Source organism: Molothrus aeneus, chromosome 9, assembly GCF_037042795.1.
Source record: "Molothrus aeneus isolate 106 chromosome 9, BPBGC_Maene_1.0, whole genome shotgun sequence".
Classification (NCBI taxonomy): Eukaryota; Metazoa; Chordata; class Aves; order Passeriformes; family Icteridae; genus Molothrus; species Molothrus aeneus.
In genome coordinates this window covers 23,789,622-23,906,221 of record NC_089654.1, presented here as the reverse complement: position 1 = coordinate 23,906,221, position 116,600 = coordinate 23,789,622, and the positions used below count along the sequence as shown (strand labels likewise).

The following is a 116,600-nucleotide window of genomic DNA, read 5'->3' as shown; positions in this document are numbered from 1 at the left end:
GCTGTGCTTTTAGTTTACATGTGTGATCGTGAAGTGGTCGGCAATAAACAGACATCAATAACCTGACTCAAGTGTACTGCACCAAATAATTGAAGTGTAGATTTCCCAGAGTCCTGTGGTTTCTCCTGTAAAACTGCAAAGAGCATTCTGAGTGCTTTAGATTTTGCAAACCACTCTTCCACATCGTAATTTTAATGTGCAGAAAGTGGAGTGTGCCTTGAATCCCTCGTGGCCAGCCCAGCAGGTGTGTGAGTACCTGCAGAGCAAATTGCCATTGAACAGGACCAACATACCAGCATATGCAAATGCATATCCAGCCACAAGAAATGCAACACCAGAGCCAAAAAATTACTCTGAAATAAAAGCTTTTTTTGTGAGATTATGTCCTGGTGCCACAGTACATGCACTACCATCACTTTGGATGGCAGTCACAGAGCAATGGCACTTACTCTGTTTCTTTACTAAAAGAAAATGGCAGTGAGTTAATACAGTGAGAAGCTGCTGCTATATTTGATTCAATTGAGCTTCTCTTAAATCACATGTTTCATTATAGACATAGAAGGGACAAGCTCAGGACTTTCCATTCAAGGCAGAGCAAAGCCCTCTCAGAAGTGATGTTCCTGAATCCTCTTGGCCACTGACAAGTAACAGAGAGAACCTCCATCAGGAAGGAGCAGCAGATGACCTCATACAGTTTAGCAATCAGCAGAAAGCTACCGTTTTTATTCATAGGATTTGCCATTAGTTGTGAACAGAGTTAGATTTTCTTCACAGATTATTTTTAGGGAGATACAGTGCCCAGGCTTTAGAACCATTGAATTGTTTAGATTGGAAATGATCTCTAAGATCATTGAGTCCAGTCATGTCACAGTGAAAGGTTACAGAAGGGGCAGTAATCAGACATTCTATTGATAACTGTCTGCCTCGGGAAAGGATATTTCAAGGCCCCTAAAAATCTGCCTTATATGTGCAAAACCTGATTCTTTAATAGTGGAAAAGTGAAAAAGCATATGTAACAGTTACATTTAAAGTCCATTATGTAGTGTACAACCACATATTTGAGACTGAGACAGAGTCTGAATGCACAGGAGAACATGCACAGGAAGACCAACCAGGCTCTGATTAATCTAAAAAATGTTCTGTAAAGATTTTAAGGAGAGAAAGAAGCCTGAAAATGAGGAAGAAGAGTCTACAACTCAGTTCAGTAGAACTGCTTGTTTGCTCTTTTTGCAGACTTTAATCACAAAACTGATCTACACCATTGAACCATGCGGTCAACACCGTGTTAAATATTTGGTTCTTTCCAAATCATGTTCACATGCAATAACTACATTCCTGCCATAATCTAGCCCTGTGCCTGCCCTTTTTACCAAAGCAGAATTGTTCCTCTAATACATCTGAGCACTCATTCCCTCCCACTCACAACCAGAGAGAAGCACAAATCCACTTGTGAATGCAACTTTGCACTTCTCACAGTGAAATGTTATATAAGAAAATACTTTGAGGTCTGGAAAGCTCTCAGACTGCAGATCATTGACCACTTACAGCCCAGTAAGGACTGGCCAACTGTGCACAGAGAAATAAGGTAGTGGCAGAGTGATGATTTTCCCTGGGTTTCAGCTGTTGCTACAGCTGGCACACAGACGCCTGCACGGGAAGACAAAGCACATGATCTATAAAGCAGCTGGAAATAAAGAGCAGCTCTGACTGCCCCTGCTCAGGGCCTGACAGGAGGAGAGGAGGAAACAGGAGTCAGACATCCAAATATAGAAAATATTTGGGAGAGCAAAGGAAAAGGAGAAAGCAACAAGGTGGTGTAAGAATGATCCCTGATAGCTTCTCCAGGAGAGAAAGAAATCACACAGCCTAAAAGGACAAAGCTATTATCTGAGGTGTGCATGCAGCTCACCTGCACTGGGCAAGGATGTTCCCTGGGAGATGGGGAAAAACCACACCACTGTCTCTTTTTTAAGTTAAACCATAGTTTCAAGAAGGTCCTTTCAATGGCAGTGCCAGCCCAAGCCATTTCCACTCCTTGGTGCTTGAGTAGGCCAGGAGCCAGAACTGGTTGTGTGTTGGTTATGCAAGACATCTCCTAGTAACCATGCCTTTGTAGTCAACATCTTTGTAGTATTACCTTTTTCTCCAAAGCAATGCCACCTTAAGGGCATTACCTAACTGTTAATTGAAAAAGAAAATTCCATGAGACATTCTGTTCATTCCATAGGAGATACAAGAATCCATCCTATAGAAAAAGCCTGTCCAAAGTGACACTCATGCAATAGATGATGCCTTTGAAGTGAGTGCCTACAAAAGAAAATAAATACTGTTTCTATTAAGACTATCTCATTAATTGTTATTCATCTGGTTTCTTTAAACCATATTTAGTTCTTAGTTCTTGCTTCCTATTTATGGCACATGCTCTCAATTTGATAACTAACAGGTGCTGTGGCCTACAGTTCTGGAGATTGAAACTGAAAAAAAAATCATATGCAGGTGAACCACAGAAGCTAGATAATGCAGACACTGTAGAGATCCAAACACAAATCAGTTTTATATTGTGTTTCTTTGACAGCCCACTCTGACATGTAGCTTGGCAGCAGAGAGCTCTCCACCACAGACACTACAGGAGCTTCACCTGGGAGTGTTCCTTTACATTGTGCACACCCCAGTTGCAGCTTCCCACTCCATTACACAGTCAGTTTGTCATGGGCTGCCTTAGAGCTACTTAATATTCAGTGCACTGCAATCTCCTGAAGGTCCTTTATGGCACAAAGCACCCCACAGGCACATATCTCACATTTCCATCAGCACAGGCAATGCTCTGCATGTGCTGCAAGCTGATGTAGAAGAGAGCAGAGGTGAGCCAGGTCTTCCTCCTGCCTCAGCTGGGATTAATAAACTTGGTTATATATATTCTTTAAATGACAGAGATGCACTAACACTACACATCAGCCAGTCAGAAAATTTGTTAGAATCAAACATTGAATTTCAATTATAAACTACTAACTAATCAAAGTCAACAAAATGCTACATTACACACTGATTGTCTGCAACCTTTGCAAGCCTCACCCCTGTGCAAAAGGGAAAGCACTGCTCCCCCTTCACAGTGAAAGATGTGACAATGCAGTTGCAGCTCAGTAAAGAACCAGACACACAAGTCCATCATAATCTGTCTTCATGGACAGCAGAACTAAACAGAAGCCTTCAAGTAATTGCAAATATTAACCAGCTTCATTGTAAAATGCCTGAGGAAATGCATCAGAGCTCCCATACATAAAACTAAATTAATGTTTCATAAGGCTGCATAATTAACTATGCTAAGTCAAAAAATGATGCAGTTAAGGAAGCACATCCAGCCATCCCTGACCCTCTGATTTCACATGTGATTGCAATTAGATAGGCATGCACTGTTTCACAGGCTGTGCTGTCCAAAGAGACACAATCTCAGATCTGGGGGGCCTATCTCCTTCAGGAACAGCCAGTCCCTGCACTCCCATTGGGAAAGCCTTCAAAGCAGTGCTGGGTGTGAAGCCAGGGGCACATGGCTGGGCAAGTGCAGCCCTGCTGTGTGCTGGGGAGGAGCAGCAGTGCACTGTATCCCTGAGCCTCTGCCTCAGAGGGGTGCAAGCAGTGCCTGTGTGCCTCAGCCTGGCCTTAGCCCTGTCCCCACTCACACACACCTTGTCCCCACTCACTCTCTGGGCTCCTTGGAAATGACCTGCAGGAGCAGAGCTGCAGGTCCTGGAACTCAACTTGCAGTTTCACAGACCACAAAACACCCAGAAACTTTTTGTACACCCTAAGTGCTTGGAGAGGTCTCGTGTTCCTGTTCCATGCCCACGTGACCCTGCAGCTTCAGAGCAATATCTCAATCTTTCTCTAATTTTGTGCTGCACAGCTCCTCAGTTGCTCACAGTAAATCCTCTCTGCTGCACATTTCAGCAGCTTTGAAGGAAGAAACAACACCCTGGAGTGCATGCTGAGAACATTGTTTTCTGAGGCTCACAACTCAGTCAAATCAAAGCCAAAACTAAGGCACTTCATAGTTATGGCTATTTCAATGCCAGATTTTAGTCCACAGGCCTCAGCTACTCACACTGCAGAGCTGTTCAAAAGAAGGCAGCAAAAAGTCTTTATGGAGGGGGAAAATAGTTTTCCACTCTCCTCATATTCACAAATGGATGAAATGTTTTCACTCAAACTTTCCAAAAAGTTCACCTTTGAGCAGAGGCCAAGGGCCTTATTTGAACAATTTTAAAACTCTCTGCAAAGAATAAATACTTAATCATATAAAAAGGCACTGCTCAATTACAAATTTGACTGTGGGTAACTCTCCTGACATCAATTCCATTGTCATGGGACCTGAATCAATCTCAGGGCTTACGCAGAACTAATAAAAATTATCCCTGCCTTCTCCAACAAAAAGTTATGGAAGACTAAGAACAGAAGGCTAATATATCCAGCAATCATTTCATCTGTACAAGAGTACAACAGTGCCATAACAGAACATACCAAAATGCCTAACTTGTCACATATAAAATAAGTCAAATGGCTCTCACATTATTACTTGAAAGATTGTCTTCACTGTGCTTCAGGTCTCTTTTTCTGCACCTAAGTCAGGTTTAATAATTGAATTGGCCATTGCACAAACACGTATTGGGTTGATTTAGCACAATGCTGATTTTCCCTCATTGCTCCCTTAGGCTGATTCCCCATAAGAAGCTTCATACTTTCAATACATTTACAAATTTATCATTTATATTATTGGCTAGTTAGTACTCAATTCCCCTCCTCATTCCCAAATTACTTGCCATGGTTCCCATTCTTTTTGAGCAAGCTTCAGTTTTCAGAAAAATAAATTTAACTATTTGATTAAATGTGTTCTCAAAACTTCCCTTCTGCCCTGTTTAATTTTGCTTTGATTACAGATACACTGCACATATGCCTTTTATGGCCCTGTTACAGTATGTTTAAACAGGATAAATCCCTGTTGGCTATAAGGATCTTCATCTCCTAATTCTGGCACAGACTCTTTTTCATTTTTCCTCTTAAAAGAGAAATATTTCCTCCCCTAGAAGCCTGTATCACTCTGGTATCCTTTAGTCCAAGCACTCCCCAGAAGACTCTGGGTTTATTAATGATCTTGGAGTGTCTGCTGTTTGGGGTACTGGGAGTACTCCCCCTTCTGTCTGAGGCCCCTGTCCCTCTGAGCAGACCTTTGCCAGTGAGCTCTGTATTTATTTCTAGGTAGTTCAAAGCCCAAGGACTTCATCCCTCCCACCCACTGGGTTATAATCAGATGGCAGCAGGTCTTAGGTTTGACTCACTCCCTTCATGCACACAACAGGTAAATGAAGAGTTTGAATTTCAATGCTGTTCCTACAAAAAATCTTACTGCTTGCATTTTCTTGACCTCTAAGATTAAAATAACAGGGATAAATTAATAATAAATCTTTTATGATATTTGCTTTTTAAGTCTAAATAATCTATATTAAATTTAAGAACTATGTCCCCCCCTTTATTGTGGGACATGTTTCAGGACACTCAGAAGTGTCTAGACCCCAATTTAAGGAGCCGGCTGAATTCCTGTCATATCAGAGAGATCTTCTGGATGCTGAAGATGGTTGCACACCATGGACAATTTTCTCAGCCAGATCTAAAACAGTCTTGCAAGCTTTTTACTGACTCAAAATTTTCCCCAGTACTAAGGCAACAGTAAGCCAGAGTTGTCATGTTTTCTCCTCTTCACTGGGCTAAAAGGGAAATAATTGGAGGGAAGCATCAATTCATCTTATCTACAGGTCTCTTGATTTTTTTAATGCTACATTCATTCTATCTGACTTCACCAAATCCTACAAAGATTTTATAGTCCTTCTACAGAGCCCAGGAGGCCCTATTAAATCAGGCTCCTGTTAAATCAGAAAGCTTCTCCACAGCTTTCTTTTGAGCAGGGAGGAGCCACAAACAAGAGGATTGTAAACAAATATGTAACAGATAACTCTAGAAATAGATATAGTGGTCTCTTTGCAACCACATGATCTTTTTTCATCATACATACTCCTCAAACAATTAAAATTGCAGAGCTTTACTAACTACTGCAGCCTTGAACACAGGAATCTCTAAATTAGAAATTGTGTATTTTGAGTGCAGTGCAATAAATTGAGTTTAGGGGAAACTGGGGTTTGGGGGTTTCAATTAACTTTTTTCTTTGATTAGTTTTACCTCCTCCATCTCTAAAATATCCTACAGTCACATGAGACAGTCTGTACAACAGTGACTTGCCTTCTTCAGCTTCCATGAATCTTCCTCAGGGGAGTTGTTTTTTCATCATTTAAAAATTCTCCAGCAAGTTCCACCCTTGGAGAAGAAATTCTGTAACTGTTTGAAAACAAGACAAAGGCAGTTTTGAACTGCAGACAGCAACACATTTACTTCTAATTTCCATTATGTTCTCTCTCTCATGAAACACAGCAATTGAGTAAAGTCACAACATGGATGAGGAAGAGGCTCAGTCATGTCCATCAGATGCTGTGCCAGCCACACACACAATGGCACTCTGGTTTCATAAATGAGTGCTAAACATGTTTCTAGAAGTGTCTATTTTGCTTGGGGAGGCAAAAATGCCTTTATCAGCATAAGTCAACTCCCACTTTTTCCCTTTCTGCTGCTGTGACTCTTGTCTTCTACCTACTGCAGACTCTGAGCTTTCCAAAGCTCACATTCCTACCCACCAGCTCAGTAAATATGCAGCATTAAGACTTCCTTTTTCATTCACTTATTTAATACTCACTTTTAAGACCCCCTCAAAACTCAATCTCACTTTTTGACTCTCCTTATTTTCATTTTAGAAGCTTTTCATATCTACTGGTGCTTCTTCTCACAGATCAATGCCTACAGAAACTCCACAGGGATAAAAGCTTTGTCTTTTAAATGCTAACACTATACCCTTGGTATCCATTTCAAAATGATACACCCTGCTTTGAGGTGCACCTTTATCCTGATGCCAGAAATGCAACAATGGGACAGAAGCAATATTTCCTTTACTAACAGATGTTTAAAAAATGCACTGCCCTCTTTGAGGCATATCACTAGTGATTTATAAATACTTGCTTCTGTTGGTATTTACTTTCACACTTTGCCCTACATCCTTCCCCTTGTTTGTTCTACCTCTGTTCTGCCTTTTGATTTCCATGCTGTGCTCTGAGACAGACTCCTGCCCACTTGCAGATGTTCCAGGACAGGGCACAAACCCTCCCTGTGACCTTTGGGTGCTGTTACAGTGCAAAGACAGGTTTGATGATGGATCTCTCAAGTCCAACATCCAACACTCCTGCCACTGGTGTCACTGGGATGTAGAGTGAGTAATAGAGCACAACTCACCTTGAACAAATGATCAACACCTATTAAAAATGCTGTGAATTTTTGGGAGCAGCACCCTCCAGCTAAAAAGAAATCCCTCTTGCTACTTGGCTGCTGCTGCTGTCATCCATCTGTCACTTCCTTGAAGTGCTGCTGGTGACTTCAGCAGATTCACTTGCAAGGGAAAGGTGACAGGATTAGCCCCACAGGCTGTAAACACTCCACTCCCCTCTGGGATCACCTGGCTTTATTATTATTGGCACATTGTGCTCAGGCAGCAAAGACATTCATTTAAGGATATTATTTCTATTTCCAGCTCTATTACATCTATTTTTGTTTGAACTTATTTAAAGGCAACATTATCAACCCAGGAACAAAAGGCAGGAAGGAGATGGAAGCCCACAATGCTCTAGACAATGACAGGAAACAACCTGTGTTTTGACAGTTCCCCCAATTCTCTTCCAGATGATCTTTACCAAAGAATTAGATGAAGTCCAAAAAGCAAAATAAACCCAAAACCTTGTGAAGAGGAAATCCTTTTGTATAGGTGCTAACAGAGTGGAAAATTTTAGAGAAAATTCAGGTCTAGCATCTAGCCTACTGACAACTTACTTAGCAAACTCAAACCCTATCCATTGTACTGGGATTACTTACTTGTATTTCTAAGGTTTTACAGAAAGACTTCCTCAACAAAACCCAAGACCTTCAAAACTGGCCAAAGTTGAACACTGTTATGCAAAATTGTAACAAAAGCTGGTGCAGAAGCCACTGTTTTGTTCTGTGGAGATCAGCTGGAAACACAGGAATAAACAGGATGGAAGAGCCTCTTTTCAGGGACATATTATAAACAGCAAATTAATTGTGCAATATGTTACTATGCTCAGGGAGATGAGCTGGACTGGAAATCAAAACCTAGAGTAGATAATCGTAAAATGCGCATTAAAAACCATTAAACCACACATCAAAAAGTCAAAGAAATATTAAATTCTTTCACTTTGGGTTTTAAGATGAACACTGAGAGATCCATGGAGGAACATTTCTGGTAAAGTTACTCTGTACTTGTCCACAGCTGAATTGTCAGGACATATATATGCACTAGATAGGAAATTTTTTCAATCCTGGTGTACCCACACCTGCCTTCTGCATTGCAGAGATTTTGCAACATCCTCAAAAAAATAAGCTTAAACATACAATCTTTCATCCACAAATCAGTTCTGACCTGAAGCCACCTTGCTAGAGAGGCCTATTCACACTGCAAGGCAAGTCTTTGGCAATAGTGCCAGCAAGAACACAAGAAAGAGTCAAATATTACAAAGTAATTCAAAAGTACAAATAAAGTGGTCACCAGTGCACTGAGGAATGGAATAAAGCATCCAATGCATTCCCCATCCAGCATCAGGTCCCAGTATGTTTCAGTAATTACAGGTTTATCCTGGATTAAACCTGCAACAAGAAGTGAAATGGCTCCACATCTTCCTCTTCCCCCAGATACATGTCAATTATTCTTTATGGATTGCTTTCTAAACCTTTCCTTTGCAAAGCAAAGAGAAAGCAAAGAAGCCACAACCTTATCTTTTTTCTTAAGAAAAAAAAGAGAATTTAAGCTCCAGCCACGCAAGCAGCCAACCATGCATTCATCACCACAACATGGCATGATGTGTCACTTGAGAATTTGGCACCCACTTAAGAAAAGGAATTCTGCTTATTTTTGTTCCACTGGCTAGTCCAAAACCAAGTGCAAAGTTGCATAATCCCTCCAATTCTGTTGGAGAAATAACAGTCAGAACCAAGATCTACGGAAGGGGGAAGGAAAAAAAAGGGAAAAAAAACCCCAGCCCTCTTTTTTGGATAAGATGTTATAAATTAAGAAGCAAGAGTTCTGTAGAGAAAGCACTGCTCTTACTCTCCCAGGCAGGATTCTTGCTCTTCCAAGTGGACTCCAGACTTCATGCATTTCTTTCCCTCTCTCCCTTCCTCCCCCAACCCTTGATGACAGTATTTGGCAGGAACTTCTAATTAAAAAAAAACAAGCACCCAGACTGCCTTTGTGCTACCCCAGCAAACCTTTCTGGGGAAATGATGTTCTTTGCTCAGCAATTCCTGTTCAGCACAGAATGCTAGCACGAGGAAAGCAGCTGAAGTGATTTCCTATTCTCCATTCAGGCCTGGCAGCCTCAGAACAAAGCCTTACAAAAAGAGAGGCTGAAACCAGCAGAGAATCACTGACAAAGAAGTGCACAAGGAACTCTGGTAAAGTGTTATTTCCAGCACTCACAACAACACAGGACTCAGTCACATCTTGAGCCACCAGAGGCCTGGAAAAGCCAAGGGATGGTTGTGGATAATTCTGTGGCTGCAATCCCAACAGCTGCCATGCAGGTATGTAAGGATATTGTCCAGTTTAACCTGGACACCAAGAGATTTACTGCAAATCCCTTTCCACAAGCAATTCTAACAATGCAGCTATGGCCACATCTCCCAAGCCTTCAAGATTGTTTTGATGGACATCACTTTTTTCCCTGAGAAACATAATGTCTGTTTACAAGTGCATGGAAAGCCAAAGTTTAATCCCAGGATTACAGCCATTAAATCCTCCTACTCTCAAGCAGACCACTCCCCAAGCTTTAATTTGAAAATCCATATATTACTTGCTAATTTCCTTATGATTAACTACCAAAATCCAAAGCATCTGAGGTCATAGCTGAGTTCTGGAAGAGACTCAAGAGTTAAATCTCCAGGGAAGTCAGGCAAAGCTGATAATTGGGTTCAGACAGGAGTATATATTTGGGTTTTTATGACAGTGATACTGGATAACACTCCAGCCTTGCATTTTCCCCTCTTTTTCATCTTCACTAATTTCTTCCTTTTAAGAAAAGGTGACCTTTTGCCTCTCATCACTAATCAGATCTAGATAACACTAACTAACCTTTGCAACAGCCTGGCTACTGAAGGTTTAGTGAGGGGGGAGAAGGGAACAGTGTTGCCCCTCCAAGGCAATTTAAGTCCAATTTTAAGGTCTGGCCTTTTCCTGAGGCTGTGTCACCACAACACTCTCACGATTGCATCTCTATAACAGGATGGGTCCCCTTCCTCCTCTCCCACCTCCCTTTCTTTAATCACCGTGGATTTCCTTCCCTGTAACCTTGTTGCCAGCTCTCAGCCTACTCCATGGACAAATGACAGATTCCTCTGGGTCAGGCTGCAGCTGAGGGACGAGGAAAGCAGTTCCTCTAATAGTATTTAGACAAGAAGGATGGAAAAAAACAATCCAAAGGAACATTCAACTCATTAAATGTTGATTAACATAAAAATACATTAAAGGAATGCCCTGCATGTAACATAGAGGACATTAATGAACCTGTTCCTACATGTTTAATCAAAAGTCTTAAGAAAATACATGTATCACATCCATGTTATGACTAGTTCCAGGAGCAGCCCTCTCCCAGAACAATCCTATGGCAGCAAATCCTCTGCCTGTGCTAACCTGCCCTCTCTAATCTCTGTTGGTCTCTGTGCTCATACAAGAACAGAATACACCACCCAGATCAAACACAGATATTAAACAGGTACACTAAAAAAAGAGAATCCACAGCAAAACTTAATTAGTCTCCAGGGGAGGGACTATGGAATCCCTTCTCAGGACATTATTGTGCTTATTGTGCTGGTGGAAAAGTATCTTATCTGGGTCACTGTTTTGCCTTTTCCTGCTCAATTATTTGAGGAATTGTTTTACAGGCTCCTTTGAAGAAGGTATTCAGGCCAGCAACAGTGCAAAGTGGGGAAAAGGATATCTTCAAAAATGGTTAATGAAGACCAAAAGGGAATTTTTGCAGTTTGTCATGTTTTCACTGCAAATAAAGGTGCCATTACAGCTGGGAGAGGACCTCCACAATGATAGCTCAAAAAGGCCATTATGGCTCTCAAATAATGGATTATGAACATACTTTGGTTTTAATCCTTCATCTTTCAGCCATAATCCAGAGCAGTAAACCCTGAGCCTCAGTACTCCCTGCCCATGGCAGGCAGCTGGAACTACATGACCTTTAAGGTCCCTTCCAACCCAAACCATTCTGTGACTCCCTGACAGTCCATTTACCTCCTGCAATTACTTTGTTGCCCTTAAGCCAATTTCCAGCAGAAAAATGCCAGCAGTCCCCAAGCTACAGCCACAGCTCCAGCTGGATTGCAGCTTCCCAAGCTGAGGCAACTTTGGTGGAACATGTGACATATCCTAAATTCCTCCTCTGTCAAGGAGGTGGGTGGTCCTGCAGGTAGGGCTGATACAGGAATACATTTTCCCACCGGCTGTTTTCCTCATAATAAGGAGGGTGGTGGTGGGTGTAATATATGTGTGTGTATATATGTGTGTGTGTGTGTGTCTATTTTTTTTTTTTTCAGGGCTGCTGTTTTCTGTTAAGAGGAACCTCACAAAGCTGTATCATTTCCTAATTAATAATAGGATAATTATTATCTATACAGGCCAACTTAAAAAAAAAATAATTTATACTTTAGAGCAGTGTTTTCACTTTGTGATTCAATATCTTTGTTAATATACAAAAGGTCATGTAGAATGGGGCAAGAGATATATAGAATGTGTTTGCCCAGGAAACAGGGGTTCTTTAATGGAATCATGAAATGGGTTGGAAGGGACATTAAAGATCATCTCATTCCACCCCTGCAGGGACATCATCCCCTATCCCAGGTTGTTCCAAGCCCTGGCCTTGGACATTTCCAGGGATGGAAGGGATGCAGGAATGGGATATAATCACTTACGAGTCACTTGGAACCTGTGCAGCAGAGAAATACCTGCAAAGCATTGGCCTGGTTTTTGGTACATAAGCAGCAAGGCAAAATGAAAACCCCAAAACATCCAAATATAATAAACTGTCTGAAGAAAAACATTCATTAAATCAAACACACAGCAAGTACTACACATTTATAGGGAAAGAAATGCATCTTGCCTTCACTTGTGCAGTCTGACTCCATTCAGAGCAAAGCTGGCAGAAGCAGCTTAAACCCAAATTCCATATTGATGTAAATGAGGATCATACCTGCAGCAGCCATAGAACAGGGGCTGTCAGACCCTCAGCTCCTGGGCAAGACTTGCCCACCACGGGTGCTGCATAACTCAGGCAGGTCTGAGAGTCTCCAAATGCCTGAAAATGGGCACACAGAGCTGCCCTACACATAGCACAGGAGTTGGAGTGAATTCCCCTCCTCCATACTGGATATATCACTGTATTCAACCATGACATAAAAGAAAAAAGTTGGCTTTCCTTCCTCTTAAAAGGGGAAATAGCAATACCCTGAAATCATATGGCTTCCAGGCAGCTTCCCAAGCACACTTTATTTTCATTGACTAAAGTAATGCACAACAATGGCAATTGAAAGCAGATTTTCCTACACTATAAAAAGTCTTATTCTATTAGAAAATAGCAGGTCTTAAATCATGTTATTTAGCCAACACCCATCCCTGCATAGTGAAAGAAAATGGGGTATCCAGATAGAGAAATATGAGTTGTGTGGGATGCCCCAGCTCACAGCATCCCTAGCAATTCTGGGTGTTCCCAAAGTACACCAAACTCTGCCTTCTCTTTTTTTCTTGACATACAGCCAGCACTTTTCAGTTTGATAGGAATCACCAGGCAGCTGCTCTGGAAGGAGGAGATGGTGGTGTAATTACTGCCCTGGTAATCAGGATTTGCCTGGTTTACTCTGTGAACACAGTCACAGCTCCAGTGGATTTTCTGCCAGCACAGCTCTCCTCATTCCTAGAGAAGAGCCTGAAAAGAGACAGGTGGAAATGTAATCAGATTTGGACTGAACATTGGTGCAATATTCTACATGTACAAGGCTCATAGCTCACACCAAAATTAAAATTACCTTTAATCTCTGTCTCATAGCACTTAAGCCAGTAATTGCTAAAACTTTCCCTGCTCCTGTGCTTCTGGAAACCATCCAAACTCCACTGATCAGCATGGAAGCAAATCTGTGTGCACACTAATCATTTGACCCCAAATTTTAAATTATTTTCTGAACTTATATTTTCTAGGAATAAAATATGTCTCTTTGAGTCCCAAGAATCATCTTCATTTTAAAGGGAAAGAAGATGAAGCATAATATTATATATATATATATATGTTACATATGTGTGTGTGTGTGTGAAGTCTATGTTATGTGCAATATAGGAAAGGTCTTGTCTCCTTCCATCTCTAAACTTTCATTTTCTTCCTCCATATTTTCCATCTGTAAACACAGGCTCTTGGCAAGTTCCCTGGCTCTTTCTTAGGGCAAGAGGAAATCTGTCCAATTGTTTGACAAACAAAACATCCTGATAACATTTTATAATTAATATGTAAGAATTTCTCCGCCTGTAATCTCTGATCTGGCCACACTCAATAGAATGGGATTGTTTTTTCTTTTAATAATCAAAATCCAGGGTTATTTCTATAATTTTTCTTTACGATTTTTGCTGTGCTAAAATTTAACCTGGTTACTCTGTCTATGGCATGTAAATGTCCTTATTTGTCATTTCCCTTACAGACTGCTTGCTGCTCTGTGGGTTTCAATTCTCCTCTTAATGGATAGAATTCTATTATTTTAATTCTACTCTTAATAGACAGAAAATGGAAAAACACTTCTTTTCAGGCATATAGAAAGGGAAACAATCAAGATAATGAAGCCCTGGAAAAATCTCTGGAAGTGAGGTGATAATTCCAATCACTCTGAGGCTAAACAAGCCACCTGAGGCAAATTTACTGGAATGGTTTTGTGAAGGTCTGACTTTCACAGGAGCTCAAGCAGGAAACATTCCCAGCTCAGGACCTAAACCTGGCTAATCTTTATGGCCCCTTGGCAGAGTGCAGAGCGCCAGGGCCCCGATCCAGAGCCAGGAGCAGCGCTCCTGTGGCATGAGATATCCCATATCCTCCTGTGTTCAATGAGCTGGAGAGCAGGCAGTGTGGTTCAAATGGTCTGGATATGGTTATGAGCAGCTGTGGACAGATCTTGCTTCTTCCCTCAGATCCTTTGTTTCTTATTTTTTAAACTTTAGGGCTGCACAGGAACATCAAGTTTCCGGCTCATTACGGGGGCATGTGACTGCTCTGGACTTTGAACTCAGATAAACTCCCTACTGAATGAAAACGTGTAAAATGCTTCCAGCAGAGATTCTTTTGCACCAGGCTGTACTAAGAAATGCAGTAGAATTTCAACACTCACATTTCAGAGGCACAAAAAAGAGGAACCATCCTCGTCCTGAGTGCAGCGTTCAGGGGAAGCTCCAGAGTGTGTCTCCCTTTTCTCCCATACACACAGCAACACTTATACCAGCCTGTGGAAGCAGATCATGGCTTAGTTTGGGGAATAAAACATCCTGATTCCATCTAATCATGCATCAGCTTGTCTAATCAATGCACACAATTTTGCTTCCAAAAGACATCTTCAGAAATCCCAAAATCACATTTAAATCAGTAAAATCAGGTCAAAACTGGCCACATTGGGATGGATCAGAATTTCTGCATGCTTTTTAGCCTGGAGAGATACCAAAGTTTATCTAATATTTGGATAAAGAAAAAGAAAATCCCAGCCCTGATCATAAGGGTGTTTTTCCCTAGGTGCAGACCATATGGCTTGGACCCTGGCTCACTTCCAGACAGAGTCATTAGAGACTGTTTTCCCTGTGGTTTTCACTGGATAAAGCATTCCTCTCCAATTCTTCCTGTGAACATTTGTACCTTGTCATGGGCACTAATCAGTACCTCCTGCCCTCTGCCCCAGACAGGCATTTTAGCAAAAAGTTAAATAATTTCTTAAAGTTGTATTATATCCCAGTCCCTTCCAAATATAGTTGGGAGGGGCAGAGATAGAATATAATTTTAAGTATATTTGGAGAGAAAGATGAGATAGAGAGACAGATAAACAAGGATTTGTTAACAGTCATTTTGAGTTCCTAGGGATCCATTAGACACTATCTCCTATATCAGAATGGTGGCTCATGGAGAGGGACAGCATTGGCAAAGGAGCCAAAGGCTGATGCTGCACATCCAGAAATGCACTTTGGTTGTGGGAACACTCTTCCAATTAATCCATACAACAGGGTAGTTTGGGATTTGACTCCCATCCTGTAAGGATGTGATACTGTTGATTGAGGAGATTGAAATTTTGATGGGTTTTGATCAGGGCAAAGCACCAAGCAAAGAAAAAGGCAAGTTTCAGGGAGAGATGTAAAATTTCCAGTGCCTCTGGTTGAAAAGCTCTAGAGAGCTGGAGAAGCAATCGGCTCCATCCAGCAGAAAACGACACACATCCCTGAGGTGCGACATTGCCATCCTGTGGCCATCCCAGCTCTGCAGGAACACCAGCAGGGACAGGAGGAGCCGGAACGCTATCCCACATTCGCAGCTTTTCCAATTGTCTCTAGCACCGGCAGCCTGCAGGAGAGCGGGCGGGGGGTGACATCCTCTCCTGACACCCCTCTCCAAAGAGAAACACCCGTTTCTCCAGAGCTGCCCTCTCTTATGCCAGGGAGCAGAGGCAACCTCTATTTCCCGAGGCCCAGCACTGCCAGGGTGACACTGCACAGAACAGAGCACAACTGACCACCCAAAATGTACAGAAACACCAGAAATGACAGACGGAACATTCCTGATGTCAGGAAGCAAATCTTGAGGAGAATTCTGAATGAGAACAGCACAATGGTCTGGATCAGGAAGGAACTACAGCACATATAAATGCAAAACTATATGAGGACAATATACAGAAGTTAGTATAGAGTCAGGAGTGGAAAGCAAAGCAAATTAACTAAATTATAAATTCGAGGAAAAAATTAAATACTGACAGAGGGCAAACCAGGGTGGAATGCAGAAGTGAGCTGTGATAAAATATGCAGATGGCAATGTTTTACAGTGGAGCAGCAACAGAATTAAACTGGATCCAGGAATGATGAGGGACAATGAGAGCAGCAAACATAAATAATTTCCTTCTGGAGCCAAAAGCTGTTCATCCACACAAAATTCGTATTTGCCCTCCTCTGGCACCCTGGTACAAATCATGATTGAGCTTAGTCACAGAATGGCCCAGTGCTTCCTGGAATTACAGCCTCAGGGAGGGGGACACAAACTTCCTAAGGGAAAACCTTAGTGCAGAGGTACAACAGGAGTTTTCTGTCCAGCTGGCACATCAGGCAGATAAACACACAGATCATTTGGAAAGAAACTCAGCTGGACATTCCTTAGAACACCCAGATTTCAGCTATAACAATCTTGTAGCAAAACTTCGCTAATAAAAAGGGCAATAGTATCACTTGATAAATGAAAAAAAATATTGACAGGCACAGAACAGCAACTCAACTCCCACAGATGCCTGGCCCCACAAAGGGAAATTCTGTTTGTGTTCCTGTCTCCCAGAAACTGGCACCTGGAAACATCTAAAAGAACCTGCCTGCTGTCACCATCTCAGCTGGGAAAGATCCTTCTGCACTGAACTGCCCAGAGCAGGGAGGAACCTTCTTCTGCACCACAGAATTTGCAAAGAAAGATTGCAACAGCCCTACACTGGAAAGTTAAAAAGCCACTGAAGGAAATCAGATAAATATTTGCTACTACCCTTAGCTGGACTTGCTGACATGATAATTATGCCTTCTTAACTTCTTTTTTTTGATGGCGTTTGCATGGTTTTTTGCCACATTGAATCATGGAATCACCTGTAACAATCCTGAAAAGTGTGGCTGTTACTACTGAGCAGTTTATCCTCTCTAGGGTAAAAGAAAAATTTTTACTTGTTTTTTTAGCAAAAAGGCTGATTTGTGAATAATGCCCCCGGGCTCCAAGAGTTTTATTCTCTGTGTAATTAAGTTTCCATATGTTGCTACAAGATTCAGTAGCTTTTTGAAGAGACTGTCCACTATTATTTATGTATAACACACTTTGTGAGTGGCATCACAGGGGCAGCCCCTTGTCACCCAGCTCTGCCAGCAGGTACACAAAACCAACATCAAATTAACCTAACAAGAACTTAAACATCTCTTAGGACAGCCTTTCCCCAAGGAAAGCAGGGGATACCAGCTGGACAGCAGAATTTAAAGGCTTTTTCCTCTCTCAGCCAGCCTCCCAACAGCCTTTCCCAGCCTTTCCCACCCATCTGCTTCCCCTGATGTCTCCAAGCCAAGGAGGGCTTTCCCCAGGTGCATTTCTGCCCTCTCAGAGGGAACAGCTATACCCCAGACCCAGAAATATAGTAAGGCATTTTAAAATGCCAAAGGAACAATTCAGTGGAAGTGCTCATTCTGAAGTGTTTCCCTATGGCACACACCTGCTCTGAGGATGGCACAGATCCATCCACTTTTTGTTGTGGAACTGAGATCACAGATGGCAAAAAACACCAATAAAGTCCCCTCCTGCCAAATTTAACCCATGGAATAACTGTGTGTCTCAAATAATGGATTATGAACATACTTTTGATTTAATCCTCTACCTCTTAATCCAGAGCAGTAAACCCTGAGCCTCAGTACTCCCTGCCCATGGCAGGCAGCTGGAACTACATGACCTTTAAGGTCCTTTCCAACCCAAACCATTCTGTGACTCCCTGACAGTCCATTTACCTCCTGCAATTACTTTGTTGCCCTTAAGCCAATTTCCAGCAGAAAAATGCCAGCAGTCCCCAAGCTACAGCCACAGCTCCAGCTGGATTGCAGCTTCCCAAGCTGAGGCAACTTTGGTGGAACATGTGACATATCCTAAATTCCTCCTCTGTCAAGGAGGTGGGTGGTCCTGCAGGTAGGGCTGATACAGGAATACATTTTCCCACCGGCTGTTTTCCTCATAATAAGGAGGGTGGTGGTGGGTGTAATATATGTGTATATATATATATGTGTGTGTCTAATTTTTTTTCTCAGGGCTGCTGTTTTCTATTAAGAGGAACCTCACAAAGCTGTGTCATTTCCTAATTAATAATAGGATAATTATTATCTACACAGGCCAAGTGTAGCTTAAAAACAAGTAACAGTCAGGCTGTGGCTATTTTTTAACCTCCAAGGTCACTAGGTGCTGTTGGAGTAGGAGCTCCCTGAGCAGTCTGGGCAGGGCAGCTCTGACCTCACCTGGAGCCACACAGGTCCTGCCCAGCCTGGTGCTGTCCTGGGGCAACAGAGAGACCCAGGCAAGCTCGGGAAGAGCCTCGTGGGAATCTCATGGAATTTAACAAAGCCAAGTGCTGGTGCTGCACCTGGGTCAGGGCAACCCCTGGGGTCAGTCCAGGCTGGGAGGAGCAGCTGGAGCAGCCCTGGGAGAAGGATTGGGCGTGCTGGGGGTGAGAGCTGGAGCTGCCCCAGCCCTGAACCCATGGCCTGGGCTGAGCCCCAGCCTGGGCAGCAGGGGAGGGATCGGGATTGTGCCCCTGGGCTCAGGTGAGACCCCACCTGCAGAGCTGCCCCAGCACAGGCAGGAGCTGGAGCTGCTGCAGAGAGCCCAGGGGAGGCACCAGCATGGGCAGAGGGATGGAGCAGCTCTGCTGGGAGGAAAGGCTGGCACAGCTGGGATTGTGCAGCCTGGAGCAGCTTTGGGGTGAGCTCACCGGGGCCTTGCAGTGCCTGAAGGAGCTGATGGGAGTACCCGACTTCAATTCCAGTATGGGCCATTTACTTAAGAATTGGATTCAATGATGCTTGTGGGTCTTTTCCAACTCAGAATATTAAGTGAATCTGTGAAACTTCACACTGAAAGTGAGTAGGTTTAGATTGGCTGCTGGGAAGCAGTTGCTCCCCGTGAGTGAGGGCCTGGTACAGCGTGCCCAGAGAAACTGTGGCCGCCGCATCCCCGGCAGTGTCCGAGGCCAGGCCGGACGGCGGCTGGAGCGGCCTGGTTCTGTGGGAGGTGTCCCTGGCCGGGCAGGGTGGGCTGGGCTGGGCTCGGAGATCCCTTCCAGCCTCCTCAGGCTCCGCTCGCTGACAGCGCTGCCGCTGCGCCGGCGCCGCTGGGGCGGGGCGGGCCGGGCCGGCGGCGGCTGCGCGGGGCGGGCGCGGCCATGGCGAAGCACACGGTGTCCTCGGCGCGGTTCCGCCGGGTGGACGTGGACGAGTACGACGAGAACAAGTTCGTGGATGAGGAGGACGGGGGCGACGGGCAAGCGGGGCCTGATGAGGGCGAGGTGGACTCGTGCCTGCGACAATATCCTGAGGGCAGCGGCGGGGGCGGAGCGGGCGCGGCCGCCGCCGGGGCGGCCTTATAGGGGAACATCCGCGAGCGGCACCGCGGCGGGCGGGAAGCGCTGGAACGGGAGAGGGCTGAAGGGGCTGAAGGGGAAAGGGGCTGGCAGGGCAAGGGAGGACGCTGAAGGGGTAGGGGCTGACAGCAGGAAGAGGCTGAGGGGGAAGGGACTGGCAGCAGGAAGATGCTGAAGGGGAAGGAGCTGGCAGCAGGAAGAGGCTGACAGCAGGAAGAGGCTGAATGGAGAAGGGGCTGGCAGAGGGAACGGGAAGAGGCTGAAGGGGGAAGGGGCTGGCAGAGGGAAGAAGCTGAAGGGGCTGGCGGCAGGAAGGCTGCCCAGCTTCCTCCCCTGCTCGCAGCAGCCGCAGTGCCCCAGGGCTGCGCTCAGGGAGGTGTCCTGGGGGATGCAGACAGGAGGTTCCCGTGCCCAAAGAGTTCCCCGTGTCTGCTACCAGGGCTGCCTTGCCCAGCTGGCCCTTGGTCACTTTTCCCTGGGCTGCTGGGGCTGGATATGACAAGCTGGGACCTGTTCTCAAGGGCTGCAGAAGCGATGGGTAGTGTTTTCTTTTGTTTTGACGCTCATTCAGGGAAAGGCCTAGGAAGTATTCAACAGTCCTGGAACTATACAGCTGCTTGTTGATGCAGCTCCTGCCTCAAATGGCCTGAAAATTGCTGTCTTAGGCTGTAATGTCTTCTTAGCTGGTGAGGCAATTCGTGCATCAGAGTGTTTTCAGTCATGCACAAGCCAGCTACAGACACAGCTGTCCTGGTACTTGATGTCCATGTACTTGGTGTCTGGTCCTTAACCATCTGGCACAGGGAACATGATGGCTGCACTGCAGGCAGCTCTGAAGAACCCTCCCATCAACACAAAGAACCAGGCAGTGAAGGTAAAATAGCGACTGCTCGCTCATGGGTTACTCCCTAAAAATCCTCTCCTGTCTCTGTTACTTCTGTGCTACTAGTTGTACCTTGAGGAGGTCAGAGGAGCACAATTTAGGGTATCCCCTGGTGTTGAGACATCCATGACCACAAGTGTTTTAATCTTGTTCAAAATACTGTAGCTCAGGTACAGTGCTGTGCATGTACCTTTACCTTGGTGCTGGATCAGGGGTGGTTCTCCTGCCAGTGCTGGTTGTGCTTTGTGTGCCCAGGTGTCACCAGGTGCCTGTGTCTGACTCAGACCAGACATGGCAGCTCACAGATGTGATCGTTTTGTGCTCAGGGAACCAGGCTTGCAGTTCTCACCTCTGACTAATGAAACCACCAGCAGTGAGCCTACAAAAAAGGAAGAATTGTTTTTTGTCACATCCAATCAAAATGAAGCTGTTAAAACCTCAGGAGAAGCAAGCCCTCCCCCTGTGACAGTGTGGGAGTCTGCTGGGTACGTGTATTTCTGACTGTCCCCAGCATGGATCCTGAATAGCTCATGATTGCACTGGTGGGAGGAACAGGCTGATAAGATATGGCACTGCCCAGCTGGTGAGTGCCTGCAGTCACTTCTGCCTGCCCAAGGAGAGGCCCAGGGGCATGGTTCCCTGCTCCATGGTTCCTGGCAGAGCTGTTCCTGCAGCCCCAGCCCTTTCCTGAAGGGTTTTACAGAGCTCTGAGAACGCTGTTACAAATAGAGCTGTATAGCTTTGTCCTCACATTAATGACCTGTTTCCATTAGCCTCTATTGAAGGATTTAAGAATACACTTGGTGGTGGAATTGAAGAGGGTAGAATGACTGAACATTAATACCTGCCTTAATTTTTTGTTACCTTAAAACTTATATTATTTTACTTACAGTCATATGAGAAGTCTTGCTAAGCCAAGTGATTATGGCATGATACATCGGGCAGGAAAACTGACATCCATAGTTTCTGTAGGGGGAAGGTGCCTGAGGTGTTTGTGTGATGGAATCATTCAAAAGTCCAGCAATCCTGAGACATTCTTCTCTCATGCTGCCTCAGTTAGTGATGGGTGAACAGGAGGAGGTGCTCCTTGCTGGTGACGTGGCTAATTGCTGCTGTAAGCACACCTCACACAGTCCCAGGCCTGAAATGACATCCAGATCAATGGTTATTAATTCTTAATATTAATGGCCAGTCTGCATCCAGTGTGCCTGGGACTGCTTGGAAAGCACGTGGCTTCCAGCAGTCATCTCTTCCAGGCTGCCAATGGCATGTCCCTGGATCACATCAATGGCTGTGTCACGTTCAACAGAGGTATGGAAAATCTCTGGTGGGAAGGAGGGCCAGACAAGCATTTGATTGTTATGATTATTTTGGAACTTGATAGATCTTGAGCTTCCATATGAACATTTACTATTTAACCATCATTAAGGAGTGCAAAATTGCAAACACTAACAGAGGCAGAAAAACTAAAGTGGGACAAGTGTGTTCAACTCTTACCTTGTTTATCCTTGGGAGGACATGTTTGTTGTACCTTACTGTGACAAGCTCTTCACACACAGTCCTCTTCAGAGATGTTAAAGATAAAAATGCTCTAATTCATTTTGTCTGAGAGAGAAGCAGTGTTTGGCTGTGCCTCACAGCAGGATGGTTGTGTGTGTGCCTGTGTTGACAGGACCGTGCTGAGAGCATCGTGCTGAAGGTGCTCATCTCCTTCAAAGCCAACGACATTGAGAAGGCGGTGCAGTCACTGGACAAGAACGGGGTGGACCTGCTCATGAAGTACATCTACAAGGGCTTTGAGAGCCCCTCTGACAACAGCAGTGCTGTGCTGCTGCAGTGGCACGAGAAGGTGAGTGCATGGGGACAGCTCCTGCCAGAGTTTCCTGAGCCTGGCAAGAACCCCCCTCCTGGCTGGTGAGACTCAAGTGCCAGATTCAGGCTGTGAATCTGGAGCTCACAGCTGAGTTATACCTCCTGCCCACTGCTGCTTCCTTGAGTAAACGCCCAACAGTCAAAATTGGGGTTTCTCTTAGACTGAGGCAAACAAAATAGTTTTATCCAGTGATTCAAGGAGAATTTCTTTCCTGGAGGGAAGCAAAATTTGCAGCTTGGTTATGCAGGGAAATGAAAGCTTAATTAAAGTTAAAAAGCTTTCTTGAAATTGAATGTGATGATCGTACCTTGGCACCCTGGCTGCTGGTGTTTCGTGGAGGGCAGGCAGATACTCACATGCAATATAAATGTGGTCCATGTAATTTCATAGACTCCCAGAATGGTTTTGGTTGGAAGGGACCTCGAAGCTTATCTCATTCCATAGGCAGGGACACCTTCCACTAGCCCAGGTTGCTCCAAGCCCTGTCCAACCCAGCCTTGGACATTTCTAGAGATAGGGCAGCCACAGCTTCTCTGGGCATCTTGTGCCAGGGCCTCCCCACCCTCACAGGGAAGGATTTCTTCCTGATACCTACCCTTACTCCCTGTCAGTCTGAAGCCCTCCCCCCTCATTCTGTCACTCCAGGCCATGTCCAAAGTCCCTCAGCATCGCTCTTGTCAGCCTGTTGGGGTCCTGGCAGGGAGCTCCAGGCTGCAGCTGCCCTGGCCTGCTGTTCACTGCCACGTTTCCTTTCCCAGGCGCTGGCAGCCGGCGGCGTGGGGTCCATCGTGCGTGTCCTGACTGCCAGGAAGACAGTGTGACTCCAGCAGGGAGCGTTGGTGTGACTCCAGCAGGGAGCACCAGCCCTGACCCCCCGGCACGGCCGCCCCCGGGCAGCTCTGCCCCCAGCTTTGCCTTCGCCCTGCTGCTTCTGTCATACCCCACCAATGATGCATCGTGATCTCTTCTGCAGTTCAATCCTGGAAAATTATGAAGGTGCAATTTTACTTCTAACAGGAATCTTTGGTACTCGCCAGCCTTTCAGTGACATATTCAGTGATGTAAACAATTTGGTGTTTAGAGTGATTTGCATTTGTGTGTAATTGTGGCAGATTTGGACCTGACTCTGAGCAAGTGCTGAGGGACACAGGGCAATGTCTTAATTTTTTGCTAGCCAAGCAGCGTTTTGAGCTAAAATCTTGTATTTGAGAAGTGGGGCAGCTATTATTAACACAGGTAACTGGACCATGTTGCCTTTGGTCAACCTCTGACCCTACATCTGTGAACAGGAGAGAAAAAAAGCTCTTTTCCAACCCCAATTATCATTCCAGAGAGCTGAGTATTTTCCTTAACCTGCTCAGGTTCCTTGCCATCAGTCTGATGCTGGGTCCACAGTGGGAAGGTCACAGTGGGATGGAGTTGTCCATCATGCAGTTTGGAAAAAAGGTTAATGGTCCATTTACACTGGAGCCCAGCCCAGTGAACTCTTCTTATTTTGGGGAGCAAAGCTCCTGAGGAGAAGAAAAAAAAGCAGCTTTTACACAGCAAATCACCTTTCAGCAATTGGAAAGTGATTTGGTTTTGTCAAGCACAACTAAATGGCTGCTTGGGGTAGTGTGAGAAACATATCCTGGTATGGACACCATCCTTGCAGATCCTCCCCTATTTTGTTTTCTGGTTGTGTAGGGTCTGTAAGGATACCAAACAGTTCACATTCCTGTTGCATTGTGCCTCATCATGTTAGCTAGTGGGCCAGTCAGGTTCCCAAATAAAGAGAATTTTAAAGAATTAGGAAAGCCCAGGGCATCCCAGACCACAGATCACCGTAGAAGGTTTAGGGCCAGGACTGAAATATATGTGTTTTAATTTCACTATTTTACTACAGTTCAGTTGTGTAAAACTGTTGGGGACCTTGTGAAATCTTTGCTGTTTTTTGATATCTGCTTTGTTTTTGTAATAATAATAAAGACCAGACAATAAATCATCACTGAATATTTACTCACTGTGTCTGACATGCCTTCAGTGGAGACAGGAACCAGCGTGGTTGCCCCTAAATCATTCAGTGCCTCCCAAATTCTCTTCCTAGGATGCTTCTGCTTGCTCACTGCCTCCAGAAGAACACAAGCACAACCACAGGAGGCACTGAGATCACCAGGTGGGAGACCCAGCCTTGCTAGGGTCAAGATAAGGCATCCAGCTTTCACCCATAGATCTGCACAGAAATTCTCCTGGTCGTGCAGCCAGAGTTCCGTCCTTACAGCTCTGCCAGGGACTGTGATTGGCTCCTCTGGTTCTTTCTGCTTGCCCAGATCTGGGTTAAGACATCAATGAACCTCATTTTAAAAAAATAAGCTGTAATCCCAGAGAAGTGGAAAGTGTTTTCCAAAGCAATTGATGCCAAAGCAGATCAGCTGCCTCTAGATGGCATTAGATAAATGAAGTGAATAAATGGAGTGGTCTTAAGGTTCTGCAGATCCCTTTGGGTGAGGCTGTGATGGATTTAGGAACATTTACAGAACAGTACATCCATGTTTCTGTTCAGGGATGTGCTAAAACATATTGATATGGGGATAGGGCAGGATTTGCAGGGGCAGCTCTGCTGGTGATGAGTGACAGGAAGGGAAAAAGTAAATCTAGCCTTAAAAAACAGCCTCTTTCCTCCAAATCATGCCTTGCTTGCATTGGTGGATGGTATGGGCACTATGACAGGAGTTCAGATTCCTGCTAGGAGAAGGAAGCCTTCAATGGAGAACTTCATGCACGTCAGACTGGGAAGGGTGACAGGGTTTGCAGAGCTCTGCTGCCTTCAGCTTTAGCCAGAGCACGTGGCAATGGCACCTTCTCATCACCTCCTGCTTTTGTGCTAGTCGAGACCTGCTGCTGTCCTCACATCCACCTCAGTGTCTGCCTCCATTTGGGAAAAGCCAAAACCCCCAGGTCCTGTGCAGAGAGCTCCAATCTGCCTTCCTGGGAATGAGCTGGACATGCTCCCCACTTCTCCTGCCCAATAAAATTGCTCACCAAAAGATCTTCCCTTGTGCATAATGGGGGGTTCTTTGTGCCTGCATCAGTCTTTTTTTGACCCTTCAGAAATTATGAGCTTGTACATATTGTAGCTGTACAAAGTCAAAACCTGTGCACTGCACCCCAGCTGGATTTTGGACATTTCTCTATTTCTGACCCACCTATTGGTGAACTGGGTTTGCTGGATTCCAAGTCTTCCACAGGAAATGTCACCAACTCTGTTACTCACTTCCTGTCGGACGTTATCGTAGAAGAAACGAGTTTACCTACTGAGTCAGCTTTGGGCAGAGAAAGGGGAACAAGAGACTCACTCTTGCTAAAAGGGCTGTGTTTATCACAGCTCTGAAATCTCACTGTTAGCTTACAAATACCCAGGCAGAAAGACAGCTGCTGTGAGCATTACAATGGGGATGATCTCTCATCCTCCTCCAGCTCCCCTTGTACTGCTTTTGGGATAAACCTGACTGAGCAGTGCCCCAATTCAGATAATTAAATGAGCAGGAAATTAAGCCTTCAATAAGGTGAACCATTTGCTGCTTCATGGTGTTTCCCATCCCTCACAGGAATCAGAAAAGGCACCTAGAGGTGTGTTTTTACACTCACCATGTTGTTATTCCTGCCCTTTTACCTGGGCATCACTTCAGCTTGCTTTCCTGGAGATCAGAGAGTCTTCCATGCTCCTGTGGGAAGCCCATAGGAGGCAGGGGGGATGCTGAGGGCACACATACAGCTGGAGAGGCAGAGAGCCCCAGGCTGAGAGTTCTGTTTGGTCCTACTTTGGATTAAAACCCCAGTCTTTGCTGCTCAGGGGCACAGGTTTCTCCATCAGCAGTACTCAGAAGTCACCTCCCAGCCTCCCTCCCACTGCTGGAGTTATGTAATTTGCTAGGGAAGTTTTGGTAAAGGCACAAGGGCTGAGTCTTGCTGACATATTTTAAGCTCTTACAAAATATACATTGCTTGTAGATGGGGCAGAGGCAAAGTACTTCCAAAAATGCCTAAAAACCATGTGCTCCAAACCTGTGAGTCAGCATCAGGTCAGAATTCTGCTGTCACCACGTGCCCCGTGCTCATCTCGTGCTCCCAGCAGTGCTCCAGAGCCAGTTATGCTTCCTTGGCCCTAAAACACCTGGACAGAAGAGATGAGGGGCTGAGCCCTGGGAGCATGGTGTGCAGCACGGCCGCTGCCCCAGGAACCTCATCCATGGGCAGCTCCATGGGCCCTTAGCAGGGAACTCCACACAGGGACAACACGGTGGGGTCGGGAAGGACCAAGGGTTTCCTTGGGCCCCAATTCACCTCCCCACTCAGGCAGGCAGGGGAGCCCCAGCCCAGCTGTGCCGGCCAGGAATTGTCTGCAGGAACCGCTCAGCAATGATGAGGCTGCGCTTTGCAGGGCACCGAGGCGCCTGCAGCAGCAGCACCAGCACCAGCAGCCCAGCGCTCATCCTGGGATTTTGCAGCCTGAAATTTGACCTGATGAGCTACCCAGCTGACAAAATCCATGGCTCCTCCTGTAAAAGCGGGAAGATCACAACCCGAGCAGGCGAGGAGCGGCTGCCCGAGAGGAGCAGGGATGCAGCCCATGGACACCCGCTCGCTGTGTCAGAGCAGCCTCTGCCCCACTTCCCCATGCCGGGGCTGATGCGAGCGGGGCCACTTCCTGCCGGGTTTGTGACACGGCGGGGGAAGGCAGAAGTGCAGGCAGAAGGGAGCCAGAGAGGCCGAGCTGCGCCACAAGGAAGGACAGGGACAGAGGCGAGACGACACGGGGATCCTGCATCCCTCTCCCACCACGCCATGTCCCTGGTGGAGACGATCCGGCTGTGGCAAGAAGGGGTGTGTGCTGCGGGCAGGAAGGAGTGGAGCGCTGCCCTGGATGCCTTCTCGGCCGTCCAGAGCCCCCCTGCCAAAATCTGCTTTAACATCGGCTGCATCCAGCTTGTCCTGGGGAAGCTGGCGGAGGCGGAGGAGGTAAGGTACAGCCCCTAGGGCCGCTCATCCTCTCCCCTCTGGGACTTGCCCAGGACATGGTGGGGAAGGAATGAATTAAAAGGATCACGCTCTAAGGGATGGATTCGGGACCTTTTAAAGCTGTGAGGAAGGGGACAGCCCTAGGCTGCCAAACCTGTTCTGCCAGTGAATCAGAGGTGAGGCAGCAGCAGTGGTACACGGCTCACTGTTCACTCTCCATCTCTCCAGGCGGTGACCATGCTGGCAGATGGCTCCAGCTCAAAAAAGCCCAGGAGCCTGGTCCAGGCTCTCCCCCACCCAGTGCCCAGTGCTGCAGGGAGACACAGCCCACAGAGCCGAGCTTGGGCTGCTTGGCTAAGGCAGGATAGCTACAACTGCTCTATGCCCTCAGCTTTTTTAAGGTGTCCCCTTTTTACCCCCCTTTGCCCCACTCCTACCTCTGCAGGCGTTCACCCGGAGCATCGGCTGTGACAAGCACCTGGCTGTGGCTTATTTCCAGCGGGGGACCGTGTTTTACCGGAGCCAGAAGTGAGTGGAAAGGTTTCAAGTTTCATTCTTGCCACTTACAGAGATGCCAGCCTTCACCTGAGGATGGCCCCAGGCAGGTTGGTGCCCCAGAGCCCAGACTGAAACCGAGGTCAAATAGGCTCCTACTCTTCAGCACTGCAGTCCTGGGATTAACATGAGCCTCAGAACCTCTCTCCTTTCCTGGGGTGTCTGAAACACTGCAAGGATAGAGAGGAGACCCTGAACTCACCAAGTCTGAGTACAGGCTTAGAGGCAGGCAGGTTGCCACCATGAGCTGGTGACACCTTCATCCTCTGCTCCCCAGCCACGGAAAGGCCATTGAGGATTTCAAAGAGGCGCTGGCCCAGCTGCGAGGCAACCAGCTCATCGACTACAAGATCCTGGGGCTGCACTACCGGCTCTTTGCCTGCGAGGTGAGACACACCTGGCCACCAGCTGGATCCCAAAGCTCTGCTCTCCTGCATCCTCCAGCATGAGAAAACGAAAGAGGAGACAGCCAGCCTCTTTTGTACCTTGCAAAAACCAAGCACGCGGGTGCAGTGCCATTGCCCCACTGTCCTTTCCTTTCCTGGCAGCTCTGGCTGCTCCAAGAGCTCTTTCCCTTGCTCCCATCCCTCCAGCAGATTCTCTACAACATTGCACTGGTGTATGCCACAACAGAGAACTGGGAGAAGGCTGAGGAGCACCTGACCCTGGCCATGAGCATGAAGAGTGAGCCCCAGCACAACAAGATAGACAGGGCAATGGAAGCCATCCTGGTATGGAGGAGCAGGTCCCACAGCCCCACAGGGAGAGGGAGGGAAATCCCACTGACAGCACATCCAGCTTTTAGCAGGATTAAAAAGCCGTGGCAATGGATATTGTAGTGGGACACAAGTCTGTGGGAAGAGCTTTGGGTCACTGGGGAGGCAGGGATGGGAAGATGGATTCCATGGACCATACCTGGGCTGGGATTGGGCTGTCATGGTGGTGCATGCTGCATGCTGGAGCAGCACCCAAGCCCAGGGCAGAAGGGACATTCATCAGTCCCTGCTCTCACCTCCAAAGTCTCCATGACTTGTCTGTGCTACAGAAGCAGAAGCTCTATGAGCTGGTGGCCATTCCTGCAGGGAAGCTGTTCAGGCCAAATGAGAAGCAAGTGGCTCAGCTGGAGAAGAAGGACTACCTGGGAAAGGCAATGGTAAGAAAGATCTATACTACTTATTCAGGCCAAGCCTGTGGGTTGAGAAGAGCTATTGACTGCCTTCTCATCATCCCTCTGGGCTGCTGTCTGCTGCCTGGTAGGCAGCCAGAGACAGGGAGCTGGTCTCTGCCTCAGGGATCTGCCAGACATGGAGAGAGGGATGGCACACAGAGATCTCATGGGAAACAGGGAGACTGCAAGAATACAAGAGCTAAAAACATGTTCCTGCTGAGCATGGCCTATTTCTAGTTTGTCTCTTTAGTGAGACATGAGGGATAGTCAGCAATGAGCTGGAATGATCCCACTGGAGCTTCAGCTCAAGCCAAGGCATTTTCAGGGGTGGGGGAAAGGAGCTGTTTAACATTTGAGACCCACAACCAACCTCCAGCTTCAACTCAGATAAGCAAGCAAGCTTTTTTCTGTGAGTGTGCAAAATCCAGTCACTGGGATACCACCTCTGGGTTCAGGCCCTGGGAGGCAGCACTCATCCAGAAAAGGAACCAGGCACAGGGGAATCAGAGAGCTGAGAGCCAGGCAGCTCTTTGAGTGCCAGAAACATGCACAAAAACATGTATCAACTTTCTAAATTACATTTAAGGTCACCTGTAGGAGGTATGGGCTTGAGCTAGATACTTTGGCTCCCTTCAACATTTAAAACAGATTAAAACAGAATAGGAAACTTTTAGGTTTTAACACCTCAAACCACAGAAACAGCCAGGCTAAGAGCAGAAAACTTACCACAGCTGAGAGGGAAGCTTTGGTACCAGAGGCACTCAGTCCAAGATGCTTAGCCTAATATCATAGCATCTCCTGAGCTTAAAGCATCCTGAGCATCTTGGCTTGGCCAACAGCAAAGGAGCAGAGTGGACATCAGAGGTCTGAGAGGGGTCTAGGGGCACCAAGTCACTCTTTGTCTCTGGCTCTAGGTGGTGGCCTCTGTGGTGGACAAGGACGATTTTTCAGGATTTGCTCCCCTGCAGCCCCAGGTAAGGTCTGTCAGTGAGCAGCACGAACAGCCTGCTCAGGGCAGGGTGCCATGGCGGGGCTCTCATCCACACTGGGGAGCAAACAGCGCCCTTAGCACCCTGAACTCTGTGCCACCGCCGTGGGGAGGAGGCAGGCACTGCTTCCACGGATCCACTTCTCCCTCCACCATCGGGAAGCTCATGCCAAACCCACCCACAGCTGGGGCTGAGGTTAGGCTGGTTCCCTGCACGGGGAAGCAGTGGGTGGGGTGATGGCTCTCTGCAGGGAGCTGTCTCTGACCCTCCCCAAAGGATTCATTAGGGATCCTCAGCCTAACAATGGCAGTTTTGCTCTCACTTTGCACCCTCCTGCCCATTCCACAACTCCTTTGCATTTCCCATGCCATTTTCCAGATGATGTAATGGCATCTTCCCATTCCTAAATGCAGCAAGAGTTTTTCCAGGAGGTTTTTGGGTGGATATGGGGAAACACAGCACAGCACCACTGCACAAGACAAATGACAACCTTCTCAATGCAGACAGTGTTGACAATTTAAATCCTCTGTGAACTGAAACTAAAATCAGGAGTGAAAAGAGGATTGTGCCTTTAAAAACCAACTGTAGGTTGAAGAATGTGGAAACTGTTCCTTAGAAGGAACAAAGCCAGTGATATTCCTCATGACACTTAGGGCACTTGTGTGTGGAGGAAGGAACAGTGTTGGGGTGAGGGCATGGTAAAAGTCTGCAGGACATTTCTGTAAAGCAAACGAAATTCTCCGGGTTACTGGTATTTTCTTTTTTGTCTTCCTCTTGGCAGGCCTCTGGTCCTCCACCCAGGCCCAAGACCCCAGAAATCCTCAGGTAAGTTGGATAAAAGATGGATAACGCATGCAGCCAGGCACAACCCCATCCTGCACTCACACAGCAGTGCCAACATTGCTGACCTGTGCACTGCTCCCACACCCAGGGCCCTCAGAGGGCAGCCACACCGTGTCATGTACGAGTTCATTCCCGAGACCGAGGAGGAGCTGCAGGTCCTGCCAGGAAACATTGTCTTTGTCCTGAAGAAAGAGAAGGACAATTGGGCTACAGTGATGTTCAATGGAAAGGTATACCAGGAGTGTGCTGGACAGGAGGGGCAGACAGCAGATCATGGCTGAGATTCTGCAGAGGCAGAGGCCTGCCAACAGTAATTAAGTAACTTGCTGACTAAAGTGCCTTATGTCCACCCTGGCTTAGGCCACAGGGTTCAGTGAAATCCACCCAACCTGCAGAAACTGAAGTTCAAGCCTCAGGACCCTCCTGGATGCAGGGGAGGGTGAGGACACATCCAGTTGTGTCCTCCAGCAGCAGGCTGCCTTCTTGCCAAGCAATCACTACTCATCTCTCCTCCCCCTGCAGAAAGGGATTGTGCCCTGCAACTTCCTCGAGCCTGTGGAGCTCCAGAATAAGCTGCATATCCAGGTGAGGCGGCCCAGGAGGAAATGGTGTCCTGGGGAGGGCAGATCTGGAAATATTCACCTAACACCTGCCTCCCAGGGGGACCCATATATGTGACTCCCTCCCCCTCATGATGCTGGGGTTGGTTCTTCTGGCCCATGGTCACCTTATCATGAGCTCAGAGACCTGCAAAATCTGTGTTGGTGTCACCCTAGCGGTGGTTGGCAATGCTGGAGAGATAATGGATCTAGCTAAGTCAAGACCCAGACTTTGGGAGAAGCAGGTTGGAGGGGAGCTGCACAAGGCAGCAGCACCCCACCCCTCAGTAAGGGTGGGATTGACAGCACTGTCCTCTTCCCATGGCACAGGAGGAAGCCCCTGTGGAAGCTGAGATCCCCGAGTCACCCACCCGCAGTGTGCCGGAGAGGCCGCGGCGGCTGGCGCCAGGTCAGTGAGGGCAGCTGAGGGGATGGGGGCACAGGGTGACATCCTCATCCTCAGCAGGGTGAGACAGCACGTCCTCACCCTTTGGGAGCAGCGTAGGGCTAATCTCCATCTCATCCCTGGCCCCATCTGCAGCCAAGGACTGGGAGACATTACAACGGGAGACAGAGACGGCAACTGCAGTGCTGAGGATGGAGTAAAATAGGGTCTGTGGGGTCCCTGAGGAAAACAAGTCCCTCTGTGCTTCAATTAGCACAGGGAGTAATGAGAAAAAGGGCCTGGAGATAGGAATGGGGCAAGGACCAGCTTGGAGTAAAGGATTCCTTATAGGCTCCTCCTTCAAGCAGGGCATCCATGATAGTTTCAGTGCTGCTTGAGCTGAGCTAGGCTTAAAGGAGCTGTGTGAAGGGGATTCCTGGCTAGTGCTACACAGTGTCCCACATCCCAAGCTCATGTCCCCCACAGAGCAGCCTTGTAGAGAGTCCGTGGATAGAGCTGACAGAAGAAGGCTGTGGCTCATGGACTTAAGGACAAACACCTCATGGGCATAACAACCCCAATGATATGTTTATGGCACCAAAAGCCATCTCAGATCTATTAGTGGGACCATATTCAACAGTGCAGCTTGGGCTCTTCCTGGAGCGAGCACAGTTGTGCCAAAGCACTGCCAAAATGTAAATCAGATCCTCATGAAGAGGCTTCCACAAAGCTGAATGAAATTACCCTGCCTGGAGGTCTGAGTTTAGCTTTACAGCCCCACTGAAGGACAGGGACTGCCTTTGGTTTTCAGGGAGATCAGAAGAGCAAACACAATAAAACCAGCAGCTCTGTGTTGATATTTTTTGAATCCACCCATGAAAGACACCCCACCCTTCATGCTCCCCATCTCTGCAAGAGGGAAGGCACAGACCCAAAAAACCTCTGCTCAGTGGTTGTATCTAGATCTTACAGAATGCCTGTGGCAGGTGCTGTATCCATTGAAGGGACCTCTGCTGGCTCCAGGGCTGGTTGGTGTTGCTGGAGATCATGATGGGCTGCAGGAGGTCTGGCTGTGTGTTTATACACAATTTATCCCATCCCTCCTGAGCCACCTTTTTCCTCCTCCCCAGACTACATTCCTGCTACCGTGGTGCAGCCAAGAGACACAGCAAAGGTAACGTCCTGTGAGTGCAGACCCCGAGGTCCTGTCATACAAACCTGATTTTACCAGGAGACTTGGGGCTGCTTTTTGTGAGTTCTCCTCCAGGCCCCAGGTGAGGGGGCCACTGGATGACTCTTAGTCAACCTGAGGCACTTGAGAAGGAAGAAATAGGAGAGAGCTTGACTGGAATGCACATGCTCCTGGGTATGGTCAGCACATCAGAAAGTCACACTGGGAAGATACAGCAATTCCAACTAAAAAAAAAAAAAAAAAGAGGGGCTTGGAGGGTGGGCACAGCTCTAATTTGATCACCCCAAAGCCAGAATTTGCTGCAAAGTCCCTAATCTATTACTGAGCTCTCTCCTGGGACGAGCCTGGGTCCGCCAACCAATGTCCAAGCACGGCTTGGGAGGCACAATTAACTCAGGCAACCCCAGTTTCCACATCCCTGTGCTTTCCAAGCCACAGAAGGTGACATCCCATTTCCTGCCTGCAGGAGGCTGAACCAACTGTCCTCAAGGTGCATTACAAATTCACAGTGGCCCTGAGAGTCGATCGAGACCACTCCTACAGGGAGCTCCTGGAGCTGGTTTGCAAGAAGCTGGAGCTGCAGCCCGAGCACACGGAGCTGAGGTGAGGCACTGCCAGCCCCAGTGAGCCAGGGCTGGGTTCCAGCACCCCTCACCTGCATCCCCTGCACCAGGTACAAGCCTGTGGAGGGCCAGGAGCTGGTGACTCTGAGTGCAGAGAACGTGGAGGCAGCCTGGAGCCAGAGCAAGGACAACTGCCTGACAGTCTGGTGCAATGGCACAGAGGTCAGTGACAGCTACAGGGGGCAGCCACCTTCTCTTCCCTCCTGCCTTTCTTTTCCTTGCCACAAACATGGGTTTGTGGCTTTCAAGAGAAGCCAGCAACCTCATGAAAGGCAGAGGAGCAAAGAATGAGTGGAGAGGAGAAGCAGAGCTCATGTCTCTTGCCCTGCTACAGAGAAAGAAAACCAAGAGGCTGTGTCCTCACCAGCTTGTTTCCTGCCTAGGGAGAGGGGTTTGTACCAGACAGCAAACCAGAGGAGTCACTGCAGGAGGCAATGCCTGGGGAGACGGGACCAAAGCACGTTGTAGCTCAGTACAGTTATGAAGCCACCCAACCTGAAGACCTGGAGTTTCAGGCAGGAGACATGATCCTTGTTTTATCCAAAGGTAATTGTGCTCCTCCTGGGACAGGAGAGGGAAGGGACCCCCAGCTCTGGTGAGAGAGAGGGTAGTGTGGCAGCAGCAGAGCCCCTCCATCTCTGCCCTGGGATTCCCATCCACACATCCCTGTTACACACACTTCCAACAGATTTTCATCACTCCCATTTCCACCACAGCCCTCCTTAACATCTAAGACAGGAGCTACACTTGGACTGTGTTCAAGCTTATTGATCACAGTGGATTCTTTCAAGAAGATATCTCATTTTAGCTGCCATCCCCACAATGGGAGCAGGCTCTCACTCCAATTCCTTCCACCTGGAACCTTTTTTCATCTACTTTTCTTGTTAAGAGTACAATCTTTCATTAGCCGCTCAATATTAGTCCTTAGTGTTTCTATGGGAATTGAGGTTTAAATACAGACTAAATCTCAGGAAGATCAATGAAGAATTCGATACACAGGGCACATTCCCCATCTCATCTGAGCCTCTGAGTGAAATCAAGACATCAGGACTAAGTTTTAAAGGCAAAACCCCCTTATATTTAGCTATCTGTAGTTATGTCACTGATTTCTGGTTGCTGGCAGGCTTTGGCAGCAGTACACAATCAGTCCCCCATCTAACTTTTGAAAAGTTAGATTTTGCACCACGCAATACTGATGACCCTCTCCACCCAAAATCCTACCTTCCCCTTCATTGCTGAGCTGAATATTTCCCAGTAAAAAGCTGGTTCTTGCCTCATTTCGTTCCCTCCCCCTATATGATATTCCTTCTTACCTTAGCACTTCACTCTCTTCCTCATTCCTCCCTTTCCTCCACATTCCACTCCCTGCTGGGTCTGCACAGCTCCAAGTTTTATCAGCAGAAACACCATAAACCAGTGATCTCAGGCCTGTCTGCAGCACATTATGCTCCTGTACATTCATAGGGTCATAAAAACTGTGTCAATTTTCCCTTCCAGTGAATGAAGACTGGTTTGAAGGCAAGTGCAAGGGGAGGACAGGCATCTTCCCATCTGCATTTGTTCAACAGCCCAACAATGAACACCCAGAGAAGTGATCTCAGAAAAACTTGAAATTGTGGAGAGAAATTAAGAACTCAACTGTTGCCATTATGTAGTCTGCATGTTAATCCCTGCACCTGAAGATGAACTTTAAATGCTCTTCCTAGTTGTATTAAAAGCTTTATATTTTCTCTTACCTTTTGTGTTGTTCTCTTAAAAAGGAACTTGTTAAGAAGTTGCTAATTCCTGTTAGGGATACATTCATTCCTAAATCCTGTGCTTGCCAAGAGACTTGCCATGTTCCCCCATCCTTAAAAAAGCTTTTATACAGACATGCCAGAAGCTGGGAACACCCACAAGAGGGTGGTGCAACCTGCATTTGCAGCCCTGCCAGGGGATCCCAAAGGGGAGGCAAGTTCAGGATGCTACAGACCAGGAAAGCACTTGCTTCCCTGAAACATCAGTGCCAAGCCCAAGAACTTAGAAGACACCACACAGCCTCACCCTGCCCCAGCTCACAATTCAAATTCACAGGGACTTTAAAACTCCCACCAATAAAAGCAGGCACATTTTCTTCAGCGCTGGGACCCGTGCATCAAAGTTTCTCCTGATCAGTCCGAAGATACAGTAACTTTGAAAGACAGCCTGGAATCCCAGAGCTTTCCTTCAAAGCTGCTAAGGGGGCTATCACACAAGTCCAGAAAACCCCACTGCCCCATTAACCTAAGTATCACATTTCTTTTTAAAGGAACTTATTCTGGAGACAATAAACACCTGTAATTTCAAAACCAAAAGATCTCTGGAGTTTCCTGTCCCATACCTGGAAGCATGGAAACAGTGAACACTCTGGTCTGCAGGCAAGTCATTGGCAGAAGGATCTGTGCCCTCCATCTGCACACGCTGTACCAGGATGAGTCTGCAACTAGGGAGGAGCTTTGCAAGCTGCTCCCATCCTACATATTTAGTTCAGTATGTAAAACACACTATACAGGCAGCACAAAACCACAACCAAATTATCTGTACCAAGCCCAAGCCAGAATCACTGTGATTCATTTAGGTCTGTTTCAAATTTAAAAAAAAACAGACCAAACTTCAAACATTCTTCTGGCTTCTACAGAAAAGTAATGCATTTTTAAAGGCCTGAAGCCAAGTCACACAGGAAATAAATGCTACACACAGACCTGGATGGAGAGAACATGGTTTAATTAAAGGCAAAGCTGATTTCGGCAGCTGCAGTTCTTGCACAGACAGACAGAAAACACAAAAAAAGCTTACAACACAAACCAGTTTCTGTTGGGGGCCCCTTGCCTTGCTCCTCCAGGTGCTGGAGGGCAGGCGGGCTCAGATGCATCCCAAGGCCGGGTGCTCATGCACAAGTGGAAGGGTGCAGCTGGCCCTGGCCCGGCCGGGAGTGAGGTGGTGCTCCTGGTCTGGGGTGCAAGAGTCAGTGACGGTGCAACACGGGGATGCCGCAGCTGCCTGGGCACACAGCTTGGACACACAGCGGGAGGGCTGGAGGGGACACACAGGGTGGGCTGGATTACCACCGGGTGGGAACTTCACTTTTTGGACTTGTTAAAGGAAATACAGCTTTGAAATGCAACACAGAACAGTGATGTTGCTCAGGTGGAGCTCGTAGGGAGCTTCTCGCACCCCCGAGGGTATTGGGTCTCCTCCGCCTTCCCTTTTTGTATTCTCTGGGGCTGCCCAGACTCCAGCGTCACTTCGGCTCCTGCATGTGCTTTGTTCTGCAGCTGAATTCTAGCCCAGAGATCCTGAATCATCACACAAACCCCTACTGCTAAAAACAGCAAATGGACATTGAGTCTGTTTCTGTAACTTCCCTGGGAAATCTAACAAAAACGCTGTCCTTTTCTTTAACAAAACTTCCAGTCTTCCTTCCCCCTAATAAATAGCAAATAAAACGGTTTTTTTTCCTTTTCCCTTCTGCACCTTTTCGTCTATGAACAGCACTGTGCTGTTTCCGTGTGTCCATGGGTGCCTTGGATTTGTTTCTGGCACTGAAAGCCTGGGGCTGCAGCTGGGACAGGTTTCTGCAGAGCTGACCTGTGCCTCACTGGGCGTGCGGATGCCCCATGCTGTCTGGGCTGGCTGTCGGATTCACCCAGCCCTGCTGGACCCCTGATTATTTTCTGCCATGGTAATGAAACTACGAGCGTTCAGCGAAGATGGGAGGATGGAAAGAGAAAAAACAAAACCAAACCGAAACAAAACAAAACAAAAAAAAAAACCCATTGAAAGCTTTCTACCTACCTATTAAAATGAGTCAGGCTGTGAATGCACAGACTAGCCTGCCCTTTGTGGGGCTAGCCACTATGCTACAGTAAAATGTACAGGAATCACACATTAATTTAAAACCCCATAGCAGTTAACTTGCTTTTCAGCAGAGTGCTGTGAGGCCCCATGTCACCCCTTATAGCTCAAACACCTACTGAGAGAAGGACATTTCATGCTGGAGTCTCCAACCCACCCAAAGCCTCCGGGTGAAGCAGTTACAAGTGCCAGACTCTCTTTCATGAAATTCCTTTGCTAGGCCGGGATACAGAGCCCCACCTCATCACCACCCACTGTGACTGGAGCAGCAACTGGGGCTTTCATTGCTACACACTGACTATGAAGCATGTCTTTGTAGAGAATTCAGTGTGATCTTACTACTGAGATAGTAATAAAGATGTTTAGGAGTAATTTCAACTACATTCTCAGTCAGCAAAGCAATCATTAATGGATTCCTATTGTATCTCCCCAAAGAGAGGAAAAGGATTGAGAAGTTCTCATTGGCTTCTCCCATCTGCCCTTTGCTCTCAGCTTTTACTTCCCATGTGGCTGGGGACATGCACAATGGAGAAGGTGAGAGGCGGTGATATTGGGTTACTGAGTGAGCCAAACAGCAGTTCCTCTCTCCCTCCGAAGGGCCCGGGGGATGGGAGAGTTCCTGATGTTGTTTGCTTGCACTGCAGACGTTTTGTGCACACTCAGTGGGTTGGTGGAGCACTTACGCCCTCCTGACAGCAAGGAACAGAAGAGAGGGCTGCCACCTGCACAGGACTGTGTGTGCCAGTCCCACAGACCCAACATGCCATGGTTTATGGAGCCGTCGTTGTGAGGGTTGTCTCCTCTGTCTCAATGCGGCGGATTCATGGCACCTTGTCCGCGCTGCTGCTTCTGCTTCTGCTGCATCAACAGCTGCTCCAGGGCCGAGGGGCCGGGGTGCATCATGGAACTGGACCAGATGGACTAAAAACAAACAGCCAACACTAGCACCTCCTTGCATCAGACAGTCCCTCTGCCAGATGGGAAAGCAGACACCGTATTGCATGTGCTCCCTCTTTATCACTCATACCTGGCTTTTCACGCAAGTTAACCAGCCTTCAAAGAAGACCTTCTAAAAAGAGGCTCCCTGGAAGAATTTTATCCTCCTCCAGACCTCTCATTACCATAAAAATCCATCCCACATTAACTATTACTAATTTTAGACTAGTCAAAGCTAATGTTAGAATTTCTTCCAGTTCTGTCAGCCTGGGCTTGTTCCACAAAATCTCAAAATTAGCAAGAACTGCAAATCTGTGACATCTTCCTGCATTGACGACGCCTCCCACACTGCCTCGTTTAAGTGAATCTGCAGGAAAAACTGGCACTGAACTCTGACACTTCCAACAGGCTAATGGCCATCACTTGATCATCCAGCCTGCAGACCCATCCCTGAGCACAGCCCCAGCCAAACCCACCTTCAGGCTCTCCATAAGCACAGCTGAGGAGTCCTCCATGGCAGGAGGGCCTTGCACTGCCCAGGTACCACTGGGAGCACTGGACTGGTGCCAGCTGCTCTCCGAAGAGGACGATGTTGTTGGGAGATAGTCCAGACCAAACCCTCCCATTGCTAAAATGGCAGAAAGACAAGTTCAAAGTGAGATGGCAAAATCAGTGCAAAACAAGCATCATCAGATGGTTTCTGACAGCTCTGTGTTAACCTGGAACCCAGCACTTGCCTGGCTTATCTGTCTTCCAGCGGTCTGCGACTCTCCGGTCTCTGTTGTCTGGAGTCCCAATGGGTCCAAAGTTGGAGAAAGGAACAGAATTGTGGTTATGGGTTGGAGGGGAGCTTGGCAAGCTGCTGGGGTTGGAGGAGTGAGGAGACTGGCTGGCTGGTGTTGAATGATCTAGGGATTACAAGGGAAGAGGAAAAAAGGTCAGCAGAGACAGCAGGAGCCTCCCAGTTTTGAATTTCTTAGTGCTGCTGCAAATTTTGCCATCACCCAGTTTGCTACAATGCTGAAGGTCAGTTTTTATTCCCTCCATTACATGAATGTAATGCAAATTCTTAAATTCTGAGTGAAAAATTTACAAGAACAGAACGACTGTGTTTAATGCTTGCAAGAAAAACAAAACCCAGAACACCTCAGAACACCAGAACAGCCAGCCTTTGCTGGCTAGGCAAAGCCAGTTTCCCCCATGTCTCTTGAAGAACTTGTGTCAAACTAAAAGAGTAACTGTCTCCAAGCTTGACAAACCAACAGGAAAATTAGATTAGACCTTGAGGAGTTTGCAAGTTTACAATTTCAACTTCCAGATCTGAGAATGTTTTATACTTATCTGAGCCTTAACACAATTGAGACCAGAACCCAATAGTGAGCAAAAGAGAAGAGTGAGCATGAAGCAGGCTGTCCACAGGCAGAACAGAGCAAATGAAGAGGTGAAGGGAGAGGGAGTTGAAGCCACGTGAGCCAAAAATCCTGCTAGAATAAAGCAATTGCAACTTCATCCATTTCACCCACAATGGCTTCTCCTGGTTGGCTGCACAAGTCCCACCAAAGATCGCATCCAGTGCAGGTGTTATTTAAAATCCACTCTTTTCTTAGATTCAACTAACTCCTCTCTCACACTCTTCTGTTTTTTTAGTGAGATTAAAATTATTATGTAATTGGTTTTGCCTTTAAGATAATTACTAACGAAGAAGCTGGTCTGCTTTATGGGCTGCTTAACAGTAAAAAACCAAATGCAACAAACCCCACTACTGTTGTATTTTCCTCCACTCTTCCCTTATACAGTTTCTTTTTCAAATATTTGCATTATGAAATCCAGCTCCTCCTGCTTTTTCCAAAAAAATGCAACACGAAGTATATGGATGTCTGAGTTAAAGCACTAATCCCAAATGGCTGTCAGGAAACCAAGTTAAAGAGATTTCAGGATTTATCACCTCCTACAACATTTATCCTGCTCAACTACTTAAATTAAAATCCAAGTTCTTACACTGTATTAATTACAAAATCCCCCCGTATTTCTGCAGACACATAAAGTAAAACAGAAACCTTGAGAGATCTTGCCAAGCAAGTTTGGGTTTTTTGGTTTTGTTTTTTTTTTTTTAATTTCCAGTTACATATAACTTACAGTTGGTTTAGAATTAACTCAAATCCCCTTAAATCCCTAGACACAAGAAATGCCGTACCAGGATTACCTGAGCTGGCTGGAAGGGATGGAGACCACGGAGTCCCTTCAAAGAGAGAATAGAGTGAAGTCTCCTGATGGGCAACTGAAGGGGTGACTTCTGTTTTTGTGCTGGTATTGATGTTTTTTCCATATACCTCATTGAACATGCTGTTGTTTGGGTATCTTTCCTGAAAAAAACACCAAACAGTATGAGAGCTTATGTGTTAGACTTATTTCAAACACTGAGACTGTACAAAGGAAACAATTATAGTTCAAAATAGTTCCTAATTCCTTTTTCACTTCCTAGCCCCATCTTCTTTGACCATTTAATTTAAGTCCATCACATTCTGAATCAGGACAGATTTCTCCTGGCTGAACTGCAAAGTCCTTACAAAATCTTGATTCCCAGTACTCAGAGAAGTTCTATCAAGACCCTGCTCAATTCTCTGGAAGAGAACAGGTAATTCACTGCTCTGGAAATAAAAACCTACACACCCATAGCACCCTGAAATGCACCTTTTCAGTCAATTTCATGACTTCACTAAGAGCAAAGAGCCCCTGAACTCAGTAAGATCTGCAGAGATATAGCTAAGATGAATTTGGGAAGAAAACTGATAAAGGCAAAGATTAGAGTTGATACAGAGTGGAATTACACATCAATGTGGATTTCTGTCAGGTTTTCCACTGGCTTAACCACAAGCTGAAACAGCAAAAGGTGTTGGACTCTGGTTCACACTCACCTGATTTAGAGAAAAGCCACTGAGGGACAGGAAAGATGATGACTGAGACATCAATTCTGATGGTTTTTCCAGCAGGGACTTCTTAAGAAACCAAAAAGGGGAAAAGGACAGTTAGTGCTCAGTGTAGGACCAGGAGGAAAGTGTGTAATCAGAAACTGCCAGAGTGGTTTTGGTCACATTTACAACTTGTCTTGCATTTTACCTCCAGCACCTTGGAGGACAGGGGAGGCGAGCTAACAAGTGCAAAAATCAGTAGTTTTCCTACTCCCTGTAATTAATAATCTACAAATCAACAAACATTGCAGCTGAGAGTCTCAGACCCAGAACAGGTTTTCAAATGCAAAGTCTAATAGTCTGATACATCTAAAGGGGAGATTACAGACCATGACCTATTTTGCATCATTCATGCCACCTCCCTCTCACACAGTTGTTATTTCCAGCATAATATTTCTTGTCTTTCTGTTTGGTTCTTACTATGATTAAGGAGTGAAAAACTGTCTCTGAAATGAGCCTATTCAGAGAAAAAATAGCTAAGTTATCACTGACAGAAACCAAAGAAAAATTACCAAGCTTGCCTGGTAGACAATGAACATCACCAAATCTAGGATCTGCATCACCAAGCCACAGAATTAGTAAAACTATAAGTAAAAATGTGCATGAACCAAAATAAAAGCTGTAGCCTTGTTACAAATAAACCCGCTCTTGCACTCTCACCAGCTCAGCATGTCAGATACTTTAAAATTTATTATTCAAACCACAAACCCCAGAACTAGCATCTCTCTGTCTTTAACACAGCCACAGTACCTAGAATATTTTTGCTTTCATCCTGTAAACTTAAGACAAACAGCCTTATTTTCTTGGCAAGCAGCCCCTAGCTTGTTAGATTTTCAAAGTGACAGCTCATTACTTTGAAAGCACGTTTTAAAAGCCAGACAAAATTCCCACTCTGCATATCCACATGGCTTGCACAGCGAAGGATTTCCTTCCACTTGGCAGCAGACACAACAGCAGGAGCTTCAAAGGAAGCTGCTAAAGCAGCAGCTATTAGTTTCTTAGCAAAGTTATCTAATGAGACAGAAATTAGTATCTTTTGCAACTGGCTCCTTGGGATGACAGGTAAAAGAACTGAAGAAGAGACTTAATCAGAGATTTTGAGTGGTCACAAATAATTCTTTGTTACAGCTACTAATCTGAATGAGTATGATTTAATGAACATGCTTGTAGCCATAGCAGAAAGGCATGCTGTACTTTCAGAGGCAGTTTAAAAATTCAACAGCTCTGAGACCTCCCAGCTAGTGAACTAGGAAGGTTTTAATACAAAAAAAAGTAGGAAAAAAAAGCCCCTTTGTCAAAAATAACTGTATTTCTATAAGAGTTATTGTGTATTTATCCAGTTAATTGCTATTGTCTTCCAAAGCCATCCTTCTTTTTAAAGAATCTCATCTGCATTGAATATGGACAGCATCCCCCTGCCTCTACGGAATGTTTATATGCAGATTATAACCACAGAATCATATCACAGAATTGCAGAATGGCTTAGGCTGGAAAGGACCTTAAAACTCATCTCATTCCACTCCACTGCCCAGGGACACCTTCCACTATCCCAGGTTGCTCCAAGCCCCATCCAACCTGGCCTTGGACGCTTCCAGGGATGGGGTGACCATAGCTTCTCCTCAATGTCACAGGGAAAAACTTCTTCCTAGTCTCTCATCTACACCTATCCTCTGTCAGTTTGAAGCCATTCCCCCTTGTCCTGTCACTACACCCTGGTTCTGATGACTCCCCACAGCTCTATCAGTGTCCCCACTCTTTATTACTAAACCCATACAACTGCAGAAGAGCAAGTGCATTAAACGATGTATCATGATGTATCAACACCTCTCCTGTGGAATGTACTTACAAAAACCCCACAGTTTCTGATTTCTGAACAGATTAGCAGGCCCAGATTCAGGCCAAAAGCTGCTGTTTTCACCCCTGTGAAAACCAGCTCAAAGGTGAGGCAGGAAAGTAGACAGGAGGTATGGGGGAGAGAAAGGAATTTCACATTTCTTATAATTTCACAGAAGAAAGAGATGCCAGTTAAGAGTGAGAAGCAGCAGTATTACATCAAATACATACAAAGAGGCTTCGTCCAGGAAGAGAGGCGAGAGGCCCCAGCAGAGCTGGGTAAAGATCAGGAGGATTAGAGAAAATCAGCTCTTCCTCCTCCTCCAAGGCAGCCAGACTCTTTAACAGGTCCGGAGGAAGCAGAGGGGAGCTCTTGGGGTCCTAGTGACAGAAATGAGCACAGTGAGACAACAGAAGGCAGAAAGAACAGCCAGAGCAGGAGAGAGAACAGCAAGAGGAAGGCAGAAAGCAGCATGCAGAGGGTGAGGTGAGAATCGCGCTGAGGCACACACTGAGAACTCTGAGCAGAAACAACCACGCAGCCAAATGTGCACAGGGAGAGGACCACGCACCCAAGTGACAGCAGGGAGCCTTAATCAGCAGAGCCAGTGCTTCCCCTTGCATCCATGCCACACACTGAACCTGCTTCCACATGCAAGGGCAACAAACAAAACCTTTTCATCATTCTTCTACAGCTGACCTGGGAGTAACTTAGGTTTCAAGTAGAATTATGTTTGCATCATGTCCTTTTCTCTGCTTGTGGAGTTCAAATTCCATGAGACTCATTTCCACTGGTCACAGCTACTATGCCAACACACAGCTGACCAGCCCCCTGGGCCAGTAAAATCTGCTCAGTGCTGGTCAGACTGGACATCTTTACTTTTGTAAAGAAGGATGCTTAAAGCACAAGCATCACAGGCATAGCTTCTCTCTGCAGCACAACGTGCTGGCACCTTGGCAAGGTTTCCCTTTTAGGATAAAGGCAAAGCTTTGACCCTGTCTCCACCTAAAAACCACAACCTGACAGCAGGGTAGTACTGTACATTGTACTCCTGTACACTGTCTGGCTTTTCTCTTGGAAGGAAAAGCCAAGTGATATCAGCTGACCTTCTCCATATCCTGAGTGCATTTACAGAGGCACACCCAACCAAAGGTTTAAAAGGCCTCTGTTTAAGCTTCCTTATAAACATCACCAAAAGCACTCACAGATGACTCTAGGACTGTTAATAACAGAGATTAGAGGATTTATAAACACCCACATGAAGCACGATCATATGAACAGAAGTAAAGTATTCCATTTACTGCAACTGGGAGCTAAGGAAGCCATTTAGCTCCCTCAGTGTGGCAGGATTTTCAAGAACAAGCAAACAAAAAAAATCCCAAGACAAGACCACTGCTACCATCCTTGATTGCTCAACCTATTGTAGCCTCAGCCATTCAATTCACTACAGCAGTGTTAGGAGTTCACCTAAAGTGCAATAATTCAACTGCAATTATTTGGGTGGCTGTTATGGTTTTCACCAGTTGCAGACAAGAATCTTCCCCAAAACTATCAGTTGCCATGTTTCTCAACCTGGCAGACAGAGCACAGAGATGGATGTCACATCCATACTGAACAAGACTTACATCTACTTGAAACCAAATCTTCAAGAGACTGATACTACACACAGCCTGCTAAAATGGGGAATTCATTACTTTGTGCTGGAACCCCAGGTACTGATGCTCAGGTCTCTTCTAAATAAGTTTACATTGACCTACTTGGGACCACAGGGCATTCCTGAAACAGGGAAATGCCAAGAGTTGCCAGGAATATCAGAGCTTTAGTTTTCCCCACTTGCAGCATGGCTCTTACCTCAAAGGTCATCCTGGAGACAGCATCCTGCTCGGAGCGGAACACTCCCTGCCGCTTCCCCCTGCGGTCCATGCCCGACTGCTGGCTCATCACCCTGTTGTCCGTCATGCCATAGGAAGAGTCCCAGTAATATTCTGGCACCTTGACTTCTGAGGGGTTCTGGTTATATGGCTCCATTGGGAAAGGCTTCATTTTTTTCTCCAGAGGTTGCTGTTGCATCACAGGAGGCTGTAATGACTGTTCAAAGAGTTTAAGAGGGTCCTGGGCCTGCAGGTAATAGGGCTGCTTTACAGACATGATCTTCCCCAGGGAGCCTTGGACTTGAGGGGGGTTCCAGAGCTGCTTCGACGAGTCTGTCTGTGGATACTGAGGCAGAGACACAGGATTTCACCAGCAGGGAGGAACAATCCATGTTACCTGAATGCTTAACTCCATCCAAGTTGTCAGCCTGGCTCATGCATGATAGTAAATCAGAATGTTTCTGGAATGTCTATGTTATTCATCAAAAGCAATTTCCATAGGCATCTAATGCTCTCTAGTCAAGCTTTAAACCAACAGCCAAGTATAATCCTTACTCCATCCAGTACCTTTTAACCTAAAAGCCTACAAACGAAACCTTTAGTAAGGTACTGAGCCAGCATTTTGCTGCCCAGAGAACACAAGCAGGGTCTCACCATTGGGTCCAGATTTGCCAGAAGGGAGATTTTTCTCCAGCACAAGGTGAGCAAAGGAACTAAGAGCTGTAAGGGAACTGACACTGCAACCAGTTAGCCAAAGGAGAGTGCAGGTAGAGGTTCACACTCAGCCCTCATGACTCACACAAGAAAACTAGAAAGGCCTGAGACAGACATACCACCTCCATACCTTGTCTGTATCAGAAACACACAGCAAACAGATGACAGAAAAGACATTCCATTCCAGTACATACCTTCCTTTCAGTTACAGCATCATATGTTCACACCCACCAAACTTCAGCTCATTTTCAAATTTGCCCAGAAGTTCACAATCAAAAAATTCTTTAATGACAATTTTGAAAGGTAATCCAGGAACACAAGTCTTGAACATTGCCCCTTATTTTTAAATAAAGCCCAGCATCTAGCACAGGCCAAGTTTACCTGCTGGAATCCAGAGTGGTGTGGTGGGCTCTTCCCCAGGCCCTGCACAGCTTTGGTGGGGGACTGCTGCTGCTGCTGCTGCTGCTGGGCCAGAGCTTGCACCTGTAACTGGCTTGCGGACTGTGCTGTTGCCTGAGCTGGTAAAGATGAGAGGGGTTGCTGGGAAGGAGGTGGTGTTTGCTGAGGTCCCTGGGTCATTGGCCCTGGTCCAGAGGGCCGTTGCTGGCTGTAAGGAATGTGGGACTGTTTCCCACCTTGCACCTGGTTTCCTGCAGGCGAGTGAGCTGTGGGCTGGAGGAAGGTTCCTGGGACAGAAACACCACCTGGGAAGGTGTACCCCGTGCTCATGGAGAAAGCCACAGGAGGGGGGACAACATAGGTTGGAGGAGGAAATCCTGGAAAAGATAAAAAAGTGCACCTTTAATCACAATTTGACAGACCATACAACTCCCTCCAGCAAACTTTCAGTGGGGGTTTCTCTTCCTATGCTGTTCATTTAGGAAAGGAGGCACTGGACTGCACACATGCACTACAATGTCCTTCCTCACCTTGGCCTGTGCATGGCTGTGATCACACAGGAATTCCAAATTTGTTTTGGAGTTTTCTTGCAATATTCCAGGGACTGATAGCAGTCAGCATGGCAGTATCTGAGGGTCGTATGTTTCCACATCCCTGTGTTCTCTGCCCCCAAATCTCCCTGCTTTTTCTGACCCTCCCTACCTTGTCCCTTCATTGCTCTTTGGTTTTTGATGCTTTACCCTCAAAGTTTCCTCCCCTTCAAACACATTTTCAGGGACTACACTTCTGCAGGAACAAACAGAAGCAATCAATACAAGAAGTGTATTGCCTCCTCCCAGAGGATCACCAGTCTCTGGATCAATTTAGAGAGAGACAGATGGTAACCAAACAAATCCTCGTATCTGTAAGATCAATTCCTTCCCTGTAGTTCACACTGAAAAGCCAGTTTGGAAGGGAAGCTGTAATTCTGTGTCTCACAGGTCAGATTTTATGCTGACTTTGGGACAGGGAAGATGCCCATCTGTCTTATATTGAGGAGCTCCATATAACACATGCAGGGAAGACACAGCTTCCAGTCATTCCTTGAGCAAACATGGATAGCAAGGTGTGACAGGCAGATAGCAAGGTATGACAGGCAGACTCCACAGCAAAATGGGACACACAATGCAGCAACAGCAACAAGTAAGACCACACAAATTACAGCTTCAAACATGAGCACCACTACAAAAGAAAGTGAGTTTTAAAGCAAGCAGTGTGATTGATCTTTTGCAATGGAGTCTGAAGCATGGGGAATGCTTCAGAAGCAGTGCTAGCAGAAAGCTTTGTCATGTTCAGATTAACTACAGGAAGAGCCTAGCATGAAGTTCCTTGATCTTACACCCACTAAACCAGAAGGCAGGTGGCAGATTTCATGACAAACCTCGAATCCAAAGCATAAGGAACCTTATTTATCTTGTTGCAGTTCTGCTATGCCCCTTTTTACTACTTGATAAGATGTTCAACAGGAAAATTCATGGTCATTAACAGAGCCTCTACTTTCCAGAGGCTGTACTAACCACTATTACAGGATTTTCTTCAGTCAACAATAAATGACACTTCAAAAGAATGATGTAAATTACCTGGCCGGCTAGGAAGGGGAGGGAAGGCTCCTGGGTGATGAATAGGGATGAACTGGGAACTGCTGGCCTGGCTTGGAGTCTGAGTTACAGGTGTTTTCCTGGCTTCAGATACCGGAGTCTTCCTCATCTCCGTCTGGGATTTCACCTGATGCAAAAGAAAGTAGGAAGAAATTAAATCATTTGCCCTAAATTTCCACATTAACCATATCACGTCTCAAGCCAAAAATAAAACTCTCAGATTGTCTGAGCAATTATTTTCTTTTCTCTAAGTAACTGAGAGACCTTTAGAACACAGAGCCCTCCTCACTGACCTCAGGCACATTACTCTGCATGTCCTCAGGCACTTCTCACCTCACAACAGCACTCAAGGATATTTACTCAGAAGATGCAAGAGGCTCCTTCTCTAGCATGAGAGTGAGAAGCAGACACAGTATCTCACACCATCCAAGGAACTTACCACGCTGCTCACCTGCAGTGTTTAAAAACAAAAAGTGCAGATGCTGCTATGCTTCTCCTAGGGCACTGCTTCAACCTAAATTATGCTACTTACCTGCAGCACCTTAAAAAACAAGCACTGCCACACGCTTCCTGGGGAGTTCTCTCAGCCTAATCCATACAGTGGTGTATATGCACAAACTCCACACTATGGAATTCTTTTGACCCAGAGCATACAAGACAAACAGCAGAAGTGCTTCACCTCATTCAGTTTACTGTGTCACTGTGGGGTGTTATGTTAAAAGAGCTGCACCAGTTAAAGGCAGAGAGAAGAATGGAATGTAATGTTTACCTTATTCTGAGTCTCCCGCGGTCTGGGTCTTCCTGGGGAGGAAGACAGAGGGGAAGACTACTTTCCCTTTCTGTTCAGCTCGGCAGAACTGCCTGGAATGCAAGATGGAGCAGGCAGGAAAAAGACAGCAAGCAAGGAACCCGGGCAATACAGAAAGGGCCCAGGAGCAGACCTGACACCAAGGCTCAAAGGTGAGTGAAAGAAAGGGTTGTATCAGGGATCAAATTAAAAAAAAAAATCCAAACCAAACAACAACAATAACCCCCACACCATAACTGTGTGGGGTTTATTTAGGCATTTAGTGCTGCTGAGTTGAAAGGAGTTACAGGACAGTTGTTTTGTGCGAAATTACAGTAGTAAAGGGATAGATGCATTCATATCCTTTCTTAAGGTCTTTTTCAAATTGAATTTCCCCATTTAGAAATTATGGCAGTGTAGGGTTCTTTCTGAATTTGTAAAATTGGGAGATTTGGGTGGATTTTTCATTTCCCACTACAAAAAGTCTGGGGGGAACTCCACCTCAAGGTTCTGGCTGATGCTAAGCACCATGAACAATGCAGGCCCTTGCTCATGCTGCATCTCTTCACCCTGCATCACATTCAGTATATTTAACTTACATTGTGCTGTCCCTTTCCCCTCCACAGTAAGCCAAATATTTTTACAACCCATATCAAGCACTATGCATTTTTTTATGGAAATGCTGGAGAATTCAAAGACATTCTTCCTGCCATGGCATTTTAAAACTCGAGCTCTATGCATCAAAAACTCAATTATGCTATAACACATTTCCAGAGGATGGCTTCCAAAAGGCCCCCTGCATGATTTACAGTTAACTTTATAAAAACATAAATTACTAAAATCAATTAATCAAGACAAATTTCAGTTCCTTCCTTGCTACTATTTGATATTACCTCAGAAGTGTCAATGCTACCAAATATTTGCCCCCATAATAGCCCTAAGTGTTCCTACACAGTGCCTGAGAGAGGCACCATTTTATCACAGGGACCTCTTAAGAGTATGCTACACTTTGAGTTAGTCGGCACTGAGCTTCCTTGGCTCCTAACATTATCTTCCCTAGAGAGCAGAGATTCAACCCAGATCACATCCTGCCTGAGCATGCAAGTTTCCCATGCATCTGCAAAGCAGGACTGATCACTTCTGTACCACATTCTTCACATTTTTGCAAAGTAGGAACTGCAGCATTTAAGCTTTTGAAGGCAATGAACTATGTAGAAAATGAAGCATGAAATTGTCAGGAGTGCCAAAGCAGAACACAAACAGTCCACCAACTGGTATGAAACCTACACTGGTTTCTCAGTGTGGGGGGAAGCAAGCCCTCCTCCCTCTATTCTGGAGCAGGTCTGGATAAGCAAGCCCACCAAATTATATGAAACAAAAGGCATTTCACTGGACTTGTTGCCCTAAATACAGCTGATGGAGTTAAAAAGCCAAAATTAATTTCTACGCAAGAGACAAACAATAACAGACAACATCAGAGCAGATTCTGCTACAGCTGGGTTTGTTTTATCTCAAGACTAAATCAAGCAAATTTCTGATAAATAAACTATTGTCACTATCCAGAAAGCTACACATAATCCTCAGATCTGGCAGGTTGTAATCCACCTGAAGTCCTTATTTTGCAAGACAGGGGCACAAAGATCAAAGCTGGGAGTTATGCTCAGACCTGCAATGACATTCCAGATCCATTTGACAAATAAATAAGAAACTTGCTATTCTAACTCATCTATGCTGGCTTTCAGATACCAGAATCATGTTCCATGACTCACCCCCTGGTTTCTGTAGCCTTTACAGAAACCCTCTGTACCCCAAGTTATCCCCTGCAAAACCAACTGAATAATGCTGCCAGTTCAAACACTCCATTTCATAACCAGGATGTTTAACAGCAAATCATCAGGAGGAAAAGAGGGAGAATAATCCAAGGCTCCCAAACAGCACAAGCTGGAAAAACTGAAAGAGATGGTTTGTCTAGCCTGGGGAAAAGACCTCAATTGCACAGGCCTTTGGAGCAGCTGCAAAGAGGAAGAAGTTATTCTGCAGACCCGTCCTGGGCAGCAGTAATGGGCTTACACAGAGGCAAGGGACATAAGGTGCATTAGGAAATAATTTCCACTTACAACAACAGTGAAGAACTAACAGTTTCTCCAGGGAAATAACAGAAATCTCCATCACTATCATTGAATGGTTCCAATTATTATCAGGGAATGACCTGAGATACAGCCAAATTGTCCAGATACAGATCAGATCAGCCCTGACACTCTCTACCCTCATTTACTATGACTTGGTGGAAGGCAGACCAGCAAATTCACTGTTTACTTGATATATTTCATATGTAATGCTCAAATAAATAGATAAAAAAGCATGCCTCTAAAAAATATAACTGGTAAAAGAGCAGCCAAAACCAAACCATTTTGACCAAGTGCCTGAGCACAGATTGATGATTTAAGAGCACAGTGGCTTTCTTTACTTTGACAGACACTTGGTTGCACTCACACTACAGAGGCTCTTACTCCACATATATACAATTTGCTGCTTTTGTGACATGTTCAGTTTGTTGAATGTGCACCAGTCAACTGAAGTGAAAATGCAGAGTACCCAGTTCCTTCCCAACAGACCCCAGAATGGCAAGAGCATGACTATGACCTGGTGACGTGAGCTGCCTTGGTGGCCGAAATAATTTGTGGAATGGGCAGAAATCTATTTTTTAGGACAGTTATAGCACCTCTCATTGCACTATTTTTCTCCCTCTTCCTCCTTTTTTAAGATAGCATCAAGGAAAAGCAAAGAGATGCTAAGACAACCATCACCTGATCTTTGAGGTAGAAATATTTTATATTATTGAGCATTAGCTGCAGGGCCCACAGCAAGACCTCAGCTGTACCATACTCTACACAAGCAGAGACTGCCCTGACACAACATGGCACTGTCTCAGGCACAGTATCCCTCTGAGCTAAAGGCTTACCTGAACTGCCACATTCTGCTTTCCTGCTTCCTGCATCTTATCCAAGCCACATTTCTTGGTCTCGTTCTTCCTTTTATTGTTATCCTTCTTCCCATCATTCTTATTTGCTACTATTCCTTTGCTAAAGTCTCGTCTCTCCCTCGCTATGTCCTTTGGGGGGTAGATGCGCCCTTGCTCTCTGTTCATCTCCCGGGGCTTGATATTCTCTTTGAAGGTGACCATGGGTTTTTCTCCTGCATCACAGCTGTTGCTCAGGCTTCTGCCAGAGGACAGCACTGATTTGAGTCCAGGGCTCCCATCGGCACACAGTGGCTCCACCATGGATGTCTCCTGCAAGGTGAGACTCTCTTTGGCTTCACTAGGGTCCTCCAGTAAGAGCTCCGGGATTTCTGTCACAAACAAGAGCTTTCCTACCTCGTTTTCACATTGAATCAACCTGAAAAAGACAGCAAGGAATTAAAAAGCAAGTACATACACTACATTACTCTGTGAAGGAATAGCATGCTGACCCACAGAACATATTATTAGTGCTGTCAGCATCTTGTGCTCACATTTCAGCTAACTGCTGTGTTGAACAGAGAGAAAAATAACACTCCACACTGGCTCCTGTGTCACCTCAGCTTCCAGCAGCATGGGAAACACTGAGTACTTGCAATTACCTTGGCTGGTTATCAGCAATCCATTTGCCTGTGAAGATCAGGCGCTGCTGTCGTATCCGACGTTGCTGCCCCTCTTTATCCCCTGTAATTGCCTGGTGGCCTTTGGAAAAATCCAAGTTCCTAGTATTGAAGCAGAAGAGGGAATATTAATTACACAATTACCTTCTGCAATATCCTATTTTTCTAGAAATACATGTCAGCATTACTCTATTAAAAGCTCTGAACTTTCACCAGATATTATTCAAAACATGGCTGTTAAGAGGTGTCTGATTTACACATGTAATTTTCATCTGGTAAGATGTATCTACATTAAAGAGGTTCAGCAGGGTCATGAGCAATATTATAACCTCAAGAATTTCTTAGGGCTACATCATCCATTGCAGTTATTTTGAAGAGACCAACACCAATCTATACAGCAGTAAACAGACATAGATAAGATATTGTATGGAACAGGTCAATGTCTGCAGAAGTTGTGACATCAGCAAGGGTGCAGAACCCTTCAGCTGTCACCCACCTGAACGAGGGCCTCAGAGCCAGGAATCCTTGCAACTCAAATTCTTCTGGAAGCGGGGTTGCTGGCAAATAGACAGTAAACAGCATAAGGAAAGCATGAAAGCATTGAACACAGTATCTTATTGCTTATTTGCTCCTTATTTGCTCTTCAACTGTAAATCCGCACATCAGCAGGAAAAACATTGGTTTTCAGAGTTCTTTAGAGCACAGACTGTAAGTGTCCTTACCATTATTACTGGATAGATCTTCTTCATGAGGCTGGAAACTATTTAGAAGAGAGATCAGCCAGGGCCATATGCTAAAAATTAGAAAACAGGCAAACCCTGAGTGAAAACTGCATAACATGGGATACGTTTGCTTTACCAAAAAAACCACTGAATGGTGTTAACATCACAGTTTACATTAATCCTCTGATTTCCAAGAAAATTTCTTGCAAAGAGTCAGTTAAAAGACCACTTTCTTGAAAGAATTACTATTACTAAAAAACCAACCTGAAGTTCCCAAGGAAGCCAAGCTCTCACAGCACAGACAGCAGGCAAGAGAGCCTGTTGTGAATTTAACCAGATAAACTTAGAGTGTGAGCAAGTGCTGCAAGCATCTGTCTGCAATTCATGCTTTGCAGTCCAAAGCTGATAGCTCTCAAGGCATAGTCAATGAATCAGTTTAGGCAGCAAAGGAATTTATCAAGTCCCAGCTGTGCAGAAGCACTTCTGCTCTGTGAACAACACCACTGTACTGTAGTGCTGGAGCATTTACCACCAAGGGAAGAGACTCTAAGCAAGGGCTGCACCAAGCAAGACCATTAAACTAGAGGTGAACTTGCAGTCCCCTGCCTTGCTCTCACAATACCTGTAACAAGCAATGATTGGAAATTCTTCCCAAAGGCCCTGGAGCAAACAATTTTAAAATCACACTGATCATTGTGTTAACGTTTAACTGCTACCACCAGACTGCTTGCTCCTATTTGCTAGAAGCTCCCACTCAAAAAGTCCAAAAATCCTTCTGCTTTACTGATGGGCACCACAGAAACAATAGAAAACTATTTCAGGATGCCCACTGTGCTCAGTGTAGGAGAAATGAATGCGTCCTCCTCAGCAAGGCTTCCAGCCATCATCCAGCACAGAGCCTGGAGAATGCACCGTGCCCCCAACAGCACTGCACACCCTCAGCTGCTCTCCTGCATGGCTGCAGGCATAGACAGCATGATCTTCATGATTATTCTCTACACTACACTGAGCAACAGCTCCTTCCCATGACTGACAAGGAACAAAAGAAGGAAAAAACACCCCAGATATCTTCAATAAGGCAAGTAAATCGATAATATGTTGTCCAGAAAATGGGTTCCTTCAGAGAATCCCAGAATGGTTTGGGCTGGAAGGGACCTCCCCCCCATGCCATGGGCAGGAACACTTTCCACCACCCCAAGGTTGCTCCAAGCCCCATCCAGCCTGGCTTTGGACACTTCTAGGGATGGGACAGACACAGCTTCTCTGAGCAAGCTGGGCCAGGGCCTCACTGCCCTCACAGGGAAGGATTTCTTTCTAACCAATCTAAATCTGCCCTCTTTCAGCTTAAAGCCATTTACTCCATGAATTACTACCTGCAGGTCCTCTCTGCAGAGACTACTTGATATCAAGCAGGTGTCTTGCCTATTAAAATACATGCATAGGTCTTCCTTCAGGATGTGTGAATGACAATAGTTATCACCATCTCAAAACCACATCTGAACTCTTTTCCTTCATCTTGCCTTTAGGAATTCTGTGATTTAAGCTCCCAAAACTCCACAGGGCTTTTTGTTTCTTATTTAACAAACCAAAGTTGTAGGCACTCCTGTTTCCCATGCATCACACTGCTTTCCTTGGAGAGCCCATCTCAGGAACAATACTCATCCAGCTGCACCAGTAACAGTCACTCCAATCCTAAGAACCACCTTACAGAAACACTTTATTGAATTACAGTAATTCATGAAAAGTTAACAGACTGTTTAAAAAATTGTGAGTTTTGAGCAATTCAAGCCTTAATTTATGAGATTAGTGGCAAAAGTGAAAAATCAGAGTAACAGATTTTTCCAGATTTTTCCAGTCCAGAACAGTTATGCCTGCACTGACATTTAAAGAGCCCCTCTACTAAACTGAATTTAACTCCTAGGTGACTACATTCCAGCACTGCCCAAGTGATGGTTTAGTGCATAAAATTAAGGCAAGTATTCTCCTGCCACTTCCCCCAGTAATCTGAGAAATCATTATATTAGATAAGACTACAGGAACACTCAGTAATTATGCTCAAACTGGACATTATAAAATAGATCCCCCAATTGTAAAAAACTTAAGAGGAAACCTAAAGACAATTAAAAGAATCAATTTGCTCATGTAACCAACAAATCTCATGTTTTGCTTTATGAACCTTTTAGCACATACACTTTCTATCATTTTGGTATCTGTAATGATGAGTTGTATGATCACTTTTCCCATGACAAATTTGTGGACCAACAGTAATTAGGACCTTCATGCAACAAAACGTAACAAGAGAAAGATTAACACTCACTACCGTCTCTCATCAACCACTGCCTCCTGGAAAACACTGGGCCTAAGTTTCAGCCAGTCCATTGAAACCTTCACAGCTGGAAGAGGATATGCAGCCCCAGAGTCCTCCTGGTAGTCATTTTGTAAAGGACACTTGCACAGAACTCCAAGAAATGACACTAGAAACAGAGTAAGAGGAAAAAGCAAAAGAAAAAAACTCCATTATGTGGGAATGACACTTCAAAGTTGACCAAATAACTTAATCAAACATATCCACTCCATAAACCCCTATTCTAAGAGCTAGTTCTTTAGACCAAGGCAGCCCAGCTACCTCATCTTAAACAGTCCACCAACAGATCATAACACAGGGCTTTTTAAAAGTTTTCTACTATGGAGCAGAATCTTGATGTTTATATCTTTTCAACTGTCCTGGCAAGTCATTTTGGCAAGTTAAAAAAAATCAGCTGAGACAAGCCCAGTGCCAAAACAGTCATTCACCTATTTATCAGAAATTATCAACTCAACTACCTACCTGCACTTTATTCGCTTCAACCAACAGGCACACAAATGCACTGAAGCTCTGCAGGCAGGCACCCAGCCTAGACCCCTTGGAGCACAGAAGCTGAGAAAGAGTAACCACACCTGTGTGACCATGGTGCCTTCAGAATCAACTCCAGGCTGGAATTTGGAGGAATCCAGCTATTCAGAAATGCAGGTATTGACAAACAAGGCCAAGCTGACAACAGGCTCTATTATGTTAAGCAAATCAGCATTATGTGGCCAGAATCTAAAATGCTCTGCACTTTTCCTTATCTCCTGGTTGATATTACCAAAGGCAAAGAAGTAGCTGAGGTCCTGGTTGACTCAACTTGAACTGCAGCCCTGTTGAATCAGAACCAGTTCCATTCAAAGCAACTCCAACTGTATGCAGCCAAGTGGGGAGCAGCCCCCAAGAGGGGTACTACTCACTGCCAAGCTGGATCCAGTTTTGCACCCAAGTTAAAATGCTCTTTCAGAACCAGAAAAATGATGCAGAATTCTGTAAAGCTTCAAACAGAGTAAGTCTGGACACAGAAATCCAGTGTTAGTCAGCACTGCTGGCAGAAATGATCCTGTGTGACCATCATCTCTCACAACTTTCTCCCTAATGTCTATTCTCAGCACTTACCTCAGCCAGCCATTAAGCTGGATCCTGACAGGAAATTACTAATGGATTCCACATTAAAATCAAGAGAACTACAAAAATCAATTAGCTCCCACACTTACTGAAGAGAGCCAGGAGCTGTGTCCAGCAGAGCTGCTCATCCTGGCTGTAGCTGTGCTGCTCAGTTTCATTGCTGAAGTCTCGCAGGTGGTGCAGCTGGAACAGGTTGATCACAGTAATATGGACTAACTGCTGAGAGTTGAAGGCCTTCTGGAACAACAACCTCTGCAACAAGCACACAGGGTGGATATATTTTTAGATGGCAAAACACATGCTTGAAAGGACTGGTAGGTGCTCCTTCACTGCTTGACTAATGTTTCTGCTCTTACACGACATTCATTCTGGATTTTATTTTCAGGTCATCCCTCGCAGCCCAGCACTGGGCTTCCCAGGAGGACCCCACTGTTAAGCACAAGGTTGTTGCTTGCACACCAGCTCAGACACACTACAAATCAACATCCCCTTTGCATATGGTTCTCTTCCAGAGCAAGTGCAGCTTGGAATGTGCACAGACAGCACTGCAAAGGCCCATCAATCCACTGGGTTTGTCTGCCTTTCAAAGAACCAGCATGGAGAAGGTGACATTTTAAAAAAACACCCGAGGAAAATTTAACTACTGCATGGTTATGCATTAAAGACTAATTCCACACCTGACTTCATGGGTCACAAAACGCCTCAGTGGACTAAAATAGAGAGAGCTATTTACAAATGTCTTTCAGTAACTATGCTAAAAAAGACACCTTTCTCAGGACAGCAAAAGAGACCTCAAGGCTTTTTGGGTGAAAAAAGGAGTTATCCTAAATCTCAGCCAAAGTATCTTCAGACACAACAATCAGAGAATCAGCTGGATTAACTAGTATAAGCATCAGGAAAAGGTTTAAGCTCCACATTCACCCTTGACTCTCTGATTTAGGGCACGAAGCACCAGCATTGTATACCTGACAACTGAGACTAGCAGAGCTGCCAGCAGCAGCACCCAGGGCCTGGCTGAATGCTCCCAACCCTGCAACTGCTCTCATCAGAATTAAAATGAGCCACAAAGTTAAACTAATTCACTACCATACAGCCAACTTCACATCCACATTCAACTTGGTGAAGCCAGAAGAGTTACTCTCTGATAAATTACCTTGTGTTGCATAATATAAACAAAAAAGGTAACCTAAGCAGCAAAGCAGGGCTCAATTAGCTGTTTTAACACTCTGGATCAGTCCAGAAAATGAAGACTGTTCCACATGCCTCAGCAATGCTCATAATTATTGATTATAAGCACTGTGGAAAAAGCAGTACTTTTTCAACAGCCAGCATCACACATGGAAAGAGAGATACAATTATTTCATGTTGAAACAACATAAACTGCCAGGGTTGGAGCAGCCAATTCATAGGAAATTCTGTGGATTTTTAAATTTATTTTAAAGACACTGTGTACCTAACCGTAGCAGCACAATTCAAGACAAAAACGTATAAAAGGACTGTAAAGAACATTTGTGATTTTTTATATTGCTCAGACCACATTCCCCTTTCCTATTTTTGAAAAGCATCCACTGCTCTGCTGAACATATCCATCCTCCCGGATGCTTTTCCACAAATTAGGAAGCTGAAGCAGAGCAGTTTCCAAAAGGCATTTACCAGTTGACACTATGTTCTCTCTGAAACTATACTACTTTGCATAAATACCTTACAAAATTCTTTTGTTTTGATCTTTGCTATACTGTCCAACATAATGAGCTGGGTATGTAATCAATGGGACTCCTGGATTTTCCATGGAAAACATGTTCAGCATAGTTCTAGTCTGCACAAAGTAACGTTGTATGGGGCACTTTTCAAGGGCAAACTGTTAACAGGAGAGGCAGGTTTCCCAAGGCAGATTAAAAGCAGCCTTAATAACCACTGGGAGTGAATGATAAACATCCAAAACATGAAGCTCTCTAAATTCCTCAGGCCACCAAGCCAAGACTTCACAGATTGATCAAGTCCTTTTCACAGGTATCCAAGAATTATCCAGGTTGAAGAGCAGAGAATCAATAGTGGTCACTGATTTCTCCTGTATCTCCACCAACAATGGACCATGTGTCAAATGGGGAAAATCCCTAATCTTGGCAGAAGTTACCAGAACTATACAATGTTAGCTGCAATGCAAACCTTCCCTAAGTGGCTACTTGAACTTCCTGTATTTTATCATGTGAAAGAATGATTACTGGACTGTAATTTCTGAACTCAGCTGCTAAAAATATACTCAATATACTAATTAATACGTTGTTAGAACTAACCTTGAACTGTTCTTCCAGCTTTTCTCGAAGAGGGCTCAGCTTCTCCAAGCTCTTACTCAGGTACACATGGCCATGAAATTTAATAAATGCCTTGATGAAGTCAGACACGCTCCATCGAGTCTTCACCTCATCACGACTGCATTTAGAACAGACACACCTGATTCAGTCTTTGGAATTACACACAGCTGCATATAACACCACAGAATTACTCCAAAATGAGGGAGGAATGTCCTGCAAAGCTACTTTTTGTGTTGGCACAAGATGCTTATTTCCTGCATTCACTAATCACAGTCAGGAGCATCACATTCTTTTTTCCATGCACCTCTGAGGATGCTCTGACTGGACAAGGGCTGAGGGATTTCTATTCCACTGCCAAATATGAATAACTTCTAGCAAGGCAGGTACTTTTAGAAGAAATATCTTCCAACTTACCTGAGTGGCAATAATTTACTTAGTCTCACCTTTCCAGTGCTTTAGAAAGTGCTTTTTGTAGGTTAGTGGAGGCAGCTGGGAAAGGAAACTTCACAGCAATGCTTCTGCAGTAGTAGAAAATTGTGGTCAAGTGGTCTCCTTTGGAGGAAGCTAGGATAGCCAACTGATTATAAGGCTGACCTAAGGGAGAAAAGGACAAGCTGTCCAACAAGTTGTCCTGGGGAAAACATGCTAGATTTCAGAGTACATGTGGTCATCTGGAAAGGGAGCATAAAGTCCTCAGTTCTTCAACAGGCAAGGCTTAGATGCACCTGCTGACCCTTCCACCCCAGCCTCAGATCTGAACTACTTCAGTGAAAAAGCTTCTAAATTTGTGGTGCATCAGCTGTTTAGAGGGTTTTGTCTGTTTGTTTTGTTTGCTTGTGTTGCCTTTGTTGCTAGATTTTTGTTTTGGGGTTTGGTGTTTTTGGTTGTGGGTTTTTGTTTGTCTGTTTTGTTGCCTTTTTTTTTTATTTTATTTTTTACTTTGGAAGGAGAAGGATTGGGTATGGGGGTCTCTGATTTTGTTTGCTTGTTTGTTTCAGGGGGCTGAGTTTTTGTTTTGGTCAGTTAGAATGCAACTGGTTAAAAAATTTGATTACTAGTTTCAGCAGCCCAGCTCAAAAGTGACATATCCTTCTATCACCATCCCTACATTTTGGGCCACTGGAAGACAATAGCTAAAAAGCTAGATCCCTGAACTAAAGAACTCATTAACTCCCATCAGAAATTATAAATTGGCATGGAATAAACAATAAAAGAAAAAAAACCAAACAATGCTGGTGTAAGGCAAGTTGTCATTAATTGTACTTTATAATGTATCAATGTAGGAGTATAGCAGTAGCAAAGCCTTGGAGTAAAGCTGTGTATTACTTCCCTTGTTTCTAAACCTGCACAAAAGGAAGCAACACAGATCATGCAAATAACCATTATCTAAATGATTTACTGACATGTGAGACATGGTTCTATGGTTGTGTGGAGAACTTGGAGAGGGTTTTCAACTGCCACAGAAGAAAACAATACCCCAAATCTTCCTTTGGAATTATGAACTGGAAAGGTATCCCAGACTCACCATTAGAAGGGACAAGCTGAGCTGCATGTCTATAGTAAGACTCTGCCTGGCTGGTCTGATTCCTATAGCGAGCTAAGAAAACAGCAAAAAACCCAAGTTGAGGCACAAAATTCCAGTCCCCTGCAGTTACTTCCATAAAATGCAACTTACCTGAAGAGCATTTCACTAGTATTTCAGAAATAAGCATCAGAAGAATGAGCAGTTACACCAAACAGCACCAAGATTTGACACATTCAATTCTGAGGTGACTGTTTTGCCTCAGACCTAAGACTGTCTTATGGACAACAGTACCAAGAACACCACATACAAAGAGCTAAAAGTATTTTTCATCCCTCTTTGCACAACCACCAACTAGATCTATTTATAGGCTGTTCAAAAAGCAACTGCAAATTCCTCTGAAAAGAGAACTTTCTACAACACCAAGTTTTACTCAAATCAAGAAAGAAATAAACCTGTTGAACTTAATGCAAGAAAGAAACCCCATTTATGAAAGATTGGATTTCTAACTGGTGCCCTTGAACGTAAGATATTAGTGTTCTGGAATGGAGAAGTGTGCTAGCCTGCTGCAACAAGCTTTTGTAATAGTTACCAGTTTCAGCACTTCCCTGTGCCTACCAGCTAGAACATGATTAAAATGCTAGGAGACAGACTCTAGCAGATCACTAGCAAGCCAGTGATTAACAGTCTCCATGTGTTAATGTGTAACAAACACTAGATAAGTCTGAACAGAGTTTCTTTCCAGGTCCTTCCCCCTGCTGCAATCACCACAGGCACAATCAGAAACTAGCTGCTGAAGTGGAGCACATGGAGATCCCTCTCTAGAAGCTGAACACCGACAGAACTCCACGTCCCAGCCCTTCCCTTCTGAAACTCACCAATATCTCCCAGGTGGACAAGGCAGTGCTGGCAGATGTAGGAGCAGGAGCTGGACTGCGGCTTCACGATGGCGCTGGTGTGCGTCTGTTTATTGCTAATGATCCCCAGCTGGGAAGACTTCACACGGCACGGCAGGTCCACGTTAAAAACTGTGCACAATTCCTGGAGTAACTGCAAAAATGGCCTGGGTCAGTGGCAGCTCCAGCCAGCCATTGGAAAGGCATCAAACAAGTCACTAAACTAACAGAGCGCCACTCAGAGGTGTGTGCTCACCACAGATGAGCCAAACATATTTGAGGTGAACAAGCTCAAGTTACTAAAAGTGAGACTTTATACATTCTCCATATGGAATTCACTGAGTTCCATTGTGTCCACTGTGTTCATCTGCCCAGTAAGAAAAAGCTCTGCATCCCAAACCAGTAAGCAACTCAATCCTCATGATATTTAAATCACCAAGGATTTATCAGTGGAGACTGCCTATGGGAGGTCTACAGATATTGGTGGGTTTTATGGTTTTATCTTTTTGTTTTGTTTTTTCAGTAGGATGCTCAAGAGGAACACAGTGGGTTTTAAACCTTCAAGAAGTGACACTGTTCTCTGAAAATATTAGAAAGGAACATCCCTCACCCTTCAAAGCAGCTTGTTCCAACATAAGAAATCCAACTTCAACTTTAGAAAGAAACTATCCCAATTTTAACTTTCGAAAGAAGCTGGAACATAACCAAGTTGATAAGCAACACAAGGCAATACTAACAGTTCAGGGGCTGAGGTGTCAGCAAATATTTGCACTAAGCCAACACTGAGACTCTTTCAAGGAAAAAGGCATCAGCTACTTGATCAAATATTTCAAAAGCTGATTGAAAGAAAGCCTCAACTCTGCCATTCTAATTAGTGCTTTTAAAGTTTTTCCTAACGGACTCCAGCAAATACTCTGCAAATGGCCACCAGAGAGTGAAGAGTGTTTGTTGGACTGAGTTCTAGGGTAAAAAATGCAGGTAAGAAGTGACAGACTTTCTCCCAGCTGGGAACATGCCCAGTCTCCAAATAAAACAGACCTGCAGGAGGGTTGTACTTCCAGATAAAGGCACAGAGAAAGTCAATGGCTGACAGAAAGACATACTCTATCAGCAAGATGTGACATGATGCTTTTGCTTGCTGCAGAAAGAGGTTTGTGTTACACCTCACACCCCTTTGCCTCTGTCTTTATACAGTACACAAAAAAATTCCTAAACAAGAGCGATCTCACAGATGAAAGCTGGATAAAAGAGAGCATCTTGACATCTTCAAAGATGCCAAATTAAGAAAATTCATGCTCTTGTTCAAAGATGTCACTTGGGGAAGCCTCACAGCTGGAGAACAGGTACCTTGGCTGAGCCAAGACTTTAGGCTGAAAATGTAATTAACATCACAGCAAACAGAGAAAGATGACCCAGTCTGTAGTGTCAAGCTCAGAAAGAGTAAATTCCCTGATCCACTGAAGGAAAGAACAAGGTTTTTGCAAGACAAACAGTGTAGAGGTAGAACGCCCTTGGCAACCATGACAGCTTGTGAAACTGGCTACTTCCAACAAGCAGCTTCACAAAAAATCAATGCTGAAGGGGAAAAAAGGGTAGCCACAAGGGTACCCTGGGGTTGGCATGGCAGATGTCTGGAATCCAAGTAGGAAATGATACAGTACAAATGACCTACTGTGAGTGCTGTAAGCTGAAGACAGTGTAAATCAGCCATGACAAAGTTTACTCGGAACACTGAGAGAGGATTCAGCAACCACAGTGTTGTTGAAGCAGACACCAAATGAGGGGAAAAAGGAAAGAAAGGCAAGTTATCTTTACTAAGGCCACTCTCATACACTGACTCTTATTCTCTATAGTTTAAATCTAATGAAATCTAACATAGGAAAGAGTGTAGGCAAAAAAATGTCAGTGAGAAATAAGTATATGAATAGGAATCACACTCCTTTGGCAATTAACTGCAAAAGATTGTTGGCCCAGGAGCACTCAATACAGTTTTGCTTCAGGGGAAGAAAAGTTCCTAGAAGTAAACTAATTATTCTAATTGTTGTCGAAAATGAAGACTTAAACCTCAATGCTCATCATCGGTGTTAGGAGTCACAAGGAAGAGGCAAAGAACAAAACATTAGGCCATCACACACATCCTGTGCATCTGCATTTTCTGCACATATTTCTGTTCCTGAGTAACTTAATCCAGGAATAAACTGATTATCCTTGCTTATCCTTCACTATACAGCAAATGAAAAGGAATGAAGGCAATGGCCCACAAACATATATAGGAATGAGAAGCCAAATGGGAATTTTTAGAGAAACAGCAGGAAAAAAGTACTAAGAGCACATCAACTAACTCATCTGCTGGGCTTGAGGTTTTTTGTGTTGTCATTTCTGTAAGACATTACAATTAAAAGACAAAATTCCTCACCACAGGTCACTGCAGAGACAGAGTAAATGGCTTTAAGAGGGACTGGAGAGCCAGTGAAGGCTAGACCTTCTAATAGTCAGAGGACTCACACAGGTGGTAGCTCAAGAAGGCAACAGATGCAGTTGCAAGAACTGCAGTAGTTCAAGAAGGCAAAGACAGTGCAAAGCATCGTACTACCCTTTCCTGCTGCTTTATGATTGCTCTGAGCAGGCACACCAGAGCACAGTAAGAAATGCACCTTTGACCTTAGCCAAAACAGTGGGATTTAGGTGTTAAAGCAGATTCTATTAGAAAGGAACCTAAACTGCACCAAAAACAACTACCAGATGCACAAAAGTTCAAAAAAGTTCCAGACTGATCAAAAGAAAGCCCATCACCAGCTCTGCAGACATCTCCTGCTGAGAGCACTATGGCTAGCAAGGTGCACTGCTCAATCCAATACAGCAGCAGTTTCCTAAGCTAAGGGCAAAGAAAAGATTTTACCCACCTAAAAGTGATCCTCCACCCATCCTCCACTTTGTGCAACTCACCTGTGTGTAGAAGCCACTAGCTGCCTCTAAAAACAGAGAAAGGTTCGCCTGAACTTCGCTCCGATTCGGATTTGCTCTGTTTTTCGCCTGACCCTGGAGTGTTGTGATCTGATTTTTAAAGGCATGATTCCAACTGAAAATAAAAGAAGCATTTATCTTTTTACTTTGGAAGTGTCTTATGCAGATGGCATAAATAACAGGAAAGAACTGTTTAATTACATAGCATCAGACATGAAGAATATTCAAATTCAAGCAACATTCAGATGAGAACAAATGTTAAATATGGAATAACCACCGTTGCTCACCTCTCATATCTAGGGAAACAGATCCTGATATATATACATATAGCTAACATACACGTGTATATATGTATATGGCTAATGCAAACATCATTAATATTTGTTGGCAATTGTTCTGTTTTAGGCAGCAGAGAATTCCCTCCCTAAAACAAGGTGTGGGGTACAGAAATGAGGTTTAAAAATCATTCAGTAACTGGAAGCCTGGAGAGGAGAACTCAGCCAGCCAACTCATCTGGTTTCCCTCAATGCTGAAAGAACCACATGCTTCTGTTAACTAAACTTAGTACAACCCATGTCTGCACCTTAAATAACAGGGAATGGATTCAGGGCATGGAGAAAACCCAGCTGGATCTTACCCTGATTTGCAAGGTGTCATGAGCAACCCATTAATTAACCCCATGAGCAACCCTGAGTATTCCTCCCTCTGCCCAGATCTACCTCACAGGGCTTAAAACTGGTTTTCAGCAGCTCCTGTTAGACCTTGCTCAAAGCTCCAGGTGATTACATCAGGTAAATTTCCTCCTTTCAGGAAAATGCAGACTTCAGCCCTCCCCTGAGAGCAGAGCAGACTGGTGCTCCTTAGCTTCTCTGCCTCCACCTGGCTCTCCAGAACCCAGTCCTGCATGACATGGCTGCCTCTGAATTGCCAGAGGCAGAACACTAACCTACTGAATGTTCTTTATCCGCTCTGCAGTGCATTCTCACGTTTCACCCACAGCACAGCTCTCATTTTAAAGGAAATACGAAAACCATTCCATAGGATACAACTGCTTTTCTGGAAGTCTCAGGGTTTCCTGCTGCCCAGCCCAGATCACATACATACACACAAATTCAGTGAGGTACTTACAGGTCCTGCTCCACTTTTTTATCTAAAGCGTATTCCAAATCAGTCACTAGCATTTTTTGATATAAGTCCTGTAGAGCCTGTCTGGATGTCCAGACTTCTGCTGGACCCAGCTTTGAATCTGAGCAACAAGAAAGGGAAAAAAACCCAGAGTCACACAAATTTATGGAGTTAATCTGATTTTTCACTCATTTACCAAATGAAAGAATAGAGCTCAGTGTTAGATACACACCACCAAAAACCCGCTTTTATCAATTTCCTCAAAATAGTGAAATACAAGAACTACAGAGGGGTTGAGGGCTCACTGCTTAACTGATGAGTCTCCTACAACTCCAGAACTAGGTGTGAACAAAGTTAGCAGCTGGCAAGTTAAGAAACAAAACAGGTAGGAGGATGTGGCTCTCCATAAGTTATCAAACAGCAGAATTTCTTGCCACTGGATGAATTTAGAAAAATTTCCAGCGTAGCCAAAAAATAATTAGCAGACAATAAATCCATGGAGGGATACAAAACAGGACAGTGCATGGACACACTTGGTGTTGTTTAAAGAACACTGTGGGCAAGTACTGCTGTGTGCTTGCCATTTTCTAACTCTTCAGCAGCTACCTGCTCCCCATCCCAGAGGGTGAGTGCAAACACTGCTCCCTGCTATTGAGTTACAGAGTCCAATTTCCCATGGCTTCCACAACCACTTGGGCTGGGGCTGCAGGAGCACAAGGGATGGGCCTCACCCCAGGGAAACCATCCTGATAGTGATGGTGGAGCCACTCCTGCTGGGTTAGGTGGGTCCAGGTGGTTTTAATAGTCCTATGGGGACTACACCAGCCGGCTACTTTAACTACACCCAGGTGGCAAGCACAGCTGAGCAAAGGTTCATGAGAAAAGCTACTTTTACTGCAGGGCTGATTCATTAATATAAACCATTTCCATTTCCCATTAATACATATACCTTAAATCACAGCTCACAGCATTTCACTGCATCTAGGGCTGCACTTTCACAACATGTGGTAGTGCTCAGATCAGCATTTCCTCATTCAGGTTCCTTAAAATCACCCAATCCTGGCTAATCCCAAGTACAGCAGTTCCTGTGCTGGTCTGGGCAGGAGTCTCAGGTCTCAGAGAGTGGTAGAGACATGAGACCTTCATCTCCAAATGTTTAGAACATCCAAAGTCAACTTCAAAAATATGTATTAGGTACAGGCCAAAGGGGCACAGCTGTTAAAATACTATTTATTTATTTATATACAGAGGACAAGCCTTTAACATAAGGTCACACACTTTCCAGAAAATTCTTAGGAATGCTAAGCAAAAGGAACACAAAAGGAAAACAAAACCAGGAATCAAATATTATTAATAAGCTATATAAACTGTATAATAAAAGCAATTACCTGTCATGTCAGCCTTCAGGACTTCTGCCTGCCTGTAAGAAAGCAAAATGACAATAAATTAGAAAGATCAAAATAACTGAATTATGCCAAAGCATAATTCATGCAATGGTGAATCTGCTTACAACTCTGCTCTAGTTCACCCCATGCAGGATTTGAGCTACTGTTGGTTCAACAGCATGACTGTTTTTAGTTCATCCCATAACTGCAGTCAACTGTTCACTTTTCCCTGCTTATGCCTCCTTCTGAACAAATACAAACTAATAATGCTTACATTATGGTTTATATTTTCAGCTTTATGTGGCAGCAGGGTCCTGCCAACATTAGTGATATTTGCCTGGGACATTTTTATCAACTTTGAGTTGTCACACGTGAAATGCAGGAGCCAATAGAGTCAGAGCAACACCAACTCCCATCAGCATCTGTCAGCACCTCAGTACAGCCCTCCTGGCCCCATGCTGCACAAGGGAGATGGGATAAGACTATGGCTTCCCCAACTGCCTCTTTTCCTTGAACTGCATCCCTAAAATAATGCTTTGATCAGGTTTCCAAGGAAAAAAACTACACAGTACACACAGAAAGAATGGCAACTACAGGTGACTACCTATAACTCCTTCACTGAGCATCCTCTGCAAATCCCAACTGCTGGTGAAGGCTGGCAAATAGCTTCCCAAAACCAGGAACACTGGGGCAGCCCTCAATAAATAAGTATTTCTGGATGGCCAGTGTCTGGCTGGAGCAGGCAACGGGGGTGCTACAGCTAAGCACTGTGTCAGCAGTACATAAAGCTGCAAGGAGCAGCCCTGCTGGCCTGCCTGATGGACACAATTCACCCAGGGCTGGCAGAGGGGACACGAGGCTGCCTGCTTGGGCTGAGTTTGGATCAGACATGTCCCTCTGCTCCTGATGCACTCAGGTGGTGATGCAGATTTGGAGAGTGCAAGCTTTCCACATTGGACATGGAATCCTCCCAGCATATGAAATGCTCCCTTCACCTGCCTCAGAAAAAAACTAAAAACAAACACAGTTGGAAGATACACTGTGCCTAACATGAATGTCAGATGCCAGCTTGGAAAAGAATGGAGAGCCAGAAGAAAGCACCACCTAATCCCTAAAGGGGCTGCAGAAATCAGCATATACTTTCTCTTGCCAATGGGAAGTTGTGGTGACTGTAAACAGTTTTTCAGTTTGTTCTGGGATCTACCTACTGGCCATAAATTATAGGGAAGGTTTTGAGGTCCACATGAGAACTAAAAAGGTATCAGAAGAGGATATACATTAGGAACATGTAAATTGTTAAGTTCCTTTGCAAAATTTCTGTTTATTAAATGCAAGCATTATCTATAACAGCTCACCATAGCCACCTCCATCTGAAAAGCAATGGCACGCCCCAAGAGCTTTAATTGTCAGGAACAAAAGTCAAGAACATCTTAACTGATACCAGAAGTGAACCTGTATGTTCCTCACCTGATCCATGTAATGCCTTTAAGACAACTTCTTTCAATTGTCTGAAAGAAGATATAACAGAGACAAGCAATGCAAATTTTAGCTACTGTATCAGGAGAAAGCTGAAAGCCCAAGAAACATTTCTTCCTCAGCCACACAGAGGTAACAAAAGACACCTAAGTGATGGCTCTCTGGCTGCAGCCAGCAGGATGGGAATGAGCAGATCCTGCCCCCAGGGAGCCAAGAACACACAAGGAGGGACAGCATCTCCTGTGCAGGCTGTGCCTCAGCAGCCCCTGCGCTGCTGACCTGCAAGTCTGGTCAGGCACAGAGCTGAGGCAGAGCTGTGGTGCTGGCAGCCAGCAATGCCACTGCTCCCAAGGAAAAGCTGACTTGCTCAGGTGCTGGAATCTCACTTTTCTGAGCAGCCAGCCAAGTTCCTACAGTCTGGCTCACGCTTCAAACATCTTCCAGTGCTGTGAAGGTCTCCTCTGAGCTGAGAACACAATCTGTGCTGCCAAAGCCACAAATGCTGAGAGGCTCAGCCCCAGCAGGACACGCAGGACTGCGTCCACAGACACCAGCCCAGAATTCTCTTCCAGGTACAAAGGCTCTGCCCTTTAAAAGCCAAGAACTGCTCCTCTGGAAATTACTTGAGCAGAACTACCTTCCACTAAGTCTAATCTTTAAAAGGGGGACTGTAAAAGCATCTTTTTTTCCCCAGACGTTTGCTCTCACTGCTGCCTGGAGAATTCTGGTGAAGAAAGCCTCAGCCTCTACATCAGTGCAACTGCTGACAGACTCTGTGAATGCACAGACCTAATCATTTGACTAGACCCGAGCTTCTACCAAAAAGAGTTACTTAAAAACACTTTATTTTGGAAGAGAAGACTCATGGTCTCACAGAACAAGAGACTTTAGCACCAATTGCTTCACCAGCCATAACACAGACTGCCTTGTAGAATTTATAAAATTGCAACAAGCAATACTGAAGAGATTGTCACTGTAATTTTTAATAAAATGTATAGAAATTATTTCAATACTTCCTAGACTCCAAAGAAATTCGGAGAGTTGAGCTAACATTAGTATGCTGCTTCTCATTTCCACCTAGAAACAATTGTTTCAAATAGCTGCATTCTAAGCCAGGATAAGAGGGGGCAGCCTGGGTACAAAACTTGTTCTGCATCAGTGACAAAATATTAGCAGCAAGAGAGAGAGGACAGAGAGAAAATGCACTGCCTGTTCATTAAACAAACTTGACAATGGGCCTTTGCTGGTGCTCAGGGACTCCTAGTGGGCACCAGCTGGATTTCAGTGGTAAAAACTGATAGGAGTTTCTCACAGTGCCAACGGCTCCTATCACCCAGCATTTTTAACAAGCTTTTCTGGCCATATATTTTATTGCACCTCCTCATATTGAATTTACATTAGAATGACTCATTCTGGGGCAAGAAAGGTTGCCTGCTAGAAAACCTGGTAGGGCTTGTTTACACACTGTATCATTGCAAGAATATTCTCAGGTACTTCCTCACCCAGTTGGACTCAGCAGTTCAGTCGAGCTTCCCTAAGTTGTTTTTTTTTTGATCCAAACCATAGTTCAAAAAAAATTACATTTCAAGTATTTCCACATACCACCTTGATATATTGTAACAGCTACTCTTTATTATTTCCTAACCAAATATGTAGATTCAGCTCTGTGCTTTAGTCAAACTTTAAACTAAAATACAACAGCCTCCCATCCAATTCAGTAAAAACGTTTGATAGCTAAAGGAATTTTCATTTTATTCATAAAATTGAAAAGCTTCAAAACTTTAAAACACAGTAGTCAGGACCATCTCTTGAGGTTCTAAAGGTATAAGATAAATAAAAATTTAAGTTCCCACAGGAGACAAAAGAAACTTCTTTTAAGAACCTGAGAGTATATAAAGTTCTGTTTTGCTGGAACTCAGAGGCTCCATTTAATGTGGAATGAACCACTGGACTCGGCAAAGGAACACAAAAAAGACACATCTCATTTTCCCTCTTCCAGGTTTTTACCATTCTTGATCAATTAAGTTTTCCAAGTCAGAATAAGAGAATAAGTTGTTTACAGGTAAGCTGGTAAGCAGTACAGAAAGAAAATCCCACAAACATTGGGATGTCTCTCCCATATAGATATTTTGAAGTGTTTACCCCATCACACTGAAACATACATCAAAAGATCATGCAGTCACACCTTCTCTTTAACACTAGAGCAAGTTTGCTTAATTTGATGTTAAAATCATGAAGAAAAGATCATAGAGCCTCTTTGGTTAACTATTCTATTCAAGTTTTCCTCTTGTTGCCATCTCACTTCCAACTCTATTTGCATATCACTGAACAAATGGATCTATTTTACCATTGTCCCCAAAAGAACTCATTTCTGTTCCAATATCTGCCTTCAGTTCAGCTGTAATTCAAGCACTCAATCACAAATTTTCAGTTCTGCATACACCACCCTGCATCTCTAATAGGGCCATATCCATTCCACAGAAGCAGGGGTCTGCTAACAAGCTTCGTTATCAAGCACAGATCAGCCAATGAAATTAAGCCAAACTTCTCAAAGCAGCAGTTTTGTGTTACCCAGCTACCATCCTCTATTTTTTGCAAGTCAAGCCTCACTTACACCACACCTCTCTCATTTTCACAGTGAGTGATCCGCCAGGCATGATCTGCTGGGGCATGACAAGTTCTACAAAAAACATGGAAAACCCCAGATTTCACAAAGCCAACAAGAACACCACACTGCTTTCACCCTTCCTGAAGGGGAACTCCACCTGGTTTTCCCCTGACAGCCCTAAGCTGTATCAGCTGTATCAGTTCTCTCATCAAATAACAGTAACACAACACCCGATAAGGAATTGAGGATTTACTTGACTAAAATGGGCAATGAATCCAGGCAGCTGGGCTTATAAAAGCCATCAGAATCCAATCTCATTACTAAAATCTAAAAAACTTTAAGTGGTCAGGAGTTTCACTCCAAGCAGAAATTCACACTCCTGCAGTTCTCTTTCCTGGAGGTACTGTACCACAATGAAAAGCACCTGCAGCCTAATGTGCCCTAGCAGGAGGTGACTGATCCCAAGGCTCATGAAGGGCACTGCCAGAAAGCTTTAATTTTTCTGAAAGGGAATAGAAAAACACAGAGAATATATAGAATAAATATATGACATGTTTCATTTTGGGTAGAAAAGGTCAATTTTCTATACTAGCATACTAAAAGTCAAACAATATTTAAATTTCATTATTTCAATGTTTGGCAAGGGTCACAGCAGAAGGAACTTCAAAGCAACAACCTGCCATTTTAGATTTTCCTCAAAATAACAGTTATCTTCAACAAAATTTTACAATAGTTTTAACACTCAGTGGGGTTTTTTTCTTTATTTGTCTGTATTTAAGCATACCCATGCTGATTCAGGGCAGGTGGAAGCAGTAGGAAACACTAACAGCATGGACACTGAATATTCCACAGCATATTTAGGGGAGATTGATTGTCCAGAAGCCCCCAAGCACTGTATCCAGGACATCATTCACATCTGGAGTTTGGCACTTCAGATGTGAGGAAAACTTGCTGATACAAATGGTTGACAGTTTTTTGGAAAATAAGTATTTTTCCTTCAATTCCTAAGAAGGAATTGCTAAAACTGAAAGCTTTCTTTAGAATTTTTAGAGACTCTCTGGCTACTAATCCTTTACAGCTGGTACACTTTGCTAAAGGTTGAGTTCTCAGACATAACTCTGACTTCCCTAAACTGTTTTGTAGACAGTTACTGTATCTCTAACTATGACCTGTCACAAGGAAATATTTTGACAGTAATCTTAGGATTGTGCATAAACCTAGATGGTTATGCCTGAAGTACAGTAATAGCAAACTTGTGGGTAAACTTCAGCTTTTATTTTTCCTCCACCCATTAATTCAACATCATCTGAATACAACAGGCTTCAGACAACAGCTCCCACATACCTTTTCCTGAAAGGGCAAATGCATGGAATCAGGATTTTGCAGGGGTACATAGCATCCAACAATGATTTTACTTATTAATTTGTGTAAAGACTCTACCTACTCATACATCAGACATGCACTGTTAACAGCTTTACTTCTATAGAACAAGTTCTTACTGTTCCAAACTTTCAAGTGTTGCCACCTAACTTAAATGACCATAGTTTGCACAAAGTTCTGGAATTGCTTGCTTTGGGAGCTGGCAGGTTTGAGTGATGTCAGCTCTTACTGAGGTAGCAAGAGATCTTCAGCCTGTGGGTCATGGAATTAAATGTTCCCATGTGCCTTGGAAGACCACTGCTAACACACACTAATGAAAAACACCTTTAACAGAATCATCTTACTGTCAATTTTATGTGCTAAGTAGTTTAAATCTTATTATTCCTCTTACAGGCAGCTGAAGCCAGGGTACAGCTAATTTCCTTGACCTGCAGTTTAATCAGATTATAGCTGTAGATCAAAGCCACAGAAACAAGAACTTCATCAACAGTAGAAACAAAAACCTACACTTCTGCAAGCAGATATTAAAGCAAAGCAATCACCACCTGAATACAAGCCCCCTCCACAGGGAATCCTGCTCTATTCCTTTTGTGTTCTCACTGTAGCTGAGGAGGATGTCAAGAAATGGGGACACAGAGCACGGTTTTCCTTAATCCCATCTTCCCTCCTTCTCCTCTATTAGAAGCAAGTCATAATAATCATCCTCAAAACACAACCACCAAAAGCAACTCTTTCCAGGTTTGATCAGAGCTGACATTCCTCCTCCTTGGATAAGGGTAGAAGTACCCTTGCAGTCAGCTTCACTCAAACTCATTTTCTTCCTCCAGTTTCAGGGAAGTCAGTTTCTTTGTCTCAAGATTTTAAAACGATGTGCCCCAAAGGTAAAAGCACTTGTAAGGAAAGTTAATGTGTTCTTAATCTCTGATTTAATCTACAGAGAGGGAAATACAAACCTCCTACACTGCTCAGGCTTCTGGCATTCCACTGCCTCTACTGGACTCTCCCCCTCCTTACACAACCTGGAGTCAGAACATGAGCTAAATACCTCAGAAATGGGGTCCAGCCATTCAGGATCAGCAATATGCCTCCATCTGCTCCACAGAACTCCAGAATTTATGCCAGGAGAGTAACCTGAAAACTATATACCAAACAACCCGTATTTTCCAATCCAAGCAAGAACAGCTGGCAATAAATGTAATGTTAGGACTAGCTCAGGAAAGCTCAGTTGTGTTTCCACAGTAATTTTTAAAAAATACTGACTATGCTGTTCTTTAAACCTGGCATCTTGACCTACTAGTTATGTGGAATTTTATTAAAGACAGCAGGATAAAAATAACCTCTAAATGGATGCTGCCCAACAAAGAAAAGCACAAAAACTCCAGTCACCTTTAACTCGTTTACCTTCCAGGACCTGACATAGCTCCATAGATAACCCTGACACTATTTTCAGTATAGAAAAATTCTGGTTTAGTAACAGAGAATGAGAATTTATTAGCTACAAAAAGGCATGCTCAGGAAATAATAAATGAATATTTAATATGTGTGGTGATTCAAGACATTGATATATTTTCATGTTAAGGGATGCCTTCAAAAGAAAACTTTTAATAGCAAACAGTAAAAAAGTAATACTTTTGTGGAATACCCTGGCACATCCATACAGTACCACATTTACTACACTGGCTGACAATATGTCAGCTTTGCAGCTGACCTGAGAACAAGTGAAAGGCAAAACATTTAAGATCAAATACATAATCCATCTGTGTATCTCCTCCAATCTTTATCTTGGATAAACAGATTTTCTCAAAACTAAGGCAATCTTAAATGTACAAGTGCACAAAAACTTCAAGATTGCCCTCCAATCCTCTCAGCCATTGACAGCCCTCTCCCTTAAAGGAAGTTAGACACCAAAACAAAGCTCTGCTGCCTCACTACCCACAACAAGGAACTTTGGGGAAGCACCAAGGGAGATACAGGCTAGAATTAAGGAGGAAGTTTTTCACAGAAAGAGTGGTCAAATACTGGAATCATCTACCCAGGGAGGTGGTGGAGTCACCATCCCTCGATGTGTTTAAAAAAAGAGTGGATGTGGCACTTGGTGCCATGATCTAGTTGAGGTGTTAGAACATGGGTTGGACTCAATGATCTTAAAGGTCTTTTCCAACCTAGAAATTCTGTGATTCTGTGATTTAAGAGGAGTCAGTTACTGGGAATTTGAGATACTGTCTTCATTGCTAAGCAGCAGATGGATAAAGAGCAAATCCATTAGATGGTACCATCAGAGGTGGCAGAAATAAAGCACAAGTAATACCTCATACTGTGTTTGTAGCAGGTTAGCTATGATGGGTACAGTGGAGTTCAGTGTTTTTAACACGTGCTCTCCAAGTCCTTATAGTAAGATATATGCCCAGACAGTCAAGGCCTTCCAAAACATAAGCCTTAAAGAAAAATGATTGATATTTAAATATTGAGGTCATTCAATAACTGTAAACTGGTTTTGTCAATACCATTCGTTTTATAAACTCCCAATCACATCAACATCACACAAAACACACATCTATGCACAAACATGACATACCTAAAAGTTTTAAAAAGCTTTTCATTATTAGGAGGTTTGAAAGGACACCACATGGTACACACAAGCCTTGCCAAAAACACACCCTGATTACATCTGGATATGATCCTAATTGCAAGCTGCATCTTAGAAATTATTTTCAATTCTCCATCTTGAAATTACATGCAAACCATACTCTGAAAGCACAGTAACAGCAGAAGGCTGAACACCAGTCAGGGAGAATATTATACCCTCCATTTATGATAATTAAATGGGTACTCAGTACATCATTGCCAATCATTTACAGGAGTCTCATTAGCTGCTCCCCATTCTCTATCAGAAACACATAGGCAATGCTGTTCTGAGATAAACTTACTTTCCAAGTAGAGAATATTCAAATAATTTCTGGCTTAGCAACACAAAACTCACCTGCAGTCCTCTACTGTTGGTTCTCCTCAGTTCAGGAGTGGCTCATCCAGAAGGGCTGCTGCCTACAATACCCAAATCCATCACCAAAACACATGGTACTCCTGGAAATTGGGAAGTTACTCTGTTCTGTATTCAGCTGAAGGGGAAACCTATGACCAGTCCAACCAGCTCAGATCTAGCAAATGTTATTAGCACAGAAGGAGGGAAGCAGATGGATACACGACTGTGTACAAGATACTGGATACAAGAATGTCCTCCCCAGGAAAGGTGCACCTTGAAGCTTTTGAGGCCCATCAAACACCAACAGGTCTGGAAGAAATCCAGCCTGGTTGAAGAGATGCAGCTCCATGGCCCAAGTCCAGCTGACCTGTGTAGCTCTGCTCCAGCAGGCCCAAACTGCCTCTGAACAGGATCTGCTGCCACCACTGCTCCACTGAGTGCTGCCAGGTGCTCCCAGTTAACCAGTAACCTCCTTTCCTGTTTTGAAAACTAATGGATTGGTTAGGAGCAAGCATCTGAGTAAATTTACAACTCCCAAGGTTAAATCTACTTGCAAGGCCTAAATATATTTATTAAAAAACAAAAAATTATTTCAAATTTAAATCTTAAGACCTAAAGACAGAGTCCATTCTAGTTCTATGTCAGAAAAGTCCACATGATGTTCAGCTGACTACAAATCAGTATCTGCTTTATGAATCATATATGGAAAAACGTGGGGGTTTAGCAGACCTTTACTAAACATAAACTGTAGAAAAGAATAACATGAATGCAGTTTCCCAGACTGCAGTCTCCCTTTCAGCAGTCAGACCAGACCTCATTATCTCCTGCAAAGGTTGAGGAAAAGGCTCCATAGCAATGGATTAACACATCCCACCTGAAGATCAAATCATAAGCCTAGAAAGGCCCTCAAAAGGTCATATAGCCCATTCCATCATCCTGATGTTATTTCTGACAATCATTTAGTTGCTTGTTTTTAAAGTCCTACCAAGTCACCTCCACAGCCCAAAGCAGCACCCCAGACACTGCCAAACCTTTCCCACATGGCATTATCCCTTGCCTTCAGGAACTGCTGCGTGCCTTGGGTTCACCCACTTCACTTCCTTCCTACCACCAAATCCCAGAGCAAAAATCACCAGCCTTGCTCAACCCACTGCTAGTTCTGCAACATGGGGAAGGGTAATGACTGTCCCTCAGAGGAGACATTCCCTGAATCTGAGGCACATTAAGCAAGGAGAAACAATGCCATCAAAAGATTCAACATGTGACTACATAGTTACCAGCTATTAACTCAGCATTTGTGTGTTACTCAGGCTGCACAAACCAATGCAGCCCGTGCACTTCACTTTGCAATCAACTATAGGAGGGATTTCATAGGCATTTGTTTTGTGTAGTATACCAGCATGTCCAAAACAAGTTTGAAAATAGAATAATTTTGGCACTGTGCTTCAGCATTTGACAATAAAGCAGGGAAGTGAGGTGAATCATGCTGCTTTAATACCAAATCTGAAATCCAAATGTCCAAGAGCATTTCCCATTATACACAAAAAATTTCCAGCACCTGAGTCCTTAAAGGCCCAAAGATCTTCATGTCTTTTGGATCTGTCCTTCCTGAAGACAAAACACTCTTGACCCACATCACCTAATTCTCCAGCATAGCAATTCTCAAATAATTATTTCAGGAATTAACACAATCAGTTATGCAGGACAGAAGATACATTTTTGTAACCATCTTTAATCAAAGAGTACAGAATTCTAACTGATCCTGAATGAGTATCCCCAAATCCTTAGCACATAACATAATGTCACAGGCAGACACAGCACTTTTTTTAGTGCTGACTTCTCACTGGCCACCTATGATGGAAGGGACCAAAATAGTCTGTAGTCATACCAGCAGCATCAGCAAGCACTTGACATCTTCATTAGAAACACACTGGAAATATTATTCTGGGTACTTGTAAGCATTAAAGATTATGTTAGTCCTTGATATCAAACCCAGAAAACAAGTACTCCAGCTGAAGTCAGAGCAAGCCACAATCCCCTACAGATGTCTTTGCCCCAAGCCCCATATCTCCTACCATGTACCTCAAAACAAAATAAATCTCTAAATTAAATAGTCATGGTATGTTCAAGCTGGGTGGAATACCTGCCAGACGTTCATGCCCTGGCATAATCTGTGAGACATGCTCATAAATTAAGGCCTGCTGTAATAATTCAGATGTATGTCAACAATGCATATTAAGGATTTTATCACTTCTTTTCTAGTTAAAGATTTCACATATACGTTCAACATTACACCTATCAATGGTATTAAGACAAATGAAAATCCTTCTAGATTTTTATTGCAAATTTACTCTGCATATTTTAATAATTGAATTTACAATCATTAACCAATATAGAAATCTCACTTTAAAAAAAATTGAAATAATATTTCCTTTATTTTTCTAGTAACTGGAGCAGCATGTTTGAGCTCTAAGAGCTGCTTCAGTTTTCACATTTTTGTACACTTTTGGTGGGTCTAGGTCTTTCTTTAATACTTATAAACGTGGTTTAAATCCTTTGAACACAATTCTTACCAACAGACTGGCTTTTTCCTGGGAATACCTGGCTGGATCAAGTCTCTCTGCTCACAAGTTTGGTTATGGCAATGTCATCAACAAGCATTTACACCACTTCAAGACAGACAACATCAACAGCCAGAAGTCTTGTCCCATTCTTCCTTCTCCATAGGTATAGAGGATTAGCATTTCCATTTTCAGTTATTATTAGGCTAGTTTGGAAAATCTGCCCTGAAGATCCCTCATAACAGCTCAAGTGTACCTTGAATTAAGAGCAGGAATGCCCAAAGGCCCTGCCAAAAGCAGTATTGTTTGCAGAAAGAACCAAAGCTGTCAAAGGTTGTTTGGGTTAAAAAAAGATTATCACACAGTCACAGCTGTTGGACACATGGCAATATCCACATGCTTTCTCCACACCATGGCCAGACCAACACAGGACATGGCAAATCAAATCCCAGGAGAATTTCACTGCAAAAGACAGCAGCACTATTTACAGGACTAGCATAAAACAAAGGGAAAAACTGGTTTTCCCAGCAGATTTATCAAAAATTAATTTATTCTTCATGTGTAGGGAAGTTAAGATGTGGTAAATAGCACAGATTATGGGGGGTCCAGGGGGCCCAAAACAGGCAGGCTCCAAACAAACTGCCCCTTGCCATAGCCTGACCAAATAGGAACAACTCTCAAGGCCTCATTAAATTAAGACATCAGGAAACACCAAAGTCTGAAGTAAAGATGCTTAATGCCTAAAACGCCTGTTTTTCTGTTTTCCAGAGAAAAAAGTAGTTTCCTTTAAGTAGTTCAAGAAATGTTCCCCACACTATTTTGGCAGAGTCAGTCTTAAAGGTTCCACACTCAAAATGAATTTCTCATTTTCTAACAGCTAGAGAGCAGCTCTCAGATAATTCAGCTGTACAACAAGCAGGGCCTGCAGACCCAAAACAGACAATGAATCAGAGGAGAGGATGGGGAGAAATAAAATAAAAATCAGCTTTACCCATACCACCATCAGACAAAGCAGAATACTGTTCAATGAGGCTGAGCACTAGAGGACACTTTCAGCACCAAAAACATGAAATAAAAAAAATGAGAGATAGACTGCTGATGTATTCAGGACATAGTAAGTACTTTCAGAAATATTATATTTGTTTTCCCTGAAGATGGAAGAGAATATTACTTCTAGCAGGACTCCTAAGTACCTCAAGGGTATCTCTGAGTGGAGCCCCATCAGTGAAATTCAGTTTGTCACCCACAGCTCTGTAACAAACCCAAGAGATTCAGACTCCTCAGCCTTCTGGTTCCTTATGATAATCCCTTGAGTGCAGAAGCCAGTGTGAATAATCCAAGAGAAGTCCGACTGGAATACAGAAAGAAGAGAAAGCACACCTAATGTCACTCCAAGAAGTTTATTCCACCCCAACTCACAGGATTACATTGATCTGACAAGTACCTGCTGATTTAACTCAGAGCAATTTAAATACCCAGCTTCAGAACACTCTTTAAGCCACTTCCCCCTCATTTGGTCATCTGGGAAGTCCCCAAGTTCACAACGAAAACTTTGTCTTAAATTCAAATGGGAAGAGTGGCAGTGGGCAGACAAGTGTAGAAATGTGGCCCAAGGGCAGGACTTGGAGCAGGGCTGCACAAGTGGCAGCTAGTGATGGCTCCTGTACAGCTGTAATGCTTCCAGCAATGCCCTGCCCAGTGCAACCACTCAAGGGCTCAGCAGGCACACACAAACAAAGCCACCAGCCCTCTACCCTGGAATCATGAGAAATGATGGCCCAGAGTCCTCACATCACTTCACAACAAACAATCTGTTATTCCTCTATTCTGTCCACAGCAGTTAGATGGAGAAATAAGATACCATATCCCTCCCTGAGCACAGGAAAACCTGTGTTTTCCCAAACACCACTGAAATCTATTACCTCCCTCATAATACATTAAAAAGTACAGAATCTAAGTATGCATCTCTGCTAATGATTTTAAGGGAAAAATCTGTGGGTTTATTCCCCTCCTGCCTGACAGCAGCTGTACAGTTTTTCCAGTAAGATGAGGACAATCCTCAAGTTTAAAGTAATGAAAGCAACAACTAGTGTCCTCCCACATATATTCCTTACAAATTATAGCTTCATTCTTTAACTGCTCTTCTACCAGCCTGCTGCTATGAGTGAATCTCTGCTACTGTTGTGAAGATGAAGAACCCTTAAACCTCTACAATCCCCAGCAGCTCCTCATCCAACAAAATCAGTTCCTACAGCAAATTATCCACTTTTCCTTCCCCAGTCACCATGCACTTGAACTGCAATTATTCTCCTTCTATACTCATTTTTGCTGGCTGAGCAGGGCAGGGAACATGCCAAGGTATTTATCCATCAAGTCACTGACTTCTCCCATCAACTCAACCTTTCTTTCTCCAATAGGAAATGCCCACAACAGCCAATGTGGCAAACTAAAAAAAGCAGGGAAGCTTCAGTTTCCAGATACATTGATTTAACAGATTTAAGTTGCTTAAATTAAAAGTTTGTGATACAATTCAGCTTATTTAGAGGCCAAATCATCTCACTGGACCAAGCTATGGTTACCTGTTATGACTTCTTAGGATAGAAGAAATGGATTTTACAAGTAACCAGAATATCACAGTATACCTTACACTGACTCCTTAAATAAAACAGCTAATTTACCAAGAAAATGTACCTTCTTACCATGCACTGAAATGAAGAAACTGAGGAAAAAACCCCTCCAACGCCCATACTCAGGGACAAGGGCAGCCTTCTCAAAATGCTTTGGTGCCCTCCCTCATTAACACTTCAGACAAGCATCACCTGGTTTTACTGCCACACCAGAACTTTCTCTTTTCCAATAAAGATTCAAACTACATAGGAATATGCAGGTTAGAACAAGAACTAATTGCTACAGGAATCATCCCTGCCATCAAAAATAAATAAATAAATAAATACAGCTGTAACTTTACTTACACTAACCTGCACTTCTAGGTCACTGGAACACTGTGGTGCAAGTAACCTCACAGCAGAGCACAAAGAGAGTGCAGTAAGAGTGCACTGTGTTCTGCAGCAAGGGGAGACTCTCAGTCCAGACTGGAAATAGGGGTATGGTTTGTGGACAGTGAGACCAGGTACATTCTATAAGGATGATATTCTATCTATAGCTACAGCCATATTTTAGGAAACAGGACACTATTTACTGGGGTTGTGGGTCAGTGGGCACTTGATTGATAATGAGCACTATCACTCCAAGCAGCAGTCCCACCCCACTCTTAACCATTAGTGCTTCAATCCTGGTGCACACAGCTTCACCCTTTTTGTCAGCACATCTGTAGTAACACAATGGACGGGATCAGGAAAGCAACTTGAACGAAACCCCATGGGTAAAAACCAAAACTAAAGCAGTTTTAACCTAGTGTGGTTCCCCAGTTCAGCTTCTTCAGACGTGGCCATAAACTCATAAACTTTTGCCATCACATCAGGGGTGAGGGAGAGTGAGAAACTTCCATCAAGAGCTGTTCAAGTTTAAAACCCACCTTTGTATGGCCAAGCTTTTGCCAAGTGCTAAGCAAGTCACGTTCTCTGGTTACTGCAGCCCTCTTCTCCCTGGCACATGTTCACCTTCCTGCCAGCCCCTCCAGCAGGAAAATATGCCCAGCACCTGCAAACCTGCACAGGCACTGCCATCCCTGGTGCTACCTCCCTATGGAGGAGCATGCCCAAATCCCAGCACAGAGACCAGCACACCACAGCTCAGGGGAAGTTCTGGAAGTGCTGCTTTACCCCTGGGCTCTGCCTGCTTCTCTCTCACCAGGCACATTCATTTGGATCACCCAGACATAATCACCTAACCAGCTAACTTTCACAAACTTATAATGGCAGCAATCAACTTCAGGACATTTCAACTTGTTTCCTTAGGAATCTAGGTTTAAAAAACAAAAAATTATCACAGGTGTGACAGTGACTTTAGCACAAGTTGTCCCTGAGTGACAGGAGGATGCTCAATAATTTGGATGCCCATGATAGGAAAAAGGGAACAAGTAATTGCTGCCCAGACACCTGAGGAGTATGGTGTGAGTCTTGGGGCTCTCAGCAAGATGTATTTCCTTCAGCAGAAAGCTCAGTGGGGAATTGCCTGACACTTTTTTGATTGTGATTCTTTTCGCTTCATAGGTCACCACAAAAAGCTTGTTGATCCTAAGTAAATAGCAGCCATCGTCAATCTTTGCCTTTTAAAATCATTATTCTCACCCTCAAAGAAGAATAAGAAGTGTTGCTCATATTAAATATTGGCAGAAATTCTAGTTATCAAATGGTGGAAACATCTTATATAGAGAAAAAAAGACAAAACTAGAAGGGAGACTTTATGCTCCCCAAAGAAAACATCAATGAGGTGTTTCCTGGAAGGCCAAAGCAGACCCCAAAGAAAAACATCTATGAGGTGTCTCCTGGAAGGCCAAAGCAGACCCCACTACATCTTGCTTAAAATTCAAGAGTAAACACTGTATGCAAGTAGCATTAATCATTTCAGAAAACAAAAAGCTGGAGGGAATACTTTCCAAGACTGATTTGGTCATGTTCAGATACCAAGACAAATCAAGAAAGCTGTGGAACAACTGGAGCAGGGCCTCCAGAGCAGTCAGGGCTGGAGCACTTGCATTTGGGACTGGAGGAGAGGCTGTGGAGCCAGGCTAGGTCAGTGTGAGGCAGGGAAGGCTCCAGGGCACCCACAGCTGCCACATGCCTCCAGGAAGGGGATTGAGAACATAGATCCAGCTCTCCATGTGGGAGCACAAGAGACAATGGGCATAAGATAAAACAGGAGAGGTTCAGACTGGATGTACAGAAAACCTTTTCCATCACAAGGATATTCAAGCTGCCCCAAAAGGCTGAAATGTCTCCATCCCTGGAGGTTCTCAAGCCCAGGGCACTTGGTCTGAGCCCAGAGCTGTCCCTGCTGCAAGCAGGAGGCTGGACAGGAGCCTCCTGAGGCCTCTCCTCCAGCCTTGTGACCCTGCCAACTCCAGAAGTCCATTGCAGGGACACAGGGTTCTCTATTAAGAGGTTACATTTACTAACTTTTTCCTTCATATACTCCCAAGATAATTAAATAACTGCCTTAGCCTTGCTGAGACTCATTCAAGCAGTATTCTGGTTGGTGCCTTTCCAGCACAGACAAGCATCACCTCTGCATCATTCTGACCAGGAATCAGTACCAGAACATGCTCACACACAGACTGCAATTACCTCTGCTCTAGCCTCCTCCTTCAACAGAGCAGAAACTCTGCAAAGAGGTGTGTCACAGGCTGGCAGACAGCAAAGGAGTAACCATGAAGAGACACAGCAGATGCACAAGTTAATGGAGCTACTGATGAGTCTTCAAAAAAGAGACCCACAATTTGAATTATTAAAGCAGTCAAACCTTTAATGAATTTGGTTATAGCCTCATCATAAGGCTACAGGAAACTACCTACTGGTTCATCAGCACTGGAATTTCTAAGCAGTGTTCAAGCCCTGTAATTCAAGCACTTTTTATTCTACATTTGTGCTTGTGCTAAAAGCCACAGTTCACCAGAGCAATGCCCCATTTAACTGGTAACTAAGCTCACATCTTTTTGAAATGTAGTTGAGACAATCATTTGTCAAACTGCTAAACTTTTGAATCCTAGTTAACTCCTTTTTGAACATTAACACATAAAATTGGCATTGAAGATCATTTCTCTGAAGTGAATAAACATGGACTAAAGCTCAACACTGGCTTATAAAATGGATGTCCTCACAAGTTTCTGTGCTATTGTGTCAGAAATCCTATCAGTGATATTTTGCTTAAAAGTGACTTTTTATATCTAGCAGGATACATGAAATGTCTAGTTTGAAATAAGTGCCCTGTGAGATTAATTTGATTTCTGGGGAGTACTTGTAGATTCCCCAAGCAGCACAAATAGCATGGATACAAATTTTCAGCCAGTGGCAATGAACAGATTCACCTGAACAGGGAGACTTGAACAATGTCCCTGTTTCCTAAAATATCTTTTAGGTTCTTGTCTCCTAAAAGAACCCTCTGAAAGGTCTACTCACCTTACCAGATGCAGTGCAAGTCTTTGAGAAGTGACTCAAACAATGATTCCAGTGAAGTATGTAGGAAACTAGATGGGAGAGAATATACTCCAATACCCTTGACAGATGACTTTGAAAAGGATAAAACTGGAAAGCAAAAATCCCAAAAATCTATTGCAACATAGGAAGATGACTTAAAAACAGACTTTCCTGCAACTTTTCAAAGACTCAGTACACGAAGCCTGACCTTATTTGCTCTTCCTGGAAGACTTCTGTAGGGGGCTCATGTGTTCCTCAGTTCTCACAGGTTGATTGAAGGGGCACAGTCCTTCAAGGATAGCATTTTAAAATAGCTGATTCACACACATATAGAAAGCAAGAATCCAGAAGTGGAAAAGTTAAGGTAGTCCAGCTAAAGGTCCATTCTTCCCCACTCATAATTTCAACAGCTTGATTCTTGCAGAGTCATTATTTCACTAGGCATTCAATCATTACATGTTCACCTTAGAAATCTGTCTAAAATCCAAATACACAGAAAAATGATTTCTTGCAGAAACTTTTCTGTCCCTCCTTAGTGTTAAGACAATGAAGACAGCACAGACTGCTTGCCTCATGTCTTCATTTGGCACAACATTTTGCTAAGCTGCCCTCTCACATTGTTACACTTTGGCCTATCCCTTCCTCATTACAGTTGGATTGAGCCTGTCCTGCCTCAGTAAAAAGGAGCATGCCCTCCTCCTTTAGACAGAGGACTAACAGAACTGGCTCTGAGAGTCTGAGGCACAATTCCCAGTTCCCTTTATGAGCTTGGGCTGCAGTAATCTGCAGCTGCATTTCTGCCCTATGCAAATCAAACAATTTAAATGTACATTCTGTGGATGCAAAAAGCCTTTCACAGCTTTTCAAGGAAACCTTCCCCAAGCACACCTTCTGCAGAGAGAACAAACCCAAATGGTCCTCAGAGGCAGAAGGAAGGTGATGAAAAGTTTAGAAGGGGGACTGTCCTGTTTTAGGAAGAGATGAGGCTCTTGGTGACAGAGACACTGACTGTAACACATTAGTTATGTGCACACACTCCAGTCCTGTTGCTTTGGCACAACATAAACAAAGCAGCCAGGAAAAAGCAGGAACAACCCAGGATGAGCTGAAGTGTGAGAGGAACAAAGAGAGGAGAAACTGGTGATTCCTGCCCACAGCTTGCAGGAAGGATTTCCAGCTTGGCACAGCAAAGTACTATGGAAGAGCCTGGTGGTGCAGGAAGGTGACAGGAGCAGGGACACGTGTAACATGGTACAGTCTCCCACAGCCCAAAGGACACGTGCACTCACAGGAGGGAACACGGAGCCAGATGTCACAGTATTATTAAGACATGTCCTACAATAAAAAAGCAAGTCTTTTGCTGATAGAAGAGTGCTAATAATAAAACATTTAAAAGCTTTGTCATGATGTAAGAGGAAAGAAAGAAGGAAGAAGTTTCATGACAGCATAGGTATACTCATCTGGAAGAGCAAAAGGTCATAAATTCACTATTAAATAAAAAAATATTACATTTTTTTCTTTTTTGAAGAAATCAACCTGAGGTAGGATCTGGGATAACAGAAGGAAGCAGAGGTAAAAGACAAGATGAGGAAGAAGGGAGGAATTTGGAGAGCCAGCAAGGAGAGACTGTCAAAGTGTTTCAGAACTCTGTATAGAAAATGCTTTAGAAATGTAAAATCCTCATTGGATTCACTCCTTCTAAATCCCTCCCAAGCCCTGAACTCCTCAGTAGGAACGTGCATGCCCTTTTGGCATACCTACTCCTTTTCCATGAGGTGTTCTGGAAGCATCAAGGGTGACACAACACGATCACGAACCTGGACAGTGAGTACTTTACAGCTGCTGAAAAGCCATTTGTAGCTCACGACGCTGCTCTCCAAAGCCACTAGAGAACGAGCATTTGGGTGTAAATTCACCCCAGAGCCTATCAAAGTTCTGCTCGTATCACCGTGAGCTATCTCGTGCTCTCGACTTGAGGGACTGGGGAACGGTTCAGTTTGAAAGCACAGCCCTAGCAGCCTCACTCCTCTCCCAAGCCCTCCGCTGCCCGTGCCCGGCACAGACCGGCTGTGCCAGCCGTGACTGAGGACTTCCAGCTGATGGCGAAGGCTGAGACACGATTCCAGCTACTCCCGTTCTCCCAGAGCACCTCCCGGGGCTGCGAGCGCTGCTCCCGCTCCGCAGCCGGGGTCAAACCTGGGTTCGCTCCGCAGCGCTGGGTTACCGGGCCACCCCCTCGGAAAGCGATGGGGAATTCCGCCAGGGAAGCCGCTGGACTCTCCCACCCTCCCCGCGGCTCCACGGCACCGGCGTGACCTTGCTGGGGAGCCCGGGGCCATGCGGCAGCCGAGCCCGGCCGCCCGCGGGGCTCGGGAGCGCGGGGGCCGGGTCCCGCACACCGGCCCGGGCACGGCCCAGCGCCCCTCAGAGCCGCTGCGAGGCCCGAGGGCTCCGGGTCCGCCCTCTCCCCGCCGTTCCCGGGCCGCCCGGCCGCGGCCTCGCCTGCCCGCCGCGCCCCGGAGAGACTCACCGGAGATACTGCGCGCACAGCAGGCTCATCCTCCGCCGCTCGCCGCCCGTCCCGCCGCGGCTCTCACAGCCCGGGCCGGCCCGCCGCCCCCGCGCCACCGCCGCCGCCGCCTCCCGCCGCCGCCATCTTCCCGTGCAGGGCCCGCGGGGAGGAAGAGGTGGGGTGTTCCCGCTCTGCGCTCCGGCCGGGCAGGCCCGCCCGCGCCCCGCCGGCCCCGCCGCTCCGGCCCCTCGGCGGCCCGGGCAGCCCCGGCTCCGCCGCTCCGGCACCGGCGGCGTCCGCTCGCCGCTCGCCCGCCCCGCCGAGCCGCTGCGGCCCTCCCGCCGCGCCGGCCGCGCTTCCGGGCCGGACCCCGCCCCCGCCGGCACTTCCGGCGGCGCCACCGGCAAACCCTTCCCCCGCCCGCTGCCATGGCAACCGAGGGGGCGGTGGGGCGTCGCCATGGCAACCGCGGCGCATCCAGGGGCCTGCATCCGCCGCCCGAGCCGCGCCGCCACCGCCGGCTTTGTCACCGCTCCCCTCGGAGGGGCCGCTCACAGGGAGGCCCTTGGGGCTAGCGGGGGCCCCGCCACAGAATTACAGGAACACAGAACGGGGCAGGTTGGAAGGGATCACAGTGGGTCATTGGGTCCCCCCTCTCTGCTCAAGCAGAGTCATCCCAGAGCACATGGCACAGGATTGTGTCCTGACAGGTCTGGAATATCTCCAAGTGAGAGACTCCACAGCCTCTCTGGTCTCTGTTCCAGTGCTCAGTCACTGCACAGGAAAGAAGTTCTTGGTCATGCTCAGGTGGAACTTCTTGGGCATCCATTTCTGCCCATGGTCCCTTGTCCCATTGCTGGGCCCCAGGGAGCAGAGCCTGGTCCTTGCTCTGAGCCCTCCCTGCAGGCAGGGACACAGGGGGATGAGGGCCCCTCTCACTGGGTCTGCTCTGGAGGCTGAACAGCCACAGGTCCCTCAAGAGAGCTGCTCCACGCCCTTCCTCATCTCCTCAGCCTCCTCTGGACCTGCTCCAGGAGCTCCAGGTCTCTCCTGTCTTGAGACAATTAGGTCACACTGAAGTTTATTTTCTCCAGGCTGAACAACCCCAATTCTTCCAGCCTTTCCTCATAACAAAACTGTTCCATCCCTCTGATCATCTTGGTAGCCTTGTCTGGACTCACTCCAGCAGCTCCATGTTCTTCCTGTGCTGGGACTCTGGAGCTGGACATAGCTCCCCTCAGCATGGAGCCAGGACCTGGGCACATCAGGCAGTAACCTTGCACCTGGGTGCAACATTCTATCACTACTCAATATTTACAGTATTTCCACTACTTATCCCATGTGGTCCCACCTCCCATGCTGACTTGATTTGTGCTCCAATTTTTTTTTTTTTCATGGCAGGAAAAATCCCACTGAGTTCAGTGCCCATTTGAGCAAATGAGCCAGCCTGAAGAAATGAGGCAGAGGAAAATTTGGGCTCAGATGAGCACGAGGTGTCTGGCTAATAAAAATTGTGTCATTTGAGTCTGTAAGTGACCTGAGGACAAAATGAAAGATCATGTTTCAAAAATAAGTCCCCCACATTTTTTTCAGGTTGAAAATATATATTGAAAATATATTCAGGTGTGGATATTTTCATGGGCAGAGGTGGCACTGGACTGTCCTCTGTCTCTGTGCCAAACTTTGGCTTTTATGTCATTGAGACATCAAATTCTCCTGCTGCTCAGCATGAAAACCTGGCATCAAGCAAAGATGAGTGAACAGCTCAACAGCTGAATGATGAAACATCAAATTCTCTGCAGCTTTGGTGATTATTTCAATCTAAATGTTGTGATGTGGGGAATTAGCATTCAACAGCATTCAAAAGAAGAAACAAAGCATGAAGATACCTAAACAATCCTAATTTTGTCCTCTATTCTTCCTGATTGGTAATGTTATCATGAGTAAAGTGTATTTGTTACCATCCCAGATTATCCTACTTAGATTTTGAATTGTTAGTGACAAAAGCCTCATCTTACCCTAATAATAATCTCTTTTCCCCAAATATAACCTTTATATAAAACTTCAGGAATTTCAACTGTGTAGAGGTTTGTTAAGCCTTCATTATTTCCTTGCAAATATCACCCAGAAGAAAGAAAAAATTATAAAATAGGCCTCATTTCTTAGAGAAATTCCTTCTAATCCTCATAATTCATAAAGTAACAAATTTCCTTTTAATTTTTTGAGAATAAGTGCTGCACATTCTGAGCAGAAGTACCCTTTCACACTGACTAAAAGCTAGCTCACTTTTGGAAGGGAACCAGGGATCCATGCTGAGTGCCTCAGCCTCACTGCCCATCCCAGGAACCCAGCCACAATCCCACCTGCACAGACTGATCCAAGCTGTAACCTCAGAAACATTAAGAGGGCTGCCAAGATAATTGCACCTGTGGCCAGCTGGTGTTGCTGAGCGTGGGCAAGAGAGAAGCTGGTTCCCAGGCTGACCTTCCCCAGGAGATTGCCTCAAATGTCAGGCCAGGGTCCCAGAAACACTGCACAGCACTTGGGGTCAGTTCACAGTCCTCAGCCTCTATAGATCTCCAGCTTTATCTCATGGCACCCTTGGGCATCTTCTTCCAGTGCGTGATGAACCAAGCCCTGAGAAACCAAGCCCTGAGAAGAGCTCCCCAGGCTACTCATAATTTTTCAAACCTCAGTTTTAAGTCATGTCTTTCACTGGCTGCTTTTCAGCCTTGTTTACTCCCTCTTTGTTTGAATGTCTGCTCCTACAAAGGGTCATCCAAAATGGAAGATTCCTCCCTTTGGGCCAGGCTGTCCCACCCCATGTGGCCTCAGACCTGGTCACTGTGGGTTTGGCAGCTCCCTCCATCTCAACAAGGCTCCCAGCACAGCAGCTACTCCCAAGTGCTTCCATTTATTGTCCTATGCTGTTGTTCCATGAGCAACTGGGTCAGCTTGGCCTGCCTGGCCTGGCCCAATCTGCCAGCTCAGTCTGGCTTCTTTATATTTGCAAATCCTTTCCCTCCCATAGGCTGGGTTTGCAAGCCTGAGTTTTGGCTAGATACATTCAGATTGTATCTCAAAAATGGGTATAAACTAAAAATCTGCCTTTCTGGGAACCAGGGGTTTTATTCCAACTGGGCTATCAGGTGAGCACTCCCTTATTCAAGATTTTTTGCTTCTTCTCAAGGAGAGGCCTCTTTCTTTTATTTTTCTTTTCAAGTGCATTGTTGCATTACAAAAATTTCTTAGAGTCATAGGGCTGGCATGTGGGGAGCAGAACTGAATGTGCTTCTCAACCCTCATCAGAAAAGGCTCCAAAATGTGCCAGGATGGGTTCACAAATGGTTTAAGCCCCTCTAATTGTCCTTTTCTCTGATAGATTTGAGTTCTTTCGAAGAGTTTGCAGACTGTTAGTTTGAAAGCCTTAAGCTGCTCCCAAGAGGAGGGACAAGGTGAGAGGCAGTGCAGGGAGCACTGAGGGGTCCCCATCCTTCACCCCATGAACACAGCCATGACCTTCCTGCCTTCTGCTGCACGGCCCCCTGCTCTTGAGGCCTGGCTGTGCAGATGGTGAAGAGCTGGACAAATCCATGTGCAGAAATACCCTTGGTGTGAGCCTCAGGCCATGTTCCAGGTGTGCTTAACAGGTCTCAAGTCCCATAGACAATGATTTTGCAGTGCTGATATGAGCTCCCTGTGTAGGCAGGTCCCTGTGTTTGTCCATGCTGCTGTCTCCCTCAGGGAATAAACCCCAGCTAATCATCCTTCTGCCCCCTCTGTGTCCTGCTGTGCCAGCTCTGCAGGTGGCAGATGGCTGCTTGCCACCATGGGCTGGGCTGGAGCTCAAATCCACTGGGGGTCTCGGGGTGCTCCAGCACTGCACAACAACCCCAGGGAGGCGGCAGGGAACATGTGGCTCCTGCAGCTGGGGCTGCTGTCTTCAGCCACGGGAAACCTGCACCTACATGTTCAGGGAAAGCAGCAAGTGAAAGAAAATACACGCTGGGTTAGGAAAAACTGAGGGAGAAAAGGTGAAATAACCAGTGCACAGCCTTGCAGGCATCACTCCCGCACCAAAACCTGCTGCCGCTCCCCAGCCGGCAGCGTTGCTAAGTGACAGCTGATTTACCACATCACTCACCATCCAGCAGGAAAGCCAGGGAAGAGCTACAGACTCTGCCAGAGGCTGCCCAGACCTCATCCTCACATGGCCTGGCAGTGCTGGGTTCCACCTTGTCCCCACCATGGCCAGGCAGTGTGTAACCTACGTCTGGACAGGTGATCTTGATCTTTCAGTGGTGTTTAAGGTCAAACTCTCAGTGTGAAACAAAGCAGGCAGAGAGATTCAGCTGCATGGCAGGAGCTGTCAGGAGCAGTGGGATGTGTTTGGCATCACCAGGCAGTGGGAGAATTTGGCCACCAGCAGTTTTGTCCACTTGTGCCTTCTGCAACAGCAGCGCTTAATGCTCCTACAGCTGCAGGTTGTATAAGCTGCAGAAGGGAAAACATGCTCCCCTGCAAAATTTCCCATGCAAAATTGGCAGGGAATGGGGTCAGGATTAATAAAAAAAATCAGCTGTCTCACCTCAACTTCAGCCTCTTCTATTTAAAAGGAACCAGTGAAGAATCTTCTCATAAAGGGCACACCCCCATATTTCATATCAGGGCAGTTGTACCTCCTCCAAGGGAAGGGGGTAGGACACCATCCTGAGTGGGAATGTGCAGGAGATGAACACTGATTTCCTAGGTTCATTCCCTAGTGGTCTTGCTCCTTCATATCACTCAGGCTGATGAGTATGCCAGCACCTGGCTGACCTGGGAGGGAAAAAATTTTCGAGCAAAAGATTGTTAATAATTAATCTTAGCAGGACATGGAGAAACACAGCACAGTGCTGTGGGTAGGGCTAAAAGCCTCTGCCATGAAAAGGCAGAAATTAATGTCTGGGGAGTGTCCTCTTAAGGACAGAGGAGGAAGACAGATGAAGGTAGCAAGGGAGACCTGTTGGTGGCAAAAAACTCCCTGCTGAGAGAAAAATCTGTATGTAGGAGCCAGAGATAAGGCAGGACAGCCTTCAGGAAGGGGCTGAAGGCAGCTGCATGCAGCTCTTCTTAGTGGCTGCAGGCAGAGAGGGCTCTGCTGACTCTTGCTCAGGGCAAGGAGCTTCTTTAGTGAAGAACAACAATGCTGCAGTCCTACAAATGAGACATTTAGAGAATTAGACAGCTGGGTAGTCTGGTACTAGTTTGCCTTGCAGTAAAGTCTGGTTTTTGGTGAATGCATAGCATCTATTTAATGTTGGTCTCTTTCAGGCAATGAAATTGATGTGTTGGGTGAAGCTGAAGCCCCACAAGTTATTTTCCCTAATGGGCTGCAGCAATGTTGTGCTGGGGCTGGAGCAGCTGGGAGACCTATGCAGGGACTGCCTGAGCAGCAGGGGGAACACATGTTGCTGCTCATGAGCACTGACTTGTGCAGATCACAGAATCAGTTAAGCTGCAAAAGACCTCTGAGGCCATCAAGTCCAATCTATGACTAATTACCACCTTGTCAGCTACATCATGGCATTGAGTGCCACGTCCAGCCTTTCCTTATATATCTCCAGGGACAGAGACTCCACCACCTCTCTGGGCAGCCCATTCCAATGTCTAATCACCCTTTCTGTGAAGAAATTCCTCCTGATGTCTGTCGGCCTGGGACTATGTCTCCTTGTCCTGTCGCTGGTTGCCTGGAGAAAACACTGACCCCCCAAGGGGTTGCACCCTTTTTTTAGGGAGTTGTAGGCCGTGATAAGGTCACCCTTCAGCCTCCTCATCTGCAGGCTGAACCTCCCGTTCCATCTCCTCAGTCCTGGGGATGCCGGCGTGTCCCTGCCGCGCCCCTGTGGCTGTGAGCGCACACAGAGCGGGTGCGTGCCCATCTCTGTGTGTGTGCCGGGCCGAGTGCCGCTGTCCCCGCGGGCTGTGACACCGAGAGCACACCACACACGCGTGTGCGGGACCCCGCGGGGGCGCGCCCCGGGCCGCGCTGCCGAGGGGCGGCCCCGGCCCGGCTCCCGCAGCCGCGGCGCCGCCCCCGCTCCCGCCCGGCCCCGCTCCATCCTCCGCCCTCCTCCCTCCCGCAGCCGCACCGAGCCTCAGACCGCGGCGGGGCCGGGCAGGGCCGCACCATGACCGAGACCACCAAGACCCACGTTATCCTGCTGGCCTGCGGCAGCTTCAACCCCATCACCAAGGGGCACATCCAGATGTTCGGTCAGTGTCCGCGGCGGCGGGGCGGGCCGGGGAAGGGCGGGGGGAGGCCTGGGGCAGCGCCTGGGGCTGCCCCCGGGGTGGGGATGTGGGGATGGGGCCGCTGCGGGCTCGGGGCGCGTTCCGAGCGCGGCTCCGCTCCCGGGGCCGGGCGCTGTCCGCCGCTGGTGGTGCTGAAGGCGCCGCGGGCGGGGACCGCCGGGGCCTCCCGAACCCGCTTCCCACCCCTGGCAGCTGTCCCCAGCCCTGTGGGGCTGTCCCTCTGGCATGGCCGGGGTCCCCCCTCTACACTCACATTCTCACGCTCCCGGCCCGCAGCCCCCGGGGTCGGTCCTGGCGCTGTTTGTCCGCTGCTGTTCGTCCTCGGGTCTGCGAGACTGCAGCCGCTGCAGCACTTCCATTTCCTCTGACCAGGGAGGAGATAGAACCAAGCAGCCACAGCCAGGTACAAAAGTCAACAAAAATACAGGCACTTAATGGAGATATTGGAGTACTCAAGCATCAGATTGATACTAGGTTGAAGGAACGGGAACGTTTGTGCGAGATGATGGATATTACTGAGCGTCCCTGTGATGATACAGAGGATGGGGATGCTGGAATCACTGCTACAGCCTGGCAAGACAAGAGGGAGGGAAGGAGGGAGAGAGGAAGGGCAGTCTCCATCAAAGCCGGTCTGACATGCCGTAGATACTGTTTGGGTAAAGCTCAAAATGCCTGGAAATCCCAATGCAAACAGTGGCTCCCTTGGCCGGGGAGGAGTCCTGGGAGGGTGAAGTGTCCACTGCAGACCACCCTGGAGTGCAGAGACAGGATTCATCCTTTATGTCTGATTGGAGATTTAAGGCTGGGAAGCAGAGACTGAAGGTCGTGTGCTACCAATGGAGAAGCATCCCTGGGGTTTCAAAAAGCTGTTTATAAGTTTCTAAATATATAAACTATATAAAAATACTTGAAATCAGCTTGGGGTATTTCTGCATTAGACCTTGTTTTTGTAGAACATAACGAGTTGCACCTCAGGTTAGAAAATGATGGTTTTCTAGATGCAAAGGATCATATTGTTATTCCATTTCATAAGTGGCAGCAAAATGTAGGCCTGGGCATCAATATGCTTGAAATTAAAAAAAAAATATATCCTATCCCCTAAGCAAAAAGAAATTGCCAACAAGGATCAAGAGAAACTATTTAAAAATAAAAACAATTATTAAATTAAATTACAAGGACTTGGTTGATGGAAGAAACCACTGATGAAAAAGATTTCTGTAATTCACATTTAGTCCTGTTTTGATTAAGCAACACTAAAGATATCCATGTGGCCCTTATTCAGTGGACTAACAACAAGTAACAAAATGTATTTTAGAAAAGAAGGATCAGTGAGATATTAGTATGCAGTGCATGTTCTTATAGACTCACAGTAAGATTTTCTTTTTGCTCAGTACTCTTCAGTATCTTTATCAAAGATGTGAAAGAAAATATATAATCCCTGATGGCAAAAAGTGGCCATGACCCCAAAGTGGGCAGAATAGCAATTCCTGCTGGTAATGAGTCAGTTGTGCTGCCTAACTCTGGTTGTTTGATGAAAAGGGCTTGTTCAACAGCAGAGTCAAAGGCAAAGTCATATGTCCAGCGGGGAAGAACACACTTCAAATATAAACAAAAGGCAAATGTCTTCTGCCAAACAGCAGTGGTGTCAAGGACTGAGGAGGGATTGTGCACAACCCACTGAATGCAAACTCTGTGTGGTGCTGTAAATAAAGCAGCAAATGTGACCCTTGTAGATATGAGCAGGGGAATATCAAGCAGAAAAAGAAAGGTTGTATTATTTTCATGTACAGCATTAGCAAAGCCCTTCTCTGAGGAACAGTGAGAAGAATTACATTAGTTTTGGAAGCCAGGCTTTGTGGCAGGAGACTAGGGAGGCTCCATCTAGATCCATCCTTAAATATGTTGAGGGGTATCACATATCCCTGCCCTATGCTTAGGGGAGGGATATGTGATATGTGATGAAAGTGAGCAACTTTGCTCAGCAGAATAAGTACAGGTGAGATGCCAAGAGTGGATCATGCAACCACTTCAAACTACAAATCTGTTGTGTGGGTTTGAGTGAAGGTAATCAAGTAGTATGAGAAAGTACCTGGGTACCTGGTGGATCCTCTGTCACAGGAAGGCTGTAAACAAATACTCAGACATCTTTCAGGAAGACAGGTTTTAGCTCAAAAAGGGTGGTTTGATGTTGAATTTTTCTATGCGCGTGTCCTGTAGAGCTCCTGAAATACAATACTTGAGATACCTGGTAAGGACAAAGGAGACTTCCATGAGGAAAGGACACAGAATTTAGCTTCTAAATCCATCATCATTTTTGTTTCAGGAACACTTCCCCCCAAAAAAGTGTAATCTTGTGAAGCCATTGGAATGTCAACCAAAATTTGTGTTACTCTTCTAGCTCCGCACTAGAGCCAGAAGAGTCCAACCAAAACAGTGCTCTATCCTGTAAATGATGCATTTCAAATAGCTGAATTTGTTGCCAAAAAATAATGCCTTCATCATTCAGACAAATATTTGGGCTTTGAGAACCTAATAGGAGGATTTTTTCCTTAACACAGAGAAAGACTATTTATCTCTTTAACATATGGCACTAATTAAGCCAAAAGCAAGTATAATATTTGCTCAGGTATCTCACTGTAAACACACCATTGTATGTCAACCGTCATTTTTCTCAGTGTAGATTTTACCATGTTTTATTCAGACCAAAACCCAACCTCTTCCCATAGGATTTGTGCCTGAATAGGGGATTAGTTAATTATGTGGAAGTCTCTTCTAGTAGGGGAAAGATTCCCATTGAGTTATTCTTTCCATCAGTCATACGAATTTAAGACTCATCATTGGGATTTCAGAAAGCTGGGATTCTTCTTACAATCTCAAATCTGCAACTGCATCCCACCACTGAACCTTGTAAGAAGCTGAACTTACTGCAACAGAGCTCCCTGCTTCATCTGCCAGTTAAAATTCTGGATCATTGGGGCTCCCCAAATGAGGCTGAATGGTATCTGTGTATACAAAATGAATATCATGCATATAGATTAATACTTTGCCTAAGATATATGACATATAACAAAAAAGTAGGTGAGACACAGTCATGTACAGCCATCCCTACCAAGGGGTTGAGACAAACACCCACATAGTCCTGAAAACACTCCGAGTTATTTGTGGTATCAGCTGTGCTTTGAGAGGGTTCTGAATCACAAATGTCAGTTGTATTTTCCAGCTTTATTTTCCAGTGGCTATGAGAAAAAGTTTGGGATGTAACTGCGGTGGGCAGGAAAGACAGAAGGACAGAGAGGATAAAGGTTTTTTCCAAAGCTTGACATAAACATTGGTGGTCTTTAACCCAAAATGAAACTCCATTTATAACCTAAGGAGCTATCTAAAAGAAAAAGCAGAGCCAAATCAAAGAAGAAAAATAAGATTCAGGACAAAGCCCTGCATTAAAGCCACATAAACCCCCACCACTGCTGGATGCAGGGAGCCCACCTGCTCACCTCAGCCAGCACACACCAACCCCAGGATGCTCACTTTCATTTCTTGCTGCCACTCAGAGGAGCACAGAGCATGGGCTGCTGCTTATCCCCCCTGCCCTGCAGCCAGCTCAGGAGGGGAACCCCTGAGACATCCCCACGCTGATTTTGGGTCTCAGCACAAAGCACTGGGGCACACTCAGTGGCACAGACACCCAGCTGGCTAAAGTGCATCTTCTCAGTTTGTCTCCTCCTCCCTTCCCGTGCAAGCAATGCCACCCAAAGGACAAAAGCCAAGGCACCAACGTCAGAAGCAAAACCTAATCCATGCAGCTCTCCTCACACACCACAGCCCATGCTGGCACTCTGCCAGACAGCGAGCTCGTGCTTGCTTTGACAATTAAATCACTTCCCCATGTGGTCCCAGCTCAGGGAGCCCTAACACAACTGTGTCCAGAGCTTGAAAACCAAAAGGCAGCTCTGCAGAGCAAGGTAGAAAGCAAAATTTTCAAAAAAAAAAAATATAGTTCATCTTGAAGATTGTCTTGGATAAAAAGCTGGGATTAACAGCATCACCAGACAAGGTCAGAGGCTCCAAGTTCTCTGTCATGGTGTTTCAGAGTTGGAGACAGAGCCAAAAAATAGCTGGATTTGGAAGGAAGGTGCTGAATGTAGTTTCTTTGTAGGTTCTGCAGTGGGAAGGGCTTGTAATGTCCTGTGGATATGTGAGAATTGGAGGATTGTTCTGGTGATTTCTTCAAACTGAAATGAGGATTTTGGTGGAGTGAAATGGTATCTGGTCAAACAACATGCTGTGTTTTGATACTGGCTTTTTTTTCCTCTATTTTCTTTAATTCATTTTTCTTCAATTGTAGAAGAAAAGGCCCCTCTGGAATTGCCCACACCCCCTATTTTGGCCCTTTAGACATTTTTTTCCTTGCCTTTTTAAATTCTGAAATTCTTCACAATCCATTCTTTTCATGTGCAAACTTCTGGCTTCATTCACAAAGCCTTTGTCATCAACCACGGTTTTATTTCTGCCCAGTTCTAAGAACAGCTTCATCTCCAGGGACTGGATGACCCCTCGATTCCTCTTTCCACTTCTGCTTATCAGCCTGCAAGTATCAGAGCTTCACTGGGGCCTCCCTGCTCTTGCAGAGGGAGATTTCAGCCTTCCTCCCTCCCTTCTGGGTGCACAGTGCCCACAAAGTCCAGCAAGGTGGAGTTTGAGATCCATGGTGATGTTCAGAGCTGGTCTCAGAGGCAGCAGGTTGGGTAACCCCCTCAAAAAATGGGACATTTTCTGACTTAGTCACAGGTACTTGGCTTTTTAACAGCTAGTTTTTGGGTACTATGAAGCACTTCATGGCAAACAGAGGATTCTAATCAAATCTGTATCATCTGCCTGTATCCAGACTGTCTCATCTCCTGCATGTGGATTTATGGGGTGATGGGTTGCTCCAGGCCAGCTTCTTTGGGAGGAAGAGATTTGTGAGGTGTCACTCAGATGTGTCACTCCTGATAGGGAGTTTTGGTACCTCAGATATTCTAAAGCTGTTTGACTATGGAGTTTCCCCACCTACCTCATTTCAAGCAGTGCCCAGGACCTGGACTTGCACAGAAAAACACTGCCAGTAAATAGCCTGAACCCTGAAAGTCAGCAAATCCCCACTACTCTTTCCTTTTTGTCTAATTAAATTTTCCTTAGGTCCTATGTGCATCTGTTGTTGAAGAGAGTTAATATCCCAACCAACAGTTGGGTATAAAACATTTCTGGTGGAAAACAATGAAAGAGGACTCTGCTATCAAACATAAAACCCTCTTGCTTGGTTCTTAGGAAAACTTGAGCAATTAAAAATCTCAGCGGGCTGCTCTTTGATTGTGCACTGCAATCCTTGTAGAGGAGCAGCACTGAGGCTGCTGCATCCCATAGCAAGGGATTTGAGATGAAAGGATGGAGTTCTCTGAGTAAAGAGGGATGAAGAGGCAGGAGCTGAGGCTTTTGTTAATTCAGGCTCCTGAATTTCAAGAATCACTTTTTCTTATTTGATTGAGATGACTGAACTGCAGAGCAGTTTAATGAGAGCGTCGCTGCCTGGGACAGAGCTGGGAGAAATGCCTGAGCAGTGTGACAGCTTCACCCTTTCCCCTTTGCTTCAATAACAATACATCTGCAAATGTCCAGGAGCAAAATTCCTTCCCCCTCCATCTAACAAAAGCTTCTCAGGAGCTTGAGAGAGACTTTGCTGTCTGCAACACGAGTAAGAAGTGGGGCCCTGTGAGGCTGCCTCGTGGTTCCATTTCCTCCTCGGCTGAAACGGGAACGAGCAATGAGCAGGAGGGATCGATGGATGGAGCGGGAGGTGCCGTGCGGCTCCGGGAGGACGGACAGACAGACAGGGAGAGGCTGGCTGAGCAGCTTTGGAGCTCAGCAGCAGCGGCAGAGCGCAGTGGGGATGACTTGTCCAGGGCAGAGCCAGGACAGATCTCACTAAAATCACCCCGGGTGATGCGTCAGACACGGGGAGCTGCGGCATCCCTGCTCATCCATCCCTCTGCAACACAGCGGAGGAGCTCCCACTGACACCCGAGCCGCTGAAATCACGGCGAGCAGCCGAGCCCTTCCCTCGGAACGAGCGTTCTGGGAAGGTGAGCTGTGCCTGGCCCATGTGCCCCTGGCTCAGCGCGGCAGCGACACCGCCAGCCCGGCCCTGGTGCCAGGGGGCTGGGTCACAGCACACCCAGCACCCGCCCCAAACACACTGAAACTGCTCTGCTGGGAGGACAGAGCAGCACCCATGGCTCTTCTGGGCACCGTTTCATATCAGCTGATGTCACATTCCCATCACTGCACCCCATACAGACTCATTTTTCACAGCCTTTGTCATCAGCTTCCTGCCTCTCAAGCATCTCCTCTTCATAACCCAGAGTGAGGAGTTTTCCTGAGCATGAGACTCAACTCCATCAATAACTATTCAGAGATTCTTTTAAAACATTTATAAGCTATTAAATATTTAGCAGCATTTATTACAATCTCTGAGACATCACATTGGCTCTATGATAATGCCACCTCCCAAAATGTGCCACATACCTCCTTTTACTTCCACCGACTATAAACAAACCTGGCAGTGAGAAATCCAGTCCTACAACCTCATTCAAGAAGGAAACAGGGGCTCTGCTTCTATTTAAAAACCATTTGCACTCACTGTGATGCTCTCACCTCCTGCACTGTCTTCTCTGATGCTTTTTAACATCAGCCTGTGCAGTGCCAAGGTATCAATTAGCTGCATGCTAAACACCAGCAGCCCACATCTCTCATGTAACCTTGGGCAGCTCATTGAACTGCTTGAGTGGTGCAGTGGGGGAGCCACATCCTTCTGCTGCCAGGCTGCTGTGGGTCAGGTACCCCAGGGATGGGGGCCGGGGGTAGGAGTGGGCCATGACTGTGCTGATGCTCCTGCATCTGAGTGGCAACTGGCCCAAAATGGGCATCCTCACCTCTGAACCCTGTGGCTTCCAAAATCCCTTCTGGCAGCAAGGCTGGGGGGCTGCAAGAGGTCCTCTGAGCCAAGGAAGTCCACCTGTGTGAAAGTGTAGCACAAGTACCTCCACCCTTAATCCTAACCCTAACCTCAACCTCCAGCTGGGACCAGGGAGCCCAGAGCAGCTCTGGGAAGACCCAACAACCTCTAAAGACTGAAAAATGAGCATAAGATAGAGACAAAGCCAGGGCACCTCTGGATTTTGACATGAGCATGCCCTCTCTGGTATTTAAAACCCCTCAATCCAAGCACTTCCATGATGCCACCAGTGCCCAGCCAAGCAGGGAGAGATTTTCAGATGCTCTGTGTGGAGACAGTCAATAGTGCCCATCACAGCCCTGAAAATAAACCAGGGCCAAGGCACAAGCTCTCATTCCACTGAAACACTATTGTTGCTGGAAAAGGCAACCTGGCACAGAAACACTTTTTTTTCTCCCCCTTTTCAGCATCAACTAGTATTCTTCAGTAGGGCCTGAGCCACTGGATGTATCTTGGTCATAACAGCAGAAATTTGCTAAATCAATATTTGGGAACAGAAAAGCCTACATTCTTCAGAAATATGCATGTTCAAAAGCCACTGTAGGGCTTGCCCCAGGAGAAGATTAACTGAGATAAGTCTGTTTCAGAGCTGAAATAGGAGGCACAGGAGGTCCCCATGGGATGGGTGGAGAACCCATCTCCGAGCCAGGCAAGGAAGAACTTGCACAGCCCCTGCTGCACAAAGGTTTCTATTTTCACTGAAAATCCAACAGCCCCTAATTGAGCTTAAGCCTTCCCTGAGGAGATGATGTTTCTCTGTGGTTCATTGGCAAGGGAAAGCAGAAAATCCACTTTTCCCAGGACAAGCTGGGTTGGGGATGCTTAAACACATAACTATGCTTCTGGCACCTTTGCTTTGTGCAAAGACATGGCTGATATTTCTTTTTGGGGAAAATGGGGTCTTGGGAATGGGTCTGCAAAGAGACAGAGTTTCACTGCTACACAGCTGCAGTAATGGGAATGTGACATCGCTCTGGTGTCACCTTGAGCCTGAAATCCTACCATGGCTCTGTCACCCCACACCCTGACCAGCAGCCCCCAGCCTCTCTGCCTCTCTGTAGCTGGGATGCTGCCTGCCTGCACAGTCCTGGTTCAGCCAACACAGATCCCACACAAGGTCAGCATCTTCAGACACCTTGCCAGCAAAGCAGGCCCTAGGTCAGACACACAGGAGTCAGCTCCATGTCAGCTCCAGGGGTCAGCCCAAGACCAGCTGGACAAAGGCTCCTCATCCCTGCTACATGGGGAATTGGGAACCATAAATCCTCTGCTCCTGGTAGGATTGTGATCTTGCCACGTGTCAGCCCAAAGGAGCAGCACCACACATGCCAGGACGTAAAAAGCTCTGCCTTTGATGTGCTACAACAGCTTGGAAATGAAAACAAACAGAGTGCTTCCACAGGGAAATTAGGGCACTGGAAAACAAGTGTGAAAATCTGTTGGGGTTTTATTTCCCTTTCATTTTTTTAAAGGCACCGTGTGACACCAATTTCCCTGAGTGAGGTGGGGACTGGGACCTCTCCAGGGATATACATTAAGGTGCCTGTCCTATTTTGGATGTTCTATCCACATTTTGACTAAAGTGACATATAAAACCACGGCAGAATAGTGAAAATCTTGCCTTTTGCTCCTACCCTTTTGCTGGGTGGGGTGACAGCTAATGCACCAGACAGGGAAATGTACATGACCTTTCACTTTCCACTTCAACGTATACAAAAAAATCACCTTACCCAGAAATGCTCAATCCTTCTCCAAGGGCTTCTAAGCAAGTTGTTTCAGTGCTGTCCTGCAGAAGACAGTTCAAAAAACCTTCTTTAGGTGAAGGCCTCTTCTCCAACCATTTTTAGAATCTCTGAATGCTTTGGAAGAGACCTTAAAGATAATTTTATTACAACACCATTCCCTAGACCAGGTTGCTCCAAGCCCCATCCAACCATCTGTTAAGAGTTGCTTTTATCCCATTAGATGCTTTCCCTTATCTCTTTAGCCCCAAGACCTCTGAGATACCCAGGTGCTGAACACCTCATGGAGGTGTTTAACACATCCACCCACTCAGCTGCCCTCAGGGGAGATCCAGCAGGGCATTGAGAACGTCCCTGCTCTCCCTGCAATACCAGAGTGGAGATCTCCAAGCAATAATTTACATTGCTTCTCTGTACAAGTGGAGAGAGTGGCAGCACTGTGCTGATCACAGAAAAGTAGGATCAGTCCCTCCCTGGAGGAGCTGGTGGCACTTCAACTCAAGAAGCAGCTCCTTGTGCTTCTTATGTTGCTCAGTTGATGGGCATTTCCTGCTCCCTCCCACTCCACAGCAGCAGGAGTAGCAGCTACAGGAGGGAAAAGCATCTTAGCCTGGATTGTTCTGCCATGCTTTTCCTCAGATGTTTCTTCTCAAGCTCTAGGGCCTGAGAACTCTTCTTCCTGGACTCCTGTGTAACTTCTCAGACACACTGACTCTTGCAATACTCCACTTCTAATAAAAGAGGGAAAAGTAGGATATCTTCAATTTCAATTATATCAAATAGGTTGTCCCTCTACAGCTTCATAGAGGAAACCCAGATTCTCTGGGACAAGCCAGGCCCCCTGCCCAGGCCCCATCTGGCTGGGGCTCCAGGAAATGCTCTGCTATTTCTAGATCAGCTTACTGTGACTCAGATTCCTACTTTTATTCTTTTTAGTTAGTTAGTTTTAAACACCTAGTTTCACCTTTCTGCTTGAAGCCAGGAGTGGTCAACAGATGGTGATAGCATAAGTCTCATTAGTCATCACTTGTGTGGCTCTGAGCTGGACACTGGTGGGGACCTGGGTGGGCTGGCAGGGTCAGGTCCTGCAGCATCACCTCTCAGGGCCTTTCACAGCCTTCTCTTCCACCACAAACCTTGAGGCATTTGGTGGCCAGTGCTTTTTTGTGCTTATGAAAAGCTGATAAATCTGATGTGCAGCAACACCTGAAGCCCTGTCACAGCACGTGCCACAGTTGAGATGACCACGGTACACAGAGTATCACCATGCAATTTCAGAAAGCTTCAACCCATACAGAGCTACACCTCACCACTTCAGAAGGCTGCAAGTGTCCACCCTTCTGTATCCCAGCCTTTTATCCCCTCCTGTTGATGCCCTGCCCCTGTGTGCCCTCTGCTCCCTTTGGTGGTTGCTCAGTGCCCCTGGGCACTCCATGGCTCGTTGCTGTCAGTGCTGCTCACCTGCTGCTCACAGCTGCACCCACTGGGGATGAGGCTGGGCCAGCCCCACTCCCAGTTTTCAGTACACAAACTATGTGCCTACAAAGCCCTTCCCATATTTGTTATTTCCACAGTGCCTGGGTACAGCTATGGACTAATGGGGTGGGGAAAAGTGTAACAGAGCAATTAGCTAAGAGATTAAAATCTTTTAAAAAATCATTAGGGGGCTTAATGGGATTTTTCTACCAGCTAGAAGTCTCCTGAGAATCTGACTGAAATTGTCTAGGAGGCACTGAGCACGAGGTAGGACAGGTTATTTGGGTCAGTGGGACATGAGGATCTCCCCAGGCTTGCCTTGGGAAGGGCCAACCCCACGGTGAAGAATCAGTCTCCTGCTTCTTCCCAAAGGAGGGACCTCTCTTGAGGAGCAGCCAGGGCTTGCTCTGGTAGAAATGTTTCTTCTGGGAGCCCAGGGAAGGGAGATGCCAATAGTTTCCTCAGCACTGACCAAGATCTGACAGTGGGTGAGGACACCGGTTGGGACCCAGAACAAGGCTCTGGGGTAGGCAGGAGAGCTGGGCTCTGGGAGGAGGACACCTCTCATGAATACATCCCTGATTTGGCATTCAGAGAGGGCTTTTTTTTTTAATATCTCTCTATATATATCTATATACATACACATAATTCAATTAGACTGAGAGTAACTGCTGGCTCCTTGCCCACACTGAGCTCTGGAAGCACCATTTAGGTCCTGCAAGTGCTGCTAGCTTGAGAATAAAACAAAGTGTGCTGGCATATCTGGGTCACTCTCTCCTGCAGAAGAAGGGATTTTAATGGCTATGTCCCATCTCCTGTCCAAGGATGTCAGAGGCCAAATTGCTGAAAATAAAAATGAGACACTTGGGAAATGGTTTTGCCTTTTCCATCATCTGTGGCTGTGCAACTTCTCTGTCCCAGCTCTCAGGGCCATGCAATGAAGGCTGTGCAGAGCTTTCTTGCCTCCCTGCTACCTTGTGTGTGTTTTCAGAGAGCTGGCACAGTGTGAGCAAGCTGCAGCTTCAATCCCCTGTGGGGGGAAGGGCATAAATCAGAGCTGGCCTCTGGCTTTACTCTGTAAGAAAAAAAAAATAAAAAAAGGAAGTCTTAGGGGTGCAGATGAACCAGGTACAAAGGCAAAGCAAATACAATCTGAAATTACACCTTGAAAAATTGAATCTGAGGAATATTTGATTTCAGTAACGTCAATTTAGGTGATGGAGAGGAGCCCAAACATTGTGATTAAATATACTCAGTGAGAACCTCCAAAAAGTCACATCTCTCAAATAAGGACTGATTTCCTATTGGGCAAGTGGGATGCTATTTTTTCATTCAAACTGGACAAAGCCATCACTTTTCAGTTTTGTAGCCCTGGAGCATATCCTCTGACTGGTCTTTCCCTATCATTGTCTCTCAGGAAAGCAGCAGGGATGAGAATACTTGAAGTGCATTTGCAGGGCAGGTGAGCAAAGCTGGGCTGGGAAAGCAGGAAAGTGTCACCAGTGCCTGGGCTGGGTGCAAGTGTCAGCCCTGTCCCTGCCCAACACAGCAAGGCTGTGGTCAGCCAGCAGCTGCCAGGCACAGAGCCATGGCTGGAAGCTTCCCATCCCACAAGGACCCTGCCAGGGGGCTAATGCATGTCTTGGCAGAGCCACCACCCCGAGCTTATTTATGTCAACAAGGTTTGAAAGCCATGGAGGCTGCCTGGAGCATTACAGACAATTTGCTCCAGACAAGGAATGAGCTCTGCATTTACAGGCTGACATCCTTGCACTGCTGTGGCAGGATATAAAGTGCTCATTGAAAATGAAAATACTGGAGGGGGTTTCTGTGGTCTGGTGTGATCTCTGGACATCACAGGTATTCAACAGGCAAGAAATGGGCTGGGAAAGGGATGGGAATCTGTGACAGAGGACAAGAGGAATGGAAAGTTATGGGCAAGAGAGAACCAGAAGGCAGGTGTTCACACTCCCTACACTGTACTGCTGCTTCTTAGCCCACATTTGCCCAAATACTTCCCTTGCATATTTAAATTATATGTAGTGTTTCTGAGATAGACAACAAGCTCTTGGAAATGTAGATGCCAACTTAGAAAGCAGCCTCATTTTTACAGATTGTGCAGGTTAAATCCCAAATGAGCAGTTTTGACAGCAATACAGAGCAGCAGCACTCCTCTCCTGCCAGCAGCAGAGCCCTCCCTGAGTGCTGCAAGGCCATCAGGAACCCCTCAGTGACACCTTTCACTAGAGCAGGATGTTCCAAACCCCTGCTTACCTGGCCTTAGACACTTCCAGGGACGCGGTATCCAAAACTTCTCAGGGCATCCTGTTCCAGGGCCTGTTTTCTGCAGAAGAAATGTTTTATTAAGGCAGAAGGTGGTGGTGGATGTTTGGTGTGAGCTGGAAGCTGGAGCTGAGAGGACATGCCAGCAGCATGGGTCAGGTTGTCTGAAGATGTGGAGAGGGTGCCAGGCTGTTTAAATACAGACCTTGAGATATTGGTAAACCAGGGAAAACCTTTGGCTTTTGCCACCAAGAACTCAGAGCAGATTAATGCCATCAGCCACCCTTGAGAGCTTGAAGCAGAGTTTACATGCAAAGAGTTCAGCTCCTCTGAAAGATGAACTTTATAAAGGGGACATAAGAGGGACAGATCAGTGTTTTTAATCTTCCTTTGGCAAGGAAAATCAAGTCAGAGCAAATCAGGAAATAATGAAAGGATGTGTTCATTTAAAACTCAACGGCATCTTTTTTGTTAGGAAATTTCCTTTTTCTTTTAATTTGCATTTTAATTTGCATTATGATAAAAAAGGTAAATGCTGATCCATCAATCTTTGCTTCTCCCTGCCTGTGCAAAAAAACCAAACCCAAGCCTACTGTGTTTTGCTGCATGTGCTCTCATGGGATTTTGAGGGCAGGAAGGATAATTTTGGTGCATCAAATTTTACTCCCTGCACCAATCAAATGATTTAAGCCCACTTTTCCCTCTCTGGAGGCTGGTGTGTCCAAAGCACAAGAGCTGGGAAGGCAGCCAGAGTGAGGATTTCAGGTGAGTCTGAGGAAGAGGCTATATTAAGTCTGGCAAATTTCCCACAGGCTGTCACAGAGGCCTGAGGCTGCTCAATGCCCTCAAGGGGGAAAAAAGGTCCATAGCAATTATTTTTCCTTAATTTACTTTTAACTGACAGTAACTGGATAATATTCCCGAGCAGAAATTTCAAAATTTGGATGAAAAATTTTGCCCAAGTGACTTAGAATCCTGGAATGGTTTGGGTTGAAAAGGACCTTAAAGCTCATCCCACTTCAGCCCCTGTCATGGGCAGAGACATGTTCCACTAACCCCGGTTGCTTCAAACCCCATCCAACCTGGCCTTGGACACTGCCAGGGATGTGGCAGCCACTGCCCCCCTGGGAACACCCACCCTTCAGGAAGGACCTCTCACCTTCCCCCAGGCCAGTGCCAGACACTGAGTTCAGTGCCTGAAGGATGTGATGCACAGTGACATCTTGGGATGGCTAATGGGTCCTGAAATCACCACCTCCATTTCAGAAATGCTCATCTTATTTGCAAATCCAAAATATTTTATACATCTTGAAGAAAAAATTAACTTTCTAATGGCTCATCAATCTTATCTGCCTTTTTGCTCTTACCTTCCTTATCTTCTTTTCCCTTGGCGTTGTCTCAGTAACTGGGGTAGGTATGTAGGAGACCAGGCGAGTTTGGCAATTTGTCACCAGCACTTTTATCCTCCAATGCCACCTTTAGGAAATACCAGCCTGAAACTGAACATCTCTTAGCACAGCTGGGACGTGGGCAGCACACGGTGGGATGGGAGGGAGCACACGGGAGGGATGTAGCAGCTGTGTGGCTGTGAGGGACTGGCTGGGCCATGGCTGGTGGCTGCCATGGTGGTGCAGGGCTCAGTGGGTGCTGCTAAACCCCCTCCACCTTTTCCTTGTGCCCCCTCCAGAGCGAGCCCGGGATTACCTGCACAAGACCGGACGCTTCATCGTCATCGGCGGCATCGTCTCGCCCGTGCACGACTCCTACGGGAAAACGGTGCTGTCCCCAGTTCCCTTCTGCCTCCTGGCTGAGATGGTGTCTGAAATGGGAGATGAGCACTGGGCAGCACTGCCTGACCCATGGTCCCTTCACAACCCTCTTCTGCCTGGGGCAGCTCCTGACCTTGGGAAAGTCTCAGAGAGAAGGGAGAGGAGGAAACCTCTTGCTGTTTAGATAAAAACTGTAGTGAGACCCTAAAATGAGTCAAAGACAGCAAAGAGAAACATTCCCATCCAAAACAGTACTGGGTGGTGATGCCTTAAGTGGGGGTTGGTGGGAATTTTTTAGTTTTAATTATTTCAAAGCAAATTGTTTAGATTAGGTTTTTTTTTGGGGGGGGGGGCAGGGGGAAATATCAAAATTATGCAAATGAGTGACCTTTAGAAGCACTTGTGAAATTAGGAGTGCTGAGCTCACTTGTCTCCTGAAAGCTGGAGGAATTTCATCAAGAAATCACCCCCTCAGGCTGGCCCCGTTGGAGCCCAGGTCTGGGAGTGGTGCTGCTGAGCAAATCTCACCACCTGAGCACGTAGCCAGGGCTGAGCCCAACAGAGACTCCTCCCCTCCAGCAAACAGGAGCTTAAATAAACTTCTGTGGGCAGGAAGGAATCCTCCTGGCCTGTCTCACACGAGTGAGCCTGATGTTCTGCCCCAGAAGGGTTTGCAAGCCCAGGGTGGGCACAAGGCTTCATGAGTGTTCTTCCTTCCCCTTGTCGTGCAGGGGCTGGTCTCCAGCCGGCACCGCCTGACCATGTGCCAGCTGGCCGTGCAGTCCTCCGACTGGATCAGGTGGGTGGCACAGCTGGCACTGCCCCTTCCCTGCACCAGGGGGGCAAAGTCCTGCATGCACAGTGGAGATGCCACCAGCTGGCGCAGCTCCAGGATGAATTTCCTCCCAGCCCAAGCTTGACTAAAAATCAGAAACCTTCCCCTGCCAGTCCAGCAGAGAACAGATGAGGAGGGTTACACCACCCTTCAGGATTTGGGGAGTCATTCAAGCCCCTCACTGAGCCTGAGGTGTCTGGGTGATACCCAATGTCACTCAGCTCACTCCAGCCTTGTGCTGTGGCACCTCCCTGCCCACACATGTAGCACCAGCCTGCAGACTTTCACCTTCCCAGCATTGCCATGTGGCATCTGGTGGTTGATGTGACACCAGAAGCATCTTGGGCTGCCCACAGAAAGAGGGTTGTGACACACATAGTCACATCCAAGCCAAAAAAAGCTGGTTAGTTGGGTACCAAGCATGGAAAGATGACCAGGCACGCGTTCAGCTCTCCAGAGCTGTTAGGGGTCACTGTGCAGAGGGGCTGGAGGAAGGACATGGTCCATGCCAGGGCTGAGGGATCGAGGATGGCTGCTCATGGCACTGCTGGCCAGCCCAGTGGGCAGGAGGTGGCATGGGCAGGAGGTCCAGGCAGTGGCCATGAGCAGCATTGTTGCCTTGCTGTGCTCCTGGCAGGGTGGACCCCTGGGAGTGCTACCAGGACACCTGGCAGACCACCTGCAGCGTGCTGGAGCACCACCGTGACCTGATGAAGGTGAGGCAGCCCCTGCACCGTGGGTGCACCAGGGTGAGGGCATGGGGACACTGCAGGGGTGGGGGTGCCCTTCCCCAGCTCATGGCCGTCAACAGTCAAAACACATCAGAGATTGACAGCGAGAAGGCTTGCAGGAGCACCGTGAAATCCTGACCTGGAAGGGGTGTGACCTTGTCACAGCTGCTTTGAGGTCTGAGCCCTGATGGCAGAAGGAAATGGAGCCCTCCAGCTGGAGCCAGCAGCCATCCTGGACCCAGCAACAGCAGGAGGGCAGCAGGGCTTAAGGCAGACTCAAAGCAGGGATGGGCACACCATTAGTGACACCCTGCTTCCTCCTCCCTGAGGGAGGGAGGGGTGGAGGGGCTGCCCCGCTCACCAGCTGAGCCAGAACTACTGTATGAACCTGACCAAGAGATTTGACAGGAAAATTCAGCATCTGGGAGGTCCCCAGGGAGCACAAAGCCAGGAGGAAAAGTTCCAGTCAGTCCTGAAAGCCAAGGAGGAAGGTGACTGTCCTTGGGTGACAGGGGTAGCAGAGCTACTGGTACACTGAGATATAGGAAGAAAACCAAAGACAGGAAATGGATGAAAGAGCATTGTACAAGCTCACAGACAGCCCAGACAGGAGGCACAGGAGTGGCATTAGCCAGCCCAGCAGGATGTCCAATGCATCCAGGCACTGTGGTGCTGAAGCCAGGGAGTTGCTGGTGATACCTTCCTTTTCCTGCAGGGATGGGTGGAGTGGAAGAGGACATATATGCTCCTTGCTAGCCCACACAAAAAAAGTTGATACCACCTTAAACACAAGCCACAGGTTATCCACAGGGTCCTGATAGCCCCAGGCCCATTTGGTGAGGTCAGATGGGACTGGAGACCCTAAAGTGAGCTGGGATGTGCCTGTCACCAAAGGTAACCTTGAACCAGGGGTGAGAGGCTTTTTACAGGGTCAGAAAGGTTTTGTGAGGTTGCTGGGGTGAAGACACTGTTCCAACTACATCCTTCCCTGATTGCAGAGAGTGACTGGCTGCATCCTGTCCAATGTCAACACACCCTCCATCACCCCTGTGATCGGCCAGCCCCAGAACGAGTCCTCGCAGAACATCTACCAGAACAACAACAGCGTCTCCAGCAAGCCCACTGCAGGTGGGTGAGGGTGGCACAGGGCACAGAGGGGTGGCTGCTTACCCCCACCTCCCAGCAGGGCTGCCAAATATTAGACCAGTGCTCCATCGCCTTAATTTTGGACAGGTATCTCATCAGCCTTGGTGCAGCAAGTCCAGGGTGGGGCAGGGGTGTGATGCAGGAGTCAGCATCCAGCACAGCAAGGGCAGAAGCCAAGAGCAGATTAAAATGGAAATCTCCTTGGACTTCAGCTGGATGATGTCTAGGCAGCAAGACCAACAAAAGGAAAGGCTACCCGGTACCAAGGGATGAACAGGCAGGAGAGATGATGCAGTGGGGTTCCCTACAAGTCAGAGGGATGTGCACCATAAAGGTATTAGCTGAGAAGAGGGAACATTACTTAAATTCCATTAAAATTGACATCTTATGGTTTTCTTCGTGATTTTAGCTGCCTAGCTGGTCCCTTCAAAGCAGAGTGGAGCACTCTTGGGAGTTAAGACCGTGAGAGGAGGCGTTGGGAGATGCTGGGAGCAGTTGCACACTCAGGCACAGGAGCATTTTGCAGAACCAGGATGGCTGAAGCACGTGGAAGTGTTAATGGCACAGCCTCCCTCCCATTAATTTTCCTTCTTCCCCTTTAGCAAAGATCTTGGGGAAGGTGGGAGAAAGCCTGAGCCGGATTTGCTGTGTTCGCCCGCCCATGGAGCGCTTCACCTTTGTGGGTACGTAGAGGAAAGGTCCAGCATCTCCTCTAGAGACCCCCTCCCCACCCTTCCTCCCAACCCCTCTTCCAGGCTGGGCACCAACCTCTCTTTTGCTGCCCTTTCTCAGATGAAAATGCCAACCTGGGGACAGTGATGAGATATGAGGAGATTGGTGAGTACACAGCCCCTCCCCACCTTGCTCCCACTCCTGGGTGAGTGCTGCATGGCTTGGGAGCATCTGCATGGCAGCTCTGGCAGACACAGGATCATCTCACCTTGGTGCCAGCTACTAGGGCTCAGGAATGCAACAGAAAGAGCTCTAACTGGGCTGAGCCTAGTCCTGTTGACAGACAACAGCCTGAAATCAGGGAGTGCCATGGGGACACAGCTCCCAGCACTGGCACAGAGCTGCCATGGCACCCTGTCCTGAGAGGCCCCTCAAGTGCCATCAAACTTGGCCTCCCATGGTGGTGTCCCCCCATGCCCGCATTGCCTGCAGCCCTGCAGAGCCTCAGACAGCAGTAGAGATTTTGGCTGCCTGACCAGCCATGGTGCCCCTTGCTCTAAAGGCTTTTAGGGGTTTTACCCCCACCAGACATCACCCAGAGCTCTGCATGGGGACTTTTGAGACCCTTTTCACACACAGCCTGGGACTACAGCCATCCTAGCACTAGCACCATGCAGAGCATAGGCCACCTGGGAATGCCAAATAGGGAGGCATTTTCTCATGTAGCCACCTTTTCTCACCCCTCTGGGGGAGGGTGTTTATGGCTTTTATCGGGCAGTTGTGCAAATAAATTAACCTTTATGGGCCTGTCAGAGCAGAAAAGTTCCCACAGCATAATTTTCTTGCTGAGCTGCAAAGCCAACCCTCAAAGTTGGGTGGGGGGGAGGGAGTTCCTTCTCAGCCCCCCGTGCTCCCACCTCTGGGCTTCTCTCCTCTCTTTTCCAGAGCTTCGCATCTTGCTGCTCTGTGGCAGCGACCTGCTGGAGTCCTTCTGCATCCCTGGCCTCTGGAACGAGGCAGATGTGAGTCACCACTGCCAGGCACCCCTCCATGCTCCTCCTCCTCTGCTTCCCACAGCCAGTGCTCCTGGGAGCCACCAGGTCCCTTGGGATGACAGGAGCTGTGCCCACCATCTCCACTGCCTCCTCCATCCCTACCCTGACTGTCATCTCCCCAGCACATTTCCATAGGGCTTCCACGGCCCCAAGCACTGCACCCCGTTAATGCAGAGGATGTCACCTGGGGTGGAGGGTAAGCTCATCCCAAGGCATTTCCAAAGGCTGTGCTCCCACTCCTTGTTCCTCGGAAGGAGCCAGTATCAAGCAGATGCCAATCCCAGCAGAGTGAGGTATGCAGGTAGGAAATAAGGTATTTACAGGAGTGGTTCAGATGTTAGAAATTAAACATATTTAGAGCCAAATCAACACCTTTCACCGTTGGTCCTTGCTGGAAGAAGCTGTATTTTCATGGGAGAGCACCAGCCCTGGAGAGGGGCTGGGCTGCTGCCCCACCTGCTGCTCCTGGTTGGAGCCATGCTGGCTGTGAGGGCTCCTCCAGCTCCTCCCTGAAATCAGGCAGTCAACACAAACCTCCCTCCTTGAACTTTTCAGCCTTCAAAAATCAGTTACCACATCTTCAATCCTTAACTTTTTAAAGCATTTGGGCAGCAGGCATCTCCTTTGAAGGGCTGGAAAAACTGAAATGAGCCAAGCCCTGAGCCCAGCACAAAGGATGCAGAAATGAATCAAAGCACAGGCAGAAAATTTTCTCTGCAGCAGCACCTCCTCACAGACTGCTGCTGCTTGAATTTGCTGACCCAAAGCTCTTTTGGATGAGCCTGATTTGTCTCATCTGAGAGGTGTGAGCACTATGAGTGCTCTTCATGCAGCAGCAAATTTGGCCAAACAAGCTTGGAAGAACAACCCTCCCAAACCTCTGTCAGGACCAATACATCCAATCCTGCTCATGAACCCTTCCAGCCAGGCAGAGATCACATTCACCTTGGGCAACCTCTTCTGCTGTCACCTCCTTCTGCCACAAGTTCTCCTCAAGGCCTGACCTCAATATCTACTAGTAGGATTTAACCCTCTGCCTTTTATTTGATCTACTGCCGAGCCCTTGCCTGCACAATTCCATGTTTCTGCCAAAGGCTGGTGACATAGCCTCAAAGTCACTCCCCATCACGGCCCTCCAGACCGTGGTCCAGCTTTCACAGGGCAGGGTGGGGCTGGCAGACAGTGGGAGGTTTTGCATGGGGTGGCTATGAAGCTCTCCACACTTTGTGTTGCTCGCAGATGGAGGTGATTGTCGGGGAGTTTGGGATCGTGGTGGTGCCGCGGGATGGAGCAGACCCCGAGCGGATCATGAACCACTCCTCCATCCTCCGCAAGTACAAAGTGAGTCAGAGGGTGCACGTGTGCCCAGGGAAGGCTGAGAGAGGACTCTCTTACCCAGGGGGACACTTTTGTCATGGGACACAAAGCACCTCAGGGTCAGGTGCTCTCACCTGGTGGATGGGATGAGCAATGGGTCATCCAATTGCTGGGATGGGGTGGGGAGGCTGGAGCAGCAGATATCTGCTTTCAAGCTGTCCCTTCACTCCTGTTTTCCTCTTTCCCCTGCAGAACAACATCCTGGTGGTGAAGGACGACTCAAACCACCCCATGTCAGTTGTCAGCTCCACCAAAAGCAGGTGGGTGAAGCAGGGCTACTCCCACTACAGAGCAGGGTGTCCCCATTTGCAGGGACACCTGCCCCACCCAAGTGGGCTCTGACACCTTTCTCTCTCCCCACACTCCCAGACTGGCCCTGCAGCACGGCGATGGACACGTTGTGGATTACCTCTGCCAGCCTGTCATTGACTACATCCTCAAGAGCCAGCTGTACATCAACGCCTCTGGCTAAGAGCCCTTGCAGGGAGACAGCCCCGTGTCCCGCCTGCCTGCAGCTCTGCATCACCCCTCTCTCTCTCTCTCTCTCTCAGTGTCTCCATCTCTCTCCCCATCCCATGGCCTCCTGCCCGTGTCTGCCTCTCACCCCCAGCACCAACACTCTGTTGTGCAGCCATGTCCAGGGAATGGTTTGGTCTCTTGTTCTGGGGCACTGCCCTGCCCTGTGTGCATGGGGAGGGAGGAGGGGCTGGTCAGGGAGCAACATGCTCTGTGTGCTCCCAGCATGTCCCTGGGAAATGGTCCCCTCAGTCCATCTTCCCAGCATGCTCAGAGCAGGGGCTGCCTATTCTGCATCATCTTACACAACCTAAGCTCAATAAATCTGGGTGGGTTTTTTTGTTTGGTTTTGGTTTTTTTTTTTTTAATTAAGTAACTTTAGTGTGAGCCCTTTGGGCCTCTCAGCCCAGTGACCAACCAAACCCTGGCTGGCAGCAGACAGTTGTAACACAACCAGCTCAGTGCCCCACAGCAGGGGAACCTCCTCAGGCCAGCCATGAGACAACCCAGATAACAAAACCCTCCTCCTGCCCCTGAAAATGATGGAGAGGGCGTTTCTAAAAGGCAGCAGAGGCCTTGGTAAGCGCTGCTGCTGAAGCATTATGGAGAGAATGTCACATCTCACCTTCCCCTAGCTGCAAGAACTGAAGCCACTCCCTAGGAAAGAGAAGGTGGGGTGATGTTCTATCCCACAGCACCTAGAAAGGGATCTGCCTTTTATGGGGCCAAGAAATTATGGGGTAGAAAGAAGCAGGTAGTGAGCCAAAGCCTCTGGTGAGAATTTACCCCAAACCTGGCCAGGTCCATCCCCATCCCCTACCCTCCAGATCTCCATTTTTGCTCCATCCATCTTCTCCCACCACTCCTACTCTCTGCCTCTCCTTGAAGAGCTCATTAAATGCATGATAACCTCCCCCTCCCAACCCAGCCATGGCTGCTTTGCACATCCCTTGGGACAAGCCAGGCTCCTGTGACACTCCCCCTGATGCTGGGGATGGATCCTAGTGGAGATGCTCACAGTAAAGCAGGACAGGTAATGCAGAGCAGTTGCTGAAGTCTTGTGGAGAGGAGGGTTGCTGGAGCAGGGCCGTGTCCTGCAGATCATCCCTAGGGCACAAGGATCCTGAACAGCTCCTGAGGAGGGTCACAGCCATCAGGAAGGTCTGGCCCTCACCTTTTCCTCTCCCTTTGCTCCCTGTAACCTTGGATCACTTTGGGTACAGTCCTTCTGCTGTGGCTGAGAGTCCTCCAGGATCTTTCAAGGAAAAATGTGAAAATTCTTTTATTTTGTCCCTTAAAAGTCCATAAAGGGTCACAAGGAGCTCTCAGGCAAACTCCCAAAGTGGGACTTTGTGCTAAATTTGGCAACCTGCTGGGTGCTGCTGGCATCCCTGGAACAGCAAGCCACTTTGGACAAACAAGGAAACCCACAGCCAAAGGGTCCTTGCAGCAGACAGGATATTAGGAGCAGTAGTCAACAACTTCTCAGGAAGGCACTGCCCTTCCCAGAAAGATAGAAATGATGTGACTCACCCAAAGGCCAGAAGAGGTGTTTCCTTGTCAGGGATTTCCCTCTGCATGGAGAGATTTCTTTGGGAACTGTTCTAAATTTGGCAGCTGAGTCCCTCAGTGCCAGCTCTGGCATCTCCAGGTGGTTGAGTACGTATCCCATAGGATGAGGAGATATGGAGATGCCAAAGCAGAGAAGGTGGTGAGGGTGTGGGGGACCCTGCTCCAGGGAGGCCTTCAGCCAGGTCACCACCAGCACCACCCCACCGAGCTGCCCTGGCAGTGACACCTGTGAGTGCCCTGAGGCACCCAGGGTGTGTCAGCCACTCGCTGGGCTGCTCTCCACGTTCTGTTGGTCAGCCTCCCTGCCCTCCCCGCCCCAACACACCAGTTACCCCAGACAGCAGCCTCCCCTCCTTTCCAGATGTCCCCTGTGTTCCTTAGCTCCAAGCCCAGTGGTGGCAACCAGCCTCCAAAACACAGAGAGGGACTGAACCTCTTGGGGAGCAACACCTCTGAGGTGGGAGCAAAGAGAGCAAGTTTTCCCCAAGGAAAGACGGAAAATTAAACCATGGGGAGGGGGGGAAGAAAGAAAGAGCCATGTCCAAAAGTCATCTCTGATCCTCCCTCCAGTACACAGAAGGGGAGCTGGGAATGCCATGGCCTCCTGATGCACGTGGCTGGGATGGTGAAGTTAGCTGTGGTGAGGATGAGGAGTTTGTTCTGCCCTACTGCTCTTACCTTCACATACCTGCTCAGTAAAACTCACAGCATGGGGGGAGGGATGGGGGTTTGTAACGGGGCCTTCAGCTCGGGGACTGGTTTGGAAAAATGTCTTTGGGTGGGTGTGGGAAGAAAACAATCATCTGTGATGATCCATGTGACTGCTGGGGAGGTGAGGATGGGAGTTTCCAGGGTGCAGGAGAGGTGTGGGAAGAAGCTTGTGGGTTTTGGTCTTTGAACCGCCACTTTTTAACAGTCAATTTGCTGAAAGTGAAATGAACTTCAAACGTCTTTTGGGAAAAGAAAATAAACAAAGGGGGGCGGGAAAGGGGTTGAAATTGCCATGCCACCAATTTCACCTTTGTCAAAAGTTTTGGAGCCTTTTTTTTTCTTTTTTTCTGTTGCTATTTGAAAAAAACAGTCATTGACAAAAAATACTTTATCAGCAAAATGTTTAAATTATGTAATAAACAAAACAAAACAGAGATGTTACTGGTGTGATTTTAAAACAGCCCCAAGACTGAGTCAGAACAAGAGAGGAAATGCCTGCACTGCTGGGATAACCCATGGCCAAATCCCCCCAAATGAGGAAGCCTGAAAAAGAAAGCAATAAGCAAGATCTAGCCAAGAGTAGTCATCATTTATTGACCTCTTACCTGTCGCAGTTGAGACAGCCACAGTACACAGAGTATCACTGTGCAATTTCAGAAAGCTTCAACCCATTCAGAGCAACACCTCACCACTTCAGAAGGCTGCAAGCTCTGCCCTTCTTGTTCTGTGGCCCAGCCTTTTATCCCCTCCTGTTGATGCCCTGCACCTGTGTGCCCTCTGCTCCCTTTGGTGGTTGCTCAGTGCCCCTGGGCACTCCATGGCTCATTGCTGTCAGTGCTGCTCACCTGCTGCTCACAGCTGCACCCACTGGGGATGAGGCTGGGCCAGCCCCACTCCCAACCACCACACACTGTGTGCCTGCACCTACCTTTCAAAAAAGCCAACTCATGGAAAAACAGGTTCCCTAATAGCTGTCCCTATGCTGTAGAACAGGAGAAGAGACACATGCCAG

At 46.2% G+C, this 116,600-nt stretch overlaps 4 protein-coding genes across 6 annotated transcripts; 3 read left to right on the top strand and 1 right to left on the bottom strand.

The window, feature by feature from the left end:
- The first annotated feature begins 19,349 nt into the window (after positions 1-19,349).
- On the top strand, positions 19,350-24,335 carry ARPC5 (actin related protein 2/3 complex subunit 5). Its single transcript, XM_066556040.1, has 4 exons — positions 19,350-19,527; positions 20,384-20,455; positions 22,137-22,313; positions 23,096-24,335. The coding sequence occupies exons 1-4, from the start codon at positions 19,384-19,386 to the stop codon at positions 23,156-23,158; spliced, it is 456 nt and encodes a 151-aa protein (XP_066412137.1). The 5' UTR covers positions 19,350-19,383; the 3' UTR covers positions 23,159-24,335.
- Positions 24,336-27,161: 2,826 nt separating this feature from the next.
- Positions 27,162-35,424, top strand: NCF2 (neutrophil cytosolic factor 2). The gene is given in 14 exon segments (XM_066555774.1): positions 27,162-27,335; positions 27,781-27,863; positions 28,168-28,276; positions 28,487-28,621; positions 28,936-29,043; positions 29,973-30,032; positions 30,829-30,872; positions 30,979-31,120; positions 31,413-31,475; positions 31,796-31,902; positions 33,499-33,669; positions 33,740-33,851; positions 34,073-34,235; positions 35,187-35,424. Coding segments are annotated over 14 exon segments (1,569 nt in total). The 3' UTR covers positions 35,285-35,424.
- Positions 35,425-36,414: 990 nt separating this feature from the next.
- On the bottom strand, positions 36,415-86,445 carry SMG7 (SMG7 nonsense mediated mRNA decay factor). Of its 3 annotated transcripts, XM_066555388.1 has the most exons (24): positions 86,377-86,445; positions 66,750-66,781; positions 65,365-65,482; positions 64,219-64,351; positions 61,255-61,426; positions 60,380-60,451; positions 59,298-59,448; positions 58,837-58,972; positions 56,632-56,794; positions 55,388-55,544; positions 53,071-53,141; positions 52,845-52,905; positions 52,331-52,450; positions 51,672-52,107; positions 47,905-48,049; positions 46,522-46,662; positions 46,268-46,404; positions 45,153-45,518; positions 43,532-43,681; positions 41,414-41,494; positions 40,702-40,861; positions 39,236-39,406; positions 38,975-39,126; positions 36,415-38,483 (listed from the first exon to the last, which is right to left on the bottom strand). In XM_066555388.1, exons 1-24 carry the CDS (start codon positions 86,403-86,405, stop codon positions 38,370-38,372), a joined length of 3,468 nt encoding a protein of 1,155 aa, XP_066411485.1. In that variant the 5' UTR covers positions 86,406-86,445; the 3' UTR covers positions 36,415-38,369. The 3 variants fall into 3 exon arrangements, with proteins under 3 accessions (XP_066411485.1, XP_066411484.1, XP_066411486.1); XM_066555387.1 differs by having other exon boundaries at positions 46,268-46,662; XM_066555389.1 differs by lacking the exon at positions 43,532-43,681 and having other exon boundaries at positions 46,268-46,662.
- Positions 86,446-92,455: 6,010 nt separating this feature from the next.
- Positions 92,456-116,022, top strand: NMNAT2 (nicotinamide nucleotide adenylyltransferase 2). Its single transcript, XM_066555455.1, has 11 exons — positions 92,456-92,613; positions 106,892-106,980; positions 107,705-107,772; positions 108,446-108,524; positions 109,538-109,667; positions 110,288-110,368; positions 110,478-110,522; positions 111,303-111,379; positions 112,652-112,753; positions 112,982-113,049; positions 113,159-116,022. Exons 1-11 carry the CDS (start codon positions 92,529-92,531, stop codon positions 113,259-113,261), a joined length of 927 nt encoding a protein of 308 aa, XP_066411552.1. The 5' UTR covers positions 92,456-92,528; the 3' UTR covers positions 113,262-116,022.
- The last annotated feature ends 578 nt before the right edge of the window (positions 116,023-116,600 follow it).

Excerpts from the sequence above, each read along its gene's own strand:
- ARPC5 (XM_066556040.1), top strand. The coding sequence starts at position 19,384 with ATGGCGAAGCACACGGTGTCCTCGGCGCGGTTCCGCCGGGTGGACGTG. Across the intron at positions 19,528-20,383 it reads TGGACTCGTGCCTGCGACAA|GGGAACATGATGGCTGCACT; the intron begins TATCCTGAGGGC and ends CCATCTGGCACA. Across the intron at positions 20,456-22,136 it reads CAAAGAACCAGGCAGTGAAG|GACCGTGCTGAGAGCATCGT; the intron begins GTAAAATAGCGA and ends CTGTGTTGACAG.
- SMG7 (XM_066555387.1), bottom strand. The coding sequence starts at position 86,405 with ATGAGCCTGCTGTGCGCGCAGTATCTCCG. Across the intron at positions 64,352-65,364 it reads AAAAAAGTGGAGCAGGACCT|TTGGAATCATGCCTTTAAAA; the intron begins GTAAGTACCTCA and ends TTTTATTTTCAG. Across the intron at positions 52,906-53,070 it reads AGATCTATCCAGTAATAATG|CAACCCCGCTTCCAGAAGAA; the intron begins GTAAGGACACTT and ends TCTATTTGCCAG.
- NMNAT2 (XM_066555455.1), top strand. The coding sequence starts at position 92,529 with ATGACCGAGACCACCAAGACCCACGTTATCCTGCTGGCCTGCGGCAGC. Across the intron at positions 110,523-111,302 it reads GATGAGATATGAGGAGATTG|AGCTTCGCATCTTGCTGCTC; the intron begins GTGAGTACACAG and ends TCTCTTTTCCAG. Across the intron at positions 113,050-113,158 it reads GTCAGCTCCACCAAAAGCAG|ACTGGCCCTGCAGCACGGCG; the intron begins GTGGGTGAAGCA and ends CCACACTCCCAG.